The sequence below is a fragment of the Syngnathus acus genome, chromosome 21, assembly GCF_901709675.1.
Source record: "Syngnathus acus chromosome 21, fSynAcu1.2, whole genome shotgun sequence".
Classification (NCBI taxonomy): domain Eukaryota; kingdom Metazoa; phylum Chordata; class Actinopteri; order Syngnathiformes; family Syngnathidae; genus Syngnathus; species Syngnathus acus.
The window spans coordinates 3,706,759-3,829,798 of NC_051105.1; the positions used below are offsets into that span (position 1 = coordinate 3,706,759).

The following is a 123,040-nucleotide window of genomic DNA, read 5'->3' on the forward strand; positions in this document are numbered from 1 at the left end:
TACCCAAAGAGAAGCATAATCTCCCCGTTGTTGCATAACGGCGCATCCCTTCACGCAATAAAGTTAGCCGTTAGCTTGGAGAAAACGCGCATAAAAGAAGTGGTGTTGCAGTGAGTGGTTCTTTATTTTCCTTGGCAAATCGTAAATCTACATTCTGGCTTACATAGTTCACGCCAGGAGGGAGACGCAACACGTTCACTGACTGATCCGTTGATGCACGGGAAGGAAGGCAGTTGACCCATTGACTCGTTCGCGAACGGGAAAGTCAGGATTCGTTCCCTCACTGATCCGTTCTCGCGATGAACTGGAAATGCGAATCACTCACTCACTGATTCGTTTGTTGGTGAACGGGAAATGCAATTCACTACTCGTTCGTGAACAGGAAGTGACGTCATTTTCTTCTTCGTTTTGTTTTACGGCGAGGTGGCACCAGCTTCAATGGGCATTACCGACACCTACTGGTTGAAGTCATATGAACTCAAAAAAGAACGAATCACTTTAGGAAGTGAGTCGTTCACTGAAAAGACTCGTTCCTTTGAACGAATCGTTCACTCACGAGCCAACACTACTTACCACATTCAAAATCTCAAGTCACATGTTCATTTTAACTTGCACATACGGTTCAAATCATTTCCCACTGACTTCTTCGTTTTTTTTCTCCCTTTTTTTGTCCTCAGATTTTATTTACAGGTCATTGAATTAGCGTCGTGTCGTTTAATGGTTAACATGCATGTAAACCATGGTTAACCATGCAACTCCCTCCTCCTCTCCTCCCTCAGGTCCACGCTTCATAAGCCGTGTGCAGCCTCTTGAGGCTCAGTCAGTCAGCCCACGGAAAGAGCCGACACGCACACGCGCACGCAAACGGACACGATGGCTCTGGCCGAGGCGTCCAAACAACGCGACGACTCCCACTTTCCGGAAATCGTCGAGCTGAACGTCGGGGGACAAGTGTACGTCACCCGGCTCCAAACTCTGGTCGCGGTGCCGGACTCGCTCCTGTGGCACATGTTCAGCCGCCGGACCCCGAAGGAGCTGGCCAGGGACACCAAAGGCCGCTTCTTCCTGGACCGAGACGGCTTCTTGTTCCGTTACGTCCTCGACTACCTCCGCGACCTGACCTTGGTGCTGCCGGACTACTTCCCAGAGAGAAGCCGACTGCGGAGGGAAGCGGACTTCTTCCAGCTTCGGGAGCTGGCCAAGAGGCTCTGTCCGCAGGTGAGCAAGGACAACTCCATCAGCGAGGAAATCTGCCAGAGCGATACCGAGGACGCACCGCTCCATGGCAGCCAGCCACTGTGCGCATCAGCCGGGGGCGCGGAGGCTGCGTTACGCACCAGCACGGCCGTGCGCTCTCCGTCCATGGACTCCAGGAAGTCAGGCTATATCACCGTAGGCTACCGAGGCTCGTACACCATCGGCCGGGACATCCAAACCGACGCCAAATTCCGCAGGGTGGCACGCATCACGGTATGTGGCAAGACGTCCCTGGCCAAAGAGGTTTTTGGAGACACGCTGAACGAGAGCCGAGACCCGGACCGTCCGCCGGAGAGGTACACGTCGCGCTACTACCTCAAGTATAATTTCCTGGAGCAGGCCTTTGACAAGCTCAACGAGGTGGGCTTCCACATGGTGGCATGCAGCTCCACGGGCACCTGCGCCTACACCAGCAATGATCCTGGCGAGGACAAAATCTGGACAAGTTACACCGAATATGTCTTTTGTCGAGAACAGTAGCAACAACACTTTTTAGATGGAAATAAATGGCCCCTTTTATTCTACTACGTCCTTGGAATCATTAATAACCCGTATGACCATTTCATATCCAAAGATTAGAATGCACCCCAAACAAAAAGATACTGAAATGTAGAACTGCATGGTTGTAGACCAGTGTTTCCTAATCTTTATGGAGTTATGTGCATATATTTACCACCAAACAAAAACTTACAAGAAGTCTAAATATACCCTACAGTGTATCTCTCCGCCTGTATTTGCAAATTCATTTTTGCAATTCATCCTCTGTCACTTACCCCAAAACTCACCTATCTGCTGTTATGTGCTCAACTGATACCAAGGAAATGTTAAAAGTGAGTTCACGAGCATCATTTAGACTGTTTTGGGGCTGATGTCAATTACCTCTGTCTTTTGGACGCAGGGCTCTGTCTCAATCCCGTTGAGTAGTTGAGGTTTACAGAACTAAAATAATGATGATGCATGGTGGTTGTGGAAGAGCATTTCAATGTACAGCCTGTCACTATTGTGAACAAAGATACATCAATCGTAGGATTTCTGGACGAATAAAGTGACATGATACGTACAAAACAATGATTATGGTATTGTGTATGTAATATAAAAGTTGCCAACAAAACAATCAGGCTCCAATAATAACATCATTTTAAATTAAACTTTTAAACACGTCAGAGAGAGATACGATCCATGTTGAGAATTGGCACACTGTTAAGAACAAACAATTAATTTTTTTTGTAATCCAATTAAAACTAACCTGTGTTGTGAAAGAACCTTCAGTGGCGACAGAAACGATCCAATTTAGTGCAAAGTTGTAGAATACAACAAAACATTAAACTAGGTAGAAGACCAGCATCTGATTTTCAACTCAATGCTATCTTAATTAGGAGGACAAAATAATTCATTTCAAATTATTTGTCAAACAGACCTCAAGGTCCTGACAATGGGGCTGCCAGATCGGTCCTTTTCTTCACTGTATATAAAAGGTTTTACAGTCCTTTTGCATATCGTCCTAGTCCAATAAAATGCATGTTTTTGATTTTTTTTTGTTGAGTTTTTTTGCTTTTGGTCTGAAACAAGACATGCTAAGTCAGGTGGTTGAATGCAAAAGCTGTTTCAGCTCATAATGTAGCTTCAGTGAGACATGGTGTAACTCAGCAATGAAATGGCAATTTTATGTATGAATAAACTCATAATACATATGTTGTTGTTTGGAGTATTTTGTTTTCAGTGTCAATGTATGTTCCTGTTATCTCTTGTCATAAACCAAATTAGCTGTGTGAGTTACTAAACAAGTATTAGAACTTCCAAACTGCGCCCATCCAAATTGCGACAGTAGCAGAGCATAAAGGTAGCTAGCTAAAAGGAGGTACATGCTAACCGACAATCTGGACAAATGTGAGCATTTTCCATTCCTTCGGATAAAGTCATCAAAGGCTCAATTATCAAATATCTGTCAAACAATTATCTGGAGCTAATATCTTGTGGTGATCTGGTTTGATTCTAATACTACCCTTGTGTTTTCCATCAGTCTAAATGCCTCATGCCTCATAATTGATGCTATGACAAATATCTGGTTTTGCCAAAGAGGCTCACTATTATTGGTGGAGATATTTTCATGTGTGTATATCCCACAATAGAAAAGCAGTGTTGTGTTTTGTTTAGAAAATGTTATGTTGTTAAAGGTATGTACGCATCTTGCTTCGCGATTTTGTCATCACCCGCTCGTAACACTGTATTTCTGTACAGGACATTTCCATAATAAACTGTTTTTCTCCTGCCCTGTGCCAGCCCCACCTCGGCCTCCTTAATGTCCACCGCTGACCTTTTTAAACAGCAGGCAATCAAAGGGGAGGCCTCAAAGAGAAATTGCACTGGACCTCATCAGAACTCAGACGAGTCACACGGCTATTAAATGGCTCGGGAGGCGGTAAATATCATGGGGGGGGGGGGGGTTCTTCCACATAAATTGAGGCGCGTCACATGCTAATCGTACGTGCTTGTCTTTGTCAGTTGCAAATGTGAAAGGTTCCAGCTGCACGCTAATACAAGAGACATGCATATTTGGATCACCTTGCTCATTCATATCAAAGAAGAGGCTTTGAATCCAGAAAATCGTGGGGGATTATTAAAATTATTATAAAAACTGGTGGTTGAGATAAACCATGCAGGGGATCTCGGACACATCCCTGAGGGATCCCCTTGGCATTAAATTATATAATGAAATGATGTATTTTACAGTGCCTTAAAGATTCGTTGGACATTTTCAGCAGTGAAAAGTAAATATTTTGTCGATAATTAATTTAATAAATTCATTAGTTTTCATGTACCCTTAATACATTAAAAAACACATCATTTGATGAAGGCTCAGGTAACAAACCATCACCGCTCAACTTGGAAATGTCACATGACCAAACCTAGAAAATTGTGTTATGCCATGTGCAGCGCAAGATCTAATCCAGCCAATATATATATAAGAATAAATATAACCCTTAGTCTTAAAGTTGCTTGAAGTATCAATACTCGCTGAAGTTCTTGTTTTTAATGTTGAAAGAAAAACCCTCTTTGTTTTTTCAAGGTTATCAATTGATTTTTTACCAACCGAACCACATAGAGATGAATAACTCAGCTCATGATGATCAGCGGTTGTATAAATAATCCTACCAATTGATGATTTCAGCGCTGGTATCAGCTGAGTGATCTTATCGCATTGACTTGTAAAATTGGTTCCTCTTTTTAATGCAACTATAGCTGGTAAGCGCACCAAAGCTAATGAAGTGCAAATGGCTGCTGAGGCCAAGTGCAGCTGAACATGACATTTTCAAAATGCTTCAAAAGCTCTTGTCATTGGTCAATTTTTTTTTGAAATTACATTGATTAAAACAATAAATAGTCATGGATGAATGAGATTTTCCACTTTAATTGACGAATTTTATGAAAACAATATGGTGATACCTGCTGTCAGATGAAGTCGTACTTTATTAATTTAAATCAGTTATTTTCTTTTTTCTAATGGCGTGGTTAAATTGCTTTAAACCTGTGCTATGTGACAAATTATTATTACTTAATGATGTCAAGAGTTTGACTCTGGAAGAGATTATTTCTCTTATGATGCGCAAGACAACGAGCACCAAGGGCCAAATGACAACTATGTGAAAAGGAAATGTGTCACGAGCCATCGTTGTTGTGCAGTCGTTTCTATTTCATTGCTTTGTGTACACATTGTGCGTCCGTCACTCGGCATGGCTGCAGTTTGATTCCCTCAAATGGACTCAGGACGCTCCTTGGCTTCCTGACTTATTTTAGATCAAAGCGGCTTTCATTTGCACATCACAACGATGACTCTGGACCAAAAGCCTCATGATTATTCTAATTGAATCGAGAGCGACAAATACAACCTTCTCAATGTGAGGACAAATCAAAAGATTGTATAAGCAAGACTTGACTTTGGATCAGTATGAAAATGATACCTCACTGTTTTTTGACATGACATCATGGTCACATCTACACACATCAGTTTTCAAGAGCAAATCCAGGTCAAGATGAGCGTATGGTTTCCACATGAATTCAAAGCGGGCACCGCAGTGGCATTTGGTTTTGGGAGGGGAGTTTCTCTGCAAGTCATAATTGCAGAGTGCAAAAACGTACACAACAACAATCACATGTAAGCCCAGCGTCTCTGTTTAGAAGTGAGGTCGAATTCCCCTGAGGATGTGCAATTAGGTAAATTTCAGGAAAGTTCCTAAAGTCACATGTAACTTTGAACTGAAACTGGCATCACACAAGATTTGGACTTCATCTCTTCAAAGAAGAAGCTGAAAAGCGGTGGGAAGATGTGTGTTATCTCCTCTTATATATATATATATATATATATATATATATATATATATATACTACTCATATATTAACATAGACATTTGCAAAACCTTTGCGGTGCAATATAAAATTCTAATATTTTTGTAGCCATGCCAACTTAGCTACATTGCACAAACTTCCATTTCTGATTGGTAGCAGCCATCATTGGTACCCTTCTGTGGATCCATTACACAAACTACAAAGAAAAAAAAACCCTCACACTTAATGATTTTTTTTTTTTACTTTTGAGAATATTTCCCCCCACAGTATGTCACTCCAAACTGTTTGACTTTGGAGGTTCCACTGTGTAAAGAGAACAATGACATCATGTGTTAGCTGTCATATTCAGACCAAAGAGTCTGCACAAGTGATTTTATTACGTCTTTTAAATAAGGCTTGCAGAGTTTATGGAAGCCCCTGCAGTTATTACGCAATGCACTGCAGTATATCAATAAATGTCAACCGAGACTAACTACGGGTTCTGCTGTGCCTCTTTCAGCAGCAACAGTTCCCTGTAAGGAGCTTCAATCTCAACAGGAAGAAGGGTTTTAGGGTTTTATCTTTTCAGAGGAACCAAATATAATGCGTGGGCTGCAAAGGAAGTCAAATGTTGAAGAAAAAAAAAATTCAAATTAAATGCTTGCTTTACACATAAAGCAGCTGTATATATTTTTTTAATTTGTAAACAAAGACAGTAGGACAAAAATGTCAAATTATGACCATAGCTGCTGAATATGATTTTGGTTCTTTTCAAATTGGGTCATTTCTAAGGCGTGTGTATATTATTTTAATTTTTTTTTTTCATTTTAATGCAATTTCAAAAAGGCTAAACTGTATTATAAAATTAGTAAGATCTGTTTTTAAATCAAAATTATAATCAAGTTCCCCATAACTACAATGTATACACATGTATGATATTTGATCAATAACAGCCATCCTCAGAGGAACTCAAATGGCTGCTAACCTAAAAACATATTGACATCTGTGCCAGTCTTCGTCAAACAGATGTTGCCTCCTCTGCTTGTTTACAGGTTAAAGCACGATTGGATAACTGGGTCAAAAAAAAGGCTTCATTTAATTTTCTTACACGACACCTGGCGTGTCTGCTACGTACATATCTAATTATCGCATCAGTATTTAAAGCACAAAGCCAAATATTTCAGTGGAGTAGTAAAAGAGCAGAGAAAGGCAACGTCCAACCACCCGCAGGCAAAGCTTACCACTCTTGCGTGTTCTGGCAAACATCAATGGTGCTATTTTGATGCTAGACCAGAGGAAACAGTTCCCAACATATATTTGGAAGGCACAGCAACTGCAAGGCCACAAAAACCCCGAAGCTTGCATCTTCTGCTGCTTTTATTATGTGTTGTTTTCCTTCATGCATCATGCTAAATATAGGCAAACCTTGGGAAAAACAACACAGATGAGGAAAATGCAGCCATCCAGTTTCTATACGTACGAAACACGAGACTGAAGGGAGCATTGGAGTGCTACTAGTGTGTGAAACGTGGCTACTTGTTGGACTTAGTAGTACAGCAGCATAGCAGTTTACAGCACTAGTAAGATTTAATGGTGCACTAGTAGCCCGATGCTACATGAGGATAGGGGTAAAGAAAAAGTTAGTAGTAAGACACAGTTGATCTACTAGTAAGCTGAATTGAGTTGATTCAAAAAACATACAAGTACATGGATCTTAATATCAACAATATAGACTAAAGGCTTAAAAACAAAAAGTAACAAGTAACATTTTAGCATTGGAAAATTAAGTCACCGGTAACCATTCTTAATATGTCACTGTATAAAAAGCAGACAAAAAAAAGCACACCACCCAGAGCTCTTTTCTCCCAACGTCTATTTACATGTAAATTACTGATCTGAATATTTAAAAAAAAACAAAAAAACTCGGAAGAGCTTGAGGTACATTGGCAACTTCACATGACTCATTGGCAAGGATATTATAAGAAATAACAAAACTAAAATGGATTCAACATTTTTGTGAAGGAAATGAAATAAAAACAAAAATGCATCTTTTATCAAATTGACTAAAACTAGCTATAATTATAGCAAAAATATCCTTTGAATTCATCTTTGTCAATTAATATCATACATGAGCTTTTGTGGTTCATTTTAAATGTATTTTGGTACATCAGTACAGGAGAAGGAAGGTCCAACAAGTGTTTGAGAATTGTTATTGACTTTCTTACGCAAGACTTGGTGACCTTTATTTTTTTCTGCACTAGACAAATACTCATACATCAAAAAACCAATTTAGATGTTTACATTTTTATGTCAGTCGTAGTCACCTACCTACTCGAGCTATTTGTCTTTGTCATGAAGCTCCGCCAAGGAACATATTATACTTGAAGTCGTCATACCAGTCAGAATATAACACTGGTGTGTACTGGTCTTATCAGTGATCTGAACGCATCACGGGTGTAGCAGGTGTTGCTGCCCTCAAGTGTCTCTCTGTATTGACACCCCCGCTGTGTGTGGTGTGGCTGCACACCAGCTGCGCCTCCTTGTTTATTGTAAAATGGACTTCCCATTTCTTTTGGGTCATTGTCATTCAAATTAAGAATTGGGAAAACATTTAAATCATGGCCTTGCGCATGTTGTGTTCTCACACTTCCTCTCGGGGAGATTGCGTGTACACGCTCGTGCATATTTGCGTCTAGCCGCTAGTAGCGAGAGCTCTCTAACGGGCCGACCACTTTTGTTGTTTGTGCGGAACCCGACTGCGTGTAAATCCGTCCACAGCGTGAGGTGCCGTCTGCGTCCCGGCGCCAGTGGCGTTGTGTGGGTTGTCAGCGAATAGTTGTGCCCTCAGAAATGAATGTGGCTCTCCTTTCCCAATTGTGAAGGCATTATCAAAAGTAAGCAGCTGTAAAAGCGGAAAGTGTTTGATCCTGCGACAGCTGACGAGTACTGTATTCACAATCTTTTTCTGTTGACCCGCAAAAGAGTGGGAAAACAATTCAATGAGAAGGTGTTAACACATTTGCATGAGGTGTCTTCTGCTCTGCTGACATACATGGTGATGATGAAGACGGAGAAGGGTTCCCAGTTTCTTCAAACAGATCACAGAAATCAATAAAAACTGTAATGCGATAGGAGTGTTCAATTAATTCAATTAAGCAGAAGACTTGGTTTCAACTAGTTTGGGTTGACCTCCCCTTTTAATGCTTGACTCAAAATGAATATCAATTTCCAGCCGACAAAGCCTTACATTTTGCAGCTAAGTCTTAAAATGAATGCTGGCTTGTATTGGCTATGAAGTCAATTAGATTTGCAGGGAGCGGATTACCGGCCTCTGCTTCCTCATGATTCATCTTTCTTTTTTTTTCTTCTCCTTTTGGTGAAGCACTTGACATTTCCTCTCCCTTTCAAGGTGTCTCTCTAACAGCGCAGGATATCTTTTCAGCTGGTAAAAGTCTCTCATGTGTTGTAGCGTGAAAGTATTGATTTGTGATCATGCTCACACTTTGGAACGCAAGTGTTTCATCATGGTGACTTCATCACCCAAAGCTGCTCACATTCTATTCCTGTGAAAGAACTTGTACACTTTATTATTTGTCGAGTGACATAACATACAGATGCATGAAAAGTTACATTAATAAGAAACTTTAGAATAATTTAGTTGCTGAAATGAAGACCCTAGCAATTATAAAATATTTGATATATTATTGCGATTTTGCGAACAAACTGTTGATATATTATTGCGATTTTTCTGTTTTACTTGCGAAAAGTCGTACTTTCAAAACACACAGTAATGACAGTTAAATAAAGTGTAAACAATTTGTCACATTTTTTGCAATAAGCAGTGTGCTGCTCCTTCCGTTGTGTGCTCCTTTGGCCAGCGAGGGGCAGTATAGTAGGATAAAGAATATATGCCTGTGACCCTGAGTCTACCCACTATCCATCATATCACCATCTATTTTTTGGTCTCTGTGTGGCACCATAGTGCACGAGCTTCAAAATACCCACACTTTGAACTTAAGTCGTTACGTTCTATTAGTTCACCACTAGGTGGCACTAAATTCTACACACTGTCCCTTTAAAAGATAGATGCAATAAATCTGGACGTTACAAATGTACTTTACTATACTGTAATATGTGCCACATTAGGACTACACGTATGACACTTTCAAAATCAAAAGGAGCATGTTCAGCCCCTGTCAGCATTTGGCACCTGGTCAGATAGCGGCTGAAATCAGGAGTGTTCTCTCTTCAATAACGAATAACAATCTAAAAAATATGAATAATAAAAATCATTAAGATTAGTTTGTGCCCATTCTCTTCATGAAAAATAGGCCGACCACCTATTGATTTAACTCCCCTGGTGCTAATCATATCGAATGCACCCTGTTCCCCACTGATCCCTTGGCATCCAGGTTTAGAATCTGCCGGTTTTCCTCTAAGTCCCCTGCCAGCTTTTTACAAGGACTACATCCACCCCCCTCCACGTTCACCGATGCCATCCTGAGGCCAAGAAAGGTCAGATGGTTTAATATATTAGCGCTATCGATCATTTCAGGATTTTTACCAGGGGAGGCTTAAGGAGAGTGCCTCTATGAAAACACCCCAACTTTTCCGTTTCTGAGAATCTGTGACTCTTCTACGAGGGATTTGAACGATTCCGATGGCAAAGCTCACCTGTCACTATTTGTGAACCATGTCGTATGTCGCGTATCCCCCTGAGGACACAAAGTGTCGGGCAGCCAGAGCGTGAAATTAAGTTTGGAGACAAATGGAAGTCAGTGATGTGATAAAGTGAAGCAAGCATCAGCGAGTTAACAAGGCAAACAGTCTAATTAGCTCATGGAGTCCCTTTTTTCGCTTTGCTTACCATTCTGTAGGCGGTGATGGCTTTAATGGCAAACATGGGGAACGAATGAACGAGGGCGGACTGGGGGAGGTCTCATGACTGTGATGTTTGCGCTCCATTTTAGTCCTCTAACATGCACTAACAAGATGCTAAGTGATCCGGGACCGTCAGGAATTTGACCGGAGATAAAACCTATTAAAGAAAAGACGTTTATTCAAGTGTATGACGTAAAAAACGATTTTCACTTTGGAATTAATTTGAATTATGTTCTTACTCATTCTCATATAAATTGCAAATTCAACCACCGTTTTTACAAAACAGAATTATACCTTGACTTATGAGTTTAATTTGTTGAAAATTCATTTTCATGTATATTTTTTTCGTACGCATTTAAAGAAAACTAGCACTTTATTGTGCAAGGGATTGACCACAAATGGTTCAGCAACAACTTGTAGACAGACAATGTTGTAATAGTAATTACAGTCATATTCTCTCTGCATACAACAATTTATATTAGTGCTGTATAGATGCACTCAAAGATGAGTTGAGACATTTTTACAGCTCTTGTAGGATTTATGAAAACGCCTCAATGACCAGTATAGTCATCTTCTAGCTGTTTTATACTGCCACCGTGTGGCCAAGATAGGCAGCGTTTGTTTGATGCAACTGTTTAATTTTTTTGTAATTCTATTTAAATATTACAGTCCTGTATGTTTTTCTAAAGTACAACATAATGTGGTGCTAGTTTTACTCAGTACACATTACAATTTTTTTTTAGATTAGCCGGGGGTCGGGGTGGGGGGCTAGAACAGACACAAATAATTAAATTCATTTTGAAAGTTTGGAGTTTGAAGTTATGAGTGTGGTCATGGAACAAATGAAACTTGTATTTCGAGACTCATGCCGCAGTTCCTCTCAATTTGGATTTGTGTGCTTGACAGTTCGACCTGTTCAAAAATCGACTGAAATTAAAACACTTGAGATGTCACTGAGATGTCTTGTGATTTGCTGAAATCTCACATGACTTCCGGTGCACCTAATAAAATGAACTTTAACTGTTTCTACTGATACGTAAGACTGCAATAATATTATTATTTCCCACTGCGATAAATGAATACTGTGTGTCTTCTTTATAAGATATTATTATAAAGGCAATCGTGATCTGACTGAGATACTGTTATGTTTTAATATCGAATTACCAAGGACATGAGAAGGAAGATTATGGGAATTCCATTTCCCGTCTCCCCAAAGAGCCTCGGATGTGTGAATTAGAAAGAAGGGCATTCAAGCAAAACAAGCACTCACCCAGGAGCCAGAAATGTGGAAGAACCCTGGAGGGCTGGCCAGCACGTTCCCTCTGGAAGAAGACAGCAGATGGCTCGTTCTCCGGGGACTTTGGAGGAGGAAGTCACCCTGATGCAGCCTGCACTGGAACATATACGGAACCTCCAAACATTGAATTCAATCAAAAGCGTCGAGGCTAACTTGCTTTTCTTCCTCCCCGCAGTTTGTTGACGAGTGCATGCCAATACAAAAGCTGTGGCCCTTTTATTGTGAGGACATCTTAGCCAATCAGAAATCATTTGAAATTACTCATCCATTTTGTAGAACCTTTGTCTTCATTACAGTGAGCTGGAGATGCCCGTCAGTCCGCACTCATCCAGACAAACTACCATTCATGCTCACATTCACAGATACGGACAATTTAGAGTCTTCAATGATGATTATGATGATTACCTCACGGTGTGTCACGGCTGAGCTGAAGCCTATTCAGCTGACAGCGAAGAGGACACATAATATCTTGTCCAGCACATTATGTTTTGAAGCACATAATATCATGACATGGTCTGAATAATTCTTTTCATACTTCCTTGGCTACCTTCTTCTGTCCCTCACACTTAGCAGAACTACCATCTTTGTAACTGTGTCTCCAACACACTTGGTATGGTCGTTATTTTATAACTCCATTCACACTTATGGATATTTTAGTGCCTTCATTTAAGCAATCGTGCAAGAAAATCCATGCAAAAGTGGGGAGGAAATGCAAACGCCATACAAGCATGTTGTCCCCTCCATAGGAAATAACAGAAACAAGAAAAATCATTTCCAGGGTCAATCTGTTGTCATGCTGAGGATAAAACCCCTACAACAAACTGCAAGTAATTGCCGATGGCTAAAAAGGTTTAAAATTACCAACAGATGAACAGAAGTACTACTTTTGTCTAAATGGAGCTCCTCAATTCACAGTAATGCTTTTATTGCTTTGTAGCAAGTAACACAAGACAAGAATCTTTACTTTGTTCTTATTGATGTCCATTTTCATTCAGAGTCCAATGACGCCACCAAGCCACCCAATCAAGATGAACTTCATATCCATAAATCGACACAAGGCGAACGCTCTTGTGTCTGCGCAAACAAAACGAGAAGCTTAACAATGGTGCAAATAATGGGCCATCCTAGGCTGCTCACACGACACTAGTGTAATTACAGCCACTGCAAGGGCGATAATGGCGCTGAATGGAGCGCGCACAAAAGAGTCGACCAAAGGCTTTAGCTCTCTCGGGGAAATATTGCAAAGTCGCTTCAATAACGCTGTATGGGCCGCCATCTTAATTTCCTTGCCTCGGGCGGGTGCTTCTCTACAATCAAGGCGACACAGTTAATTCTGAGCGTAAGGAGTCTGTTTTAGACACTAGGATGACTTTCTGTTGCATTTAAAGCTTTGCAAACTAGCAGGGGTGAGGGCTTTGACATTTCCAATTGTTTTTTTTTTTAAATGGATGTGAATGTTCTGAACTTCTGTATCAATGCCAGTGTTTTTATGAGGAGTCATGTTCCCTGGTCAAGAAATTTAACGTTCTCCCCCATTGGTGACAATGTTGCATATATCAAATTAATTTGGTGTTTTAAGAAATCTTGTCCTGCCTCGTTGAAGTCAAATTTTCCTCTTCTGTTGTAAGATTTTAATTAAGTAATAACATCCTCAATTAATGACAGACTTTTTTTCAAGAGTTTTACCAATGTATTTTTGTCTCACTTTGTTCAAGATACAATTAGTCAATGGAATCAATTAATTGAGCATATGTAGCAGTATTTTGTGTGTTGTTCTACATCGACTAAGAGCTTTGCCTGATATTTTATTGGCATTCACATGAGTCAAAATATTCAAAGCTGTCAGTATGAATCATGAAGTGTTAAACCAAAATGACAGCCTTGTGGTTAAATGAATGACATTTCAGTAAAAGCATTTTATGTCTCATTGGATCTTATTAGGCTGTGTAGGTGCAGGTGTACTAAATGTTGTGGTGACCTGAGTCCTTGAGGACTGTCATAGGGATGATGAAGGTAAAGGGCGCCAGGCAGAAATTAGCTGTAGTCAAGCACAGTCACTTTCCACTTCATCTCCTCTTCTGTGAATAATTCAAAGCACTCACCCCACAGCCCCCACCTCCTTCAATCCACGATCATATTTGGAAAACCCCCAAAATGGAGGATGTACTGGAGCTGTGCTTAAGGAAATCTGACTGCAATGCCTCCTGGTTACATAACAAGGATCACGTTGATATTGATTTCAAAGGCTATGCTGCATAAGTGGGGTGGCAAATTTATCTGTAACATTTTGAAGATAAAAATTGCCATTAAGGACAGTCAAAGCAAAACTACCCTTGAATATGGATGAATTAAAATATATTGCCGATACATTACGTACAAAAAGTAAAATACAACTGAACTCTAATAATTAACCAGTGGTGGATTTGCATTCAGTTTAATCCACGGTTACATTAGGTATTTGAAAATTTAATTCGGTCCCAAAATAGAAGATAAAAACAAAATCGAAACACAATCACTTGCCTTATCACAAATTATTTGAATTTGAATGAAATTTATTCAATTTACGTGTCACATTAGCTCATAGGCTAATGACGGTTAGACAAAGCCTCCTGCTTAGCATCCTGTTTCAGGGGTAGCGCCGGCGGGAGTCCCATTTTGTTTCCGATAACAACTACGTCCTCCTATGTCATAAAGCGTGTGAGTCAGAACAGAGCAGAGGATGTATTGTCTTCAAGAGGAGATGTTTTATTATTTCCTCTTAATGTGCTTTGCAGCCTGCAGGCGTCCCACGGCCCCCTCGCCTTGTTTGTAGCGTTGCCCTTTAGAACGTCGGGGATTAGCGTCTGGGGCCTTCTTCGTTTTGTGACTGCTAGGATCTGTGCTGATCACTAAAAGGTCACAGATCAATATCTGAAGAGGGGAGTGATTATCTGATGATAATATGGTTTGATGATTGCACAAGATGTCTCATGGCTGTGAATGGAAATGGGAATGCTTGTTTACCTCGGATATGGGCCCTGCAATTGTCTAGTGACCATTTCCAGCAAGGTTGGGGCGAACATCCAGTGCCCTACTTTTATGCTTAGTGCAAGTCTAGTGCAAAGTGCAGTCTAACAAATAACTTCTGAAACTCCTGGATGAAAATACAAACGCAATAGAGTAAAACAGCTATGTAAATAAAAACAGATCAAAATTGACAGCTCTTTAGTCTTGGTGGTATCAAGATTCGAAAGTAAAAAATTGATTCCTAGAATAGTTGATATCAAAAACAAATGACTACACAGTTGTTTCAGAACAGCAAACATTCTGCGGTTCTCCAGAGAAAGTGGCATTTACAGCTTGACCTAAGGTGCTCTTTAATTTTCCGTTTAAATCTTTGCACAGACGATTGGTTTTTATGACACTCGCATGGTAACAGGTCACATGACTAATTATCAACGCATCAGGTGGATTAGGGCAATAATGAAGTCATGCAATTTACATGGTTCAGAGGAACATAGCAAACTTGAAACATGATTTCACGCTTCATTAATTAAGTCATTTTGTATTTTCACACCTTTTCACTTCGTGTTCCAGATGCATGAAGTCCACCACAAGCCATGTGAAAGTCCTTAAAGGAATAAAATGTTTCTTTCTAAAAATAGAAAGGAGCATTGTACTGCCAAGGACAAGTGTGACATGACAAGTAGCCTGTTGAAAGGAAAAATAACCCTACACACATAACACACACACAAAACATTTGACAATTGACGACCAAATAGAACCTGAGCCATAATGCATTTTGGAACCCAAACGTACATTTCTGGAAAATCCACATTAGTGTAAATACAGAAATAACAAAAATGATTTAATTGGATGTTTGCATTTCTAATGGAATGTTACTATTGATGAATGCATAAATTAAATTATTAGGTATACTAATAATTAGATTTATACTCATGATTTTTAAAAACGATATTTCTTCCATTTATTTGGTGTTTAAAAAAAATCATTTTAAAATTCACAGTACAGCTTAAATACTGATACTTTTAATTGAAAACTACTTTAAATGTACCACGACTTTGTTTTGCTAGTGCTAAATTTGACCGGTAAATGTATTTATCGCAGAATATATACCTTAAGTAAAATTCCTCGGAAGTAATGTCAAGAGGAGTCTGACATTTTTAGACTTGAGACTACAGTACCCTCTATTGGTAAATTGAAGCTACAGAAACTAAAACCCTGCACACACAGCACTAGTGATCATTTAATTAATTACTCATCATTTTAACTGCAAGCTGAAAAGTATCTCCTTAAATACAACTATTGATTTTATATCATACCGAGATCAGAAAGATGGTTTGTTGTTCTGCTTGTCCCCCAAAGTTGCTGAAAATTTTCTACGACAGTGGAGTAGCCAGTTTTTGACTTTGTCAGGGGCACAAATAATTTCTTGGCAATACCTTAGATGTTTATGGTAAATTTAGATTATGATTAAAAATTAGGCATACTTGATATAACATAGGTCCTTGGGGGGGAAAAAAATCACATTTTCCAAAAGTTCAAATGCAGAACATTCCGACGTCAAAGCAGAGGGGAAAAAAGTGATTCATATTCCTCATCCAAGACGGACGGCATTGAGGTTGCGTTTGTTTTCCAAGGAGTTGGATTTAAAATCGTTGCTGCTGCAGAGCGCCAAGACAAATCCAAAGTAGAGAATTTGAGCCTGAGCATTTCTCTCTTCTGACTCATTGCCGTTCAAGTCTTCTTCTCAAATATACCGTGACAAGGACAATTTCCTAGCTTTTGTCGAGAAAGCAAGAGGCAGGTGTATGAATATTCAATAAAGGCTCATTGCAAATTGGATCTCTTGTAACAGCTCCGGTGGCGGAATTATTACGATTTGTGGAGATGGCTTGTCAAAAGCGTTATGGATTGCCGCTTTCGGAATCAAAAGGGCATGACAAATTGCCTCATTGAAATTCCACCCAAACACCTGGAATCAGACACTACCCGATTGCAACATCAGAGTTAAAGTCTTTATTTACAAATCTGTGCCATCATTCCATATTCTTCACAACCTGTGTAATATTTCATCTCATTAAATACAGCCTGGATAATGATAATAGTAATCTTAATGACTTCTCCCTGTTGCAGACATAAAGGCACATAAGTAGGCGAATGACCACTGAACACCGCTAGTAGGAAGAAACGTTATTTTCATTAGAAATTTAATAAAAGGAAGATACGGTAGTAAGATATCAAGCAGAGGGGTGAGGAGCCTTTTTCTTCCAAGGGCCATGCTAGATTTATGAAAACATATGATATTTATGATAGAATTAACGTTCACCTGATCTGCATTTGAACCCATGGGTCTTAGATTTTCCCACCCCTGTAGTAACCAAATATGGCATGTATAAGAAGAACCCTTTGTACAGTTGTAATATTTCACATCTTGCACCTAAAATATACACCACCAGTCTTACCCACTTAAAAAAAGAACAATTCGAATCTCAGGAATGAAGATGCATCACGGGTTGTTGTCGCTTGTGGTCTCCTCGTCGATCTTCTGGAGGACCCTCAAATTAAATCGAGGTGGGCTGGCCAGCTGGACGAGACACGGCACAAAACCTTTAAATTGTACGTACTTCACAGGTAGTTGCAGCAATGTTATATGCGAGCCCAGGTACATGTTGCTTGGCAGGGTTCACAGGGCTGAATAAATGTTCATTCCGGTTCATGTAACAGCCTGGTTAAGTATTGTGTCCTTTTTTAAATAATCGTTTTAAGTGAATGAAAGACAGATGAACCAACCAAATAAGTAACAAACGCACTAACCTGTTAACGAGTTCACTAACCAATATACTGACTGACTGACTGACTGACTACTCAGTCTGTATTAGAAATAAAATGCATAAACGCATTGTAAATGACAGCAAATAGGTGTTTTTGGACTGTTGGATATAGGGGCACAACTACAAACCTGATAATAAGCTACCGTGAGTGGACAAAATAAAGGTAGATGGGCGGGAGGACTTTGCCTTACTTTTGAATCGCATGTAGCAGGTGTTACAGTAGAGCTGTTTGTTTCGAATTCGGACTTCAGCCCCGGCTTCCGATCCCCCGAGGGCCGTTTTGCAGTCGATGCACTAGAAATGAACACAAAGTTGATTTTTCAAAAAGTGATACTTTCTTTTTTTTTTTTTATAATTCCAATAAATTACCAACAAACAGACTGATTATCTAACTAACAAACTGAACAACTTGCAATTTGACTTACTAACTATGCTAACTTAATAACTGACCAACTCATCAACATCCTAACCAACCAACCAACCAACCAACCAACCAACCAACCAACCAACCAACCAACCAACCAACCAACCAACCAACCAACCAACCAACCAACCAACCAACCAACCAAACAACCAAACAACTAACCAACTAACTAACTAACACTAGTGACCTACGTAAATGACTGGGTGAAGAACTGATGTCTGACTAATTTACTAAACAATTAGCTCACCAGCTACATAACTTAACTGACCAACCAGCCGACTGATTGACCACCCAACCAGCGAGCTATCAATGAATGGCCGACCAACTGACCAGCCGGCTGACTGATGAACCAAACGCTGTCAAAATTCTCACACCTTACGTGATGAACAACATCTATAACCACAAGACAAAGTTAATAGTCTGGTCTAGTCAACAAATCTTAAATCAGCGATACAAGTACATTTTTCCAAATATCTTTTTGGTTTCTATTCGGAATATGCCCTTGTTTTTTCTCTAGCACATCAGGTTTTCATAATAATAATAATAATAATGCTACTACTACTACTACTGCTACTACGACTACTAATAATAAAAATAAATTTGGTGTAATATGATATTTTAGAATTGAGGAAAAAAGCAGGAATGACAACAAGCTCAGACAGACATAAAACAAAATATGAGGTGGAATGATGCTTGAATGAATTTAAACTAAAATGACAAAATATTTGGTCGAAGGAAATAATGCTGATCATTCATGTCAATAAAGTGGAAATGGCAATCAAGACTTGAGCTGAAATACACTTCATCTTTCCCTAATACTTTAGACTTTCAAGAAGTGCGAAGATGAAGGTGTGAGTCAGAAGGTGTGAAAATGATCTCACCTTAAAACAGGTCAAATGATAACAGAGTCCGAGGGACTCGATGATCATGGCTGCTCCTTTTCCCAGCGCCAGGTCACACATAGTACATACTTTCTTACCGCTCACAGACCTATATCGCACAAAGCACAACTTGGACATATGGAAGCACATGGAGACACTTGCAATTGCTCAAAGCATGGCTGATACTTCCACTTGGCAAACGAAACAAGCATGCACAAAACCACATTAACACTATATATACACATATATATATATATATATGTACGTATGTATATATATATATATATATGTACGTATGTGTATATATATATATATATATACATATATATATATATACATATATAGTATATATATATACTCTGTTTGCCAATTGAAGAATTCTCATAATCTATACACAATATTGTAAAATAAAAATAAAAATTTGACATATAGTAGTCTGAAATAAAAATAATTTGCCATAAAATGCTGAAGCTTTAGCCGGCACTCCCATAAAAGCTCTGCAACATCACCGCCGTTCAGAACCAGTAGACCAACCCAGTTTACCTGCTGCGCTGCTGCCGACCACCTGCGTCAGAACCAGGTTCTGGTTCTGGGGAGGTGGTGGGTGAGAGAGAAGATGTCGAAAGCGACGACAACTGCCCAGACCAGGGGGTGTTCCCAGCTGCTGGGCCCCCGAAAGAGGCGGGCAGAGTGCTCGAGCCGAACCGCGCCCCTGGCGGCCCATCGCCGTAAAAGGGAACGTTGCCGGAGAGGGCGGAGTGAGGCCGCGAGTAGTTTGGTATATGGGAGTCGCTCCTGAGTGTCCAAGACGAACGCCAGGAGTTGGGGGGGTTATCCAGGTGGTCAAGAGAGCCGCCCCTGCAAAGCCAACCCCGTGCCCAATTTTGCCAGTTAGCCCCAGCACCAAAACCCACAACCTGCGTACATCGGCGTTAGCGAGCCCACACCAACCACACCAGCACCGGGATGGTTGACCAACCTGCGCGTAGATGGCAGGTCGCTGTTGCTAGGGGTGGTGGCGGAGCGTTGGCGGATCCAGCTGCTGTCCGTCAATAAGTTCGTTTTCTTCTTCATGTCGTTCAGGAGCTGCTGGCGTTGGAGCTCCGCCTGTGATGGCGGCTGCCCACCCATTGCGTCGACCACATCGCCGCCTATCACTGCAATCACAGAGGGGGAGGCCAGACATGATCGCTGAGAATGAAAACCTCAATGATGAGATACAGATAACCAACTCTTTCATCATTCTCGACTGACACATGAAATCAAAAACAGAATTATCATTTTAAAACATAATAATTGCAGCAAAACTCATGGCCGACTCATGAAAACGAGTTGCATGAATGAGCCAGTCAGTACAGTCACGTCCTGCAATATTGTGGGCCACGAGCCAATTTAGGATAATACAGCAGTAACCCGGTTAACATTATCACATGCGTTTATTTGTGTCATTTCTAGCCATAGTCGTCTCATGACTGTTGCAGTAATAAATCGGATCTAATCATGCGGCCAGCATGAACAGGAACAAAATTTGAATTCTTTGCATTTGGTGTGTTGGAATAAAGTGTTCACAGGCGTCCCTAAACTAGTTTCTGTTCATTCTAAAGACATTCAAACAGTCAATGTTGATGCTGAAAAGTCAGATTTGATCAAGTCCATCAACTCGGAATTAGATTGTCTGATTTGCATGCTGATTGGAATGTTTTGATTCAGAGGCCAATCAGAGCCAACGATTGCGGGGCAGGAGCCGACCTCTCTGGGGCTCCCTGTATCTCATGGCAACGAGAATGTTTCTCCTCTCCTTCTCCAGCTCGCTTGCGGCCCTTTGACCGTGTGCCACTTTTTCCCGTGTGCTCTTGGCTTGCTCCTCCAGCAGCCAGTGGGCCATGCCGCCCCGATGCATTGACAAACCTACAGCAGCGGCGCACATTTGACGTTTACGTGTGCCTCACTAGTTCAGTGCAATCCATTGAAGGTCACAGTTTTACGTACAACTGCTAAGTGTATTGTAACACTTAATTACTGACCTCTGTTTGGAAGTCTTTCTTCAGTCTCAAGCAATTTAGCCCTGTAAAAACAAAAAAAAACACAATTAAATTTAGATATTTTTGGGGGGAGGACACACATTTTTTTCCACATCTTACCATTTGCAATTCATATGGAAATTATATTACACACGCACGCACATGCACACGCACACACACACACACATTATTGCTTTATCTTAATAGCCAACATAATGACCGTTGCTCCTCGATGGCACGCTTCCTCTCTTGCCGCTCTTCCTCTTCCGCCGCCATCAGCCTCCTCCTCAGCTCCTCCTTCTCTGCCTCTCTCCTCCTCTGCCACGCAAGCTCCTCCTCTTCCCTCTGCCTCCTCTCCTCTTCCTCCTTCTCTCGGGTCCTCCTCATCTCCTCTTCCACCTGCCTTTGGCGCTCCTCCTCTGCTTCCCTCTTCCTCCTCTCCTCTTCCACCTGCCTTTGGCGCTCCTCCTCTGCATCCCTCTTCCTCCTCTCCTCCTCCACCTTCAGGTGTTCCAGCTCCTCCTCTCTCCTCTTCCTCTCCTCCTCCTGCTGCCTTAAACGCTCTAGCTCCTCCTCCCTCCTCCTCATCTCCTGCCTTTGGCGCTCCAGTTCCTGCTCCTGCTCCCTCCTCTTCCTCTCGACTTCCTGTCTGTCTCGCTCTAGTTCTTCCTCCCGCCTCCTCATCTCCTGCCTTTGGCGCTCAAACTCTTCCTCTCTCCGCTGCCTCTCCAACTCCAGCTTCATGCGCTCTTGCTGCTCCTCCTCCTCCCTCCTCTTCCTCTCTTGCTCCAGCCTCTCTCGCTCCTGCTCTAGGTCCCAGTAGGCGAGCGTTGGGCCCGCTGGCTGCAGGAGAAACAGAAATATGACCGAAATATAGCATACTGGAGAAATTGCAGTGCAATATAATAATGTTTCTGTCCCACATATACGATTATCTTACTTGATGTTAGAAATGTTGTATTTTGTTACGTTTCTTTCTACAAGTACATCATTTCTAAATTGTTGTAACCCCAAAAAATAATACAAGTATTTTCTTCTAATACTAGGAACTTCAGATTGTTATACGTATTTCTTCTTTTTTAAAGCCAATCTTCCCAACAAAAAAGCGTTCATAGTATATCATTTACTGTAGCACTTAAAATAAATGATGTGGTACCTCGCGTTGTGGAACACTGCTAGAGATCTCCTCCTGAGCCTTTGTCCACTCCTCATGCAGTTTCTCCTGGTCACGTTTATATTTCTCCTATATGACAAAACAATAACACTGACACTTCTTAATATGGAAAGAATTTTGTTTTCTATTTTCAATATACCTGTAATTGGCGCTCCTGCTCCTTCTGCCACTTCTCCTGTCGCCTGCGTTCCTCTTCTGGATCCCAGGACCAGCGAGTTGAAGACGCGGTGAGTGGTGGAACAGGTATCTGAGGATGGAGAGGACATGTACACACAATTAAGCCCATGCAGTAGAACATTAAGCTGATCCTTTCTTCTGGGTTCTTCCCGTGTTGCTGAATAAGGTAATCAAAACATTAGTCATATTAAAAATGACTTAAGGGATTTTCAACTTAAATGTAGGAGGGGCCAATTTTTCAGTAGTGCTACTGAGGGGCCAAATAAGACAACACTCCATAACTAGATGCTATTTTAAATATTGACAAAATGTAATATATTTAGTTGATCATAACTAATTTCTCAAGAAAATATAGCAATGTACTGTATAAAGATGGCAATGCACCAATGTTGGTACTCACATCTGGCATGTCAGAGCCTGCTGATCCTTGAAAAAAAGACAAAACCATCCAGTCAATATTTGTGTCATGCACCATGGAAGATTAATTCAAGGCACCCTGCAGGCCATCTGCCACATTAACAGGCTGCTGACGGGCTTATTTACTTTTTATTGCCCAGTCAAGCACCAATTGATCATGAAAAGTCACAATGAGAACAACAACCCATGAGAAACAAACAAATGTCACGTTCACCCCATTCCAACTTATTGATTGCCTCCACTCAACATCAAATGTGGAAATGGAGGAAATTAAGAAGAGCATGATTGCATAAGCACATCATCAGCATGCAGAAGTGAAAAAGGTTGAACATGCTGAGAGCATGGCAGGAATATGCTTTTAATGTGCATAGCAAAGTAACAAAACAAGGGAGAATAAGTTTTAATTTTACACTAAATGAAAAATGCTACTAAAAAAGTGTTTAGAGTTTTGTTCAATAGAAATTTCAGTCCTTTTTTTAACAATACAAGATATATTTTAGATTCAAATAATTTTCTTCCATTCATTTTACCATGCTATGAAACCTTTCCACTCAATGAAGAAAAATACATAAATCGATTTTGAGAATACGGTTTAATTTCCCCCTAAAATCTAACATTGTTTTAAAAAACAAAAACAAAAATTAAAGAAAGGTTTTCATTCATTTTGCTGTAATGAAGGTAACATCATTTTTGACGAGGCCTGAAGAAGGAAAAAAAACCCTCTGGAACCAGACGAATTCAAGGAGTGAAAGTTGGGCCCAAAACACATTCTGGGACTATTACCCTATTTTTATTCAGTTATCCTCCAACTGATCATTAAGCATGCGAAGCAAACCACCCCAAGGCTGAGACATTATTGCACGAAACAAAAGCGTTAAAAAACATGAAATAAGCCCCAAACCTCGTAAAACATGTTATTTTTTACCTTTCTCAAAAAACTCTGATCTCCGTTTTAAGTTTATCATAGAAATGGGCTCTGATTCTATACAGGAGATGGGAGAAATAAAGTTTAATCAAGCAAAACAAATGTAATATACTACTAATGTGCCACCATTACTTCATGACCTTACCTTTTGTCATCATGGACACTTTGGGGTAACCACCATCGACGCCGTTGGAAGCCACATCCTGCACAAAGGTTCTCCTTTAGTAAGAATCTGGCCTACAGATAGCTCAAATCATTTGGGGGTTCACTTACCACGACCGAGTGGGTGGTGGCCTTGGCGGACGTGTCAGAGAGCGAAGTAAAATCCAGCATGTTGGTGGCACCGGCCTCAGGGAAACCTACAAGTGTGGTATGATCCATACTGGTCAGATTGATGGTCTTATGGCCTTTAAATGGCGGGGAAGACGGATCTCTGTCCCAGTCTGCATGCAGACAATATAGCAACATGTTTGTTTGTGGTTTTTTTTTTTTTTTTTTTTAAATCAGCATATGTTTTAGTGGCAACAAGGAAGCCAAATGCCGAGAAATTCTCCAGAGAGAAGCGAAAGACACGAGTGTCATAGCAGCAGAGGGGAACGGGACAGAAAAACCACCTTCCTCAGCCATGAATCATATGACAGCTGTCATTCACCCACAAAGAGTTTGGAACAAATATACTATACGTATGGTGTGTTAAAACCAACCAGCTAATGTGGGTGCAGACGTTTGGAAATGGGTTTATCCAGTTGGGATAATCTTTTGAGTACAGTAGAGTGAAAAAGAAAAAATATTTACCCTTATCTCAAAGTCTTGTTTTTTTGTGCATAGTTTCCCCAATATAATTCAAGACCATCAAACAAATCTAAATATCAGACAAAACATAAAATGCGGTTTTTCAATGCTGAATAATAACAAAAGAAAGAAAGAAAGAAAGAAAGAAAGAAAGAAAGAAAGAAAGAAAGAAAGAGAAAAAAAAACCGAAAAACATTTTGGTGGTCTTAGGGCATTCTCCTTCAACTAGGAAATATCCTGCAAAGTCACTCTACTGTATGATTTGCGGGGCACACTACTTTCACAATTTTTCACAATATTCAGGGGCCTGGCACGATTGTACCAGTTAGCCAGCCAGACTAAAACTGTGGGAAATAAGTGAGTTGTGTTGCGCCTACCAGAAGAAAAACGGTTAGGAGTAAATGCTGATAAGAGAAATAAGGACCACTAAAATAAAGAAGAAAATATCACCATAAGAAACAAAAGTAGAAATGAAAACCACGGATGCTCAACACAGTCACAGTCATCGTCACGAGTGGAGGCGTATGGGGCCTCCTGCCATGCTGTCATGGGAACATTCACGCATGATTCAACAAACAATTTATGCTCCAATTTTGACTGTCACAATCAGTTAGCTATTTGTGAGGAGTGCAAGCGACAAGTTTGGTGTGGGAAAAGTAACGTCAACACAATCCTCTGGACCCCAAAAAAAATCCCCTAAACAAAGTGGAAGCTGTTACAGCTGCAAAAGTGGTCAGTACTTTCTTGCATTTTAAATTCTTGGGTTGTCCCGAAACGTTGTTTACAGTTCAAATAGTCCAAATCTGGTAGACACACACACACACACACACACACACACACACACACACACACACACACACACACACACACACACACACACACACACACACACACACACACACACACACACACACACTACACGTATGACTCACTGCTCTTGCCATAACGCCTGATGTCCATCACCAAATTGCCCTCCTGCAGAGCTCGGTCCATGCCGGCCTTCCAGTCAAGGTAGCTCATGTCCGCCACCCGGTGGCTGTTCAATGTCAGCACCTCGTCCCCAGCCTGCAACTGGAATATATCAGCTGGGCTGCCTGTGGAAGACAGACAACACAACAGGACTGGGTAGGAGCCAGACAGGGTGAAAGTTGAACTTAAAATTCACATGCGAAACTAAATTGATGTGCATCGTGGAGAAGGGGCAGTCTCAGTCAAAATGGGAGGTTCAGGCCCGGGAGAGCTGTCCCAGAAAGATGCTGTCCTACATAGGTCTTAACTGCAGTGGACTAGAAAAAAATGCTCATACACAGCAGCTATGGGGACCCCTAAAGTCTGGCTATTGATGCATTTTCTAAAAGCAAGAACTAGTAACAAAATAGCACTACATACGGTTCTGCGTGTTACCACTCTTTCATTGACAAAGTGCCAATAGTTTGGTTTGAGTGTCTTGGATGCTTCTGCTGATACCTGGTTGGATGTAATTGACGTGAGCCCCACTAGAATCCCACGCCACGTCAAAGCCAAAGTCTCGACTGCTGTTGGGCTTCTGGTTGAGGCTGATCCGCATCTCGCACATACTTTCCTGGAAAGAGGCAAACAACAGAAGAGAGTCAAGATAAATAACAACAATTGGGTTTAACGGACAGGAGGACCAGAGAGCCCTGAAGCGAGCTAGACTTCTTGTCAGCATTCAAGCAATCCCAGCACTCCATCAAATGTCAAATCAAGAACTGTTTCGGTAGTTAACATAAATAGTCGACCACGACCAGTCATTTTCCAATTTTACAGCAGGACTGATTGTGACACGCCATCCAAAATCCGAGCAGTGCAGGAATACCTTGCTGGCTTCGTTAGCTGGAAGGTCCCTCTTGACCTGAACTGTGCGGGATGAGATGCTTGATGTAGAGGTGACACTCTTCCCTGTGGTGTCTTCTTGCGCTTCGTCGTCGTCCTCGCTGCTGTGGACGGGGCTCAACTGCGACTGGGCCATTTCTTCGACGGTCATGAATTGATGATAGCGGCTCGGCACCGACGCATTCTTAGGAACGGCGGTGTTGCCGTTGATGCGACTGTTAGAGTCGTTCAGCTGTAGGGGAAAAGATATATCGACAAAGAATGAACAACCGGACGTCCGGCCTCATTTTGTGAACATAGTTTGGCTCAGAAACTACAGTGGCACCTAAAAGTTTTGAAACCCCAAAGGTTGTACGATTTGGAGTAGCAGATTACGGTTGGATGTGAGGTGCCACTGTATTTGTATTTGTAAACTCTATTATGAGGAAGGGACATGGACTCACTGTGACACTCCGGGTAAGTGAGCCTACACGGGTTGCCTGGGTCCCAAAAGGTCTTGGCGTGATGACTGACGATAGCCGCGCACTATCCGATCTCTGGTAGCTCCGAGGAAGGGAGGCGGATATCCGAGAAACCGCCGCAGCGTTGGCGTCTGTCTTGCTGGCCAGCGATGGTTTGAATATGGAACCAGAAGTTGGGGGCTGCACCTTGACCGGGCTCTCGGGCTCAGGCACCTTTTGCGAGGCTTTCGGAAGTAGTGAGCGCTCCTTTGTTCTGGCCGTGCTTTCAAAGACTGAACTCCTGAGCGAGGACGTGGCTTCGGAAGGTTTGGGTGTGCTGAATGGGCTGCGAGCGGTGGCCCTGCCGGGAACTTTAACGGACTCGGCTTCCTGCTTTGTGGACCTCAGCGAGACATCTGGGGGCTTGACCTCTTTCCGAGCGGGCTCAGACGAGCCGGAGGAGTGATTAAAAGTGTTAATAGTGTAGCTTCTGGTCATGCTGTCCCGGGTACGGGGTTTCGGTTTCTCAAATACGTCGCTGTCGTTGTCAAAGCTGAGCGACCCAATGCGGCTGCTGAGGCTGCCGCTCCGCCTCTTCTCCCTGATGACCCAAGGGATGATGAGAGGGTAGTAAGAAAGAATTTGATTTCATCAGAGAGGTAGCTCGGATTGTGGCCAAAGTGTGCATTGCCCTCATACCTCTCATCTTGCATCTCCTTGAAGGTCTTGGAGTTTCTGGTGCTGCCGCCGTGTGTGATCTGCTCAACCTTTTCCCTCTCTTCTTTCTTTTTAACAATGTCAGAATTGACACTCTTACGCCGGTTCTTCCATTTGCTTAAGTCCTGCAAAGAAGAAGCCGGGTTCAAAAGACCCACCTTAGCGGGACGGACGTTCACGCGAGTGAACAATGTTCTATTTGTGTGTTTTAGGCTCCACCCGCTTGGCTCGCCACTCCTGTGGATAGGGGTTTGTGTGACCCATATGCAGCGTAAAAGGCACCATTATTCCACAATGCACCGATCAAACTGAATTAGACAGACAGTACATAGAGAACTGCTCGACCAGCCATGACACAATGCAGAATGTGGGGAACTATTTTTTCTTTGGTTTAGTATAAGAACACTGAGCTTGAATTACAGTATGTTGGATTTCCTTATTAAGAACTAAATCCATAACTGAATAATCAAATCGGGTTCTGAATGTGATCTTTAGATTACCCACAGGAAGTTCCCAAAATGTTCCTCTAATTGAAGTCTATTTTAATTATTGCTGACTGTCAAAAAATGTGAATCATAATATCACAATAATGTGATTGGAGTTTCCCCCCCTCCCACCTCTTTGCGTTTAGGTGTCACACTTACATCCTGCCACTTATCGTCACTCTGCTTAATCTGATCGCGGTATTTCTCGAGAGCTTCATATTGAGACGGTCGTCTGATCAACACAGGTTCCTCAGTGATGTCATTTGTTGATTTGCTCCTACGGAAACAAAGTGAGGAAAAGAAATCAGAACTAAAAGCAAAAATAGGAGGGAAAAACAGGAATCGCAGCTTTTGTTACAGGGGCTCAGTTATGGCTCTGTCTGTCAAATATTACACTCCCATAGAACAACGCTGCTCATAAATATTATGTTTTTATAATAATCCTGTACAGTAAATAAAAATCAATCAGGTTCTTTCATGGGCATGGCAAAACACTTTGAAAGACCTTTTTTCTCACTCATTTTGTTTTAGTGAATGTACAGTAGTATAGTTCGATGGCAACATAATATTTTGGCAGTTTGTATCCCACAAATCCAAACAGTACAGTCAACCATTTATCATCCAGAAACTTTACACGATGGTCCTGCGGCCAGACGTTAGATAGCACACTGACACAAGATGACCACTCTGAGGCACAAAAAGCTCAGCTAGTTAGTGAACAGCCCCAGCCCGCGATGCAAAACAGCAAGCAAAAACCGTACACAAACAAACTCACCTGAGAACAAAAAACAGTCTGGTATTTATGTGAGAAGTGTTGCTTACACTTGTGTCCTATTGTTAAATTGTATAAATCTCTTGATCTTTAGGAACCTTTTGGCAGAGGCCAGCAGCGCCCACCATGGCCGCCACACAGTCAAGTGGTAAGCATTTAGCAGGAACAGCCACAAAAGCATGAAACAAGCTAAATGTGCCACATTCCTGGCAGCCCGTGTCAACTCACCCGTCGAAACTGTCTTTTTCTTGCTGTTGTCTAGGAAACCAAAGAAGGAATGGGGGGAAGCGAAAGACATAAGTGTCACATATTGTCACATTGGACCTGATGCTGTCCACTTGCCAAACATCTTACACTTGGGTGTGTGTACGCAGATGGATGACATCATTATTTCACTTTTACAAGACTCTCTCTGGAAACGTAACAAATAACGGTGAAGTACCGTACACCCACGCGGCGGAGATTCAACGGTTGCTTTGTGTAAGTGTAGATTGATGTTGTAGTCGCTGCAGAGATTGTGCGAGTTGCAACTTCCGTCAGCGCTATGAGGAATTTCTGAAGGTTTTCGCGACCAATCCCGACACCTCTGTGTGGTTTTCACGCACAGAAGGTGCATTCACAAGATGATAATATACAGTAGACTGTATATGTATTTATTTGGAGACCAGGATTTTCTTTTCAATTCCACAAGCAATCTGATGAGAAAACCCTCCATTCAAATATCATAGTACTTCCTCACACAGTGGCTGGGCGCATTTACTTAACTGCAGAGAGTTACAGGCATCTATTAGGAGTAACATATTTTTTGGTGGAGGTGGATCATTTTTAAAAATAAAATCTGATTTTAATAAAAAGGGGTCAGTGCAAAACCCTGAGAGCCTTATCATTTTAAGGGACACAACTTAGTTGTGTTTACATCCAACTTTCCTTTCAACTCCACCATAAACATTAGCCCAAGAGATGCCCCATATTCTCTGTCATAAAACACCCCATGTCGTGGTAACAGTCGTAGTATGGAGGTCACTATTTGAGGGAAAAACCTGCATAATATTTGTTCACAAAACACACCTCAAAAAAAAAAAAAAACTAACATGTAACCTTTGTACATTGTAGCATCCATTAACTCGTCAACAGGAACCTGTATGGAAATATTCCATTTGGAAAAAAAAAAAAAAAAACAACCCTTCCAATTCAAAGCAACAACAAACAGTAAATACAAGAAACTTGCCAGTGGTTTTGCAGTGAATGCAGCAGACCAAACAAAAGATGAGAAATTAATGACTTCAAGCTAAATGTGTAACAATTGCATTCCTACAACTGGAGGGTGGTTAGCAGCTCCACCATGAGCCTCTTCTTGTGTCTCCGCTGACTAGCTTCCCTGATGGCCTGCCATTTCTGCAGGTCGTCCTCACAACAGGAAGCTGGCACGGAAGGGCTCGCCTGATTGGCTGACACCTGGGTGTGCTGTGCAGTAAGCTTGCGGACCAGCATGTCATCCGTTTCGGGACAGGGCTCCTTTCGGACACGAGTGGATTTGTTCAGCCATGGCTCCTGGGTGAGGGGGCACGGCGGGCACAGGAGTCTGGTCTTGAGTTCAGGAGGGAGGTCCCAGGGCTCAGGGATGGCCATTGGGGAGAAGTTGTCAGGGGCTCCTGACAGGGGGCGTTGTTGCTGAATTTTCTCCCGACGTTGGACCACATCATCCTGCTCGATGTCTGGAAATTCCTCCTCCTCTTCCTCCTCCGTATGGAGCTGTGTCACAATATTGATCTGTTCCTTCGATGTCCAAAGGCAGCGCTTTGCAGCCAGAGGGGTCTTCACTGTGGCGAGCTCGCTGTTGGACTGGAAAGTGAGGGTCCGCCTTGCAAACATGTCATCGTTCTCCAAATCAGGGATGATGCTCTCATAATCGATAGGATCTGGAGGCTCCCGGGGATCTTGGCGCCCTAGCAGGGGCCACTGCTGACATTTGACCAATCTGGGACCAGAGGTGGGGTCTACTGGGGCAAACACCAGGGGCGGGGTCTCTAATACAGTGGTCTTAGGTAGGTGTGGAGGGTTGTGAGCGTGCATAGGAGGACTGCAGGAGGCGGGGCAGGTAGAAGAGAAAAGGACAGAAAGCTGATAAGTTCATGCATGTGAATTAGACTAAGCACAAAGAAAAGGACAGACATTGATAGAGGTTTATGCACTATTTGGACAAAAGTAATTGGACGATGCTCCAAAGCAATCAGTTTAGGTTCAGCTTATACTGGAGGGAGGCACACTTTTGCTTACAAGGTTTTTACGACGATTCTTAAAAGGAACAGATTGGCTGTATTATTTGTAGACTAGGTTGAAAAGTATCTTAGAAAAAAAAAATTTGATTATCAAGCCTAAAGAATGGAGGGGTGGGTGGAAATGTTACAGGATCCGAATACAAAGCACTTATTTATTAGAAGCATTATGCTTCTGGGTTTGTGTCAACCAAAATGAAGTGGTAAGCATGATTCCTTCTCTTAGGTTGTCAAATGTCTTGCTGGGAGAAATACTTCTATTTTCTTTTGACTTTCTGCAGTGTGCTAGATGCGTCCAGAAACCTTTGTCCACATTGTGTATTTTGTTTATGCAATAAAGTTTTGTGTTGTGAGAAAATTGCTCTTTTCCAGTAGAAACAGCCAATTGGCAAAATGCGTATATAAAATGACACATGATGTTTTGTGGAACGTCGGGATGTATGTATGGACCTTTTGGCGCTATGAGCCGTGGAGGGGTGAGGGGAGGAAGGGCCCGAGGGAAGCGGGGGAGCGACGTCAGGATCGGAATCGTCCGATGAGGGGCCCGACTTCTCGTGGCTGAGGCCGAGAATGGAAGGAAAGACGGGGAAGGGGGAGGGACACAGAAGATGCGGGGCAGCGACAGAGAGAAAGAAAGAAACATTAGTGAAGCGGAAACGCAAAGAATCATGCGCAAAAATTTACATGCTTGGAAGAATAGAGGGGAGAGTTGAGAAAGCAGGAAGAAACTGGACACGCCATTAGGTACACCTGCAGAATCTAATGACATCCAATACAAGAGCTATAGCACACATTTTGCAGCTATTTGATTGGCAAATACAAACAAGATACATTTGTAAAGGCAGAATTGTGGATGCAGCTCTTGGATTAGAGCCCATTAAATGGTGGAGGTGTACCTTATGAAGTGGTTTATGTTTCTTCTGAATAGGGCCTGGTTTACTAAAGGCCTGCGTGTGCAAAAACAAATCTCAATATGTCTGTGCACATGCAAACAGATTTGAAAGCTAATCTACCAACTCCACAACTAGGATTGAGTCTGTCAAACGTACTAAATTGAAGTTGAATTTTTAATAGGATGTCTGAGAGGCTTCTGCAGTTTTCCGGTTAAGCTGTCCAAGTTTTAAATGCACTGGATGGGCACATAGCTGCACTTCCAATTGCCACTCAGGCAGGTGAACCCATGGCATGGCTTTGATAAGGCTGCTTGTGTGTCTGTTTGTCTTTGTCTTCCATTAACACTTCCAATTCCGTGACCTAAAACGTTATTTTATGCTTGCAGCGCTCTACTACTACAGTCTCAAAGCGCTTTTGCAAAGAGCTCGGGCAATTTAGTGAGTGAACAGGTAATTTAACGCCTGCTATTTGTGACTTTAGTAAATCAAGCCCTAAGTTGATTTGGATACCTGTGCTCCTAACACACCTGAATCCTTGTATCTTCCTGTACCACGGTCTCCTTTGAGAGCCCAAATTGATCTTCCGGATGTGAACGTCCTCCTCCGGCGTCCACAACTTGGGCAAGAACTTGTGGTATGAGGCGTCGCCTGCTACCGAGTGTCTGGATCCCACCTTGCGGGCATAGAGGTCATCTTGCACAGGGTCTGAGTAGCCCACCTCGTCGTCCTCGTCCTCGGAGTTGGCGTATTGATCGCTGAAAATGCTCTCAGTGGACACCTGGGGGCGGCGCTCGGCCCTTTGTTCCTCACTGTCGCCGCTGCTTCAGAGAGATGGCGCAATCATGCGTGTGATAGCATTTGGTTTGTTAGGCAATCACGGCAAACCAAAAGTAGGAAGGGGGGGCGGGGTGATCCTCAACACAGCTCAACGCAAGCTTGAAACCAAAATTCAGTCCAAAGTGCACAAAAATAATCAGGCAGGCCAAATGAAATTGTGCAGCTGAAACCCAACCTGGCTCAAAACAGGAACCAAAAAAAACCTCAGCAAACAGAGCAGTTAGCAGGAGCACATCCAAAGATTTTGCCCGATGTTACGACGAACAAACTGAATGCATAAAGGAAGCGTCCATGATTGCGCTCTCGCCACAACACAGTCACACCGATGCTTCTCTGACCTGCGAGCAACCCTGGGGCTCACGGTCATCCCCGGCCATTGCCCCCCGGGCGCCCTACCCAAAACCGACAGGCTGATGGGTACGGAAAAGTTGGCAGGGGGCGCCGGCGAGGGGCTGTGGAAGCGTCGGCTGGCCAGGTCATCCATAACAACATCGGGGTCCGGACGGTCTGAGTCAGAGTCGCTGCCGCTTTCGTACTCAAAGGTACACTGTTGGTGAGCACTGGGGGATTTAATCTGACTTTTGTCAGGGGGCGGCCTGGCGTCACTGAGGGCAACGTTGCAGGAAACGGGAAGGAAACACAACACCGGTACCAACGTGGACCATCACAGACAAACATCAGCGGCATCGGAAGAAAATGAGTCACGATATAAAATTCCAAAGACATGGACTGTGTTTGGAATCAGTCACTCTTTCCTTTCTCCCGAGTCAGTATATAGCGATTTTATACATGGTGGACTTTATACTTTACTCGATGAAAAATCCATTTTTTCTTGTGAGCTATTAATTACGTCACTGTTGTTGCGAAACAATAACCTTTTGTGAAAAGTATTGAACAATTCAACAAGATATAATAATATATATTTTTTTGAGAGTATTTTAAAAAACTAATACAAAATAAAGCACTTTGTCCACCCAAGATATATTTTTTTCAAGTTACAACTCAATGCATTATGAGATATATTGCTGTGATTGGTTGTTTTCTACTTTTCTAGATGTACATGTCGGGGGATAACCTCTACTTCCTGCTAGAATGATACAATATCAAGACCAAAAATTGCAAAAACTGTGTTGCCTTTGAAATGGCAAAACCCCTACACAACCACTTCCAACTCACAGTGTGTCCCTACAATCCATAGAGATACAACCATACGACCAAACAAAACTACTGAATGTAAAACAAATTATATCATCAATTTGTTGTGTATATGTATGTAAGTATTAACTACATGATAAGGGAATTCTATATTTATATCGTTTCAGAGTCTTTACAGCCCTCTGAGGGAAACCAGCTTGTGGCCCGCACCAAAAACGGGTTAGACATTCCTGAATGTAGAGGCTAGAGAGTGATTCCGAACACAGCCAAAACTTCAGTTACTAACTTAGGTTTAGTACAGTACCTGGTGATCGGGAGGTCATCCTCATCCATGGGGTTGGCCCAACTGCGTCGGCTGTCGTCGGTGCGCTCAGCTCGTTTCTTCCTCAGGGGAGCGGGAACATATGCCGCGGTCTTGTCTTTAGTGGGCAGGAACTGGTTGAACTGTGTTGTGACCTTCGGTGTGAGGTTGACAGAGCGGCGGTAACTAAGAGACTCCTTGTCGGCCATTCTGAAAGCTGCGTCGGCCTCGGCGTCACTGCAACAACCTGGATGGTGGATGTGCAGAAAAGAAAAAAAGGTTTGAGCTAAGCTGTCAACACCTTAAATGTCTGATCTTAAAATCAATATTGTCAATAACAAGGAAAGCCAAGCAGGGACCTCACAGTGTCTGTGTCACTGAACATGTTCTCAATAAACAGCTAAATCAAACATGCCTGGCCAAGTCATATGTAGAAAATAGGAAAACTTTTTCACAAGACTATTCCCCCGTGTACATCTTATTGGTGAAAAGGTGATGCGACAAAGCAAACTAGGAAACACGTCGGAGGATTTCAATGTTTATATTCAACAAACATGCATGTAAAAATAGATGTGTGTTATGTTTTTTTTTTTTTTTCTTTTCTAATCCGACAAAAACCAATTACTCCACAATTTCTTTGGACACGAAAAACTGTTAGTAACTGAATGTTAAGCTTGATTAATTTTGGGCTCAAATCCAAGACTGGATGGCATCTTTTTGTTTTTCTGACATTTTCATAAAATGTGCGTATAGTAGTCTGTATACAATTAAAATCATAGTATACAAACTTGTGTATAGTAATTGTTTACCCGAAACTACTGTAGAAGCCAATATACATAACAATTGGGCAATTTTTTCTCCTTATTTGAACAATATAGAAACAATGTGAACATTTGCTGCATGGAAGCATGGGTTGTTAGTTCTGGTTTAACACAGGACATTCTCTGGCTATGTAAAATATATGTCATCCTATATGGCTGTATTTCTGGAAGATTAACAGCTAAGTAGGCCCTTCCAAAAAAAGCATAGTATAACTTTTGGGTTGGGTTGACTTGAAGAGGCAAATAGCAATGGCTGGAGAAAACAAGACAGGGGAGGTGAGAATAAAAGGGGGGAAACTGTGTTCTGGCAAGAGTATGGAGGAGCCCCCCCTCACCCACACACTTTTGGAATCCATTTCATTTACAAGTCAGTGTGGAGCACTGTGGAATGTCACACTCCTCCCATCTTATGGGGGTGGATGAACTATAATATGATTACGCTGCTTTTTAATGCAAGCATGCTCATTATGCTTGATAATTATAAGTCAATTTTCAACAAAAAACTTTTCCGTGTTAGACCAAACCACTAGGGGGCGGCAGCTGTTTGTCCTAACGAAAGCAACTTTTTGCAGCTTGCCCCCACAAATATTTGACAATCCAGCAAGACGAGATTAAATATTTATGGTAGACTTGTGAAAAAAAGAGAGTAACTGTCAGCAGGATGCCCTACCCTCGCTGCTGCCTTTGAGTGTGGCTTCCGATGAGATGCTTAGCGTCTGGGAGCCCAGAGAGTCCAAACTGTCGAAGGAGTCGTCTCTCCTGTGTCCACCTCCTCTTCCTTTTAACTGATGCCGCTCCTCTCGCTCCGAAGACCAGCTGTCTCCCAAACCACTGTCTTGGGTGCTGCTGCCTGTCTGACCAGACAGTTCGTGTAGAGCCTTTCAACACGGATACACAAAAAAACAACATTATTACAAGCAGTTGTAATATTTCTTTCCAGAATGTGTGGGTGTGTATGAGAGCACTCCCAAGTGGAGAATGGCCTTTCTTGGCCATGGGCCTCTCGCTTTTTGCATTTACACAAAACCTCAGTGTCCAACAATAACAGTTCAGTTCAGTATAGTTTTTATGGAAGGCAAAAATAACTATATCTGGATAACCTTTTGTTACTCCACTGTCTTCAGTGGTATGATACCCAGGTCACAACCTCACTTTACTCAAATGCAAGCGCACTGCTATCTGTGAAAAAAGACTCCTCAATGTGCACCATTATCTGGTAAAAAAATAAATAAAAAAGTGTAATTGTCTAGCTCACCATCTAACAAACGGCTATAACTAACAAGCTGAATCTTACTCGTGAAATCGCGAAATTAATTGACAAGCTAGCTTGCACAGCTGGATAACTAACACAAGTTAACCAATAACTCAAGCAGGGATCATCAAGGTGGTGTGCGTAGGCACCAGATATCCCCCAAAGAAGACATGGGTAGCCGGTCCCTGTTCTAAAAATAGCTCACCAGTGATGGGACAATGCATTTTTTTAGGGGGGAATGTTATACAAACGATCATCTGAAAATTTGCATTGGTGCGTTGGTGACAGCTGAACTAAACAAAAAATAATCTAAAATGGATGACACTGTCAAACACTAAGAAGTCAATTTACAATCAAACAAGCATTGCACAACTGCAATCCTGCCAATCCCTGTTTGAGGAGAATTACAGTATTACCGATGCATGCACAAAATGTGCTCAAACCAGTTCAGTCACATGTTGATGAGAGTGAGCAAGGTGGTAAACAAGACTTAAATAACCTTGTGAAGCCATGGGATATATGACTTTAGCTTGTACTCCCCTGTGTAAGCCATGTTATCCTGCACATACGTACCTAGGGAGCCCTACAGGAATGCAATGTGCAGAAAGGGCATTGTAATAATATTCAAACAATATTGAGTGCTTGTTTGAATCTCCTCATGTGGCGTTACCTTATGAAGTGCTGTGCCAAGTAATCCCTCGAATGCCTTGAAATTTAGATAAGGTCCATCATAGGAACGCTCGTCCTGAGCTCTTCTACCAAGCCAGTAAAGTGTGATCAACACCTGTAGCATAAAAGAAAGAAGAAATAGCTGAGGTTTTGTTGTGTGTTCACACACAAAAAGTGAACAATTCCCTGGTTGACTTTGTTGTTGATTTTTGCAAGAAACGGTTCAAGATCCAATCGCAAAAGTTAACACACTAAATCTTCATAACAGGGGCCATTTGCATGTTTGAAAAGATCATACAAGTACTAATCGCTTTTTAAAAATCAGTTTTCTACGTATGTGGCCTTTTAAATAACTACCAAGCATATTGTTTCTTAGCGTGAACAACAAACCTCCGTGATAACAAACGGAAATACATTTTAAATGACGATCAAGGTGAGAATTTGTAACAAAACAAATCATAACTCACATTCCTGAGTCTTCGGTCAGTTTCTTCATCACTGTGGGAGTGAAAATTTAAAAAAAGAGGTCACTGTGTGTGGACGTAGACATGTATGTGTGTGTGTGTGTGTGTGTGTGTGTGTGCATGCTTGTGTGACTGTGTGAGTGGACAATAAAAGAGTGGCATTGAAAGAGCTAGAAAGTGAGAGCACAGGCCAGACTACAGTGCCCGCCCTTCACACGCCAACACAAAAGACTGAGAAAACATAACGCACGCACATGCACACTTCTGAAAACACTATCACGTTGGGATTCATTGGGAATTTGTTGGGCCCTGTTTTTTTTCCAAAGGACCTACAATATTAATCAAATCATTGGGATGAAACCAATATAAATTTAAGCTTCAACTAAGCTACGGTACGTCAGCTTCCCGTGCTACCGTCCAGCCAGAAAGGCTAAGCATTTTTTGAGTGAACAAAGAACTTTGAAGTCATCATCTGTTATCATCTGTGTGATGCAATTGAGTCCATCTGTGTGTGCTGACAATCGGCAGCATTGATCAAGATGTGGCCTGCCCCGTTAGCGTCTCGTGTTGGCAACTAGCTAGCTAACTAGCTAGCTGTGATGGGTTAGATTCAAGATGTTTGTCACTTGTGAAACTGCCTTGTACTAGTGTTTGTCAAAAGAACACAGTGAAGACGTAGACTTTTAGGCTAGCCTCCCATACTAGCCACCAAATGGCTATCTGACATGTGCTTGTTACTGACGAGACAGTTTCCCACCTCCTTTCGTTGTATTGTTTGTAAGAAAGGCACTCGATGAGAAGATGCCGACCGATAATTTACCTTCTAGCTATACAAAACAGTTTGATGACGTGTTTGTCACTTGTGTAGCAGGTTTCTGATCTCACCCGTTGGCTTAAGGACTCGGTGAAACCAAGTAGCACTGAGTAAAGATGTAGCTTTGAGCTAACTTGAGCACACAAGGCTTTTCTGTGCAAATAAAAACAAGGCTGAGTATCATCCGCATCACCTAACAAAGCTGACAGTGTCAATCTGAGGAATGAAAACAAGTACTTTCTGTTCGCACATTGATTGTGTAGGTACAGTCGCAACCGCTTGTGTGTTGTCTCTATTCAAAGAAGCCCATAAACAGTGATAATGGCCCCCGCACAGTACAACAGTGGCGAGGTCGTAAATGTACGCCCATGCATTTGTGCTGTCACGCACGAACGCAATAGCTTAGCTTCTTGCATGCAGCCTGACTGATAAACCTGCTCGGGTGTGGGTGGTGCGTAAAGCAAGGATAGTATATTATTATAATATAATAAATGCTAGACTGCCTATTTTGTGTTGCACACATTCGTGGCAATAAATATGGGCTCAACTGTACAAGTTTAAGTGGTTAATGATAGAGGTGTTCGATACTGCGAGATTTGCTATCAATCGGATCAATGTCACCGATATGACACTTTGTATTGTACTTTGCAACGTGTGGTGGTCGGTGGATGTCATTATGCATAAGTATGTGTGGGAAAAATAATGTTGTACTGTGAAAGCAAATGTTTGCAAAGACTTCTTACTGGTAGTTCCCTGCATGCTCATCCCTTCACTTACGCAAACAGATTAACATATAACATCTTGTAACAATGGAACATCATGACGGCATACTGTAAGTCCTTGAATTGAAATGTTGGTTAGTTAGCTAGTCAGCTAAATGCTTTCACACGCTTCAAACTACTCTTAAAGTGGATCATGCAAAAACGGCACAATTTCCGATTGTACTGGGCGCATTCAACACCTCATCATTAGGTTTGCCACAGCTGCAGTCGCACAGACCCACTCTCAAACACGTACACACGCTATACAATGCAACACTTGAACAGAAGAGGCACTGGTGCCAGGCATCGTATTGTGTCATCAAGTGTAAAAACAGGGAACGAATGAGGTCTGGTGTTTAACCACGAATACCACTCTCATTTATGTTTATGGTGCGTTTGCCATCGCCAACACCACTGCCGCCTTCCAAGTGACGCCATGTAGGAAAACATGAAGCAGCCACACCCAACACACCACGCACACACTCACAGGTCACTCTTGTCCATATAATTTGCATATTCACATAGGAGCACTATTGGGTGTTCTGTACTGCTTGGGATGATAAACCATTCCTTCCGGAATATTACTAGTTTGATCCGCCTATAACAATTTTAAAAACAACAAAATCTAATGCACCTGCTCATTTGTAACCTTTAGAGGAAAGCGTAAGGTCTGCTTGACAATCATTGTCTCCTTCAATCGGTGGACCCCTCAAGGGGCGGTAATGTACTTCCATTCAAATAAATTACACTAATCAATGGCAAATTTTAATCAGAGATGGCTCTACTGTCCCTAAATCTTTTTTTGACATTGATTTGAAAAAATATCTTCACTATTTTTTCTAGCACATCAAGGTTTTGGGATATTTTCATTTTTTGTTTTTAAGTTAAGGCTTTAAAAGCTTGCCTTATATACATATAGATTTTACCATGCATTGTAATTTACAGTTACAGTATGACGTTCCAGAAAAAAAAACCCACTATGCTGGACTCAGCTCTCAATTCATAGATATTATTGAATATATTACTGGAGTACATATTATGATTGAAATAATATTTGTTAGATATACTGCATATTATAGTAGCTGTGGTTTGTTGATCATATATCCATTCAACATTCACGTCATGATAACCATAGTAATGGTAATTTGAGCAAATTTATTTCATAACTGTGGATTAATTGATATCCCTTTTCTTTAATTGATAGCTAAGAAGTAGCTCTCAATTTCAAAAAGCTTGGTGACCCCGGTCTATACAATGTGATGATGTTTTGCCTTTCCTCTGGACCTAAGAAAACGACGTACTCCCACACTATTTTGGATAGCAATAGGATAAGCTCAAATCGAGTACAAGCTACGAGATAGAAGCTGTGGTTTAGTGCAAGCACCTAATTACAAACTACTGGAAGAATCACGATTCATACAAAACAAGTCAGCAACTACAAGGTAGTATTTATGTTAACACAAGCTAATTGCTACTGACTACCCGAGTAACAAGCGAGTAACCTAAAAGCTAGTAGCACAAGTTAAACGGTGGTATAAACTACTAGAGCAAAAAACGACTCGGCACTAGCTTGTACGCTACAATGTAGCAGCACAAGCTACAAGCTAGTAGAAGCTACACTCTCCTGAAGGCTGCTCTGCAGGCTGTAGTCCCGCGGTGAAGGGAAATAGTTTCCATGATTCATCTGGAAGACTTTAAATTTCCTGTCAGCCGAAAAAAAAAGGAAAGATTCGGTGTTAACACAGTGGTGAATCACAACCTCCAGTGTGATGAAGCAGGCCTGGTCAAAAGTCATCTTTTAAAGTACAGACTGAAATGCTCTTATCATCCCTGCCGCAACACTAGCTATTGTATCTGACACTTTTGATATTGTCTCTACTTTACGTAACTGATAACAGCTCTTCCATCATAGGGTAGCTTTCCCAAGCATGAGGCAATAGAATCATTGCAAAGCTCAAAGGTCAGCATACAAACGTCCAATCATACTTTTATGGTTGCCACAACAAGGGACAAGTTCATACCCATGTTGCAAGTTCATCAGAACGACGGTTACAATTGTTACCCTGGCCTGAAGTCTTGTAATATTTCAAACTAGCCCATATCAAGCATTAAAAGGATTACTGTTTGACATACGGTTGCAACACATCCCGTTTCGATGGCAAACCAGTCGAGCGACATTGAAATTCTCGAAATATTTTGGATGAGGGTTCAAAGTATTCTTGCTTTTAACTTCCTATGTGGCTTTGGTATGTTTTGCAGCGGTGCATTTGTTCCTGGGCTTGCAGTGGTGTCAAATGAAGAAGAGTTATCTATTAAGGGCAAATCAACACATTTTTGGAATAATATGAAATACCATTACAGGAATACTATTAAATGTGTCAAGTAGAAATGGAAAGTTATACAACAGAATACAAAGCATTAGGAAGCAAAACCAAGAAAGACTGAACGCTCTCTTGAAGCTATGCCTTGCTAGCTCGTATGCAAATCACTACTGCAAGCTACAAGCAATAGACTATAGGATAGTAAAGCCAACACAACCTACTAACAACTCCCACCTAGCAACTAATAACTAGTACCAACTATGGATCAGGCAACTCCTTAGTAGCTACAAACTATAATTAGCTTGAATGCTAATGCAAATTTAACTTTCACCAGCAATGCGCAAAGCATTTCAGATTGAAACGTGAAATTGACCTGGAAGTGACCATTCTACACACAAGCCAAAGTCACGGTTTGTTTAAAAACCCAAACACATATGCACACATGCAGCAGTTGGAAACCTTCAATCATCGCAAAGAGCTTCACATTGACCTGGGGTTGCTGTACCAACTTGTAGCAGACCTTCAGCATGTCCTATTCTCAATAATCGGTCTTGTATTTATTTATTCACAGCGTAAAAGGGAAATTCAGATTGAGAATAGCGCAAGGTACAATGGCTTCACGGGGGGTGAAAGCTTTTGGACACAGAGCAAGGACAGTTGTTTGAAGACTTTCTCTTGCCGCGCTCTGATCAAGTTAAATGAATACGCTTGACATTATCTTCTCCTCGTCTCCCCACCTGTTGTTTTATTAGTTACATTATCTCGGCTCATAAATTCCTGTCAGGGGCAACATGGCCGACACAATTCTATTTCCCCCAAAAATTCAAAAACATACTTCTTTTCTGAACAAAACACTCTCAAAACACACACAGATGCAAATTTAACCTCACATGTATTGCAGAATGCAGCGGGGGGTGAGGAAAGGACGCTATTTAAAGCTCCTCTACAGAGTTACGATACCATTCCGATCAATCTTGCTGGTCAAAGCAACCCTCCGGATAGCCTAATAATAGGACAGGGGGTCCGCTTCATCTCCATTTTTATCACACGGTGGCAAAGAGAACTGCAAAACAAGTGCAATAGCAAAGTGCACTTGTAAATTACAAAAACTCCATTGGTAGAAATGCAGTGCACCTTTTGTTTCCACTCATAAAGGGGCTGGTGGAGATGCTGCAGAGGGGAAAAGTGCTAAATTAAATAATACTTTTTATATATATATATATATATATATATATATATATATATATATATATATATATATATATACACTTCCAATACTTCCTTATCAGATAATTCTTTTGTGGCTGAAAATGAATTTTATGCCATCTTTGTAGCACACCATCATCAACATATATCCAAAGACGATAAAGAAGACATGAAACAAAACGGCAATGGCGGTAGTGGTCAAAAAGATAAGCGACAGGAATACGAGTCATTCCAAAACTCCATAAAGAAAGTGTTTGACGCACTGATATCATGTTGTAGCATAGGGCATCATTGTTAGCTTGGAAGGTGTGCCACGATAACCTGACAGATTTGTTTGTTTAGTGTACATATCGTTGATCTCTGTGTCTTATGTGCTTTCAACATCACCTTTGGCATCAACGAAACATGGCTAATCCAGTGGATGATGGGGAAAAAAAGCGGATTGCAGGAAAGACCAAAGGTCATAAGTACCTTTAAGTTAAAAAAAAAAAAAAAAAAAATCCGCCTACATCAGTAGAACTGGAGAGAAATTGGGGAAAAAAAACGCCCCATAATAACAACATAATGAGACAAGCAATTGTGTAGAACAGGTAAAAAAGCCCAAGGCCTAACATGAAAATCCGAAATCCCCTCGAAAGGGTGCCTCATCGAGTAAGCTCCCTCCCGCACGCTCACCTGAATGCAAAAAGCGAACAGGTTGTTCGACATGCCACTCTGCGGGCCGGCCACACTCCCAAAACTACAACATTGTCGAAATGTCATTGACTTGACTGTACTGTATTGCTGCACTGTCCCTGCTCCCAGGGCAGGGGCCTTACTTTCATTCCTCTCAACTGACTTACAGCTCCCTCCAAAAGTATTGGAACGGCATGCTCAATTCTTTTGCTTTTAATATGGTGGCATAAAACCTCACTTGCAATAACTGCCATTGACTTCAAGAGACTGTTACAGATGTCATTTGAAATACTTTTACTGCCTCCGACCTTGCTGTTCCAATACCTTTGGAGGGCACTATATGAACCGACATACCAAAGGGAGTAACAAGATTAAAACACGCCGGCGAGTGCATCAACTAATCATCCATTACTCATAGTTCCAACATGAAAATACATGTCAAACTCGAACTGCACCCCACCAAAGCCAAACAACCTGAATTTGGACCAGCAACCATATTGTGCACATTCATACAGTAGATAACACACCTGAAGCAAACACCTGCTTTCCTCATTAAAATTCATGCACTTTTCAATCAAAAAATTTATATTGATAATTGTTTTGCAGTGAACATGTAGGCATACAAAATATTTGATTGGGTTTTTCCTGGGGCCACACAATGAATGCTACACAGAGCAGTACTGTTCAAGGTCAAACCATTTCTTTTTTGGAATTAATGTAAATGTCCACCGAAAATCTCAACAAAGGTGATAAATGAATCATGGGACTACCATATCAAATGGTCTTCCAGGGTTAGTCATTTTTATGTAATGCTGCTGCCAGCAATGTGAAACATATAATAAAATAATCTCTCTCTATATATATAGATAGATATGTAGATAGATTTCAGTTCTGGACCAAAACCATATCACTAACCATTCCTAAACCCATGTCCCATCCCTTAATAATATTCCAGCATAATCCTGCAAAAAAACATGCCTTTTTTTTTTTTTTTAACTTGAATTGTGATGTAAATAATTAAAGATCCAAAAAACTACATTTTAACAATAGTACAAAAATATTTCTGGATCTGAATTCAACAGCTTCCATCTGTAATGAGACTTCTTCCAAATTGGCGAGGTAGTTTTAAGGCTATTCTGTCAACTGCCAATGACGCCAATTATAATGAATAACATTTCACATGTTGTGCGAGCGTGCAACAGTGCGGAACCACATTCAAAGTCTCATTCATACACAATACCACAAACACACACACACAAAAAGAATACAAGCAGAAGTCAGCCACTTACTTGACTGTGACTCTTGACGACAAGTCCTGGAGGTCCCCGGGGTGAAAGAGTTGTGCCTCTTTGAGTCCGAGCTTGAGGCAGGCTTTGAGGAAGACGTTTATGTTGTCCTGGATGGATGAGAACAAGAGAGCACAGATGAGGGCTGTCCACCACCAACGCACACACACACACAAAAAGGAATCACTCAAGAATTTTCTTGCAGCACTGGCGACTACTCATTGCTTCCAAAGTTCATATCGCGCAAGCAGGAAGGCAGGGAGGAGCATGTGTGCATAACAAACACGCAGTTGAGTGTCGGGAGGAGTGGCACCATGTGACAGGGGGCTGACTGACAGCAGCAACGCCACCTGTAGGCAGGGCACGGGTGTGGCTAAAATGAGGAAGTGTGACGTCACAAGGCGTTATGGTTGCGCTCCTTCTCACACCCTTTTTGTGGAATCTGAGGTGCAGCGGCCTATTTGGGAGACGGTTGCTACGAAACGTTGCGGTGAAAGAAAAAACGTCTTCCATCGACTTTAGGGACAATTAATTGTATCAGTTGTGTATATAGAAAGGATTGAAATTATTCATAAAAAAATATATGTTAAACTATCATTACTAAATGTATCAAGAAAGTATAAACATGTGTGCACTGACCAATAACATTAAGAAAAAATGTAAAATTTACCGTGTGTGCGTGCGTGCGTGTTGTGATCGTCATTTTTTAAAATTATATTTAGTGGAAACGTGTCCCTCATTTTTCCCTGACTACTCTGATTTCGTCTGACCCAAAATATAATAAAATAAATAGATACAAATCTTACCTATCATTGATTGATTTTGAATTGCTGGTTTATTTATGTATATAATCATTATTTTGTATTATATTTTTAATAGTAACATTGATAATAATAATTGATTTCTTTAAGTTAGAGTTTAGTTATATGGGAGAATAAATACACAACCTGTGGAATCTGTGGTGGCGACTTATTTTGGAGATAGTTACCACAACATGCAAGGGGAGAGACACTAATAAAAATAAAATATTCGCATGAAGGGAGACTTGATAATCATTTTACATGTAAATATACAACATTATACAATTCCCACAGAGCTAAAGTGAGTTCCAAGTGAGGACGTGGAATGACATCATCATGGTCTGGTGTAATTGCTGGGTAGATTCTAGCTTTAAATAGGCAAAAACATGCTGGCTCCATAAGCCACTGTAGCTGCACACAGACCAATTACCCAACCATGCTGTCTTTGTAATAACTGCACTATCCAATTATTAATATGTAAAATTAAAGGTAACCAATAAAACACAGATCCCCTACATTGGAATTTAACTTGAGCAAGACGGGTGGTGCACAATTTCAGTTTGGCACTCCAAATTTATGATGTCACAAACAAATATTGTGGGCTTGGATTAGTTTGCCATAAAATATAGGGATTTATTTCTCATTCATTCATTTTCTAAAGTGCATGTCCTCATAAGGGTTGCGGGTGAGCTGGAGCCTATCCCTGCTGATTTTGATCAAGACGAAGGGGCAAAACCTAGATTACTCACCAGCCAATCACAAGTTACATTGAAAAAACAACCATTCACACTCCAACATGTATAGACAAATTGGAGTGTTCCAGGCGGATGCCATCTTGCCCAGTGTGAATGTACATTGGTTAAAATCTCACTCCTCTGAGCTTTCAAAGCGGATGCTGGCCACTGGATTTGTAGCTCTAGCTTTTAGCAAGGTGACGCGGTGGCGGTGCAGATTTGAGCTCAGATTGGCATGGGCTGGACGTGGCAGGATTGCTACATTGCACAGGAACTTAACATGTGTGTTTTTGGAAAGTGCAAGGAAGCTGGACTACCCAAAGAAAACGCACACAAGCCTGAGAAGAATATGCCAACTTAAAACAGGAAGGCCTGAGGCAACTTTTGAACCCAGGACCTCTCAACTTTTGAGGCACAGTTCAGAGCAACAGTGTAAACAAATGTTCACATCTGTTTATTTTTGTATACCAGTTGGCAAGAGACACTCTAACAAACACAACAATGAAAGGAAACAGGTGTTTGCTATATTTACTTTTTTCTAAGTAGACACGTTTTATCCAAGAGGAGACTGCGGGCAGACAGAAAACGAAGCACTGCAACAAATTGCGGCGTATAAGAATGCATTGTGCTGAGCATCTGGGCTTGTGTGTTTATTTTTTGACATTTATAGTCTCGTTTTATTTGATGATACAATTACACAGGGAGATTAAACATTATTGTAGGCCCATATGCGGCTCACGGGCCACAGGCTGACATCCTGTTCTTCATCGCTAACATAGTTCACATGCACAAACTAATTAAGGTGTTTATCCACCTCGCCTTCTTCGGCTCATCTCCAGAATTTTGATGAGCCGACTGACTGACAAAACAGCGCAAACTGCGCCCGAGCACAAGTATGTCGCAAGTTTGATTTCTGGGTTGTTTGAGTGTAAAAAAGATCCTCTATGAATGTAGACGAAAAAACAAAAGCTTGTGGTCAAGAATGTAGCAAAATGACCACAATCCCCAATAAATCTATTTATTTATTTCTTGTTTACAGAGGTAAGTAATTGATTCTCATTTCCAGACAATTTAAGGTTCAGTCTCAAGGACACTTCAACTGTGGACAGCCAGAACTGGGATTTGAACTGCTATGCCATCAAGGTTTAGAGAGAATTAAAAATTGATTATTAACATTAGTCAATGCTGTTGCTGCCAAAACCTAGCGCGTTAGCGTGCTCCAAAAAAAGGTTCTGGCTCATATCTTGAAGAACTTGTAACTTGGGTCACTCTTAAGTAAAAGTGCCATTGTACGACATGTCAATTTTTCTGTAAATGGCCGTTATTTGTTTGCTATTTTCATTGATTTGGTTCAATCATTTTAATACTGTGATTGACATGTGACCAGTCAAGATATCCTTTGAGGTGGAAGTTGGGTAACAAAACTTTCTTCCTGCTAGAAAAAAAAAAAACTTCCACCGAGCCTTTCTTACCAACATTGTAATCGCCTTCAAAGTTATTAAAACTAAAGTTGATGTAACTTTGTTATGAACACAATTGCTGACACACTGTAACAATGTCTTTGGAATGCCACGCTGCCACGCATCCGCTTTTAATCCTGCTAAATATGCCTTGTCCACCCACTAATCCTTTTCATGAAGACTTAAAGTATCTTTTTTTTTTTTTATTGACACGCAGACTTTTCAGACGGATTGTGTCGGGTCCGTTACATATACATTGGTCACATTGTGGTCGACTTTCTCTTTTCTGCAGCAGCAGTTTTGGGCCTAAAACGGACAAACACTGCAATTAGTCTCAAGTGAACTTCAGCCTTCAATGCTATTAAAATAGCAGCCTGCATAGTTCAGGTCCTTAAAATATTCTCTCTGTGAAGGGAACAAGTTGTTGGCAGTTGTCTGTCATTGGCACAAGTAATGGCTTCAATAATGATTAAATGTCTGTTAGATATGGAGGCCTGAATCCAGAAATCACATACACCCATTAACAGCTTTTCTGTGAATCATTTCCAGTGAGGAAAAATTGCTAATAAAATGGACGAGTGAACAGACTCCACTTTATTAATAGTAACAGTAAAAAATACTATTTTCTTGTTGCCATGGCAGCAAAGCAAAATAAACAGTTAATTTCCACAGTGATGACGCAGCATCAGGACCAAGTGGGGGTTTAGTTTTCTTGCTGGTGGATACTTTGATGCGATGGAGAGGAAATTGGGTATCAAACCAGGAATCGGGAGTCTACCGTATCCAACCCGAGCTGGTTCATCCCTTCATCAAGCCAAATCTAAACACGGGCTCGCTTCATGTTACCACAGCTCGCTGTTTCTTGCAGCAACACAAGGCAGAGCATTGCGCTGACTTGGGAAAATTTCCCAAAAGAAAACCAAAAGAATTCTTCTCTGCAGCCAATGTTACTAAATTTTCTGCAAAAGCAGAGTTTTTTTTTTTTTTCTCCTCTTTCCTTTCTGGAGGTTTTTGTTGTTCCAACACCGCAGCCTGAATTTGATCTGGATGACTACAACTTTCAGAAAACACAAAGTTGATTGCATAACAATAATATAATCCGAAATGAAAATTGTGTACTTTTACTTGTACTATTTTATTATTTATTATTATTGTTTGAATTTGACTTGCCTGTATTTATTTATTGTTTGTTATGTATGATTTTTTTTTTTTTTGTTAGTGGGGACAAGCGGTACAGATAATGGGTGGATGAATGGACATCTCCCTTTTTCAACATTAACAAGTTATATTTTTTAAAAGAAGTGAAAAAATAAAAAACAAGTCAATTTTAAAGTATATACCTTTTTCTTGTTTGTAATAATTTTTTTTCAAAGAGTTGAAAAAAATACCAACACAATACCGTCTTTGTTGTTTGAATCTTCATTTGCAGCCAAAAATATTTTTAAGCATTGTTAATTCTTTAAACAAGAGGAAGGAATAAAATCACAAATTTCAGTGTTAACGCTTTTTCCTTTGGAGAGATTAGATCAGTGGATGCCGCTAATCTTTGTCAAATGTGGGCTTGTGAAGCTTTTTCGTAATAAAGGGCCACACAAAGAAAGTTGACTTGACTTTCAAGCTTCGCTGTGTTCATGTTCACATTTGGGGGCACTATTTTTTTGCAAGTCTCCCCCTGCTGGTCATTAGAAGCTGACCAGATTTCAAACCTGTGAGAGTTTACCTTTCCAACTTTTTTACCTTATTTGGCTTCATATGCTTAAAAACCACACAATTGGTACATCAATAGTCCTTAAAAGGACTATGAGTGGCTACAAAAATATTGAGGAGAAAAAATCTACACTTCTGCTCCCAGTTGAGCCAAGTTAGCTTGGAAGGACGCTGGTCTTTTCTCTGTGCGGTTCGCGGTGCGCAATAGCTGCCGTCCAGGCGGGAGTTTTCCTGTGTATTCGCTGCACAATTTACGACCGGGTTGGTTTCAAAAGGTTTGCGGTCCAAGTCTCGGAAAATACCGCAGCGGATCCAGCAGGATACTTTGCTTTAGCTGGCGTTGCCTGTGTGGGGAAGGTGCGGGAATGCTTGTTCATGTCATAATATTCATGATGGCGCAGGCACACTTTAGCATTCCTAACTGTCATAACAAGTGTAAAAATGAGTTAAGTTGACAATGTGTTAATGGATTGTGTTTAATGTGTAAAACGTGAAGCTAAAAGTTGTTTTGACTAAAACCCACTTTACAAACATGCAAGCAATCATTGAATGAAAAAGCGTGGAGATAATCCTTCAGATGCTCACTGACCTCAAGTTCCAAGAGATTTGCTGGCATAAAGTGTTGAACATCCATTTCTATGGTTATCATCACTATTTACCTTCACTGTAACCCTTTTGTGGTGGCGTCACAAAACAAGCTACAAAGACAATCAGCTGCTCACTGAGTTGAAATCGTTTTATGAAATCATTTCCTGAAGTCAGGCGGCTCGGTGACGCTCTGGGTAGCACGTCCGCCTCACAGTTAGGAGGGTGCGGGTTCGATTCCACCTCCGGCCCTCCCTGTGTGGAGTTTGCATGTTCTCCCCGGGCCCGCGTGGGTTTTCTCCAGGCACTCCGGTTTCCTCCCACAACCCAAAAACATGCTTGGTAGGCCGATTGAGCACTCCAAATTGTCCCTAGGTGTGAGTCCGAGTGCGTATGGTTGTTTGTCCCTGTGTGCCCTGCGATTGGCTGGCAACCGGTTCAGGGTGTCCCCCGCCTACTGCCCGATGACGGCTGGGATAGGCTCCAGCACCCCCGTGGGGACTAAGCGGTACAGAAAATGGATGGATGGATGGATTTCCTGAAGTCTCCCATTATTTTGTACGACTTGTGGTCTTATTTACTTTTTGTATCCAGTGTTGCTTCCACTGCCCAGTATGTTGATTGACTCGGTGTGTGTGTGTGTGTGTGTGTGTGTGTGTGTGTGTGTGTGTGTGTGTGTGTGTGTGTGTGTGTGTGTGTGTGTGTGTGTGTGTGTGTGTGTGTGCATGGGGGCGTTCTGTGATTCCACAAAGCAGCTGGACTCAATTACTCCCACAAGAGAGAGCTTTGTAACGGCTGGGTTTAAGGCACCTTTTCAAGCTTCCATTTCCCTGAACTTCGATGCAGACACTCCCCGAAACTAGCTAAGCCATTCTGGAAAATCATCTTACATCTACTATACATTGGCAGGCTGAGAAAGGTTTGCTGGAAGCAAAATGCTGAAAAAAAAACCATAATAAAAGCTCCTTACGGGTTCAGGAGGACATGCAGTGATTTGTGGTTTGGTATTTTTGGGCTTATTCATTTCTTGTTGAAAAATGCACCTATTTACTGTTTTGCGCTCAGTATATAAATGTTGCTTTGGTGGCATCTTGTGGGATTTTGGTGTTGAAGTAAAGGGAGGATCATCATTTAGTCAAAGCTTAGCCTTGTCTAATAGAAAAAGTCCTTTCCCTATATCTTGTGGCATCTAATTAGGAACATTTTGGGTGGACGTAAATTATTGTCACTATTTGCGGCAGGGCTTGGTCACTACCTCTCGCAAATAGCAGAGGTTGAGTGTATGGTGAAAAATTGACCTTTGAATTGCTTGTATACAAATAGTTGAGTCTCTAGGTCTTAAGCTTGAACCCTTAGGAAATCAATCTAGAATAGCTTGCAGTTGACCTTATCCAAGGCCAAATGATAGCAGACAAGGACAAGGTCTTATGTTGTTATAGTTTTACCCCCACTATGTGTTTATGTGTATGTTCGTAGGATTACAGATAACACATTGTAACAAAACCTTCAAGAGAGCTGTAGGAGAGGTACCGTATTTTCCGCCCTAAAAGGCGCACCGGGTTATAAGGCGCACCTTCAATGAACGGCCCATTTTAAAACTTTGTCCATATATAAGGCGCACCGGATTATAAGGCGCATAAAATAGAAGCTATACTGCATCAAACTGAGGTTGACTAGGGTTGCGGTATGCATCCACTAGCCAATAACCAACGAGCCCTCTGTAAACAATCGCGTTTCTCAAACGATCTCCTATAAAATGATCAGAACTGACTAAAGTTCGATCTAACGCATTGGTACTACTTACCTATGTTTCCCTTCCATATCGATCCGTAGATTTACTCGAACATTAACAGAGCAGCCTATTTTGACATGAAATAGCCTCGCGGGTACAACAGCTATTCGGTGACGCCCCCTGACTACAGTTGCCGTAATGCTGGGAAGCGATGCGACCTTGTAATTTACTAGTCGTACTAAAACGTACTGAAACATTTTGGCAGAGCACTGTGTACAACCAGTATGGATCAACAAATTCATCAGTTGATCCATATATAAGGCGCACTGGCCTATAAGGCGCACTGTCGGCTTTTGAGAAAATTTTAGGTTTTTAGGTGCGCCTTTTAGGGCGGAAAATACGGTACACAAAGCCTCTTTGATTTAGCAACATTCGAAAGTGGTTCTGTATTATATGTAGTTATGTTACTTTACATGTTTTTAAATATATTTGATAGCGTTTTGTATTTTGATAGTTTTAGTTTTTGGTCAGATAGTCAAAAAAATTCAAGGCTCATCATGCCCCAATCCCCAGAGGTGAAAAATTATGCACATCGACTTCATCCCCTCATTTCTTGTCCTGTCCTTTATACAGAACAGAAAAAAAATTGGCTGTTGTTCCCACAAAGACAGCAAAACGCTAGCTTCTACAACTAGCGTGCTCTGCGGCTCTGTCATTAACCATTTAACCTTTAAGCAAAGAAGACTTACCAAACCAGCGATTGGAGTTGGCAGTCTGTTGACCCGCTTGATGATGCCGGGCTTGATCTTGTTGATCACACTGGAGGAGAAGGAACAACACATAAGACATTTGCTAGTCTGCTCTAAGTTACAGTGAATGAACAAAAAGTTTTGCAAAGCCCTGCAGTGTTTAAGACAGTGTTTAATGGCGGCCACCTGGATATGGTTTCGTCAGTGGCGGTTCTGCCACACCATGTAAACAAGCTGGACCTTCCACACAAGTGAAATAAAGACTCACTGAATAGTTTAAGTTTTACTATCGTGTGAGATGTCGACTGCATTAATTTTTTTCCTAAAATTGGTTTATTACTGTATTTATTATTCAATTATTCATTGATTAATTTTCATTGATTAATTTCACATAATTCACAATTTGTTGGTTGATTTATTGTGAATTATTCATTAATAACCATATTGAGGTGTGGAGAATGGATTGATAGACATTTATGACATGTAAAATGAGTCTTGACAATTAAATTGAACTAAACAGAGAATCATGCCAACAATTTTTTTCTCTCACAAAAATCAACTCATTGAAGATGTTGATATTATTGAGGTACTATATTTGTCCTGCATGTCATTACAAATCGGCAAAAAATACAAGGCCTACTCACATTATAGTAAGTAACTAAGCAATGACAACTTCAAACGATAAAATGGAAACCAGCTATTTGCAGGGTACAGGGAACAAGGAAACGCCTCCCCAACCCAAAATAAATATAGATGTAATATAAAAATGTATTTAAAACATTTTTCTTTCTTTTTTTGGTGTGGTTTCATAGTGTGGTTGTGGCCACTGGCGGCAACTGCAGGCTGTATGCGGCCCACCAGTTGCCCATTCTTTCACTTTGTGTTGTCGAATGTGGCGACATCATGCACGTTCAAGAATGTAAAAGGAATGTTTGTCGCACAATAGAAAGTTGCTGCCATTGGATCAGATAACAAAGTGGAAGCTGTGTAGGAAACAATCGTGTTCGCGAGCCGTCTTCCTTCGATAACCAGCAGCACACAATGGCAGCTGCGGGGTCACGTTGTGTTGAGAGTGTGAAAGTGATTTAACCTTCATCTTCCCTTTTCCTCAAGCTGACAATACACAGCACGGGTGTCTTTGATGGATTGTTATTTGAACTAACATTGCCTAAAAACTGCAACATTGACCAGAATGTTGTTTTATTGCAGTTGGAGATGGCAGTGGTAAACAAACTTCATCATTCCAACGACTGTTTCAGTTTTGTCCGATCAATGTTGCTAAATAAGAACAAAATAATACAGCTAGAATACATACAACAAACATTTCATTTGAATCAGGAACCAGAAATTAGAACCCCTTCACATATGTCTAACTGCTAAGCATCCATATATGTCTACATGTTTTCATGAAGGCATGAGCAAATTGCACAAAATATTAAATGGTAACTAACCTACATTACTCTCCAAATATTACATTTTTGGAAAACACCCCCAACGTGGGATGAGATTGTCACTTTTTAAAGGTAATAAAAGTTTTGGTATTGAATTTCAGTTTAACTATGCAAGTGTACCTATTGAAATGACCAACCAATTACGTATATGGCCAATCGGCAATATCAGTGCAATCAATCTACATGAATACACCCCATAAAAATGCCCCCTCTCCCACACACACACACACCACCCCTAGATGTTTCAATATAAAAACAAAAAAAATGTCCGATAACTCCATTCAGTTGTAGGCTGTCAAAACGTATGACATAAAAGATCAGCAACAAGAAGAGAGTCAGCGTTCGAGGGTTGGAGGGTGGGTTGCTGGGAAACATCAGTCACACCAAAAAGCCAAGAGAGGAGAAACGAAAACGCAGGATACTTACTCGCACAGCAGAACTCCACTCTCCAGAGCCGAACGGAAGTCTTTGCCCTTAAATGTTTGCTTGGTGACTGCCTGGGAAAAAAAAGGGGAAGAGAAACAAGTTAGGAGTGTCCAAGTGCAGGCTAAGAAGAGGAGGTGCTGGTATGTGACCACGAGGGGGGTGGTGGGGTGGAGAAGAAAGGTAGGATGTGGAGAACAGTAGGAGCGGAAGTTTGAGGTATTTCCTCCAGCGTTCCTACATGGTGTCTTTGGGGCAAAGTGGAACAGCTTCAGGTGTTCCTCAAGGTGCTCTCAATCTTCCTTAAAACCAGTCCGGATTCCCAATGTGAACGGAACGTCTGGAATGCTGCATGAATACAGCCAAGTGTGAATCTTGTCTTTACATCTAACCGTTCATCCTGTTTAGGCAGCCTATATCCTATAATTGGCTTTCGGCAACACACTCAAACCATCCCTGACTGGCAACAGAGTATTGGAATGAGGCCATATTCTTGTAATATTACTATTTATTGCATTTCCCGCTGTCTTTACAGGTATGTGTGTGTATGTGAGCGTGAATGGGGTTGTCACACAAAGATGCACGATCAAAAATGGCACGGCCAAGTTTACTACATCATCCACAACTGGAAATCTTGCAGTTCCTTATACCGTATTTTGCGGACTATAAGTCGCTCCGCACCAGCCATAAAATGCATAATAAAGAAGAAAAAAACCACAAGTCGCACTGGAGTATAAGTCGCATTTTTGGGGGAAAGAACAGAGTCATTCAAATAACTATAGCATAAATAACATTCTAACAAGTTTATCGAACCATCCGCATCACTCCAAAACATTATATCCAACGAAATCTTCATTGGTGACACAATTTTGAGACAACTAGACTTGTAATAATACATGTTTATTTTGCAAATATTACAACTTGATTTATTTATGTTTTGAATATGTTTTGAAATGCACATCTGTTTTAGGAGTGTCGACTTACAACTTCAAATGGAAACAAGTTTCTCAATATTCATCTCCATCTGGGTTTTACTTGATCCTCCAGCGTCGCTCTTGACAGTCAAAACAAAGCCAACCAGGTTGTAAACTGACTCTGCTTGGCTTAGGAAGGACAGTGCGGTTGCCATTGTCATCATATTTTGGCGACTACTTTTTTTTATCCTACGATTTCCTGCTGTGGGAGGCCTGCTTATTTTTTTCAAGACATTCTAATTTTACTCTAGAGTGACAGGAAGTCACAGGCTGATATGGTATAAAAATAGTGACAATTTATTAATTGTGGTTAACATAAAGTCTATTTCTTGCCATAATGCAAGGAGGTATTGCAGGTGACACGCTCGAAACAAGTTGAGCGGGTTGGTTGTGATGTTTCCTCCTATTACGGCTTTTGTGTCCCATTCCCTCTCAAGGAACACAAAAGCCTTAATGGTCTACCGTCTTTTTTGTTTGGAGAGCAAGCAAATTACATGAGTATTCGATTTCAGTACACTGTGATGATTTTCAAACGATTTTCAAGGGAACAACCCCCCAAAAAATGTGTTGCTACTCCTCCAAACACTCTCTCTGTCACCTGAACGCGAACAAGCATCGTTTCAAGCAACACGATTTAGGATTTGTCAGATCACGAAAAGTAAAGAACATGTTCATAAAGCTAAAAATAAAACACAAAACACAAAAATTTTAGCACAGGCAATCACATTTGTATGTGTTGTGTCGGTTAGGGCTGTGCAGATCGATCTACTAAGTAATGCTAGAATTGGTATCGATATTGTATTGATACCAAGTGGCTTATCAATCCTTTACATTTATTTCTTGTGTTTTCTCTGATGGGCAGGACAAGGCCAGTGGAAAGGAAACAACAGGAACTGATTAGCCTATTTAATGAATAATATTAAAAAAAAAATTAAGCGAAGATGTCTGGACTAAAGGAATTTAAGAGAGGCAGGGACTAAGAATATACAGATTAAATTAAAGGCTTTTAAGTGCGCCTTATAGTGCAGAAAATACGGTACTACTACTTTGTACATTGCAACTTAAAACAACAAGATATGTTTCAGTTGAAGATAATATGGCATGGTTAAGAACGCCACAATAATGTTTAATTTGCACAAGAAATGTTATTTGATAGGACACGCAATTTAATACAGCATGATACTTTTTTTAACCCAAAAGTAGTTGGTATCAGGATTGGTATCGGAGATGTCGGACATTTACTTGGTACCGATCAAGACCAAACTCTCAGATGTGTGGCTAATTGAAATTTATCCATCCCATCTATTATCTGAACCGCTTATCCTCATGAGCAACTTTTGTTAATTGTCATTTTATGGGATGAATGATACACATTTCGAGAATACAAATTTGTAAATAGACACAATATTCTAAGAAAGATGTTTTTTAGAAGTATATACTTGTTACAATATCACTGAAAAAAAAAACACATTTCAGTAGAATAGTCATAGTCAAGAAAAACAAAACGTATTTTTTTTTTCCCCACAGGAAATACCAAAAATAAGATTCCAAGAAACTAACTAGCAAAAAAGATCAAGTACACCACCTGTAGCATTACCTAATGAAAACTAGTCAAGGGTTAACTGAGCTAATTAGGAGGGGCAGAGGGCTCACCCAAGCACTTAACTTTTGTGCACTCTTAATTGTAATCATTAGAGACATCAAACATCCACTCTCGCTTGACTGTCAGATGCGTGAGATAAAAACTCCCAACTGCAGCAACAGAGCACTGCTCTCATTTAACGGGGGAGATTTAAGAGAAGCAGCGGAGATTTTAAAATCCTTGCTGCAAAAGCTCCAAAGCCTGTGCTCCCCTCAAGAATGTGCTGAATGAGTCCCGTGACGACTATTTTCCCCCTTGTGCCCACTACATGGATTTCTTACTGGTCTTCATCGGGGCTGTCACTGAAGATGCCACAAGTAATTTACTGTCAAAACAGGAGGTAAAAATGCAGAGCTGTAAATATGGATTTGCTAGGCAACAAAGTCCAACAGAAAACCAGTGACTGCGTCTTAGCTTTGGAAACGGCAGTGTTGTACTCCTCGGGTCTCCATATTAATTCAATGCCTTTATTCTTGATGCTTTCAGTCTCTCTATTTATCTATGAGAATAAGGAATCATATTTTCACAACAATAAAGTCGCAACATGAAGAGAAAAAAAAATCTTCATAAAATATAAGAAGCTTTAATTTTGAACATAGTCTTTGTATAATTGTTTTTAAATGGACAGAATTACTAGAAAGTTGAACATTTATAAGATGCCATTATATTGTGAGAAAACGTGAGTTTACAAGAGTTAACTGATAATAATACAACAAAAATGTCAGTTGCAATAATAAATCATAAAATCTGTGAAAGGTTAAAATTTTCAATAATTTCAATTTGAAATATATAATATTAAGAGAAAAAATGATTTTATGAAAATAACGATGTAGAATGGAACATTCTAATTTTCTAATAAAAGGTGTGATATTGAGTAAAAAAAAATGTTAGAATGTCATGAAAATAATGTCATATGAGAAGGATAACATCAAAAGAGATAAAACTAGGTTTTCATTTCATAATAATACATTTAATAATAAATAATTGACAAAATTACAATTTTATAGCAAAAAGAAAGTCATTGTAAATCATCGTAGTACCTACACACAGCTGTCTTACCGTGTTACGCGCCATTGTTCCCTAACATACTCCACAGTCTCCACTTTACTTTAACAGCCCAGTTTCTTGCTTTCCTCAGTCTCCTCTTAGATTGTTGCCGAGAAGTAACTACAGAAGAGTGTTGTTCCCCTCCATTGTTGTTTGTTAGCATGTTTGGCTCTAAATTAATTATTCGTTCAATACTGCGCAGTGAAAAAGCACCATCAAAGCAACGCTACTTATGTGCCATCTTGCAGAGAAACCCATTGTCTATCCACTAGATGTCAGTACATGCAACACGCTGCTCCTTATATTCCGTAAGTCAATAATGTGGATTGTAGACTGAGTGCAAATAATGGCGAGAATCGAGTCCGTGACCACAGCTAATGTTTATTCATGCAGGCCACTGAGGCGCATCAGTAGTTGCACACCACACCGCCCTCCCATCAGCTAAACGTTCCTAAAATCATTTGTTCTAGAAAAGGACAGAGTCATAGTTTATCAGGGTCCAACTAGGGCAGTACAAAATAGTCCAATATCATTGGGCTCGATGTACTGTTGATACAACACTGCATCAACATTTAAAAGCAATGAGAGCATCTATGTGTGAGGTCCTCATGTGCCTAATTGAATAAGTTGAACACATTGAGGCGACTAATGACCAGCCTCTAGGACAAACAATCAGGCAGTGTGGGTCACGCAAGGTGATTCGTCTTGGGCCACATACCACAAACAGAAGAGGAGAGTTCATTTTGGTGAAACACATTAAAGAGCTGCCAAAAATGATATTTTCATCCACTATTTGAGATGTTTTCCACGACCACAATGCAGGTGAATGGAATGTTCTATGTCTGAAAGTCATTAGCCAAAAAAAAAAAAAAACTGAAAGCTAAGTGAAAACTGCAGCATCCAGAGCGGAAGTAGGCGATGGAATAAGGAATGCGAGCATGTGTTGCAATCGCAGTGACGGATCTACTTGACCAATGAGTGACTACCTAGGAAGAGCACCCGGTGGGTACCTCCTTGTGTCATGGGAAAAGTAGTTAGCAGTTTGATGTCAAGCTAACAGGTGTCTGTCCTATGGAAACGTGGATAAAGTGCTTGGTGTTTGAGCACTTTGACTCTTCCACGCTTCTGAGGCTGAAGTACAGAGGTGGCCACTTCATTTTGCAAAGTGGACACGAAACACTAGAAAGCCAACACGCTTAGCTCAACTTTTTCGGCAGTCTATTATTTTTAATTTATATGGAAAAAAAATGTTTCAAAGAATGTTTTCAAAGAATTTCCATGTATGTAGCTATTCTATGTATGAACAGTAATTAGAATTCTCTGCAACGACCTCCAACTCAAAGATGCCGTTCCTGGTCAAGACACTCAAATACCACTTGGCAACACTGCAGACACAAGTGGAAGCTCTTGCTTCCTCGCTTCAACAAACGTTTGACCACAACTTTCAAAATAAAAGAACTGCATATTTTACATTTTATTTTGATGTGACAGTGACTGGCAGGGCCGGTCAGAGACTGTGGGCAGGCCAGATGTAGCCCACGGGCCGTACCTTGCCTACTCGCAAGTCTTCCACATAGCCTCAGCTATATGAGTCATGTGATTCTTATGATTCACGAGGAAGATGAAAAGTGTGCGTCTCGAATGTCAGAAAGTGTGTTCGATGTCAGAAACATTCCGGTGCTAAGAAACGGCCGAATTGTGGATGTGTTTCTCTGTTTCTAAGACTGTGGATGAAAAATGAAACTAAAATAACTCGGGTGTGAGATTGTGGGGAAAAGTCACAGCTAAGAGAGACAACACTTCAAATCCTTTGAGTCATCTCTGTGGTCAAACATGAAGCCTTGGAGATTGTTTTGACAATGCTGTGTTCCATATGCAGAATATTTCAAAAATAACAAAAGAAATGTCATTTGCGGGCAGATTGTGGTGCAAATCTCTCTTTCAACACATTCTTGGCACTGTTGCCATTCCTTTACTGTTCTTTATGTAAGATGCCGTGCTGGGGGCCTGTAACGGAGGAATGTGTCCATGTGACAAGCTGCAGAGCATCTGAGAATAACTTTTTAACATTGACGCCATTATTACTAGGAACACTCAAGTCTCTGTTTTAAGTTGTGTGAAGCCTGGCGGCTTGTTAATCATTCAGCAGCAAACGGATCCAACAACACAGCCTTCTCTTGTTAAAACCACAACCTTTGTCCATTTGCTTTTTGCCTTCTACCTGCACGAGCTGGTGGGCTTCCTTATGGAACCTTGTTGCCCCCGAGCTACAATGGGCCAGTGTGCATGACACTGATGTCACACTGAAAGCATTCACATTCCCCCCCCACCTCGTGAAATTGGAACAATATTTGTTTAGATACAAGCTGGGCACAACAAGCGAGCCACCCTGCTGAGAGGAGAATAGCTGGGAGGAGGCAACATCTTTTCAGACACTTTTCGCAGCCTATTCGAGAAGCCAAAACTCATGCTGTACTTTGTTGTACTGGATGACATAATGATAATTTGCTCACTTTAAATCACACATACAGTCTTGGACAAGAATGTCCAATTAATTTTGCACTTTTAATCACTACCGATTCTCAGAACAATGGGTAAAGTCCAAGGACCTCAATGAAGATAGAAGGACAATTAGATTGACCAAATTGCAGGAGTCTTTGACCTGTTTCAAAACAAGTGCCACCAAAAGATCATAATCTCAAACAATTTTTTACGTAATTATGAATTGGCGTACCATTGGGAGAAGACATAATGTGTCACCCTCGCAGAAAAGGAAATTGAATAGAACATTTCTGTTGCTTATACATTATGTTGCCCCTGCAATCCACTCCTGACAGGGGGCGGGGCCAAATAAATAAATAAATAAATAAATAAATAAATAAAACAAGGGAAACAAGGGGTAAATATAAAAAATCTTGGATCATTTGGACTTATCGAGGTTAATATAATTATTTTTTTTAACTAAAATGTTGGATCTCTTAAATCCAAAACTGCACTACAGTAAATGAGTAATATGTGAATTTCAGTGACTCATCATCACGTCGGTGAGACAATAACTCTAGTTTTATTTCGTCCTGAAGTTTTTTTCTTTTTAGCTTGAAACTTGTCAGCCAAGTGTGGAATCATCCATTCCAAATGTCAGACACTAATGACAGAAAGCCCAAATAAAAACGCGTGCACTCACTTCGATCCACCTCTGTGCCTCCACGTACGCGTCCTGGCAGCTCACCGTGGACTGTTCTCGCCACTCCATCACACCGAAATGTCTTGTTATTCTTTAAACGGAACCGAACCTCACTCGGTTGAACTCGCAGTTACACGTTCACAGACGTGGACATTGTTGTGCAGTCCTCCCTTCTTCTCGACAAGTGGACTAACCAGGTGATATTTACTAATCCCGCTGCGAACAAAACAAAAAGAAACAGTTAAATGCATTCTTTTGTGTGCAATGTGGAACACTCACGCATTCTTTTGCATCATACCACATGATCACAGTGTTTAAATTCCAGAAGACACACCTGTCTAGAGAGATCATTACCTTTTAATTGTCCTCCCCACGCAGAAGTCACGTTATACAGTAGGCGAGGACCATATTCCACGGATTCTGCGTAAGTGACTGAGTTGAAGAAGCCCTAATACGTCTTCGTAAATTGTTTAAAAAAAAGTTCTCTCCCTTGAAGAGTTCATACCTTTTTTTCTTTTAAAAGCAACAGGCACAAAAGTTATCACTGCAGCGCCACTCTGTGGAAACTGCTGTGTATTGAAAAGTGTCAAAGTGTAACCTGGGGGACCCATGGTGGAAAATTGGCTTTTGACTGTTTACCTACTAATATAGATCTCTGGAGTGTCTTCCAACCTATCAAGTGTGAAATTAAACAATCAAGTGTTATGTTCTAATTTGTTTTGAAGTGTTTTCAAGCAAGCTCTGCTGCACTCCCCCCACTGTTATATAACAGTGAGCTTATTAGTATAGTAGACTCCTTCACTAAGCCAAAAGGTAAGCAGAGCTGCACTTTTGGACAGATTAGCATTACCTAAGTGTAACAAACAAACAAAATAAAGTATTAAGAATATATTCTTTTAAATATTGTAAAAAAATTAGACTGGAAATGCTGACCCACAAGTATGTTGGGGTTGTAATCTGTCGACAAAAAATAAATAAATTAGGATTTAAAGTAATATGGTTTCCCTTGAATTACTTTATTTGCTTGTTGAAATGACTCAAAATTTCATCAATGCAAAAAGATAAGGCAAAGACATATTAATTTTAGCGTTTAATTGAGAAGTGTTTTATATGATTACAAAAGAATGTAAGCTTCATTTACAAGTACATGGTGACTTGGCCCGGCGTTCAAGTGATACTCGATTAGTAAGTGCTTTATAACATCGTCTTTGGCGGCCGAAACCGCCCCAACACTGAAAACTGTGCTCAATTTTGTAAACATTTTAGTGCAATAACAAGTTAGCACTTGAAATATCTCCCGAAGAATCTCATCCAACTCTGTCAAAATAATTCATGGAATTTTTTTTTAATTGAAAAAGCTTCCCGTGAATCAGTAGCTGAGCTATGTTGAAAATGCGGATAAAGCCAGCACTTGAGAATGTTTTGGCAGTAAAAATGTTCCCTGCGCTCATTGGATCGCCTCAGTAAGAATCTTTGGAGAGGGCGATAATGGTGAAGCGGACCTCCTGTGGGTCACGGGCCATGAAGGTCTTACATACCTCCACAGCGTCCTGAAAGAAACAATAGTTTGGCTTGGCTGTTTTTCTTTTTACAACATCAACATTTTTTATTTGGCACCATCTTACCTCGAGGAGAGTATCTTCACTTGTTTTACCGTGAAGAATTGGGAAGGGTTTACCACCATCTGGGGAGGAAAAAAAAAAACTTCTGGGGTGAATTAAAATAAATTAATAAATAAAATTCACACTAGCAGTGTGACAAATACAAAAACAATAGAATTTGTTAATTGTTACCATTGAAAATTATAGAAAAGGCAAATATCAAACTGTCGTTATTGCTGAACTTGAAACGAGACTTTAAAAAAAAAAAAAAAAAAAGAAAGAAAAACTCTCATAACACAAAGACCTTAAATATATTAACACACATTTAAATCCTTTGTTAGGTGCCAGGCTTTTTTATTTTGAAAACTTTGAACATTCGTACTTGTGCACAAAATTAAGTTAAACACAAGTAAGCCTGTTAAAGCACACATGCACACTAACACACACCACCATAACTTCAACGACAAGTTAAAGTTGGGCGGTCAATGCGCTGAGGTGAAATTTTGTATGACGTTAAAGGTTTCATTTTGTGTGAAACTGTTAAAACCATCTTGGATACGTTAAGGGGTGATCGACACTGCAGTTAGCTCACCTAATTCATACAATTGCCCTCCAACGTTCACAAAAGCTATAAAGTGAAGGTTGACTTTCTCGTCTATGCTTGGTGCCTGCAATAAACAAAAAAAATAAATAAATCAAATAGAACAGCACGCCTTCAATTAAATCCAAGTAATTCAAAATCAATAACACACCTCAGTCTGACCCTCTTGCGCACTGGATTCATGTGTGACACGTATACTCTGATGATAAACACAAGAGAGACTTGTTAGCTGATGCTAATACTAAAACTTCATGGTATTGTGTTCCCATCAAGAGTACCTCATCCGTCTCTAGAGAGACACCTCTTTGCTGCGGACTCATTTTACAAGTGCGATCCACAAACTTCTTCAGAGCTGAGTCCGACTCTAAAAAAAATAAAAATATAGTGTTGGCAGCATGGTGGAGCAATGCCATTTCATAGTCAGGATTTCTCAGTGTGGAATTTCTTTTACAAAAAACTTGAAGCTGAGCTAGCTCATTGATCTGCCAATTGAGTACAAGCACCTGTAGCTTAAGCCATATTAACTGTGGAAGGCTTTTAATTTCTGGAGCTGGAAGGAGAACATTTTCCCATCTTTCCACCTTGGGTCTATTTTTTATAAGCAGCACTGAGATAGAAATTGACCTGCCTATATAATATATAGGCAGGACAATTTCAACATGTCAAAAAAAGTAGATTCCTAATTAAAGGAGCCTTTAATTAGGAATCCACTTTTTTGGGGAATTTTCCCAAAAATGATTATGTCTCCATGTTGAATTGTTGCCATCTTAGAGCAATGACAACTCACCAAATTCCAGGTGTTTCAGGTTATTGGCAACCGCGTGAATTAGTCCTATCGTGCCGCAGGCATTGCCGATTGTTTGCCTCATGAAATAGACATCGGTGGGCACATTCAGTTGCTGAGTCTTCAGTCTCTCTTCTTGTTGTTGTTTGAATGCTTCATACTAGTTAAAAGGCAGAACAATAGTCAACATTTAGACCAATTCAGGTACCCCGGTATAATTTTGCCACCAAATGTCTAAAGGTGAAGTACCTTCTCTGTGATGGGGAAGAGGAGTAGCACAGCACAAACAGGTCTTGGCACCATGCTAAGCATTTCTGTATCCAATCCATACACGTCTCCGAACTGCCAGCTTTGCTTCATGCCCAAAGAGCTGACAAACTAGGCACAAAAATGGCAATCACTCATTTCGATCATAAGGCAACATCGTTGTTTAGGGCCTTATTCCACATTGGGTCGTTTTTTAAATTGTTTCTCAACAAGTTAATTTATATAAAGCCACACTCACCTTTGTCATGACCTGAAAAGACAGAGAAGAAACAGAAATATTAGCTAAATTTCGTAAATACAATTACCAAAACTGTAACGCTTAGCTTATGTCGTGGTTCCTAGCACTACATAGCCAGCCCGCACATGTTTTGTGTTTTCTTGTCAGGCAAATGTGTCTCAATATAAAGAATAAACCAACATTAATACGTACTTCGGGATTCGCCTCCAGGGGCAACCAGGTTGGGACGCTCATTTTGACAACAAATTCAGTAAGTTGTAAGAATGAAAGAACAAAATTGGTCTTCCCAAGCGACTTTGACAGCCGGGTTCCACTTCCGCGTCGGTAAAACCCACTCACTATTTATAAATATCAAAAGGGGAGTCAGCTTCTGTTATATATAAAGTTACAAATATATTTACAAATTTAGCGACATTGAAAACTTCCTTTAGTTTGATTTTCATTTCAAACGTTTAATAATTACATAATTGACTCCAGCATTAAAATAATTCGGCTTTCTTTTTTACCATTTAAAACACCACCACCCACCCGAATGAAACATTCCAGAAATGAGGGCGGGGTTTTGATTGAGCTTTCCTTTGCCTTCACGTCAGTCAGAAATGTTCTATAAAATGAGATCAAATTTGTCGAAAACATTAGATTTTTGAGTGTTTTACATTTTAGAATGACGTCGTTATTGCACGCACAATAGAGTAATCAACATTAAGTCACACACTGCTACTTAAAATACGTTTTTTTATATCTATTTTTCATTTTTTAACACGAATTTTGAAATTAAGTAACTGAATCTAGTGGCAACCCGGAAGTAGTTTATACCTCTGTTATATCGCATCATCGACACTTCGAGAACATTTCTGAGCAAAGCTGAAATTCGAAGATGCCATCGGCCGAGCATTCTCTTGGTGTGTCAAATAAATATTCTTGTATCTGTGCGTGAAGTCATAGTTGTTATTTTAACCTAAACATGACCTGCCTTGTTTGTTTTAAATACAACCGATTGGGCCAGCTTCCTGCATAGCGTTAGCTTAACACCATAATTGATCTAGCTAACTAGCCATATGTTGCAACTGTTTTTAGTTTTGAGTGTCCAGAGGAAATGTCATTGTTAACTTTCTTTCATTGCTTATAAGGGACAGACTTTGTTGTGGAGAACATCTGCAGACTCAATCCAGACATATTGGCACAACACGTGAGTAAATATGACACCAGAAAGATTGCTAAATAAATCTGTTTTTGCACTTCACATTTTGTATAATCTCCAGTGTCATCATATCCTGAGTTATCTGCAAGGAAAGACTAAAGGAGTTGACTCTGCAGAAATTTGTGACGTAAGCAAAAACACTCAATGGAATCTGTGCTTAATTACCTTATTTTTGGGACCTACAGTACTACATTATTGTGCTATGTCAGACTTTTCAGCGAGCCGGAGTCACACTTGATCATGAATCTCTACAGAGCATTGTCAGATTCCTTTTGTTATCATTCAGGTATTGTGTAGTGTAGTGGCACAGTTGTATAAATACATAAAGGAGCATTCAATTAATACATGACTTTAAATTATGCAGGTCTGCCGGGAAAAGCGAGCTGTCTGCAGACGACTTTGTGTCAAGGCTAGAAGGTGGCAGCAAAAAATGGTCCAAAGCATCGCTCCAGGTTCAGTGTCTTTCAATGTCCTATTTGGCTAATATACTCAAAACAATTTTAGTAATTTGCTTCAATTGCTTGCATGATGTGTTGAGTTCCCCCCCCGAATACAAATGCTACATAATTCTTGTTTCTTACTTCAGGTCCTCCACAATTTATGGAGTGAACATGGAGGATCAGTACAAGTCCAGCAGGCCACCCAGGACTTGCTCAGCGCCGGTCGGGTAATTTCAACACAATATAGCCTGGCTTACTTTACCAAGTACGACTCATGAAGTTGCATGTTTACATTGTTGTCGTGTTAGCTCGTGGATATGCAATGGAAGCTAGGCATGGCAGTGAGCTCTGACACCTGCCGTTCTCTCAACTCGCCCTTCGTGACCATTCTTCTGAAAATCGCTGAGCCGACGGGCCAGATAAGCCAGAAGGCTTTTGAGATGACAGTCCCGCAATTCCAAGTACGCACCATCATCTTTAGTATCCTTGTGATAATCTGAGTTAACTTTTTGTTTCTTCGCAGAACTTTCACAAGCAGATGAAGGAGCTGGCGGCTGTCATGGAGACCATATGATTGACTGCACATGCCGGTGTTTACTGTTGACTCTTATTTTCACACTATTGAATGATATTTTGTGCTGTTTAGTGGCTTCAATCACCTTATCGAGATTTTTCACTGGACAGCATTTATATATAATTTGTGGCTATAATATAAAATCCTTTTATTTGTTCTATAGATAAATCCATATTACCTTTTCTGCATAACTTTAGGCGTCAGTGTCTGATGTGTAATTAAACTCTCTGATACTACCTCAGAAAGCAGGTAGTGTTTGTAAACACATCCATGTCACGTATTTACCTAACTATTGCTTTTTTGGGGATGGGTAATTAGCCTCTGATGTGTTGGTTAGTTTACAAAGTATCCAAAAATGCTGGAAAGAACTTTAGTTTATTAATGACACTACTACTTTTCTGGATTGAAACGGCTCCGTAAGGTCCGGGTGTACTTTCCCTTGAGATGGAATCTAAGGAATGTTGCTCCTATTCCTCAAAAGCAGTACTTAAAATAGGAAAAAGTGCTGAACTTGCATTTAAATGGTTACTCTTTTATTACGATCCCATTTTAAGATGAAATATTTTAGTTTGCCATCAGTTTGTGTAATTCAGAAACTACCGTACTCAAGTCTACCTTTCAGTTCTACTGCCCAAACCAGTCTCATACAAAAGTTTAGATGTGTTTTTTCCACATCCCACTCTGAGCAGAAAATTAAAAACACCACTTATTGCCTTGTTTGGTCTGGCATTGGTACATTGTGTAGAGACAATGCTCATAATTTGTGTACCTTTGTTATTTAAGAAATAATGTACAGTACAATGGAGGGGATAGGCAATTGGCAGTCTCCTCCCCCAAGACAGATGTTTGTTGTAGCACCTTCACTGACCTGTGGGTGGCAGCATGAGGCCACCGGGCATCTAGACTAAAATGCTCAAATAAGTAAAAAAAAGGACAGTATTAGAAAGAGAAAGTGTGTATTGCTTTTGGAAACTTCACATTATTACTGTGAATAACTTGTGACTAGACACGTTACACAAACATGCCTCTATTTTTGTATGGGAACAACAAAAGGCCCTCAAATTTGGCCCGTTGTTGGTATGTGCAATTCCCAGAATGAGGGGGTATGAAATTTAACACCACTCTCAGAGAATCCTTGCATTTCCTCAAATAATTTGTAAGCGATTAGTTTTCAATGATAAGTTTTATGAAATGAGGTGTGATCATAGTTTGTGGTAGAGTTCAAACTATTATTACAGGGAATTATTTTTAGGGGTCGGCGTCATGTTTGTGTACAGCAAGTGGTGCATTGGTAGTCGATGTGAAAAAAAGGCACAGACTTTTGTTAAAAGATAAAGAAGCGGGCAGTCAAGCATGAGCCCTCTCATGTCTTAGCTGATAAGGTTGCAGCAGCTATTTTTAGGGACCCTAGGTGTCATGGCACGTGGTAGGTGTGCAGTGGGGGTCTCCCCACTGAGAGCCTAGTTAATAAAATGGTCATTCCAGGATTGGGGATAAACATTGACACTTCTGAAGTTATGTTAATCCTTTTACTCATATCACATATAACACAATGGTTTTCTGTTGAGTTTTTCATTTAGTTTACACAGCTAGTAGTTGAGAAAAAAAATAATTTGCAAAATTGTTACTTTCAGCTTCTGCCATAATGCAGTGTAACACTCAAACAAATGCAACCCTGTTATTCATCAATGTTTTTCAGCTTTTACATATTTTGTTCTGACCATTTAGCATACCAGTTTACAGAGCTAGCATATACGCATGAGAAAAGCAACATAATTTGCAAAATGCTACGGATATAATTAAAATAATATGAACCTAAAATTTAAATGTGTTCCAGATTTTGTCTGTCTGTAACATGCTCATTCCAACACAGCAACACACATGATATGCTGAATAAACCATCTCACAAAAATGTATAGCCAAAAGTTAGAAAAAATTGGGGTTAATCAAATTATGTATAGCCAATATAGAGAAAACTGGGGTTAATCAAATTATGGCTTTCGATCCCCTTTTCCCCTGGAAAACATAGATGACAAATGATTAAATAAATGGCATGTTCACTAAATAAGTCCCACAATGGAACGACTTCTAATGCATTTAAACATTGGGATTGAGTCACAAAATTAAAATGTCAGTTTCCTAGAAAGGCGCCCTGCCCTGCCCTGTAGGATACCCCGGCACGAAAGGGAACACACTCCCTTCCCCTGTTGTGTATCTGCGCTGTCACGTTTCTCCGCACGGAGGTCCCACCCCTAAAGCTTGTACATGTGCTGTGGATGGGCGGGTCGTCGAGGCGCATGGGCCGCTCCACCTCCCTTCTGCAAGACGTTGCGTGGAAGGAAAGCGAGACGAGAGGAAAGGAAAGACGGCCCTTTAAACAACGTTTATGGTGGCTTTTAAGGGGGAATCGTCATGTGGCCGCTGCCGGTTTAGTTCGTGCGCAGCTGGGATGTGGGGACTCTGACGCTCCCCCTGGAGAAAGTAAGCACAGCCTTGTGTTTACGTTGGTGCACTCCTGAGCCACGTTTTTAGCTTGCTTCTCTGGACAAAAACAAGAAGACGAGGAAGACAGGAAGAAAACTCCATGCGTTTTTCTCTGATCATTTTATTCCATGACAATTAGCGTCTTTGGGGAGTGGCCTTTTTTTTTTACGCCCTGCAAAAAAAAAGTTTGAAATGTCACAGCTGTCCAGCATGGAGACCCCCCCGGGCGAGAGGGACGGCAGCCAAATGCAGGACAAGAGGTTCCCGCTGACCTACATCGGCTGGGCGCTGCTGGACCGCCGTAGCACGCTGCCCATGCTGCCGTGGCTGGTAGCCGAAATCCGGCGGAAGAGCGAAAAAGGCGACTGCGGCCCCGCCATGCAGCCACGGGAGGTGCATCTGGTGCTCCACAGTCCCTTCCTCCGCTGCGTGCCATGCTCCTCTTCCTCGACCTCCTCCAGCAACAACTATTCGGTTTTCATATTCGAGCACAAGGCGCAGCACATCACCCGTTTCATGCACAACAGCAACGACCTCACCTATTTTGCCTACCTGCTGCGGGCCCATCCAGACAACCCCGAAGGGGAGATGTCCTGTCACGTGTTCAAGGCCAGCGATCCCAACCAGGTACCAAGCAGTCACCATGCACTTCTGACACCCCCGCCCCTTAACACCCAACCAACTCACACAACCCAAAATGAACACCGTTATCAGACCATACACTGCATGTGGTCAGCACAGCGAATGTGTGCTTAACACGCCTTGCATGTTTGACTCACTGATCTGCGGTTCGATATTCGTATGTCTGCATCTTGTGTGGAGGAGTTTGTATCGTCTTTGTGGACTCCGACTTCCCCAAATTGCATGTTGTTAATGCTCTAAATCAGGGTTGTCAAAATTCAACTTTCTTTATTGTTCTGTAACGTAATGTTAAAAATATCCTTGAAATGTGAAGGCAGTTCTGGTACAAAATTTCAGAGAGCAAACCAATTTAGCAAGAAACACAGTAGACACGATTTGCTTTAAGACAGCAATTAGGGAGCAGCAATTGATGGTTTGATCCCTGGGCCTTGAGTTTGACACGTTTTCTAAATTGTCCATTTGCATGTGTGTCTCTTTGGATTCTCGTTTTTGTTTTTCCCATTCCAGCATGATAACCCAGAAGCACTGGAAGGATAGGTCAATATAATTTTTAAAATGCTTTGGAACTGTGCCTCAAGTCAAGTTGATTTATATAATCTTTAATCACAGAAATGTCTCACATACCCACAGTTGACAAAATATTAATGACAATCCCTGATCTTTAAAGCCAGCCCTTATAAAAGGAAAGTATTTTGGATTTTAAATAAAGCGGAGCTGATAGTAAAAGATAATTTTTGCCGCAATGTTATTTTTCTTTCGAGGGTCATTGTTACTGTGAAAACCATACCATGGAATCTACAGTCCATATTGTGACGTATACACAAATTTTTTTTATTATAAACTATCATTTCTATATTGTTAACAACAACTTGAATTGGAAACAGGAATATGACCGTATAAAGATGCGTGTGTGCCACAGAAAATGCTTTATGAACATTGCACTTAAATGTTGGTGCATTACATCACAGTATGTCATAGCAACCCTCTTATTTGGAGATCAGAGCACAAAGGGCTTTAACCTTTTAAGATATGACATCTATTGCTCTTCCTCGCTCCTCCACATCCAAATAAACAGGCACAAAGCCACCATTGGCTTTAATTACATAACCCCCCAAAGACTCGCCTAACATCTATTGTGTACACAAGCAATTAAAAAGTCCGTATTCCCTTCAAAGATAAACAAAAAATGTTCAACAATGCTTTGTGATGACTTTTTGGAGTAGTTTTCTGTTTTTATCATGTTTTTGAATTTTATTGTGAAGTAAACGTTCTACGGTAGTCAATCAGTGGACGGCTAGCTCCAGTTTACACAAGTAAATCGTTCTAAATTACTGTGACCAGCAACACCCAAATGCGAGTGAGAGATTTAGGACCCTTTAAGGTGCTGCACGGGGGGGAAAAGTGTCACAAGTACAGACAGAACCATGTTTAGCTCCACCCAAAGTGAGCAAACTGACTGGTAATACTGCAAATAAAAGTGGGCCAAAAAGCGGGATGTGTTTTGGAACCGTTTCACAATACAAACACTGCAAATGCACACTGAACAAAACTACTGCTCTGTAAAAATGGCCTGGATGACTCACCAAAATATCAGGCCACTTCAGAGGCACTATGTTTGATTGACTTTCATATATGTCTGCTTTTATGATTGCTTAGCTACCACATAAGCAAATAAGGCATCCTGAGGATTAAATTTCCCTGAAAATCCAGTGCGCTAGCCTTGTCATCTGGTGCCCTAAATACTTGATGTCAAAACACATTTTAGCCATGACCAATAACCTACTATATGTGATTAAAAGGCGCAATTCGTAGCTGCATTTTTTCTTGACTGGTTCAAATGCAATCACCCAATGTAATTTATGTTTAAGAGAAACTACTGTATTTTCCGCACTATAAGGCGCACCGGATTATAAGGCGCACCTTCAACGAATGGCCCATTTTAAAACTTTGTTCATATATAAGGCGCACCGGATTATAAGGCGCATAGAATAAATAACTCAACGTTGCTCAAACGTTAATGCAATCACAATATAGTAACGCTGGAAATAGTGAAAACATATATCAATAACTCAACGTTGCTATAACGTTAATATCACACAACACACAAAATAAACATGTAAAGCTTACTTTAATAAATTAGTCCTCATCCACGAATCCATATTGGTCCATATATAAGGCGCACTGTCGGCTTTTGAGAAAATTGGAGGTTTTTCGGTGCACCTTATTGTGCGGAAAATACGGTAGTTTAAAACAAAATACAAGGCCTGCACACCCGCAATTAAATGGACATCATCCACAGATCATCTTTAATACTACACAGGCAACATTATTCATCTAAGAAATTGTTGACCTACCTCTGTAGGTGCAACTGTTTTGGTTAGCAACAGGGTTGAAATGATGACACAAGATGTTTTATCATGTTGTAACATGAACCATTAGGTCCCAGCCCATTTCTACTTGGAACCTGGGAAACTGCACCAGAGCACACAAACACATCTCGAGTCACGTTTTGTGCTGCCCTTAAATGTACCTGCGCTCTATTATGTTTCAAGTGGGATTCTAGTAAGCCTGAGACATAGATGGCTCAGAGCAATGCAGACGTGGCAGATTTAAGACCTGGGAGCTTTCGAGGAGTCTCACCTATCATTTCTTAGTATTGCTGAATGTACATCAGTCAGAGGGGTATTTACGCAAGAGAAACTGGTTTGGCAGTCAGTGGCTGGGTGCACCACTTGGAATGCACTTCTAATTCCACGTGCACTTTTCACATGTGCCGGGTTTCATTGAAGTCTTTACCGTTTATGATCCTGCGCTTCTCATTGTGTTATCGAGGGCCGACGAGCACGATTCCAGACCTATTATTAGCCTTAAATGTGAGACGGGAGCAATGTCAGCGCAAAGGCTTTAAGCACTGCAGTTTGTTTCCCTCTATGAAGATAATTAAATAGCACAAGATTCGTGGTAGGGAAGAAGAACATCATGTTGAACTGGAGGGGAATCTGAACACAATGAAATCACAAGATATGCTTGTGCCTTACTAGACGGGGTTGGCTGCTTGCTGGACTTGAAAGACAACCTCATGAAAGGGTTTGTTGTTGCAATATGTAGTCCATGTGGGACTCAGAAGTCTGTTAAAAGTTGTTCCAGTTACACATTAGCAAATGTCTTTTGGAAAGAATGAAAAAATTGATAGCAGTCAATCCAAGAAGCCATTCAGAGTAATCTTGACCTTAACCTTTTACCCATTTTTGGAGTCTGCCATAGCGGTTTTACGCCCCCCCTGAGACGAATTTAATGCAGACACAACCGCATTGTTCCATTGCCAGGCCAGTTGCAATCTGATCGCACTCTGTGCAGACTGAAGGGCCCGTCCAATCGTGCATCACCACCTCTGTTGTCACTTGGAACTGATCCACAGTGGAAGTTGACCTACTGTTGTCTTGGAAGGGCGAGTACAAATCGAACTGATAAAAGGGTGCTATTTTACCAAGGCTGAATGATCCTAGTTTGGAGCAGAATCAACTCATACTCCATTGTATTGGCTTTTTTTTCAAAGTTTTTGTTTGTGCAATCAAACTTTTTGTAAAAAAAAAATATTTTGCAATTATGGGAAAACAAATTTAATATCTGCATCTGTATTTGTATCTCACCAGAATGTGATGGCCACATAAAATAGGGAAAAAATTGTAATGTTACAGGAATAAATTTATAATACAATAAGACAGGTGAGATTTATATTTCAAGAAAAAAGTGAAACTCTTATGCCAATAAAGTCAGAATTTTGACAAATCTAACACAGTAAATAACTTTTTTCTTGTATTGCAATTTCGCGCACTCCGAAAAACTTTTATTCTTGCAGTTTTAAATACAATTTATTTATATACTAAAATATAAATTTTTGGCGTTTGTGTGCTATGAATTGTACTATGAAGCGCACAGACCCCCACAAGTAAACAGTATTATCTTTGTAAAGGCCATGATTTTTTTTTCTTTTGTTTTTTGACACAGCATTTGCGTTGGATATCATTAGAAGGCACAGGTGTACCAAATGTTATTGCGGCTTGGGGCCTATTAATCATAGTTGCCATCCTGCATTGCTTAAAGTTGACATAACGTCTTGTTTTGTTTTGAAACGGTGCCTGAACTCAAGGCCACTTTTACCCTCATGAGGTGGAAAGATTCCATCAAGTGTCGTGCAAACACATGACTGCAGTCAAGTGCCTTGAGAGAACCAGTCGTTCCTCCTCCAGTCCAACAAAGGCATAAAACCAACACCATTTCCTGATGTCTGCTTTAAGTCTAAACATTCATAAATGTTCATGACCTGTATAGATTTATAAATTTGTTATACCAGAAACATTCAGCCTGCATTCAAGCAGTCTATTTTCACTCTTTTCTTGTTACGATGATACCCTAGAAGTCTAATTAATTATTGCTTGTCTCTGTTTTGACTTGTTGATGCACACGAAGTCATCAAACTGTATTTTTCACTTTTACGGCACCAAACTCGACACAACAGGAACCATTTCAGCGTCCCTGAAACGCTCTGATTTGTTGCTGCCTGTTGTGACTTTTGCCCAGGGAAAAGCGTGGGCGTTCCCTGGCTGCTTGCCTGCAGTAGTCTTCTTCACAAATCTCTCTGGTCTCGCTGTTATTTTCAAGGCTGCATTAAGTCTCGCTATTGTATTTTTTTTTTAGCTGCAGTTATATTAAGCGTAAGCAATGTCGCATCCATTTTGAATGACAGGGTCCTTGCTTTCACCAGTTGTTAAAATCTAACATTAACAGGAAATACTTTCAGTTAACTTTATGAGAAATGCTGCACTTAGAGTTGAAACTCTAAGCAAGGTTGAGTAAAAGATTAAACATTTTAATTTTTCAAGTTTACGTGCCACTCAAGCGACAAAATGCTTATTGTGCAAAAATCTTTTGGCGTGTGTTGAGAACATAGAGGCCTGGATGTATTTAAATACAATATTAAAGTAGACTAAGGTCATGTTGTTTGGAATTGGAACAATTTCTTTTGAAATCTCAGCCTTACACTCACTCTGGTATGTTTTCTTAATTGGGGAAAATGGGGAATGAACTGTCGCTGCATTTTAGACAGTGCGATTAATCCTGTCCTAACTTAAAATGCGCTTTCTTATTTGGTTCTTACCTCTATTTGAGATCTTTGATTTTAATACTGATTTAAAAAAAATGTTGGTAATTTACATTAAATCCCTGATAGTTCATCCAAAGTATTTACATGTATTGTTTTTGTTTTCCTTATTTACATTATACTCTGTCAAGCGCTTCAGTCAACTGTATGGATTTTAAGGATGTATGTACATGTACCGTATTTTCCGCATTATAAGGCGCACCAGATTATAAGGCGCACCTTCAATGAATGGCCCATTTTAAAAGTTTGTCCATATATAAAGCGCACCGGATTATAAGGCGCACCTTCAATGAATGGCCCATTTTAAAACTTTGTCCATATATAAGATATATACATTTGGCCCGCGGGCCGGACTTTGGACTTGCCTGCTGTAGTGGCTCAATATTGGTCCATATATAAGGCGCACCAGATTATAAGGCGCAATGTCGGCTATTGAGAAATTTGAGGTTTTTAGGTGCGCCTTATCGTGCGGAAAATACGGTACACACAAATTTCAGTCCATGTTTTCAAAAGCAAACCTTCCGTATAATCACCTAGCTATGAGAGCCATGAAGACCCTCGTCAATGTTACCTATTTGATGATGATGATGATGATGACATATTGTTCATAAGTAACTTCAGCCATATCCTTTTTGCATTGTTTTTCTAAACACGTTCCATTGTTTTTTTCCAAAAGGTGCCTGAGGTGATCAGCAGTATTCGCCAAGTGTCCAAATCGGCCCTAAAGGAAGACACTAAACCAAAACAGGAAGCCGATGACGCCTTCTACAATTCTCAGAAGTTTGAAGTGCTGTATTGTGGCCAGGTTTGAACCGGATGCAAAATGAATATCCTTTGTGCCAACTGGCATCCTTTGCGTGATCCTTACCGGGTATGCAACTGCAGGTGACGGTGGGGCACAAAAAAGCTCCGTCCACCCTCATCGATGACTGCATCGATAAGTTTCACCAACACGAGGTGAAGCGCAAACGCCTTCTCAACGGCCAACGAGGGTCCATGGAGAAAGTCCCAGTAGAGTTCACTATTGGGGTGGGAGGAGATCCACTCTCCTTGGCTTTGATTGAGAAGAATGATGATGCTGAAGGTCTAAAAGGGGATGACCTGACCGGTAAGATATGCAGTCGTAGAGACCTACACCACTTGAATGGGTTCCAGACATAGATTTTTTTTATTTTTTTATAAATGTAAGCGCTCACATAATGGGCAAAAAAAAATGCTACTATTGCCGACATAGCACAGCACACACAAGGTTAGCAATAGGGCCATCTTCATTTGAATGCCAGAACCTTAGAATTATGAGGCAGACGCATGGCGTAGTTTTGCTTTATTTCAGTTCTACATGGGTTACTTCTTTTAACTTTAAATGACATTCATTAATGTGAAAATGTTTCTTAAAATATTGCCTGACAGTTTGACCTTGGAACATATTATTCTGCTCCCGTGAGGGTGCCAACCACACTCCAAAGTGTGTACACTGAACAAGAAGAGTCAACATTTTTAACTTTTTTTAATTTGATTATTTTTCCCCACATTTTTAAAAATGTGTTTCAAAGTTAATATTGCCACTTCATATGTAATACATTAACACTTGCTAGATTATAGCTTTCTTAACATAGTGTTTATTTCAGTTGTTAGGGCCACACTGAAAAGATAAAGAAATACAAGTGAAATTGTGCTACTGGGAAAAAAAAATAAAAAATAAAAACGTTTTTTGTCACAATGATTTCCTTATTCAGTGCATGCTTACTGAAGAGTTGTAATAGCTCAGGTAGGTGTTACTTGGTGAAAATGCTGTCTTGACTGCATGTGCTGCAGGGTCCGGCAGCCTGAGAGGAGCGTTCCCGGAGTGCATCCGAGAAGATTCCGACTTTGAGGAACCGCAGGAATTCCGCACTCGCTGCAATAGCCTGGTGGCAAATTTCCAAATGAAATCCGGAGAAGGGGTCAGGATGGACTCCGCACGACGCAGACACGCTAGCGCTCCCAACAATGTTCAGCCGTCCGATTCGGACAAAAACAGAACCATGCTTTTCCAGGTAGACCTGTGATAGCTTGTTTTCAACCTTGAATACATCACACACTCTAACTGCATGTCGACACTAAGTGCATTGATGCAACGCACCACTGTCGAGTGTCGATTAGTATGCACTAAAGCTTTGCGGTATGAGTTGCATTTGAAAGAGTTCTGTCGAGACACGTCAGCAGTGTAAACACCGGTGCGAGAAAAGTGTGGTATTTAAACCTACCCGTAGACCCAGACTTAATTGAATCACAATTTAAGATGTCACTTTTATTGTCATTCATTTATGCTTGGGTAAACATTGAATATAATGTCCAAATATGTGTATGATAATAGAATATAGGATATTTATAACAGCATTAAAAAAAGAATAGGAAAGGACATAAGACGAGCATTATAGTACCGTATTTTCCGCACTATAAGGCGCACCTAAAAACCTCCAATTTTCTCAAAAGCCGACAGTGCGCTTTATAATCCGGTGCGCCTTATATATGGACCAATATGGATTTGTGGATGAGGACTAACTTATTAAAGTAAGCTTTACGTGTTTATTTTGTGCGTTGTGTGATATTAACGTTCGAGCAACGTTGAGTTATTGATATATTGTTATTGTTTTCACTATTTCGAGTGTTACTATATTGTGATTGCATTAACGTTTGAGCAACGTTGAGTTATTTATTTTATGCGCCTTATAATCCAGTGCGCCTTATAGTGCGGAAAATACGGTAGTTGAATTTCAATATGCTTGCTGCAGCACACATGCTTTATACATTAAAAACATTCAAAGCATAATAGAAGACTTAAATATAGTGAACAGTTTATATTTTACATATACTAAATACAAAACAATATTTTAAAATGTGTATTTTACACTTATAGCAACGTTTTTAGCATTTATCACATTGCAAGCTATGTAGCATGATGACACTATACATTATCTTTAATTATTTAAGAAGAGCAGCACTAGGATTTACAACACATATTTTCGCAGATACTTGATCTTTTTTCCAGTTAAAAAAAAAAACCCTGTACATTTGCAAATTCATGCTTTTGAGTGGATATTGACAATCTGTTGAGTACAGATAGCACACTTTTTGGATTTAGTCCGAATAGAAGTGGTGCTGTCTTGATGGTCTACACTAAATATACCCACTGTGCTAAAACGTCTTCTGCAAATCACTTTTATGTTCACTTGGCAGGCAGTCATAACGCACTGTCCAGTGTGGTGCAACTCCTCGGTATTGCTGTGACAATAGGCTGTGACCAACTCCTAATGTTTTTTCATTTTCCTTTCTTATTTTTCTATGCAAAAAGCAATGTGAGCCAGCTGCTGTCCCTCTCACCACATTTCCACTCGAGGCTAATTATAGTTAGCCGCTCAATATGTGACACTGACATTGATTTCAGCATGTGCTGCTGCAGTCTACTAGTATTTTTGGACCTCAGTTATGCTGCTTGTTTTAATGTCAATGACTCAGCCTGATTGAATTTTTTTTTTTTTTAACAGGTTGGGCGTTTTGAAGTAAATCTCATAAGTCCAGACAGTAAAACGGTGGTGTTGGAAAAAAACTTCAAAGACATTTCATCTTGCTGTCAGGTTGGTTTGCTTTCTGCGCCATTGTTTTTTTTTTTTTTTTTTTTTTTTAACACCAAGATGCTTTTCATCACAATCATTGTCAGTGTAGAAGTACTGCTCACTAGCTCATCTGTGAAACTCAATGGACACAATGTCATGGCTGGTTTGCATGGCCGACTCAATTTTCATTGACATAACACACGATGGCAGCCAGAATATGGAGTGAAATAAAGACGACAAAAACATTACTTGCAATTAAAGGAAGATTAAGCCGTATTGATTGGGGGATCTTTTATTATGCAACAAGAAAAGAACCACAAACTCACTGCCAATATAATACAGAGCAATCTGAAGGAATCATAGAAGGAATCTTGTCGTATAGACTTGATGCAAATATTGAAAGGCGGATAATAAATATATAATACAAATAGATTGTCTTATAGTCCTGTTTTCCACGGTAAAAGTAAAGCCCCTGGAGGACCATTTCAATACAATCCGATAGGGGAGTGCATTTGTTATTGATTATGATCTGAAGTGCCCTCATTATGCGCCTAAATAGAAGTCCATGTTGTATGTTGCCAATTGATTTTTGACCTCGCTACTCGTGCAACCCGACCGAGGGATGTTGAAAGGTATTCAATGCAAAGACATTTTGCTTTTTCAAAATCATTGACTGCACGTGAGAAAATCTGATCAATTTTCCACTTATTAACAGGCTATCAAACAAACGGACCATTTTGGATTCATCTGTCGCGAGCCATCAGAATCTGGTCCCAGCCAATACATATGCTTTGTTTTCCAGTGTGCCAGCGAGTCTCTGGTGAGTCTTTTGCAGGATATATAATCTAGCAAAACATAGTTTGATTCTTTTCTTTTTTATAAACTGAAACACTTGCATAGGTTGATGAGGTGATGCTGACCCTGAAGCAGGCCTTCAGCACAGCTGCCTCCTTACAAAGCAATAAGACACTGGTCCAGTTATGTGAGGCTTGCCCTATGCACGATCTGCACAAGCTTTGCGAACGCATTGAAGGTAGAGAAAGAAGCTGTTTTCCTGTTTGATATTTTTATTTCGTACAGAATAGTGATTTGATACACTTCATTTTTTCCAGGCCTCTACCCTCCAAGAGCAAAGCTGGCTATCCAGAAATATCTCTCCCAGCTGCCTGACAATGAGCAAGTGGAGATATTCGAGCGAGTTCAGGTCAGGCTGACATCCTCTCAGAATACGTTAAAAGGTTTGGCTGAGTGAATATTCTAATGGCCACATCTCATCTGATTGAATTTGCAGAGACTGAAGCCCAGTTCAGACCAAGAGGAGAATGAGCTGGCCATTCTGTATCTCAGGCAGCTGTGTGAAAACAAGCAGAAGACCCACCTCCATATTGGAGAGGCTCCTCAGGTAGCTGCATTTCCACCGCAAAATACCAGCAACTTAAAGTTGTTAAATGACAGCAAAACCCTATGAAATTTCATAATTTCATGGTTGTATTGACGAAAATGATCACTATTCTCAGTATTATCACAAAATTAAAATGACCATTAATTGTTACTGGGAGTTGCATAATTAAAATATTAGGTACAGTACCTTTTTGTTTTCAAAGAAAAGCCAAAGTAATAATGATTAAACATGTTTTGATTATTAATAGAGTACATAAATGTTAGAGGGAAAAATATTGGGGAAGAAATACAAAAATATTTTACAAAATAATGCACAAGTATGAGAACTAATCAAAATTGTTTTAGAAAAAAATAGAACCGATATGACAAAAATATTACGTATATTGGAAAAAATAATGTAAAAAGTAATTTGACTTAAAATACTCACATATTAGACCATTTACTGTAGGGGAAAATACGAAACTAGTTGCAAAGAACACAAAAGTAAGAAAAAGGAGATACAGTCATTGGAAATATTTGAAAAATGTATTTAAAAGATTTTTAAAAATGTTGACTATTACAAAAATCCCCCCAAAACCCCAGATACTGTATTGAAAAATTTACATTTTGTGACAAACTATTAGAAGATGATAAAAAATGAATAGACATTAAATACATACACAAACATTGGATTTTTTTGTTGTTGCATTGAATATTACTTTAAATAAACTCAAAAGAAATATAAAAAATGACTTACAAAAATGCTTGAAAAATATGTAATAAAAAAATAATGCTATTTTTTTCCAATCAATCTGTTTATTGAGTCTTCCAAAAGTTACTTCTTTTTAAATTTATGAGTGAAAAGGTTATACTTGAATTGGTCCTGTCCATTAAATATGTTTATTTTAAGTTTGATGGACAGCACATTGATTATTTCCCTCCCGTTCCCTGTTGGCAGAACGCAAGCAACTCCTCAGGGGACGGCGCAGCCACGGGCAGCCGCTTCAAATTGGACATCCTGAAGAACAAGGCTCGCTCATCCCTCACCAGCTCTCTGGAGAACATCCTGGTCCGGGTAGGTCCTCTTGCCTGTCTGCCTTGTTTCGTCACCGTGTTCCCCTAAGGATTTCGATTGACCCATATCTGTATGCAGAGTAATAAGTCAGACAACACATCCAGGCTGATCCGAGGTCTGAGAACTCCTCTGCCATCTGTTATTTTGCCTCAGATTCAAAGCTAGGCCCCTCAACTGCTAGACATATGTGCTAATCACTAGCACACTGTTTCACTGAATTAAATCCTGTTTTTCATAAATTTAGTAAGATCCAAGGGACTGTAATAGGTTTGGTTGTTGCATCGCATTGTGTTTTAAGTGTGTGGTACATTTATGACAATACTTGATGTGTACTTGAACCAACGTTCTCACTTAGTAGCGGCTATGGTCTGCTCATATATTGGAAAATATGGGGGAAAATTCAAGAACATTTGTCCAAATTATTATGATGAATTGCATATTTTTTCTCAAATATGTACCATTAGTCAGCCCACTCATATTTTTATTTGTATTATTGTTATTATTTGTTTTTTATTACAAATTACTGACGAAATTGAAAGTGTCTGTCTCTCTGCGACGATTCAATTTTAATCGGTCAACAAAAATGCCATTTTGGGAGTTTTCTGAAAAGTGACCATTGGGAAGTACGAGGGTGAAAAGTCTTTCTTAAACTCTAACGAGTTTGTGTGTCACCTTTATTTTTTAGACTTGTGCATCATTTTCAATGATCAAATACGGAAAATGTCTGACGGGGTACACTATAATTGTCGACCACCGTTATTAGAAATGTATTTTGTGTTATCAACATGTATTTATTTTGTTTTGTTTGCTATTTTTTGTGAGCATAACACCCCCAAAACGATGTACACATTTAGCATTTTTTCTGAATGTATAACTGATTCATGCAACAGATTTAATGAGAATTTACTTTTCATTCCGAAATATAAAAAATGGTACAATTTGGTGCTGATAACAACCACTGCTATTATTGGTTTAAAATTAATTAACTCTGTTTATCATCTGCAGGGAGCCAGCCGGATGAGAGACCGTTTGGGAAGCATCGGAAGCATGAGCAACTTTGACAAAGTAAGTGTCCTTTCAGAGGCACCACAAAATTCCCCGAAGAAGGATTCTGGGAAGTGTCACCCACACCCCTCCCCCTCGTTGTTTTTTTTTTTTGGCTGCGAAAAACTTGTGATAAACGACTCAAACGTCAACAGTGGCTGTCTTGCAGTCACGTTGGGGCATTGCAGCGCTCCATGCTCACGTGCTACAGAGGACGCCAGGGAGACGTTTATGTTTGTGGTGTCACTTTTGTGCAGAATGTTGAATGAGAGTATGATGCGGTCCCTCTGACTGCTCGGGAGGCGTATAGCTTGAATTAAAAGTTCTGTTTCACTGTTCATGGCATTTTGTACACGATTCAGCTAAATTGTTTCTATAACCAGCTCAATTTGAGTAGGATATGATATGAGTATCAAGTGACTAGATATTTTTGTCAATTGATATTCGTAGAGTACATTTGCAGTTTTTAACAAATTTATTATTATTATTATGACACCACACTGCTTTAAGGCAGACATTTTCAGTTTTAAGGAGCACACTAAGTTTCATCATTTTGAACAGGAATGAGGAATTTCACATTTTATAACTAAATTCAACATTTAAACCAGAAATACTAATGGACAACCCACCCCCCTACTTCATATTTTGGTCGGGGGTGGCATGGTACATTTGAACATCTGTACCTCATGACGGTGTCAGGATGCCAGTCAGGAACTCCCAAGTCAGGATTTCCACTTCTGCTGAGTCAGGCTTGTGTTTACTTCCTCTTATTTTTTTTGTTTTTACCGCCACCACCACCACCACCCTCGTTAGAGGAAAGAGCAGTGTGCACACGACCTTACTGACCTGTCAGTCACAATCAAGTCCACTTTGAGCTGACACTCAGTATTTTGTGCGACTCGTACGTGGTGAAAGGAAGAACGAGATGCTGGTTCAGTTAAACATGTCAGCGCTATGACTTTGGTGGGGGTTTGCGTCCCAAAAAAGATCACATGACACTGCTCATTAGAATACAATGGATGAGGGAGTTGCACACGCAGAAGTGTGCAAGTGAAGTCCACGAGTGGACACAAATGAAAGTTGCAGTGGTGGTTTGTTGACGAGGTGAGTGCTGAATTTCATGTTTGATTATTAGCCCACTTTGTTTTGAGGCATTTTTGACTGATGGTATTTTACGTAAATAGTAGCTGGTATTTTTTCTTTCAGCTGTGTGTGGACAGTCTTGTCTCTGAACGGAGGTTACAGTTAATACCATTTTTCTCTGATAAGGAAAAGAGCGTCACATATTTGTGGAACGCATTTTTAAGTGGTTATCAATCTTATGGTTATTATCACTTTTATTATTACAGTCAGAGAGACTGTTTACAGTGCTTGGTAGGTGCTGCTGTTTTGGTGAGCGCTCAAAGTATTTGAAAGTGGTTGATGCGCCTTGTGGCTAACATTGTCACTTAAAGTGAGGCCAATTTGTGAGGAAATCCAATAATCCGCACTTCATCTGTATGTGATGTGGTAGTTGCTGCTGTTTTGGTTAGCATAAGTTCCAGTAGGCTCAACTCTTTGTTTGTGCGTGAACAGTAGCCTCAACGGCTAAACCTATTTTGAACAAAACACGTGCCACTCTCAAATGAGTATTAAAGTCTGCGGCATCTAATCTTTTGCAGCAGGATGAGGAACATACGGGAGTCTCCCCCCCGGCTTCCCCGCCCCCTTTCCCAGACGATGACCTGGAATCAAGCCAGCACTTCCGTCGGCGCGCTCACACCTTCAGCCACCCGCCCGTGAAGAAGCGCATCTCCTTTGATGGCCAGGCGGGCAGCCTGGCCAAGCACGCACCTCTGCGCAGGCAACAGTCAGAAGTGCTGCAAAGCAGGTAGAATGATGTTAGCCACACATAATCATCAGAATTGATTAAGAAACTTTTGCTTAGTTCACTAAAAATGTTCAAACATATGTTGCACCCCTTACAAAACATAGAGTAACTATAGACACAATATCTAGTACCTGTCTACAATTATGATGATGAATTACTGTAGCAGTCAAGTCTAAAGTAAACATTTCATTCCACAACAATGGGCAAGGGTGACATCACTGGTGCCAATGCTCCTGGCATGTCCTGTGCTGCTACTTTGTAGACCGATTTTGCTGAGAATGGCTCACGCTTGGGTATTTCCTGACCCGAAACTACTGAATCCACGCACTGATAGCATTACCTGGCAGTGGCGGAGTGATTCAGGGATGTTTTGCGCAGCTGTTGTTACGAATTCCACTGGTTTAATGCTTCGTTTAGTCCTAGTTTGGCAAAAGTGTCAGGACCCAAAAAGCAACTGCAGCAAGCATGAGCTCTATCTTGCCATCTTATCAAACTTCTTAATAGAACACAGAGGTAGTCATTTACATTCGATGAACGTTTGTTAAACTAATTATTCAGCACAGAAACGTTGTCATCTATTTGCAGCACTTTGACCCCCCCCCCCACCGATCCTAAACAATGGCACACGTTTCCGAGCATCCGCCCCTCCACTCCCCTTCCCTTCCAAAAGTGTAACATGTTTGTTTTCCATGTGCGGGGTGCTCACGCAGTTCCGTGGCCGTGTCGAGAACGCGCAGTTTATCGGAGAGCCAGTCCCTCAGCCCCCCCTCTTCCTCCTCCTTCTCCGCTCCCACTTTCCTGAAGAGCATTTACCAGGGCTCGCTGGGCTCACTGGGCTCACTGAGCTCGCTGACAGACAGTGGGAGTATCAAGAGGTGACAGGATGATGAATTTATTTATTTTTTTATGCTGGGATGACAGTAAATGTTTACATGTTGGCTGTCCAAACCTTTTAACACCCAGCTTTTATTTTGATCTTCTTTTCCTGCCTATCAGCAGTGAGAACCCTCACACCCTCTTCCTGTTTCGTTGCGAAGTAGAGGGGGGATGCTGTCGTGCTTGCATGTGGCTTTGGAGCTCGTCTCTGCATGGCCAAACGAAACGCGTAACCCGATTTGGAGCTTTTAGCAATTGTGTCACAATTGTAATTCAAGCTGGCTGAGGATTAAGAACCATCGAGCATGGTGGCGCTCATTTGAAGCGTGGTAAAGCGAGTAAAGGTTAATGTTTACATTATAAATAGGATTCGTTGGAGCACGCCCTTGTGAAATGTCACTTCCACAGCGGGAGGCTCATCCTTGCTATTTCACTGAATCAATTGTGAGCCTTATCTTACTTTTCAAATAATACCTCTCAGAAACTGTGGGTGATTTGGGGCCATAATGGAAAGTCACCGACTCATGAAACAAAGTCAAAATTTTGCCAAAATAGTCTAAATGAAGCCCAAAAAGCTGTTTATTGCAGAAATAAAGTCATAATTTCATCACCTGTTATTTTACATCACAGAAGATTCCAAGAAAGTTTTTTTAATTGTCACAATGTTAAAAAAAAATAATAAAAAATTGCTTTAGGTTGAATATTGTAAAAAAAAAATGTTAAGAATAACCATTGATGAGAACATTTAATGAAGCCAAAGTTAAAATAATAATATGAAAAAAAAAAATAGTTTCACAAGAATAGTTAAAATCTTAATAGAAAATATTATTTTAGCCCAGAAATAAAATACTTGAGAAAAAGCTTTAATTTGACAAGAATAATGTCTGTGTTTTTCTACAAAATAAAATTGTAATACTAAGAAAGAAGTAATACCCCGACACGCAACATCACAAAAACTATGCAACGTAATTAATCACACTGAGAACATTTTGTAAGATTAAATGGCCACGGTTAGCAAAAGGGAAAGAGGATAGAGGAAGGAAGGAAGTAAAAGCAAAGGTATAGTAAATGTGTGCTTCCGCGCAGGAGTGAATTTTAACTGGCAATGACGTAGATGGATACGCATGAATCATCTCATTGTAATAGACTAAATAATAACTTGAAAGAATTCATTGACTTGATGAATACTTTTTTTTGTTCAAACACTTCTGCAGACTTTTTTTCTAGCTGTGGCTGTTTGCTTCATTATTAACATATCTAATAGATGCCACATGTTTAATGTCCATCATTCAGCATATCAACTCCTGCAGTTTATATAAAGTTTCATCTGTTCTTTGCGTGTCCATTTACTGCTGCCCGTGTAACATAACACTAAATCTGTGTGTGTGTGCGCGTGTGTGTGTGGCAGTAATGGCGAAGGCAGGAAAAGGACACTGTCAGGCTGCAGCAGTGACTCGGTGAGCGGACCACCTCCGAGCCCACGCAGGGTCTCGTGGAGACAGAAGATCTTCCTGAGGGTCGCCTCACCCATGGGCAAGAGCCACATGCAGCAACACTCAGGTCTCTTCAATCACTTTGCCCGACTTAAAAATGCTATATAAGATGCAGGGTTCATTTATCTATTACTTACGGGCAAGCTTTACGATTTCTGATGCTAGCAGAAAGTTTTAATTATGAGTATAAAGGTTTTTAGAATTTCGTTTAATACAATTTATATAAAGATAAGTCCGGCCGTCCTGTGTGGAGTTTGCATGTTCTGCCTGTGCTTGCGTGAGTTTCCTCTGAAATATTACAGAAATAAAGTCACAATATTGGGTGATGTTTCTGCTATTTTATGACACTTGGAACTTAGTAGTGTGGCAGACAAGAAAAAAGTAAACTATTTTCAAGAACATTATGCAATATCACAATACTGCTAGAAATAGTTGTAATTTTACGAGCATAAAATTGGAATGTTTACGATTAAGATTTAAAAAAAAAAAAAAAGTGAAACTGGCAAACCAATGATTGGTCATTGATTTGTAGTGGAGATGTAAAAGTTATGGAACAGTATACTCTTTAGGCCCTTAAAATAGTCCAATTAAAATTAAATCATCGCCCCATATTTGCTGAAATTGGCTAAAATCACCTCACAATTACCCAGACAGGTTTGATTCTTACTTTTTTATTTCTTCCCTCATTCATTTAGACCAGTCAGATGCCTGGGAGCTTTTGCCCCTCTCCCCTCGTGGCACACACTCAAGTGTGGACCCTCTAAGTGGCGGAGGTGGTCGCCCCAAAAGAACGGCAGAGGACTACCGGACGCTGTGGAAAACCGCCATCCGTCAGCAGATCCTGCTGCTGCGTATGGAAAAGGAAAACCAGAGGCTGGAAGGTGAGTATTTATGAAACAATGTCCCTTCATCTCCTCTGTATCATATTAGTAACAATGACTTGCCAATGGAGGGGAAATTTTGTTAGATGCCAAAACCCCGCCATTTGAATAGGGGTGTGTAGACTTTTATTGTCACTGTATGTTCAACTGCTGTGTGTTGAATGGAACTTCCTGCCTCAGCCATCAGCATGTTCTGAAATAGCCCAGTTTGTGATGTCACGACTATTTACTTGCTGTATTTGACGAGTGTGTTTGTGTGTGCGGCACGTTTGACACAAAGTCAACACATAAAAATGCAAAGTCGCTTTAAAGTGCTGACTTTCATGTTCCTGCTCTGGGACATCCCTGCAATACAGTTACCAAGGAAGTAAGCAACCCTAATTGTCAGTGTTGTTCATTGAACTATACTCGATGATGCAAATTGTGTCTTTAAATGTAATTTGATGCTGATTACCCCTTTTTTTTTTTTTTTTAAATTAACCAAGCAAAAATAGCAGATAACAATATTGGGTGGCGGTACATACAGTACTTTACTATAACTAATACATACTATAATGTACTGTATACCATGTACATTTTTATTTAATAAAAAAAAGTGTTTGATGGAAAATTAAACTATTATTATTATTATCATTATTATTACAAAAAATAATTTATAGAAATAAAGCTTCTACCACCAATAAAGAACTGATACTCTGCAGTTGAGTAACTAAACACCTCTGACCACGACAGTTGTTGGAGCAAATGAAGGTCTCCTCCCCCCAATAAACACCTTACTTCTAATAGAATCCCTGCTGTTCAGTAATCCTTTTTGGCAACTCTATATAAGGAAATACGGTATTCAAAAAATGTGCTAGTACTGGTACAAATACAGGCTTACCCCCTAAAAGATGCCTGCTAGTCTCTGCAGTTGGTCTACATAAACACCTCAGGTCGCAACAAGTGACCGACTTCTGACTAAAAATGCGTTTGTACTAATAAAAGCCCCCCTCCCCCCCCCAAATAAATGCCTTGACCCTGTCTCTGAACAGACTCCCGCTATTCCCTGTTGCCAAGTACTGGTAATTAAACAACTCTGGCCACTATGTGAGGAAACACAGTGTTATTCCTATCATGCATTTGTTCCAATATAAATCTCTAATCTAATAAACGTCGTATCCTATAGAGATGCCTGGTACTCCATGCAACTGATGAAATAAAAAAAAAAAATACATATGAGGAGATACGATATTCGTGTAAAACACGTGTTTGTACAAATGAAATCTTACACCTGGTTCCGTGCGCAGTCCATTAAACATTTCAAAAAAGTACAGGAAATGTGTCCTTCCCTGCTTTAAACGCCAACAACTGAATAAATGTACACTGAGCGCCATGAGAAAATACAGTATCATTCTAAAAAAGTGTTTATACAAAAACATTTGTTACTCTCTACAAGGAATTTGAGTAAATAAACAAAACAATATTTAAGGAAATATAGTTTTATTCATGAAAATTCATACATGTAAAAGTACAACCGATAATTTCATTCCATACACTTTCAATGCACTGTATATTATTCTGCAGTATGTGTAAAACTACCAACACAAGTCTTTCTTTGTTTTTGACATCACTGCTGTGAATAACGTTTCAATAGAAGGTAAGAAGTGAGTCCTCAGGGATGAAGACATTTTTTTTTTTTTTTTTTGCATGGCTTTGGAATCAATGTTGTTCTCTTGAGCTGTTGGGTTCTCTTGCTGGCATCTTGTATGGTGTTATTTTTTGACTACCTCGAGGACTTAAGCATAAAGCTGATGGTTATTTATTGTGGCTTTTCATGTCCACATGCGATTCCTGTGGTGATTCATGTTGAAATGTGTCAGGGATGGCATCCATGTTAACAGTGGAAGCTCTATGGCTCAGGGGACACCAAATTTGTTAGGATTTTATTTCTATTTGGTTTTTATTCGAAATGATATAGCTATAGAAATAATCCGTACAGGTAAATCCTAAAAAGTTATATCGGGACTTGTTGTTTACTCTTAATCAGAAATTTATGACAAAATGGTGTTGTATGACTAAAAATAGAATTGTAATCATAATTAATCTCAAGAAAAGCTTGTAAAAGAAAGTAAATATTTTAAAAGTTTTGATATTCTTATAATAAAGTTGAAACACTGCGCCAAATAATTGTACTTGTGTATATATATAAATTTGTGAGTGTATGAGAAAACGTTTGATGATTATAAAGTTAATATGTAATTTAATAATTGATTGATTAGCTGTATAGTATTTTATGAGAGTAGTTGCAATATTGTGAAAAAAAAAGATATTCTGAACATGAAGTTACAACATGACAAGAAAAAAAATATCCTGTGAAAAAGTTGTAATTTTCAGTTTCGCACTTTTCCCCGGAATTCTGACTTTAGAGGTTCCACTGTATCTGGCTGTTGGGAATTTGTGCTCTTTATTTTCTGGTGTGCAGAAATATGGGCTCAAACATTAAATGCTAACTGATGTAACTAGCAATCGTGAATTAACCTATTGTTTATCTTTCTGCTTAGCGAGTCGGGACGAGCTGCATATTCGCAAGATGAAGCTGAGCTACCAGGAAGTGGGCCTCGACTCCCAGGAGCTGCAGGCCTTGTGGGAGAAAAAACTGACTGCACCGGGCAGAACGACCGTGCGGCAGGATCAGGAGGATCTCTACCGTGCACTCTGCCAAGGTGAGGCATCAACAATGGATATTATTCATTCAAACTGGCATGAAGGAACCCTACTCAGGCACAACTCTGTTGGAGTTTATGCACGAATTGTCATTGTGCTCAGGTGTTCCCAAAAGTCGTCGCGGGGAGGTATGGTTGCTGCTCTGCCACCAGCACCGCTTGTCTCGCAGACATACTCAGCGCCAGCAAGCTGCTGACACGCCATACAGAGATCTGTTGAAGCAGCTCACCGCACAGCAGCACGCCATTCTGGTGGATTTAGGTGAGTAACAGCTATCAGTAGAGCACATCGCAGTGGGAACATACGAGTGATGCAGCGCTGTAATTCAGGTCGGACTTTCCCCAACGTCGAGTACTTCTCAGCCCAGCTGGGTGCTGGACAACTTTCTCTGTACAACCTGCTCAAAGCCTACTCTCTGCTGGACACTGAGGTATATTGAATCCCGGAGTGTTTTTTTTTTTTTTATTAAACTAAAAAAACAAAACAAAACACAAGTCAACTGGGAGTACCGTATTTTCCGCACTATAAGGCGCACCGGATTATAAGGCGCACCTTCAATGAATGGCCCATTTTAAAACTTCGTCCATATATGAGGCGCACCGGATTATAAAGCGCATAGAATAAATAACTCAATGTGGCTCAAACATTAATAGTAACACTCGAATTAGTGAAAACAATAACAATATATCAATAACTCAACATTGCTCAAACGTTAATATCACACAACACACAAACACGTAAAGCTTACTTTAATAAGTTAGTCTTTATCCACAAATCCATATTTGTCCATATATAAGGCGCACCGGATTATAAGGCGCACTGTCGGCTTTTGAGAAAATTGGAGGTTTTTAGGTGTGCCTTATAGTGCGGAAAATACGGTGCTAATCGTCGGCATTGATGGTTGCGGTTTTAGTAGCAACGCATATTGGACCACAAACGATGAAGCAAACACGCATAGACAGGCAGAAATGGATTAATGACATGTAATTTAATTTCAGTGGGGAAATTTATTTCAGATGAGAATATTTTGAGTTTGGTGGTTGCGCCTCTAATAATATAACATCACTGAATGTTGCTTGATATATGTGCGTACAGGTGGGCTACTGTCAGGGCGTCAGCTTTGTGGCTGGCGTGCTGCTGCTACATATGAGCGAGGAGCAGGCCTTCGACACACTCAAGTTCCTCATGTATGACCTTGGCATCAGACGCCAGTACAAGCCCGACATGATCTCTCTACAGGTGAGCGCACCGCAAATTTCTACTTTATCTACAGATCATCACAGATTGATTTACAAGCTTGTAACCATGGAAACCTGTGTGTAATCAGGTGAAGTAACAGTCATAAAAAAATGCGAATGAAGAAACAAAGGAACATACTATGTAATACTTGTTATAGCTATTTTAAATATAATGATGATAATAAATCAGGATGAAAGTTTTTTTTTTGCAAGAACACCTTTGTTTGCAAAAAATAGTTTGGATTTCCAGTGCACGAAAAGTATGACAGTAGTCCCTTTGCAGTACACTACATGTGTGTGTTGCCCTATCCCATTAGGCTGCAAACATTTGTTCACCTTCCTAAGCGCGACCACACCTTCAAGCGGACATAGTTAGCTGTCTCGTTTAAACATCAGCTGACATTTGTGGGTCCTGTGAAAACATCAGCAGGCACGCTAATGTTTAACGCTACCACAACTTCCTGTTTAACGTCTCTTGAGGACACAAGGCACCTGTGCAGGACGGTAAAGGGCACTTTTATACTTTTTCTTGTACGGTTTTACCGTCAGGTTGACTTCTTCTAATGCACTGAGAGCAAACACGGTGCATGCCTCAGCAAGCCTCTCCTGCTTGGAATCGTTCAGCGACTACAATAGCTCGCATTGTTCCCTTTAATCTGCCCTTTACAAATCCAAATATTGTTTATTTTTCTGTGTTGCGTCATGTTTTGTAATGTGTGTGTGTGTGTGTTGTGCAAAGATCCAGATGTACCAGCTCTCCAGATTGCTGCACGACTACCACCGTGACTTGTACAATCACCTGGAGGAGTACGAAATCTGCCCAAGCCTGTATGCCGCGCCGTGGTTCCTCACGCTTTTTGCCTCGCAGTTCCCCCTTGGCTTTGTCTCGCGCGTCTTTGGTACGTTATTTTAATTATTAATCAAATTGTAGCTTCACTGTCCTGTTAATGTTTAATATTGTGTGGGGGTGAAAAGTAACCAAATACAAATAAAGTGTCCCCCTGCTAGTTTATTAACAGCAGCTGATTGATGTCCACCCAAACAGGTTTGTAGTTGTCTGTAGATGCCACAAGATGGTGACCTTTCTTTTTTTTTTTTTATTAGACACTTTTTTATGTATGGCATAACTAAATGGAGCTCCTCCCCTGACTTCAACTTAGTTACTTGGCACCAAAACAATATGTTGATATTTAACATTATTTTTCAGAAAATACCAGCAGACAGGTTTGCTAACAAATCTCAGAATAGGCAAATGTGTTAATAACAGACCACGAATAAGCAGAAATTAACTATGTAGTATTTTGTTTAATATATGTTGAAATAAATTTCTCCGATAGCTTTACCTGAATATTTATAAATAAATTATGTATAATTATTACCCCTCTCTACTTTTTTTTATTCACACAAGCAAGTTAAATATTAGTTGGTTGAACACCTTTAGTTCACAACCTTTGCAAAGCAACAGCAACATGTTTTAACAGTATAAAAGTCCAGCCAATATTAGCAAGCTTTTAAACAACAAAACGCATTGTGACACGATTTGTTTTTCTTCCTGGTAGTGCTAGACAATATAATATTTATTTTATTTATTTATAAGTAAATAATAATAATAGTAAGTAAGTACAAGTAAGCTTTTTTTGTTGTTGTTTTGTAATTTAGGTACAATTTGAATGCTGACACACGTTATCTTTTTTTCCAGACTTTTTGTTTGTCCAGGGCACAGAGGTCATCTTCAAAGTAGCCCTGTGCCTACTTAGCAACCACCAGGGGGAGATAGTGGAATGCGATAGCTTTGAGAGCATTGTAGACTACCTGAAGACTACTCTTCCCAGCCTCACACAGGTTCAGATGGAGCTGACCATTGCTAAGGTGATGATGCCTTTGGTGTCTTCTATACAGTTTCAAATGGTCAAAATGTGTATTCAGTTTTTTTTTTGTGTGCAAAATTAATCAATGTAAACAGTACCAAAGCATTATGGATTGCAATTCAACCATAATTAAGAACACAATCTATGCTATATTCCTGAATAATCATCACTGAATCTACTGTTGCGTGTCACACTGTGTAACACATTTCTGGTCGCCAGGTAACGGAGATGGACATCTCCAAGCAGCTGCATGCATACGAGGTGGAGTATCACGTGCTGCAAGACGAGGTGGCCGACGGCGGCGCTACGCCCAACGACTCGGAACGCTTGGACAAGCTGGAGAAGACCAACGTGCAGCTCAAGAAGCAGAACATGGAGCTGCTGGAGAAACTTCAGGTAAACAATTTGTTTTGATGGCTGTGGCTATCTCAGACTTCCTGTAGATGGCAGTGTAACAAAATTTTAAAAAAGAAACAAAGGCTGCATGTTCAGAGCATTGAGAAGTCATCGGGATAATTGAGCTGTTTTATAATAGTCAATATTGTATGATGCAATATCATAGCAGCACGCTTTGATTGCGGTTTTGCATGTCTGTCTCACATTTAACAGGGGTTCAACTGCCCCCCCCCCAAAAGGATTTTTTTTTTTCTATTTGGCAATGATTATTCTACCAAATGCTCCGGTTTCCTCCCACATTCCAAAGATATGCATGGTAGGCCGATTGACCACTCCAAATTGTCCGTAGGTGTGATTGTGAATGGTTACTTGTCTATGAGTGGCCAGTACACTCATGATATTGCACATTGAACATATTTCATCACTGAGTAAATATGGTGAATATGTACAGTAGTAAGATTAGGCTTGTCCTGCGGAAGTAAGGAATTATTAATGTTGTTTTTTTTTGTTTTAAACTATTTTACATAATATACATTAGGAGCTTCATAGTCTTGAGGTTCTTGGTTGACCCGCCCCCCCAACCATCTTGCAAATTATTAGGCAATGGTTAATGATTGGTATAATGATTGAAGGCTATGGTTTGATGCTTGGCTGTTCCTCTCCTGTGTGGGGTTTGCATGTTTTGCCCGTGCTTCTGTGGCTTTGCTTCCTCCCACATTCCAAAAACGTGCACGCGAGGCTCACTGCAGACTCTTAAATTGTCCAAAGTTGCGAATGTGTGTTGGAATGAGTGCTTGTCTATATTTGCCCTGGCCACCGCTCGAGGCCCCGCCTCTTGAACAAAGCCAGCTGGGTTGGGTTCCAGCTCACCCTCGACCCAAATAAGGAGAATCACCATAGAAAATGGATGGATGGAGGCATGCATAGATGGAAATATTCAAGAACACCATCCTGCTGTGATATTTTAACCAGGCAGCCCGGCAGAAGATCCAAACCTTGGAAACCAACGTGGAGAATTTCCTGTCCCGTGAGAGTAAGTTGAAGCACGTGATCCGCACGCTGGAGCAGGAGAGGTCGGCTCACCAGAAGACCATCGAGCGCATGCGCTCTTGCCTCCCGTCTGATGTACTCACCGACGTAGAGATGACCCACATCAAGACGGCGGCGGCGGCGGCACCCGACGCAAAAGCCAAAGCCTGTGCCAAGAAGCCTTGATGATGAGCAAAAGTGTACAGGGACACGCAGAGACGTGTAGACGGACTCCAGTTCTGGTACTCACTACACCACTGTCACATTGGTTTGGTTATTGGGACAGGGCAGTGGAACCTCCAAGGTCCGTACCCACAGGAAATTGTGAAACTAGAAAAAAAATAACCCTGGGAATATCGAAACATTTCATTACTGTCCAAGTGCTTCAAGCCACAATTTCATTTTAATTTGAATTGTGACATCCTAAGGAGCTACCCCCATTGACAAACCAGCGTACATCTTCAGGCCAAATAATGAACCTGTATGTATCATTGACAAAAAAAAAAAAAAAATCAAGCACAATATCCTACAGAGATTGTTGAAAGTAAGACTCGCTTCTCTTACAAATGGCTTTGCTTTTTATCCACTTGAAGATTTTTTGCTATTGTTGCTGTTGTCGAATGTCTTTTTCGTCCAAAGAGATGATTTCGTTTTTCATTTCCAGAAAAGCGACTTGAACTTTTCAGAGCATCGTCTTCTCATTAGGAGGAAGTGTCTCTTTCTAAAACTCAGACAGGATGTGAGGTCGTCTGCCTCCTCGGTTTCCTGTGTGACTGACCGCAGTGTCGCTTCCCTGGCAGAACCCAATCAAAAAAAACATTTGAGGTGGAGGACTTCAAACTGAATGTCCTCTTTGGCTGTTTTTGTCAAAGCAACACTTTTCTCATGCTCACCTCGCAGGGGATGAGCGTAATAACACGAGCCGACAACTTGGTCAGTTGTGTTGAGTTTATCGTTGATGTCTTGAGGCAATAGTCCAAATGGAGCGCTGTTGATTTCACTTTCAACCAGTTTGCTGCCTTCATTGTGATGTCAGCTGTGGCCGACATCCACACTGCAACAAAAGCAACTTTTTTGCTTAATGCAGATATCGGAACTGATTTCTCAAACAGTTGTCCCGTTAAAATTAGGCGGTACTGATTCACTCTCCAGAACTAAAGAAGTCATCAAAACGTAAAAAAAAAAAAATCTTTGATTTTCCATTGACTTGGCTTTTGTTAGAAATATTGAACAAATTACTTTTATCTTAAAAAAAAAAAGTTTGTCGGAACATTTTTGCTTTTTTGGGGCGGGGGCAGGAGGCGTGTGGGAGCTTTTTCCATTAATAACAGTTTCTGAAAGAAAAAAAAAAAATTAGAACAAATGTTACCGTTATATCATTACATTTCCCCAGTTTGGCTTTTTTTTTACCTAGAAGACAAAAGTAAACTGAAGTGACTGAAACCGATAGAGGTGCTGTTATTTTGACTAGTTTGCTGTCTTAAAGAAATCTATTGTGACCATCAGCTGTGGCCTAAATACTACATTTTTCCGTGGTCATACTGTATGTACATGTTTTGTTCTTTGCAATTATTTTTTTTTTACATTGTTGCAGGTGTATTGATGTCATGTTGTTGCAGTGTGCCGATGTGCTTGTTATGTTTCCTTTTCACGCAGGCTGCGTTGTTGCAGTATAAAGTGCTCGTTATTGGCCAGCACCTCACTTTTGTTTCAAGTGTGCCACCAGGTTTGACTCACCCATCCTGACTCAGAACGAAACATTGCCGAAATGAAAGCACATTTGATTCCGTCGGTCAGCCTCCTCTTTCTTGTGCACATTTGTTACTTTCTATTCTCAATTTGAAGTGCCGCAAATGTTTGATCGAGTGTTTTTTTTTTTTTTTTTTTTTCTCTGGGGGGGTTGCATGTATGTTCAACAGCACTTTGCATCACATTCATCTCAACTTTGTGCTACGGTTTCACGGAAATTGTAATTGAAAAACCAAAGAGGTTTTTTTTTTGGGTGGGGTGTTTTGTATTTTCTGTGGGATTCTAATTTGAAAGCCAAAATATTTGTCACTTAGGGGAATTTACGAATGAGTGCATGGAGAAAAGCAAAGTACATTTTGTGTTGGAATGAGTGTTTTGACACTTGTTAATTGAAATGTTTTTCTCTCAAGATTTTGCAATTTGCAAAATAATACAACCTTTTTTCTCTCAATATTTCATCATTTCTCCCTTGAATTGCAATGTTTTTCTTGGAAAGAGAATAACCAGTGACTTTACGAGGACACATTTTTTTCTACGGAGTATCACTTACATTCAGATACAATTACCATTTAAAAAAAAAAGAAATTCTCATGAAATTGAGATTTTTTGAAACAATGTTAAGATCCTCCCTTTTGTTTACAGAAGGTGCTGTCCGTCAAACATTTTGACATTTTTGTTTTTTTTCTATAGACATTTTAAAGATTACTTCTATGCCAACATGAAGGCTACATTAAAGCAGAGACTCACAAATCCAATAAACCTCACTTCGCTTGGTCCAGATAACCTTAGTATATAATAACATGCTCACTTTACTTTTCTATAATTCAACACTTTGCCATGGTAGACTAAAAGGCTCTCTGTGTGGAGTTGTAATTACGTGAAAGAGCAGTGGTTGCTTCACCTTGCAAGTCTATTTAAAGACTCGCTTCTAGATGTGTATTTTTCTTTTAGGCAAAACCTCCAGATGTTCTTTCTGTGAATATCGCTCAATTTAAGTAAGGTAAATCATCCTAACTTTATTAACATTTCAAGCAAAATAGTTTTTCAAATTGAACTAAGTGGGCTACACACACACTTCATCACAAATCATTAAATAGTGAACAACAGATGGTCACCAGAAAACCAATTTTGTCAGCCATTTATAATTATTGCTCAAGTCCTATTTCAACATTTTTGGAAAACATAAAAAACAACACTATTTTTAGAACATATGTACACTGGTATATTTATTATTGACATTGTAAGAAAATCTTCAACCAGATGGGTGAACAAATAAGCAAAATAAGAAAATACCAATGTGTATTATAAAAAAAAAAATGTTCTTCCTGGTTTTTGAAGGTATTACAATATGATTTAGGCAATTACGTTATGTGTCCGACAATATCCATTTATGCATTGTGCCGATACAGGACGTGAATCTCATCGAGATTAAGTGCTTGTACGTTTTTGATTTATAAAATAGAATCTTACTATAAACAATATATTTAAAAACATGTTTTAATTATGAAACAGCAATGATTTCATTGTCAGGGGCACACAAACGATTGTATGTGATGCTCGACAGCCCTCACGGCCCTTGATTAACTTCTGGAAATAAATGTTCACTGATGCAGCGCCATTGAAATATGTAATACTAATGTTAACCACAGGGTGGCAGACATGAAGGCTGTAATTGTGAAGAAGTGCGTCTGGTCGGCCATCTTGGAAATTGAGGACTGCTCTGTTGCGCTATGTTGTAGTCCGCGGTAAGTTGGATGATTTACTCAATTAAGTACTCGTAACTTGATGAATTCTTGAGGGATTTATAAACGGAATGTTTTGATACAAACCTTACTCTCTGAATGTATAAATCGCGGATTTCTTTTTCAAACAACATGGCATAGTTGGCATGTGGTGTCAATAAGTACATCTCTGAGGCCGTTTGAAAATCGGTTGTGTTGAGCAATCTAGTTAATTTAAAGTCCGTGGTCCATTGACTGCAATATTAAGAGTGATCGACCAGTCCTGTGTCAAAACGGGCACCCTGTGACAACGGCACTTCAGATTGGCTCAAATTTCTAGAAACGTACCTAATATGGTATTTTCATCTTTACATTTTCTCTGAAAAATATGACATTTTCCCACTTTACACTTGCTGCTTTGTATTTGTACGAGTGAAACTTTTAACTTGGGAAAATGTCACGACTCTCTTTAGAATTATGACTGTTCTCATAAGATTTCAATTTACAACTGTGGGAGGGGAAATGCATCTTGAAATGGGAAACACTTGTTTTTACCAGATTGTGTGTATCTTTAGCTTCCTCTCCTGTGATAGGATGTAAAGCATGTTGACTAGCATGAGTGCCCCAAGGCAGCGAGGGTCTCTGTCAGACAACACCCCTCCCCCCTGTAGGAGGGTCTGACCGGTAATGCGTGGCCCGCCGTCAGCCAAGCCTGGAGCTCGTCATGCATCCAGATGACCGCCAACCGGCAGCCTATCGCACACTAAAAACAAAGGAAGCCACATTCCTTGCGTATTCCCACACGAGCGCACATCCTGGAGCAAGGGAAGAGCGGGACACCGGGGTGGTGGAGTGGGGGCTGGCTGGGGGTCCGATGGGGATTGACTGGGAACGACTTCTGATGCCGAGCGTCTTATCAGCCTTGTTTGCGCACTTTCCCCTCCCCAAAATCCTCACCCTTTCAATCCATCTGCTTGATCTGGAATCGTGTTGGGAAGATGAAGCATTGCTGCTGAAGGGTTGTTGTTTGTTTTTTTCATAGTTCTGGACACCTCTGGAAAGCACTATAATTTTCGAAATGAAACTTTAACATAGTTCCTTGACACTATGATGCCACAAAAGGGCAAAGTGCTTTAATTGCTTTACCCTACGCACAAAAACGGTGAAAGCTGAGTTTTTCCAGCACAAGAATAGAGAATTTAAAAAGAAAAAATCTTTGAATAGGGTCATTCTCAAATGCTGAACCGTGAACGCGGTGCTTCACTGTATACTTATCGATGGCAATGCAATCCTAACGTGTCCATTTATTAAATACCAGTAGAACAATGAAACATACACAAAATAGGCTCACTGAGGCAGAAGCTGTTGTCTGCCACAGCTCACGCGCCCAGACTCTCACACACAGACCCACTGTTGTCACATACTGCTCCTTCAGTCCCCACCAAGTTGATGTTACTCGACATAAAAACGTGTCTTTTCCACACATTTTATACTTACGATTTTTTGTGTGTTCAAACTTGTTTACAATGTGTTTTGAAAGATCTCTATATGGTCACATTGCAAATTTTCACTTACTGTATTTGAACCTTGAACATACTTGCAGCAAGCAACTCTTCACTGGACATGTTCCGTTACCAAGAACATTTGTACGTAGATGTCACAAAAGGCTTTGGAGGTCGATAGTAGCAGAGGAAAAGTTGATGATGTAAGCCAGCTGCGAGAGAGCCGAGCAGCTTGAAGAGTGTCCTCGTGCCTTATATGGGAATTTTATCTGCTCCACTCCTGCTGCACTCCCATAAGATTGTTCTAGTGGACCACAACCACTGTTATGAGTTGAACAGTTGTCGTTTGCTTTCCAGTGTCAATAAGTGCGTTTTAAATGTGAACCAGGGTGATAGCTGGAGATATTTTTTTTTTTTACGTAGGGAGGAGACAAGTTTGGTAATGGGAGAGAAAACAGCTGGGAGACCCAGGTGGGCTCCGTCGGGTCTGAAGAGAGAATATGGCTCCCTTGAGACCTCATTCACACACGTACATGTGTTCAGTCGTATGACCCTTGCGATGCGGGGCGTGGGGGTCACCACACGAGATGGCGCTGTGACCGAGGCAAATAAAAACTTGGCCCTATTTTGGTAGACTCAGTAAAAACGGTCATCGTTTTTCAAAATACTTTTTTTGCGCAGATGATCTCGCGCGGTTATATTTAATTGAGGCACAGGCAGAGAGATTATCATCGGAATAATGTTTATTCTAGACAGCTGTCTTTTTGTTGATTTATTATATTCTCATATGAGTATATATGCATGCCCTGGATTTCCACACTCAATTTAAAGCATCTACGCCTTTGTATGCAAACACATGGGTAGCAAGGTGAGGCGCAGTCAACATTAATAACGAGGCGCTACTGGAGATCCCTTGACAAGTATGACTGAAGTCTCAGGTGATCGGAATGATCAGAGCTTTAGAGTAGGGGCCCTTGAGCCCTCTGTGCCTCATCACCTGGCCTCACATCACCTCCGCTATGAGTCAGACACGAGACAGGCCAAGGCGAAGGAAGACAAGCGAGAGACGCCGAAGATGCTGGCGGCCTCCAAGGAGGGGGTGGTCAGACGCACCAGGAATGAGTCAGACGTCCTCCTACGTGTCGCTCGATTCAATCTAAGATCCAGGTTGCTTTATTTGCAGCTATTCATACAAACTCTAATAGCCGGTATTTTTCTGATGCTGTTCGACATCCAGTACTGAATGGAGGCTCAAAATCGAAACGGGAATATTCTAAGATAGCATCAGAGCTGAAAAAAAAAAACAATTTTACACAGACTGTAAAAATAAATTTCTTTTGACTTTTTTCCCCCCGATGCTGTTCTGCAGAAATGGCATCAACACAAAATAGGAGAGAAGAGATTGACCTGCCAATTTACCACCTCTTTCAAATGTCCTCGACATGAAATGGAAGGAGAAAATTGACCAGGCAATATTAGGGCTTCTGAAGTAGTAAGTGAAGCCCTACGGTAAAAGAGGCAGGATGGTGCCTGTGTTGGAAAAGTGCAAGAAGTGTGAAATGGGAGTCTTCTCCTGCCCTGTTGCTCTGAAAGCAATCCAGACCCTGGCACTGACATCATCAAATTATTACATTGCGAAATGCTGCTTTTCATTGTGCAATCGCGCACGTTTGTGGAAATCTCCCGCTTGACTGAGTTGTGACTGAACGTGGATCAATGCTGAGTATTTTGTTATCGTTTTGCTGATTTTGTGGTGTCTGTGTGAAACATTCTCATGATGTAACAGATGCAGGACAATACGTGTGTGTTTTTGTGTAAGGAAAGGCAGGACAAAAATGTGGAGAGTGAATCTTTTCCCGCCATGATGCATTGAAAACATCTGTTGCAAAAGTAGATAATTGCCAGGTTTGAGGTTCCGTTTTTTTACAATCTCTGTGTGAAAAAAGGGCCCAACAGAAGCAGTGTGAAGTAATGCCGTCCCGGCGAGTGAAGGTTTTTGCAGGGTATCTGCGTGAAAGAGGCTTCAGTTCGAGGTTAAACCCTGGATGACCCGGTCACATGACTGCGTGAGTGAGGCGTGGCCTCGCGAGAAACGCTGACATCATGCAGGGTGTACTTCCTTTTCACATGACCACGGGGGTGATGTGATGGGCGAGGCTGCACACGTGTGACTCACCCACGACGTGATGTCAACCTCTGAGAAAATGGACGGCAACATGTTCATTTGTTCGGTTTTTTTCCGCAACCTCCCCGTACCTTCGCTGTTGGGTTTACTCGTGGGGGAAAAAAAAATCCACAAGATAAGAGTCTGCGATACGCATTCCTTTTCTAAAGCCTTTGGCCTTAACTTTTTTTTCCCTCGCTAAACCACCCAGCTGTTCCAGGGAGTGCAGACGGACACACTGGATGTTATTGTGCTGTTCCGACAGCGCCCAAGCAGGGAGGGGAGACAGCTGGACTCGTGTGGCCCGTGGCTGCCCGTCATTAGTGCCAGCCATCGCTCCCTTGTTCCGCATGCTCCCCAAGCGCCACACCCTGTAGAACATTCGCTGACCTGATTTCTGGCTGTCCTTCCACCTGGCCACAAAGTACCAAAATGTTCCTTGCAAGTCGACAAAAAATATTGCAGATTCATCATCACTAGATGTGACATGCAAGCTAATGTTAGTTAACACTGTTCCTCTGCCTTATAATGACAATTGGGCTGCTTTTTCTGGGAAGAAGTTGTATATTAATGGCACCAACACGGAACGGCGTACAGCGATTGATCCAGCGAGCTTTTCGCCTTCAGCTTTTTGTCTTCACTTCTTCCACGCTTTCTGTAAAAGGTGTTATTTTCCTGTCTTTAGCAAAAATACAGTTCTGCATGAAAGACCGCGGTACAGAATGGAAGGACAAAGTTGACCCGGCAATATTCCATCTTTTGAGGTAGTATCAGAGTATTTCAGATGCCTCTTTCAGACTGAGACCGTTTTGAATCAACAACACAGAAACACAATGGAGTGAAGAAATTGATTTGGCAATTTTTCACCTTCCGAGGTAGTGTCGGAGCTCATCGTGCGAATCTTTTTGAAGGGATTTAATGCAAACCACAAAAAAAAAAAAAGAAAGAGTAACAGGTTTCAGGAGTAGACTGAACTGACGAAATCTGAGCATGAGCACAGCGGAGAAGAACACGAAGGAATGGGAATAGACCAAAACCAAACTAAACAAATACCTCAAAGCCACACTCTTGAGTTGACAATACACTTAAGGTACTGTGAGACCATGACGTTTGTGCATCAAATAGAAAAGCAGCGAGTTGTAATTATTGTTGCACTGGTGAGAGGATGCAGTGTGCGGCCTCTCTAACAAGCTCCCACTCAACCCACTGGAGGCAGGCAGGCAGGAGGGAGGGTGGGAGTGGGAGTAGAGTGACTGCGAGCGAGGCTGTTAGAGCAAGTGGGTTGGATGTGACCATTTCTGTGTGTATGTGTGTGCGTGCTTGTCAGGGAGTGTGTGAAGAGTGTGCATGTGTGTGTGTAATGTGTGTCCTTTTGTGTGTGCTGTACTGGGATGTGGAAATTGAATGGAGCCTTTCACTTGGGCTGCTCGTCTCCCCGGGGGTGGGCTGGGTGGGTGCGGTTGCCATGGTTATTCTGGAATCCTGCCGCTAATGGGTGGGAGTTTGTGTCGCTCTGGCAACCTGGCCAGTCTAGGCTGGAATATGTGTGTGAATGTTAGCGTGTACACCAGGTGTGGTTGGATGGACACAGGAGGTCACATACGGAATACTGTATGTAGGAGTGTGCGTGCGTGTGTGTGTGTGTGTGAGAGAGAGAGAAAATGGATAAAAGGTGTTGCTGCACAACTTTAATATGTCAGTGAATAATGAATTTATCTTGATGACAAAATGAAGGTACATACAGGAAGTGGGTATTTATGAAGGTGAAGTTTGTGAAGTATATTTATTTGCAGACTCAATATCATAGTTTATCATAAATAGGTATGATCATTTCCTCTATGAGGGAATGAGGGAAATTGAGTTGCTCAACTGCACGGAATCAGGTGTCTATTCGATTTTTATCCGATAAAGATACAACTGCAATTACTACTTCTTACTGGCCAGCATGTATTTATGTAAATGGGCAGTATATAAGAATCAGGACACAATTCGACACTTATTGATCAATTTCAACAGTAAGAATAGAAAAGATGAACTTTATTTGTCCTACAAGTTGGAAAATTGCAAATAATGATAATAATAATGAAAGTGCTTTTTTGTTGTTGTTGTTGTTGCAGTTTATTTTTTCGGAAGAATATGAGTTTTATATATGTGTTCAATGTCAAACGTATTCATAAAATTCATAAATATTTTTAAGATTATAGTGTCTTTTGGGGGAGTAGTGTTTATTTTTTCATATCTACCATGTATCAAAATTAGGTTGAAGATCAAAAAGGCTCAGTATATAATATAATATAATATAATATAATATAATGTCCATGACTTTTATTTATAATCAGATAATGTAGTATAGTGTCCATTTGGGGTGAGGCATTTAAACAGTGTATTGAAGTGGACCGCACTATACATTTGCCCACATACCCAAGAAGTGCGTAATATTGTCTTTGTAAATGAGGAATTTTTCCTGCAGGTCTTTTTTTTTTCAGTTGTACCTAAAGGAGTGAATAGTGAGGATCTCCTAGTCATCACACAAACTATTTTCATTTATCCTAGGAAAAGCACAGTGTATGTAATAATATTATGGTCATACGGTGATGAAATAATACTTCCCTTTTACGGCATTGTTGCAAGCGGGAAACATAATGCAGTCTGGCCCTCCCTGTATCCCCGTTACCCGCCCCATCTTAGCCCCGGGCTAGAGCAGGGCCTGGAACGAGGGACGGAGAAACCCATGTGAAGTAAACGTTAATGAGAGGTTACATCCCGTCTTGCATTTTTCCATAAGATTGGCAAAGCTCGTCAGTCTCACGCTTTACATGCTAATTTGTTTCATTAAGACCTGCCCCTCCTCAGTTTCTGTTGCTGAGTCTGACAAACTTTCAGAACATTTCACATAGTAGAAAATATATGACATAATTCTCCCCCAAATCTTGAATGTTATGTATTTTTCCACTTACAATTTTATTCTTTTACAATTTATTCATGTGACAGAACAATTGTAATTGTTTTATTTTTCATTTCTTTTTTAGGAATTTTATGCATAGCAGTAGAAAATATATTACATAATTCTCCCAAAAATCTTGAATGTTATGTATTTTTCCACAATTTTATTCTTGTACAATTTATTCATGTGACAGAACAATTGGAATTTTTTTTTATTTTTCATTTCTCTTTTATGAATTGTATGCATAGCAGAGAACTGCATATGCAATGTGAGCAGATCATCCAGGTTCCTCTATTGCCAGTGTTGTCCTTGAGGGGATCAAGCCTGTGATAGTCACACAGATGTCTTGGCTGCCGTTTCTCTTTTGGAGGACTAATCCATGCGCTGCACCAAGCCCCTTTGGATTTAAAGGAACTCAGCTTGGCCATGTACACCTCTTCCATTCCAGTCATTATGTGTGCCTGGAAAACACAGTGGGGAAAAGTGTTTCTTTTGTAGCGTGTCCAAAATGAATAAGAATATAAAGCAAAAGGCAATATTATGACTATGGTGATGCGTGACACAGTCGGTCAGCACACGCTCCGGATCAGGCGGCAACCAAATCATTTGTCATCTAACTCACAGCTGTCAACTTTGATGCATTTTGTGCCGAGAATTCAGTCAGATCTTCCCCCCAAAAAGGCAGTGACCAGAAGCTGGCTTAGACTCGAAGGACCCCGTAGAGGCAGAGTGATGCCAAACCATTATAAAATAATTCAGAGAACACTTCCAAGTATGTCGCTGGCCAGAAAGCCAAACAATCAGCCAATCAAAGACAGCGCTACTATAAAAACATCTCATGAAAACTTGACTGATGCACAAATATTTCCTTTGTAGGATAAATTCAACTGTAGATGACCTTTTAATGGCAGTTGGTGGACCAATTCAATGTGTTATTTTGCAATATTGTGTTTTAAAGCAGATTTTTAAGCAATTGTCCTTAGATGTTTTTCCAGTTGAAAGGCAAATCTGCATTGAAGCCTTGTGTGAGTTCTACCACAAGCCTTCATGCAGCATGTCATGAAAAGCATGAAAAACAGACAGAGGATCCCGAACTTATTTTCACTTGGTGATACCACAGTGCAGAGAAAATCTGTATGTATTGCTGTGGAAGAATCAGTTGTTTGAAGGTTCGTAATTACCATAAAATCGATGCTAATTTCCATTAACCATCAAATATTAGTTTGCTAGGAGCATTTCCTTAGATGAAAATATATGATTTGGTTGAATGTTTATAAGGGGTCCTATTTTCATGCCAGCACAAGTCTAGTGACCACCTTCCATCCTGATAGTACGTATCGCGTGATTTTTAAAGTAATACAAATGATTTTAAAGCAATACATACAACAGCAACAAAAACTTGAGAGATGAGCACTTTGCGCAACATGGTGGCTTGGCATTTAACCGTTAAAAGTGGATTTTCTTTGCAACCGTGCATGTGAACGTTTTCACTTTTGAAGGCAAAAAACGTCCTATTCTTAATTTTGAATGTTTTTGATCATCCTAATTAAATTTTGAGGAATTGTATTCATATTTATATGTTGTGGTATTCAAATTTACTTTTCCTGACTTGACAGGCTTCAGGAAAGTTGAGTAGCAGCAGCCGTGACATTCCCTCCTCAGAATTCTTGACACCTTCAAAGCAAGCCACTTTTTTTGTCAGTTTCTTTTAGACCCCCTCCTTTTTTTTTTTTTTTTCTTCCTCTTCTGCATGTTTTCTCCCCTCAGCCCCTTCCCAACCACTGCCAAGATTTCCACTCTGTAGCCCAGACAGCCTCAACCTTGACTCAGGGCCACCCCATTTTCTCAGCGGCCAACTATTTTACCAACCGCAGCTTTAACTTCACCGCTCCGCCTCCCGGCCCACCAGAATGCACGCGGCACCACTTGGGGGTCTTTCTGGGAAACCGCGCTATGAGAGGAGAGAGGGGCCGATCCGACATCCAAGGCCCCCAAAAGACACATACGTCATTGCAGGCAGTGGCCCCGCGGGAGTCGTCCGGGTTCGTTCCGGCGGTTTTAAATGCTTCTCGGCATACATTTGAGGTGTGACTTATTGAATGGCCAACACATGAAAAATGATTCTGGAGATGACTCAACACACTCATCCAAGAGAGCATATTGGTGGATTAAAAAAAAATCTAATTGTACCACAGAAACTTTGAAAAACCCCAAATTCAAGAGGAAGATTTTTAGTGGGATTTCACAAATGATTTGAGGATCATTTGGCTACTCATCATTAAGACATGTGAGACAAATGTGAAAATAAATATTTTTTAAAAATACAGTTTTCCACAGTCTTCAGAAGCACCCATGTGCCAAAAATCCAATTGGTGAGCAATTTCCTCACACTAGTAGTCTAGTTGAACCCTTTCTATAAAAAAAAAAAAGAATAGTCCTTTGGACCAAAGAATTCAGACAGAGGCAGAGACCCAAATCTTGAAAGTTTCAACATAAGTCCAAGTAACTTGTAAGTTCACACACAAGTCATATGGACCTTTTTTTTTTTTGACAGAGACTACCACAAATGTGCTCAACAAAATCCGAATTTTGCCTTTTCGAATGTTGGCCTTTTCTGTCATTTTGGTCTCACTCACCCTTACCCACATGAATCCGACTGGCTGGAAATTTTCTCCCATCGATCCAATTACTCACATATAACTTTAATACTCCTGAATCAAGTTGGCTTGAAAGTTTTCATGTAATGCACTCTATAAAAAGTCAATGTATTAATTTCACCCCAAATCCTGCATGCAGTAAGTCACTCATCAATCTGATCGACTTGAAATTACTCATACCAGAATTTCGCTTGAATCTGTATTTGAATTCAAAATGTTAGACCAAGAAAAATATGGACTTTCTTTCCCCATCCACCCTCTCGTCAGATTCAACCAGTTGATATGCTGACATTCTTACACTCCGGTAAACAAAGAAGTTGGTGAAAGAGTCACTGTGCCACTTTTCGCTGACACAGTGATATTTGTGGATTTGATTGGATGAAGGGGAATACATTTGTGTGTGTATTTTTTTTTCTTTTGAGCAGCAAGGGCCCACACTAACCACCCTGGGGTCTTGTTATCCTCCCCTATGCCTGAGCCTGGGGGCCACGCTAATGAATACTCCCGTTGCAGAAGCTCCTACGGCTCCAATTGGGATATCTACAGGGCTCAACCAGGCGCTTGCCTCCTCCTACCCTCCTCCACCTTGACTGAAAGTCCTGCTGCAGTGTGAATGAAGGCGGGCTGCGATGGAGACATTGAGGAGGGTAGGTGATCACACTGAATAATTGATGTGACCAGTTCACTCAGGAACACCCTCAGAGTTTCTCTCCACGCACACACACATGCACGCACACACTTCGACATGCATACACTTCTATACACACCTTCTCTCACACTGATTGTAAGGAGAAATATGCCAAGATTAAGTGGTTTAAAAATGGGAATTATTGGCGACTCCCCAATGCTCACTGCTGAAATGTCTTCCACTTTTGCAGTTTAATATGCTCGTCAAATAATTCTCTAAGACCATGACATTTCACCAGGTGAAGACAGAGAACCAGCATTTTAATTAGTATTTAAAAAGGACAACAATAGTTCATTCCAACTGACATGGAATTTATTCTACATGAGAAAAAAAATGAGCCCCCCACCCCACCCCCCAAAAAATTAACATCCACCATCCTTTTAATTTAGACTTGAAATTTCACACACCGGCCCAGTTTAATACAATCATTGGACCATGAAGTTTCACCAGATGAGACCCCTGTTATTAAGCCCAACAGGTCACACCCTAGGGCGACACCAGGGGGTGGCCAGGGGTGGCTATGACCACACCTGAAAATTTAGAAAGGGGTGGCCAGTAAATTTTCATGGCCACCCCTGGCGACCCAATGGCCACTGCCCAGAATAGGTTGCATAAGCGTCATATATGCTTTCTATACTAAATGCATAAATGCCAGGCAAGCTGACCCTTTTTTTTTTTTTTTTTTTTTTTAAATCACACATTAAGCTAAGCATTCTAATCAGAATCATACTATTGATCTATGTTGGGAAATACAGTATGTGATTGTTTCGGTACTTGCTTATATGTATACATATTTCTGCTGTTTTAATCAGTTTTCGTGAGTTTATTTGTCCCCACCCCTATGAAAAATGTCTGGATTTGCCCCGGTCACGCCATTCACGCTAAATTTGATTGAGTTGACATTTAATAACAACTTCAAGACTCTGTCTCTGAGGATGTACAGTTTGGTGCTGACCCAGCCTTGAGGGAGGTCTGCACTCTATTGAGAGTAATTCAAGTTTTATTACTGTTCCGCCTAGTGTAACAATAATCCTTTTTCTTACCTTATATAAAACTTAATAAGGTTTCCCTGCATTCCAAAAATTCAATTATGAAACATTCCACAAGAATCCAAATGGTGAGTGAAATCACTCTGATCCACACAAGCAAATGAAATATTAGCTTGTCGTTTTTTTGGGAGTTGAATTGTTGGCCTGTCTACCAGAAAATATAAAAATAACAGTTCTTTTATAATGTCTTATTAGGAGAAAAAAATTACCTCCTTGGTGTTCGTTGAGCTGATTTGAAGAAACACGCCTTGCTAATAAGGCCCAGTGAGACAGTGCTCTGCAAGCTACAGAACACTATAGTATATTGAATGTAATAGTAGCTAGTGTTATTGATAGGATGCACCAGCACTGATGCACAGCGGCCATAATCCCGGCTCAATCATTTTAATATAAAAAAAAAGAACTGTCACAAAGTCTATAAACTAACCAATAAGTATAATGTAGTGCATTTAGACACCACTAAAAAATGACGATAGTTGAAGTCTGATTTGCTGCAAAGTGCTGACCCATTCGAAATATTGGAAACTATCTGTACGCCGTAACGTGTGTGTTTGTGTGTGTGTGTGTGCACATGTATATAATGGCGGAGAGAGGGGGGGGTTGCTTTAAAAAAAAAAAACACTTGTGGAATGCCCCCCAGCAGAGTGAAGACTTTAGGATGGAATGTGTGTTTATATAGGAGCAATTTGGCATGAATAAGAACGATCCTGTGTTTCAGTCCCATCAGTCAGTAGCCCATTGACCAACCTTTTGTGAAAAAGGAAACTACCGTATTTTCCGCACTATAAGGCGCACCTAAAAAACTCAAATTTTCTCAAAAGCCGACAGTGCGCCTTATAATCAGGTGCGCCTTATATATGGACCAATATTGAGCCACTACAGCAGGTGTGTCCAAAGTCCAGCCCGCGGGCCAAATGCATATATCTTATATATAGACAAAGTTTTAATATGGGCCATTCATTGAAGGTGCGCCTTATACTCCGGTGCGCCTTATACTCCGGTGCGCCTTATATATGGACAAAGTTTTAAAATGGGCCATTCATTGAAGGTGCGCCTTATAATCCGGTGCGCCTTATAGTGCGGAAAATACGGTAGAGTGAATGTCGAGAGTTAGCTGCCGGTGTTAGCGTCCGACTGGCTACCTGTCATGTGCTCGGCATTTGTGAAGCAGGTTTCTGATTTCTGTCATTGGTCCCATGGCCTTAACAGGACTCTTGGCCTGAATGGATATTGAGCAAATTTTGTGAACAAAAGACTTTTATTTGGATCTTTTGTGACAGACAAGTGATGAGTAAAGATGTAGACAGCTTTTCGAGCTAGCTACTCACATGCTCGTCACTTTTGAACTTTTGTTAGCTTCTCGTATTTGCAGCTGTTTGGCTAGCTGCCCTATGTGTGTCACATGTGTCTTTGTACCAATTCACATTGGCTCATACCAGGTTTTTCTGTGAACAAAGGATTTTGATTTGTATCTTCTGCGTCCAGCGCGGTGCACGTAAAAGCTCCGATCGATGTCCGCAGATGACAGTACATGGTTGTGTTTCTGTTCACACTCTAATTAGAAGAGCATGTCCCGAGGAACATCTCGCAAAGCCTGTGACTCAATCGCTGACAACCCAAATGTGAGAGCCGAAACTGTGGCAAGGTTTTTTTTTCCTCCCTCTTTTTTTTTTCTTGCAGTGAATACGAAGCGCGAGCATTTCTCCCCGGGCTGCGCATTAGGCCGGATGCCATGCACCTTCGCCCACATGCCTCCCACCACCCGGCGCCCATGTATATAAATATATAGAGAAGGCCCAAGCTGCAAGCATGCAGATAAAGAATCATCTCATTGATGTCGCAGAAGCTCGCCGGTTGAAAAAAAAGAAATGTCTCTGACAAATCAGATTAACCAATATGAATGCGAAGCGTCAAATATTACATGCAAATGCGCAAATACAAGTGCGCACGGCCGTAACACCTGTTGTTGTACTTGGAATGTACCTTGAAGCAAAAACACTGTCACCACATCACAGCCTCCAGGAGACATGTTTATGATTAGGACGACCTCTTTGAACAGCATACAATTTATTATACCCCAACAGAGGAAGTTGATTTCATCACCATTTCGCGTTTTTTGTTACTTGGCAGGGCTATGCAAAATAACGTTTTAAGCGGAGGAGTGCCTCATCATCCGGTCTAATTTGTTGTAAAACCCAACAATTACTGCTTGAGCACATTAAAATGAGTGCTATATAAATACAGTATCAATAAATCAAGTTTGTATGTGTCGAAAGTCACCTGGGATAAGCTGGAACATCCCTTGACCTCAAACAGTATACTGTAAATGCCTTTTCACACTGCATTTGGTTTTTCACTGGGCAGCACGGGAAGAACGTCTACGGTTGGGCTAATTCCGTTAGCACTCTGAAGTCAATCCACCAGCCCCTTTCCTATTGGATGCACCTTCTGGCATAACCACGATGACGCTCTTAGATTGTCTTTCTTGAAATTGCCTGTTCTAGTAGCCAAATCTGTTCACTGCAGGTTTTGTAAAATGTGACTGGGACTGAGTGACAAGATATCTTTTGCTTCTATTTGGTGTTACTTCAGAATTGAGCTATGGTCTGTCAAGATGCGCTCTGTGACCCCTGCACGATCTGAGCCACCAAAAGATGAATACTTACTGGTACCATATGTTGTGTGGGCCGGTGCATTAAAAATCAAATAGATGATTTTTTCAGCAAATAACCATCATATTTTTTTGTATTTGAAAATTTTTTAGGTAACCCCAGTTTTGTGGAAAACAAACTGCCTATCGCTAGTATATCACCACTTCGTCAAGAATCTTTGGGGTTAAAAAAAACATGCACTGGGCCAGCTTCCTCACTATCGCTGCAAATAACGGGCGTCCACAGTATTATTTCTGATTTTGTTAAGATTTTAAAGAGCTTGTCAACATTTATTGAGGGAAATATTGCTTGAAGACTAAATTCAAGCCTATGCAGAAGAGGGCAAACCTGTATGTCTAAATGCCTGTGGGAATTCAAGCCGCCCTCTGTCATCTGTTTTTTATCAAGGAAAAACCGCCTGTTAAAGGTGCTGGCAATGACGAGCTTGGCCTGCGTTGGCTTGTCTTGCACTTTTTACCCTCCCCACAAAACAAACCCTGCACCGGCCCCCCCCCCCTTTCACCAGCACCTCAAATGAGATCTCCCTTTCCCGGCCTGTTTCTTTTCACTCTCTTTGTCTTTTGCCATTTTCTTGTTGCCAGACCTCCACTTTACACAGCTCCACTTCCTCCTCCTTCCTCCCTCCCCACGCCTTGGCAACTGGTCTCCCGGAAAGGTAGAAAGCCTGTGTGTGGTGAAAAACCCAATGCAGCATCACAGGGGCCAGGCTGGCTACTCATTCAAGTACATGCAGCCAAAAGAGGCTTTCGAGGACATGATCGTGAAAAGCGAGAAAGGGAAGGCGGTGGGGGAGTCCTAAACAAAACAACCGGCGTTGTCATGATCGCACATACGACTTGCAAGGGAGAGATTGCGCAGCGGTTACATTCAGCCAGATCCCACAGGGGGATCAATAAGGAACATCTGGGGCTGGGGTGGACAGGGCAGCTTTTGTTTGCAGGCCTGACACCTCACCCACATTCTCTCCGTGCAAGGGAGCAAGGAGGAATAGCTTAAGGGAGGGTAGAGGTGTTTGTTTTTCTTACCAAGGCAGATGATCTATCACCTAGAGAGGTCGTTATCGTCAGAAAATGAACTAGAGCAATTTGATAGATGACAATTTGTTTTGGGTGTAACGATTCAAGAGTTCTCAACTAAATATTTTCGGAAATGTACAGAAAGTGTCATAACCCTTGTGCCCAAGCCACAAGTGTACTTCGTCATTAAATACAGTGCAGCTCAGCCTCCAGCTAGCGGACGTTGTTAGTGTAGATATAGTGCAATTACAGTGAATGTTTTACCATTTAGAATTTAAAGTAACTCACAATTTTAAAATAAAATGTGAACAATCAAAATCAACATTGAACTACCTAAAAACAGAAAATTCAAGTTATTAACTGTCTTGTCTTGGGCTGTTGTTATGGTGACAGACAGTGAGCCAAAATTTTGCACTTTCAATAATTGCTGTTTGTGCGATGAAAAGCAGAGAAATGAAAGGAGGGATCACATACTGGTCTGTAACTCGGGGTAAAAAACGGCTAACGTGTGTTGCCAACATGGACTTTGGACACACCTGCTGTAGTGGCTCAATATTGGTCCATATATAAGGCGCACCTGATTATAAGGCGCACTTTGAGAAAATTGGAGGTTTTTAGGTGCGCCTTATAGTGCGGAAAATACGGTGCATATCATTGCATTTTCATATTTTTGGACTTTGATGTGTTTGAGCAAAAGTACCCAACCATCCCATTTGGTATTGGATGCTTAAATGGTAAACTAAAAGCTAATGCAGATTTTTTTGGTGGCTCCAAACTCTTGTCAGTGTGTCAGAGTTGGCTTTAGTTAGCTAGCATGGTCATAGGGCAGCCAGAATCCCATGTCTACCTCCATTTTGTTATTTTGTGAGAAACTTTGGGGGGTGAAAATAGAGATCAGTGGTCTTGCTATAAGTGGAAGAGGTGGAAGAGTCCTGTGAAAAGTTATGGGGACTATCCCAGCTGAATTTGGGGCAACAGGTTGGGTACACCCTGGATTGGTTGCAGATCACACAGTTGGATACCTGGTCATCTGAGCTTTCGTCATTAGGGGCCGTGTAGAGCCGAGTAGATAGCACTCAGTGGGAAAGAGGAGTTTGGACATTTTCATGGAGTCGCATCAGAAGTGAGCCTCGGGCGTGTGCCCGGGTCCCCGCGCCAGTGATGATGAGTTGTAGCACTTCCTCAAGCCAGCCAACAGTCTGTAGCCACTCGCCAGCACATGTTGTCTGTGATGAATATACTCCCTTTCTCTCCCCCTCACACACTTTTTGAATCCAAAATTGAAGTGGAGAGAAGAAAGTGCGCGCCCAAAAAGGCTTTTTTTGCAGGAGTGAAATGGAAAAAGAGATTTGGAGAGTGGATGAAGTGGAAGTAAAAAACAGTTGGAAAGAGAGAGGGGAGGAACGGTGAGGTAATGAGGCCAGTGACTGGCTTTACACCTCATCTCGGTGGAAACTAATTGGGAGAGAGCTGCAGGGTACTCATTTGAGCACTCTGCTGGGTAAATGTAGTGCAACCAACTATGAAGGGTAAATCAATGTATTACCTCGGCCTACACCTTGCTTTTTTTTCTTCATTCGTCCCCTCGCAATAAGCTATCCAGCTAATAAAAATTCAATTGACTTGCACTGCGCTTGTGGGCATACACCCATTGACCCAAGTAGCACTGCTGAAAAGTTCTGCTATAGTAACGAAAAATGCCGAACTGTCTGTAAAAAGTATTTTTTTTTAAGAGTTTTCTGCAGTTGCTTCAACTCCGATTCTATTCCAGTACGACCTGTGCCTTTTTCATACTTGCATAATAGATATGTATTCAAAGCATCTGCAGTATGAACGCTCAGGTTGCGCTCATCCAACCTATCCGTCAACAAAGTCCAAATATTTGGCATCATTTTTAGTAGACGTCTCCATGAACTGAGTAGATTGAGGAGGATTGTCTCATTTCCCCCAGGTATATTTCTCCTCCAGCCTCGTTTCTCTTTATCTAAGAGAAGCCTTGACACGCAGGACCGTATTGTGTCAGTTGTTGTTGAGTATTGTTCTTGGGTGCATTCCGTTCACATTAGAAGTCACATTTGTTCATGTAATGTAAATGACCCATAAAAATAATCTCTATTGAGCATCATAATCTACAGTGTCATTGTATTTTAACACTAATCTTCAAATAAACAAGGTTAATTAGGGCCACCTAAAAAACAGAATGTGTTCTAATGTTAAATGCAAAAAAAAAAAAACAGTTTTACTTGGAAAAAATGGTAAAATTATTAAATATCCTAATAATAATAATTTTAATAATCCCCCCCAAAAAAAAACCTGAAGAAAAAGCAGCAACGTCATACTTTTGGGAGAAAAAGAGTTGAGTGGAAAAACATTTTTGAGCATTGAAAAGAAAATTATATGACCCCCCCAAATAAAAAAAAAAGTGATAATACAACTTTTAGGAAAAAGTGGCAAGAAAATACGTATATTTTTTGGGGAGGGCGGTATGTTTTAACCTGATTGAACATAACACATCTCACAAGGATTCAAAAAATCTTCACCTAATCCAAACAGCTAAACAACTAAAAGCAATAAATAGATGTCCTTGACATAGATGTCCTGGCTAGTCCACTAGTAGGACAGAATAACATAGAGTGTGATCAGCGGTTGCTGCGAATATGATATTAGCCGTCGTTCCATTATTAATGCTCTAACTTTAAATTAGCTGTATTGTTTAATGTCGCTTTATATACGAGTGCTCAAGAAGTTGCTTTAGTGTCAAATAAATCAAACAAATCAACATATAACACAATATAAAAATAAAATGTATAAAACTAATATTATGAAATACAAAACATATTACACAAAAATACAACAATACTGTATAACTTGTGTGTTTTCTCCCACGGTGGTATACGCCATGGTGAGAGAAAAAGGAAACAAAAGTGCATTGCAACCCCCTGCAGAGGGCCCAAGGGTGGGCTGAAGAAGACAGCCAGAATTTGGGAGGTCTGAGGTGGGATTTATCCACACCCTCAGGCTTGGGGATATAGAAGGCCTTCACAGACTTACATAAGAAAGAAAACACAGATACACAAACACACGCACACACTCACTAAAAAATTCAATGACTTCAAGCGACAAAACTGCAGCGCATAAACCATCAAATGATGCAACCAAACGTAAAGTCCATTACTACATATTTTGTGCATGTGTGTTGACATGCCTTATCCCGCCTCTCATTGTTCTCAGAGGCCCTGATCAGCACCGTTTAGCCCCTCAACTAACTCCTCATATTCCCTTGGCGACGGTTGCTCGCAGTTCGGCCTCCTGGGAAATAGCTGCGGATAAGTTATTCAATTACAGCCCCATTATTGGCCCGCATGCTCTCTGAGGACAGTGCTGATGATGATGCTGTGATTACACTGCCGCTGCTCCTTTATGGCTCTCAAACCCCGCAGCCCTGTAGGTGCATTCTTAAACATGCTCACTTTGCGGTGCTTTTGTGTGTTAATGCAAATACGTAAAGTCAAGTGTCAGTCAATGATGTAAGGTAATAGGAGCATACCATTTGTAATTCTGGCACGGGGGGGGGGTTCCATTATGACTCAATTGGGAGGATGAGAAAATTGATTCCTCCAACAAAGAATATGAAGTGCTGTCTGACTTTCATTAGCTAGCAGACTTCTTCCTGGTTTATGGAGGATCACTTCAGACAATGGGACGTTTCAACATTGTGACCCAAAAAGAAAATTGTCAAATGTAAGTGACTAATCAAAAGCAGCAACAACTTTTGTTCTGTTGTTTACTGCATACAATATCAAAATTGCTGTTTGTGTATATTAGTATCTAATCAATTGTCACAATACGTTCTCATTATTGTCACAATCAACTCTTTGCTTTTGGAACACTATTATTGCCAGGAAAGAATAAAAAAAAATGTCACTTGAGACAGACGCAGGCAGACTTGAGACACTCCCCCCCCCCCACACACACACAACCGCCCACCCACCCAAAAACTCATCCCCTTCTCACGGGGCAAGTGAGGTACTCTTTAAAGTGCTGCCATGATGGGGCTGCTCTATCTAACCAGTGCAGACCCACAGATGCCCTCCCCGGGGGGACGGGCTGGAGGGGAGCAGGGCAGCGGGCCTGGAGCCTCATCTGCTCTGCCCAGAATACAAATAGGTCACACACACACACGCGTGCACACATACACACTGCCCATGAACAAGAAGGGGTTCTGCCAGCTGAATTCCTCCATTAGCCATGATGGGAAGGGCCATCTGGTGTCAGTGTGCTGAAGCAAGTTTGTGAGTACGCACACATTAAAGCAACACACACGTACACACACACGCACGCTGCAGACTGTATTTTGTCTTATCCCAAAGAGACCCGGGCCAGTATAAAGGAGTATTTATTAGGGCCACACTGAGAGGGAAAATATAATTCTACTATTATTGTATTTTATTTCATTGAGAACAAATTTGTGACTTAAAATTTTCTAGAACAAGTGCCAGACATAGGAGGGGAGAAAAATTGCGCGGGAGAAAAAATATTTTGATTTTTAAGAAAGAAATGTGGGTATTTGATAGAATAAAAAAACTTATTGTAAAGAGGAGGGTAAATGTATTTAAAAACTTTTGTGTGAAAGTAGTTGTCTTCTCAAAAAATCACAACATTTTCAGTAATCTTAAGAAAAATGTTTTGCCACCACGACACACGCATTTGAACATCTCACAAAAGCAGCACATCGCAATTATTTTGTTAGGCTCCCCTTGAAAGAAGAAAACAACTCTCTGACAAAGAGCATCATTTGTCTAAACATTGTCATCAGCATTGTATCCTTCCTAAAAATAAAGAAAAAAGTAAAAGAATTTTTGAAAAGGAAAGAATAACTTGACTATCAATGACATTTTTTCTAGTATGTAAAAGACTAGACATGCGTCATTTTGTCTGACATTCAAACAAAGAGAGCATCACTGCCATCTACTGTAGTGTATGTGCAATTATATTTTGTTTAGTACGGAAAACAAGCATGTTCCCAGGGGTCACGCGCGCCCAGCTGGCACCGCGCTGACTGCCGACCTCGGAGGTTCCGCCCTACTATTTGAGAAGGACTGCACAAAAGCCACTTCAAAATTTCATCCGACGTCTGCATTTGCATGTGTATGTTAGAGAGTTCCTTCATTTTAAATCAAGTTTAACATAAAAGTCCACACGCTTTGGATTAGAGTCCATTAAGAAGCAGTTCAAGCCAATGCAAAGGAGCATTCACCGCCATGACATTCATGAGCTTTTATGAACAAGAAAAGCCCTTCCTGACAAGGAATGTGCACTCTCAGCACCCAAAGTTTACAGTCCAAACATCACAGACGTTGTTTCCTACTGTATTGCAGCACCGCGTGCCCCCCTTGAGACGTTCACCCTGTTTTGGAAATTCCTGGAAGAGAGAAAAACTTCAGTCAAGTTAAAAATAGACATTGCTTAGCCGTGATGTCATTCCGTAAATCTGAGTTTCCTTTTCGTCTGCGCAGCCTCCGCATAGTGGATAGAGGAAATAGCTTATCGTTTGTTTTGGCTTATTACCAATGACCCTGGTCTGATAAAGAATCAAGTTGAAACAAAACATAGGTTTAACTGAATTTATACTTTGTGTACAAAACATGCACAGAAAGATAGTAGAGGAAAAAATCTTTTTCAGCCGATAAAAAGTAAATAGTAAAAAAATGTCTAAAAAGTCATTTGAGGAAAAGAATCGGTTGAAGGAAAAGGCACAAATGTATGACTAAAAAGTTACTAAAAACGTTCACACTCATATTCACACCCATGTTCAGTGTACCATCAATATAAATATTTTTGAAAGATGGAAACGGGTCAGAGTTTAGTAAAAATTATATATTTATTACTAAGCCGTCATCCCATTTTGAAATTCTTTATTCAACTTCGAGATGATTAAGTTTGAAGGGCTCACTGAAATTGAAAGCCTCCGCTTGAAGGTTCTTCATGTTGCAGACATGCATGGAAACTTGTGTGCTGTCCAAGCACTCCACCTTCACAAAGTGCTGTCTGGATAAGTGCTCTGCCTTGTTTGTGTGTTACATACAAGGGAACGGACGTGCAGGGATGGAATCTTCCAATAAATCCCATAAAGCGAGAGTTGGGAACAAGGAACTGATGTGACGAGCAGACGTTTGTCTCGTCTCTTCTGAAGTGCACTCCTGCACTTGCGCCCGGAGAGATAAGTCCTGCACCCGGGCCCGGAAATATCGCAGGCATCCTCGTCTCCACCCACCACAGTCTTACGCCTATACTCAAGTGGGGGAGGGGGGGGGATCATTTGTTGCACTGCAATCTGTGTCCTTTTGATTAACACCCCCATTCACCTCTCTTTCTTCCTCCTCCTCCTCCTCCCCCTCTACGCACACATGATGATTTAAAGGGATGCCAGAAAAACACTGTGACAAGTCTAATTTGGGCCGCTAGGGAGAAAGGGAGAGAGTGAGAGCGAGATGGGGCCTAGTCGATTCTCCACAGTTGGGGCGAGAGAGAAGCTGTTGCCATGGCGACTCACCGGCAGCTCGCGTCCTCATGTTTGGAGAGCACTGGCTGTACCCAAAACGCGGGGAGAGGAGGAGGGAGAGAGGTGAGGCGGTAGGTGGTGGTGGTGGGGGGGAGGGGGTCGCAACAAAAGAGCACCGAGAGGTGAGGTGGCTTGCACAACTGTTGATGACAGGCTTGACAGCTGGGGGGTTAGGGGGCGTGGTCAAGCTTACGGCACTGCCATTGGATTCAAGTGCAATGTCATGTCCCTGTACTACTTTTAATGTAGTAGCCATACTTTATGCAAAAAAGAAAAAAGTAAGCTTTTGGTCATGATATTATGCCTCAAGTCACTTTTAAAAAAACAATTAATCTTTTTCTGGAAAAAAAAAAGGTTTAGTATGCAGATTTCTTCCAAAAGTTTTATGATAATAGTGAATGTATGATAAAGAAGTATGCAGATTTCAGATGAGAAAAGTTGTATGATAATAGTGAATGTTTGATAAAGAATGCTCATCACACACTTTCATACTTTTTTAGCAAACTTGTCACAATTTCTTAAGTTTAACATTTTGAGGAAAGAGTTTTTATATCCAACACACGATTCTTATTTTCTTCCCACCCTTAATCTCTTTTGTTAGATTGAATTAAAACTTTTTATTAATTTAATTAATTAATTATTTAACTTTTTAATTTATGAATTTAATTAATCAAGTATTTAATTAATTAAAACGCCTTTTTATTTTTGCTAATTCCGAATTCTTGTAGCATTTAACGTTACTTGACTCGACGGTGAGCACAAATCTCCTGAGCTACGCCAATATCTGACTTAATGTTATCTGAGTTTTAAAGTTTTGTACAAAATACTTTTGCTCACATTCCTATCTTCAGGACATTTCTTTTATTAGATTGTAGTGGCAGACCTTTGGCAATTTTCTGAATTGTGTTAACCCAGGTTACAAGTTTAAGACATAATTAACCAATCAGTGCTTCAATTAGCAGTTGCTTCCTGTTTTGGAACGGAACATTGATTGTCCAGCAGCCAGTCAGTTAGTCTTGCGAGTAAAAAACCAAATCACAACAAACTTGAAGGCGTTTCCAATTCCATACACGTGTCAGTGCACGTTTCAGCAGGTCCGAGAGTGGAACTCGGCGTTCCACACTTGGTGCTGAGATCGCTGTTGTCCTGCTGGTGACTCCAAGCCCCCCCTCACCCCCTTCCCCCCAACGGGAGGCTGACCTTGGCAGGGACTAACAGAGAGACGGCCCGCGGGGGGAACCGTCGTGCTCCGCACCAGCCCACTCAGTCTGTGCAGGTGTACGGACGCCTGGACAAACACAAATGCACAGCGCCCACCCACCCACACATGCACACACATATACACACATGCAAATCCACTGGACCGAGGGAGACACCCTTGGCTAGCAGATGTGCTAATGCTCTATTTCTCTGCGTTCTTCTTGTACTGTCGTCCTGTCTCTATTTCACAGTTATGTGACTATTTATTTTTCCATTTGCTTTTTGTATTGCACACACACATGCGCACACACGCACTGGAGCTGGGCTAGAGGAATCCCATCTGCTGGCTTATACAGCACAGCATTGATAAATTCAGATGCACATAAAAATGTCAAATGACATTTTACCTCATAGATTTGATGTCTTGCAAAAGAGAGTGCACAGTTTTATTTGAGTTGGTTTTATTAGATGGTACACATATACATATGTGATATCACAAACAATTAGAAGATACCCAGTGAAATACACATGGTAGCCTCAACCACAGTTGTGAGTGACCCTGAATTGTTATTTTATGCATGTTGATGCCATACTAGGTCACATTACTAGTAAGCACGTGTTTACCTTAGCAGCACATTGCTACTATTGAGAGCTAAGGCATGCATGATGTTTTCCAAAATGTAACTGTTTTGATGTGAAAAAAATAATAGATAGACACACACCCTGAAAAAAGTGCTATACATATCATCCAATAATAAATATTTAGATTTTAATTTTGGCACACATTATGTCTTCTTACGCATAAGAATATGAGGAAGAATCTTTTCAGTTTTGGTGAGGTCAAGATCTAGATCACCGCTGTCAAACTCAAGGCCCGGGGGCCAGATACGGCCCGCCACACCATTTTATGTGGCCCGCGAATATATTTGACCATTTTTTACTAGTTTGATTTGAAAACGAGTTATTTGTCAGTTTGTTTTGTAGCGTATACTGTATATAATATGAGGTGCTCATACATTTATTTGGGTTGACAGTCATAATGGCCCTACGAAAGAAACTATGACTACAATGCGGCCCGCGAAAAAAATGAGTTTGACACCCCTGATAGATGAATGTCAACACTCGACAATTTCAGTTTATTCATTTGAGGAAAGATGGCTTGAAATGACCAAAAATTTACTCACATGCTAATGATATGTTTTGCAGTGCCTTAATACATTTTCCATTGTGCTGCAGCGCTCTTTTTTTTGTGCTGTCCTCAAAATTCATTTTGTAATCTTCTCAATTTTAGCATCACGTTGTCCACCATTTTGCGGCGTGACTAGCAACGAGCTTGTCGTATTTTGGGTGTGTGCTTTTAAAAAAAAGTTACGTGTGTATACAAACATTGCCCCCACAAGAATTCAGTTAAGAAAATTGTGAAAAATACTAAGACACTGAAATAGTAGTAGAAATAATTTATGTCTCAAATCATGTTTCAGATTTGCCATGTTTGTAGCAGCAGGATTTGGCTTATTTTGGAATGTCACGATGCTTGAAAATCGGCCACTACAGCTGCAAAAACAGATGTCTTTTTTTTTCACAAAATTAGTGGCATATCACGCTTAAACTAATTGGACCATTTGAGGAATGACCAAAATAAACACGTTAACCTTGGTTTACCCAGTTTGCAGTCCTGTCTTGTGCTCCACAGTCTCTTTAAATTTTCCTCCAGAGTCAAATGGGAGGCTCGTTTATCGAGCGACAATGTTCGCCCCCTCACATTTTGTTGCGCATGACTAATTGACGAATGGCTTTACAATAATTTGATGAGATTGGGTCGGATGATGCAAGGGAGAAGTGTCTAAGGCTAATACCGTCCTGATGTCTTCTGAAGCCCTCGTGATGATGCCCCGCAAATGAACCCCCAGACGCCCATATTATCTCGGAGCTGCTGCTACCGAGTGACACATTAGCAGCCTGTCTACAGTTGCTTGGTGCGTCTCAGGTGTTTAATAAGCCCTACTGGGGACAGAATATATCCAGCCGGCCCTTTTTACCCCGTGCAACTCCCCCACAAGACCCTCAAACTATCTGCTGTCATCTTATCGTATCCACTTTCAACCTTCCCAACCATTATTTCCCTCACGAAGCTTTTCTCATTACAATTTATATTAAATTGTGTCTTCAATTAGTGGCTTTTATACATTTCTGCTACTTTATGTCATGTCTTGAAAATTGTATGCTTCAGAGGCAAAATGGTCCATGTGTCACTTGAATTTTGCACACAAATGATCAATGCTTCAAATTCTGTGGCACCATGGAATTAGTATAATATTTTATATTTAAACTTGTATAATAGTCCATGGGCCATTAGACTTTAATCTTCAAAAAATTAAATCTTTAAGTTCTATGACCACCGTCAGGGGTGAAAGTCAAACATTTATTGAAATATTGGAATAAGTATAACCTGTGGCTTTCCATATGCTAGTAAAGTCATCTGTCCACTTGTCCTCTATCTTGCATGTTTTTTAGTTTTATTTTATATTTTGTGTGCGTGTCAAATGATTGGAAATAATATAACTAATTTCCAAGAATTTGATAAAGGTTTGACTCCGGACCCCTTTACTTTATTGACTTACTTTAAATCCACATGGCCCAAAGACTAATACAGTGTAATCAAAAACCTTTCACATTTGGGGGGGGGGGGGGGGGGGGGGGCTCAACATTTTAATTATTGACTAATGTTTTAAATACAACATGTTTTGTGTAAAAAATATATTTAGTGCAGCACATTTTTGGAGA

At 40.6% G+C, this 123,040-nt stretch overlaps 5 protein-coding genes across 17 annotated transcripts; 3 read left to right on the plus strand and 2 right to left on the minus strand.

Annotated features, from left to right (window-relative positions):
• The first annotated feature begins 718 nt into the window (after positions 1-718).
• kctd12.1 (potassium channel tetramerisation domain containing 12.1) lies at positions 719-2,948 on the plus strand. The gene has a single exon (XM_037239922.1). It carries the CDS (start codon positions 874-876, stop codon positions 1,735-1,737), a length of 864 nt encoding a protein of 287 aa, XP_037095817.1. The 5' UTR covers positions 719-873; the 3' UTR covers positions 1,738-2,948.
• Positions 2,949-16,762: 13,814 nt separating this feature from the next.
• Positions 16,763-61,373, minus strand: lmo7a (LIM domain 7a). Of its 6 annotated transcripts, XM_037239918.1 has the most exons (31): positions 61,245-61,373; positions 60,891-61,106; positions 54,047-54,117; positions 52,170-52,239; positions 44,406-44,512; positions 37,343-37,373; positions 36,877-36,990; positions 35,625-35,832; positions 34,137-34,380; positions 28,900-28,929; positions 28,059-28,176; positions 27,397-27,539; positions 26,701-27,298; positions 26,241-26,489; positions 25,871-25,985; positions 25,336-25,497; positions 23,885-24,054; positions 23,757-23,814; positions 23,612-23,668; positions 22,670-22,695; positions 22,232-22,339; positions 22,075-22,161; positions 21,420-21,761; positions 21,139-21,368; positions 20,922-20,962; positions 20,647-20,805; positions 19,877-20,054; positions 19,441-19,755; positions 18,898-19,006; positions 17,784-17,886; positions 16,763-17,345 (listed from the first exon to the last, which is right to left on the minus strand). In XM_037239918.1, exons 2-31 carry the CDS (start codon positions 60,957-60,959, stop codon positions 17,323-17,325), a joined length of 4,335 nt encoding a protein of 1,444 aa, XP_037095813.1. In that variant the 5' UTR covers positions 60,960-61,106; positions 61,245-61,373; the 3' UTR covers positions 16,763-17,322. The 6 variants fall into 6 exon arrangements, with proteins under 6 accessions (XP_037095813.1, XP_037095814.1, XP_037095811.1 ...); XM_037239919.1 differs by having other exon boundaries at positions 21,139-21,761; positions 23,885-23,970; XM_037239916.1 differs by having other exon boundaries at positions 21,139-21,761.
• A 594-nt stretch (positions 61,374-61,967) lies between these two features.
• On the minus strand, positions 61,968-64,729 carry uchl3 (ubiquitin carboxyl-terminal esterase L3 (ubiquitin thiolesterase)). Its single transcript, XM_037239807.1, has 9 exons — positions 64,574-64,729; positions 64,382-64,393; positions 64,126-64,254; positions 63,880-64,036; positions 63,371-63,456; positions 63,244-63,291; positions 63,084-63,159; positions 62,516-62,574; positions 61,968-62,440 (listed from the first exon to the last, which is right to left on the minus strand). Exons 1-9 carry the CDS (start codon positions 64,613-64,615, stop codon positions 62,351-62,353), a joined length of 699 nt encoding a protein of 232 aa, XP_037095702.1. The 5' UTR covers positions 64,616-64,729; the 3' UTR covers positions 61,968-62,350.
• A 401-nt stretch (positions 64,730-65,130) lies between these two features.
• On the plus strand, positions 65,131-68,363 carry commd6 (COMM domain containing 6). 3 transcript variants are annotated; one of them, XM_037239142.1, is made up of 9 exons: positions 65,131-65,283; positions 65,512-65,570; positions 65,644-65,709; positions 65,792-65,868; positions 65,947-66,034; positions 66,169-66,249; positions 66,331-66,483; positions 66,546-66,636; positions 67,263-68,363. In XM_037239142.1, the coding sequence occupies exons 1-8, from the start codon at positions 65,259-65,261 to the stop codon at positions 66,594-66,596; spliced, it is 600 nt and encodes a 199-aa protein (XP_037095037.1). In that variant the 5' UTR covers positions 65,131-65,258; the 3' UTR covers positions 66,597-66,636; positions 67,263-68,363. The 3 variants fall into 3 exon arrangements, with proteins under 3 accessions (XP_037095037.1, XP_037095038.1, XP_037095039.1); XM_037239143.1 differs by having other exon boundaries at positions 66,546-66,633; positions 67,260-68,363; XM_037239144.1 differs by lacking the exon at positions 67,263-68,363 and adding an exon at positions 66,799-66,863 and having other exon boundaries at positions 66,546-66,609.
• A 513-nt stretch (positions 68,364-68,876) lies between these two features.
• Positions 68,877-96,534, plus strand: tbc1d4 (TBC1 domain family, member 4). 6 transcript variants are annotated; one of them, XM_037239135.1, is made up of 24 exons: positions 68,877-69,707; positions 75,560-75,688; positions 75,769-75,991; positions 76,699-76,919; positions 78,411-78,500; positions 79,195-79,299; positions 79,380-79,512; positions 79,592-79,683; positions 79,771-79,881; positions 80,818-80,934; positions 81,940-81,999; positions 83,640-83,848; positions 84,559-84,723; positions 86,133-86,284; positions 86,913-87,098; positions 88,732-88,734; positions 89,639-89,800; positions 89,904-90,062; positions 90,131-90,231; positions 90,897-91,040; positions 91,779-91,938; positions 92,739-92,908; positions 93,127-93,303; positions 94,276-96,534. In XM_037239135.1, exons 1-24 carry the CDS (start codon positions 69,273-69,275, stop codon positions 94,516-94,518), a joined length of 3,747 nt encoding a protein of 1,248 aa, XP_037095030.1. In that variant the 5' UTR covers positions 68,877-69,272; the 3' UTR covers positions 94,519-96,534. The 6 variants fall into 6 exon arrangements, with proteins under 6 accessions (XP_037095030.1, XP_037095031.1, XP_037095033.1 ...); XM_037239136.1 differs by lacking the exon at positions 88,732-88,734; XM_037239138.1 differs by lacking the exon at positions 84,559-84,723.
• Positions 96,535-123,040: the final 26,506 nt, after the last annotated feature.

Bases quoted from the DNA above. Each gene is read 5' to 3' on its own strand.
- kctd12.1 (XM_037239922.1), top strand. From the start codon at position 874: ATGGCTCTGGCCGAGGCGTCCAAACAACGCGACGACTCCCACTTTCCG.
- lmo7a (XM_037239916.1), bottom strand. From the start codon at position 60,959: ATGGAGTGGCGAGAACAGTCCACGGTGAGCTGCCAGGACGCGTACGTG. The intron at 34,381-35,624 runs GTAGGGCATCCT...TCCACCATCCAG, and splicing joins ACTCAAAGGCAGCAGCGAGG to GTTGTTGCAGTGACGCCGAG. The intron at 20,963-21,138 runs GTCATTATGTTG...TTGTTTTTACAG, and splicing joins CGTGCCATCGAGGAGCAACG to GGCTAAATTGCTTGAGACTG.
- uchl3 (XM_037239807.1), bottom strand. From the start codon at position 64,615: ATGAGCGTCCCAACCTGGTTGCCCCTGGAGGCGAATCCCGAA. The intron at 64,037-64,125 runs GTACTTCACCTT...CCTTTTAACTAG, and splicing joins TCTTCCCCATCACAGAGAAG to TATGAAGCATTCAAACAACA. The intron at 62,441-62,515 runs GTAAGATGGTGC...TGTTTCTTTCAG, and splicing joins GTGAAGATACTCTCCTCGAG to GACGCTGTGGAGGTATGTAA.
- commd6 (XM_037239142.1), top strand. From the start codon at position 65,259: ATGCCATCGGCCGAGCATTCTCTTG. The intron at 65,571-65,643 runs GTGAGTAAATAT...TATAATCTCCAG, and splicing joins CAGACATATTGGCACAACAC to TGTCATCATATCCTGAGTTA. The intron at 65,869-65,946 runs GTATTGTGTAGT...TAAATTATGCAG, and splicing joins TTCCTTTTGTTATCATTCAG to GTCTGCCGGGAAAAGCGAGC.
- tbc1d4 (XM_037239135.1), top strand. From the start codon at position 69,273: ATGTCACAGCTGTCCAGCATGGAGACCCCCCCGGGCGAGAGGGACGGC. The intron at 83,849-84,558 runs GTAGAATGATGT...GTGCTCACGCAG, and splicing joins TCAGAAGTGCTGCAAAGCAG to TTCCGTGGCCGTGTCGAGAA. The intron at 91,939-92,738 runs GTACGTTATTTT...CTTTTTTTCCAG, and splicing joins CTTTGTCTCGCGCGTCTTTG to ACTTTTTGTTTGTCCAGGGC.